The 143,462-nt window shown below is 38.1% G+C and overlaps 10 protein-coding genes across 22 annotated transcripts in view; 5 read left to right on the top strand and 5 right to left on the bottom strand.

The window, feature by feature from the left end:
- LOC122006482 overlaps positions 1 to 2,092 on the top strand; it is a 6,979-nt gene extending 4,887 nt beyond the window's left edge. The window contains exons 7-9 of the mRNA XM_042562010.1: positions 332 to 445; positions 539 to 578; positions 1,635 to 2,092. Coding sequence (XP_042417944.1) covers positions 332 to 445; positions 539 to 578; positions 1,635 to 1,787 — 307 coding nt within the window. The 3' untranslated portion in view covers positions 1,788 to 2,092. The remainder of the gene's footprint in view (positions 1 to 331; positions 446 to 538; positions 579 to 1,634) is intronic.
- Positions 2,093 to 5,562: 3,470 nt separating this feature from the next.
- LOC122006481 (probable prolyl 4-hydroxylase 3) lies at positions 5,563 to 16,009 on the top strand. 2 transcript variants are annotated; one of them, XR_006118710.1, is made up of 9 exons: positions 5,563 to 5,886; positions 5,965 to 6,046; positions 7,632 to 7,729; positions 7,810 to 7,907; positions 14,403 to 14,532; positions 14,630 to 14,817; positions 14,952 to 15,029; positions 15,647 to 15,712; positions 15,779 to 16,009. XR_006118710.1 is itself a non-coding variant. In XM_042562009.1 (8 exons), the coding sequence occupies exons 1-7, from the start codon at positions 5,675 to 5,677 to the stop codon at positions 15,020 to 15,022; spliced, it is 879 nt and encodes a 292-aa protein (XP_042417943.1). In that variant the 5' UTR covers positions 5,563 to 5,674; the 3' UTR covers positions 15,023 to 15,029; positions 15,647 to 16,009. The 2 variants fall into 2 exon arrangements, 1 of the variants encoding a protein (XP_042417943.1); XM_042562009.1 differs by having other exon boundaries at positions 15,647 to 16,009.
- A 13,981-nt stretch (positions 16,010 to 29,990) lies between these two features.
- Positions 29,991 to 38,091, top strand: LOC122006480 (katanin p80 WD40 repeat-containing subunit B1 homolog KTN80.3-like). 2 transcript variants are annotated; one of them, XM_042562007.1, is made up of 18 exons: positions 29,991 to 30,492; positions 30,736 to 30,866; positions 30,978 to 31,095; positions 31,180 to 31,406; positions 31,619 to 31,721; positions 31,931 to 32,001; positions 32,360 to 32,434; positions 32,500 to 32,643; positions 32,751 to 32,922; positions 33,025 to 33,555; positions 34,568 to 34,624; positions 34,692 to 34,816; positions 36,064 to 36,189; positions 36,632 to 36,706; positions 36,792 to 36,904; positions 37,100 to 37,219; positions 37,341 to 37,409; positions 37,555 to 38,091. In XM_042562007.1, exons 1-18 carry the CDS (start codon positions 30,462 to 30,464, stop codon positions 37,616 to 37,618), a joined length of 2,352 nt encoding a protein of 783 aa, XP_042417941.1. In that variant the 5' UTR covers positions 29,991 to 30,461; the 3' UTR covers positions 37,619 to 38,091. The 2 variants fall into 2 exon arrangements, with proteins under 2 accessions (XP_042417941.1, XP_042417942.1); XM_042562008.1 differs by having other exon boundaries at positions 37,538 to 38,091.
- A 17,092-nt stretch (positions 38,092 to 55,183) lies between these two features.
- Positions 55,184 to 71,301, bottom strand: LOC122006478 (ENHANCER OF AG-4 protein 2-like). 9 transcript variants are annotated; one of them, XM_042561999.1, is made up of 16 exons: positions 70,841 to 71,301; positions 69,986 to 70,062; positions 66,102 to 68,591; positions 65,508 to 66,024; positions 65,255 to 65,363; positions 64,883 to 64,995; positions 64,628 to 64,815; positions 63,459 to 64,026; positions 62,883 to 63,384; positions 62,688 to 62,771; positions 62,485 to 62,584; positions 62,168 to 62,376; positions 58,536 to 58,647; positions 58,325 to 58,466; positions 55,668 to 55,801; positions 55,184 to 55,596 (listed from the first exon to the last, which is right to left on the bottom strand). In XM_042561999.1, exons 1-11 carry the CDS (start codon positions 70,949 to 70,951, stop codon positions 62,514 to 62,516), a joined length of 4,830 nt encoding a protein of 1,609 aa, XP_042417933.1. In that variant the 5' UTR covers positions 70,952 to 71,301; the 3' UTR covers positions 55,184 to 55,596; positions 55,668 to 55,801; positions 58,325 to 58,466; positions 58,536 to 58,647; positions 62,168 to 62,376; positions 62,485 to 62,513. The 9 variants fall into 9 exon arrangements, with proteins under 9 accessions (XP_042417933.1, XP_042417931.1, XP_042417932.1 ...); XM_042561997.1 differs by having other exon boundaries at positions 58,325 to 58,451; XM_042561998.1 differs by having other exon boundaries at positions 58,325 to 58,447.
- Positions 71,302 to 73,178: 1,877 nt separating this feature from the next.
- Positions 73,179 to 79,576, bottom strand: LOC122006477 (eukaryotic initiation factor 4A-III homolog B). The gene is made up of 8 exons (XM_042561996.1): positions 79,164 to 79,576; positions 77,419 to 77,659; positions 77,255 to 77,335; positions 75,324 to 75,431; positions 75,108 to 75,227; positions 74,435 to 74,602; positions 74,155 to 74,241; positions 73,179 to 73,478 (listed from the first exon to the last, which is right to left on the bottom strand). The coding sequence occupies exons 1-8, from the start codon at positions 79,457 to 79,459 to the stop codon at positions 73,365 to 73,367; spliced, it is 1,215 nt and encodes a 404-aa protein (XP_042417930.1). The 5' UTR covers positions 79,460 to 79,576; the 3' UTR covers positions 73,179 to 73,364.
- A 269-nt stretch (positions 79,577 to 79,845) lies between these two features.
- LOC122006476 (phosphomannomutase-like) lies at positions 79,846 to 85,831 on the top strand. Of its 2 annotated transcripts, none has more exons than XM_042561994.1 (11): positions 79,846 to 81,247; positions 81,330 to 81,374; positions 81,520 to 81,586; positions 82,103 to 82,179; positions 82,894 to 82,929; positions 83,006 to 83,061; positions 83,142 to 83,241; positions 83,349 to 83,444; positions 83,550 to 83,639; positions 84,459 to 84,510; positions 85,579 to 85,831. In XM_042561994.1, exons 1-11 carry the CDS (start codon positions 81,179 to 81,181, stop codon positions 85,632 to 85,634), a joined length of 744 nt encoding a protein of 247 aa, XP_042417928.1. In that variant the 5' UTR covers positions 79,846 to 81,178; the 3' UTR covers positions 85,635 to 85,831. The 2 variants fall into 2 exon arrangements, with proteins under 2 accessions (XP_042417928.1, XP_042417929.1); XM_042561995.1 differs by lacking the exon at positions 85,579 to 85,831 and adding an exon at positions 84,820 to 85,569.
- On the bottom strand, positions 79,923 to 80,645 carry LOC122004609 (sulfated surface glycoprotein 185-like). Its single transcript, XM_042559469.1, has one exon. It carries the CDS (start codon positions 80,643 to 80,645, stop codon positions 79,923 to 79,925), a length of 723 nt encoding a protein of 240 aa, XP_042415403.1.
- Positions 85,832 to 86,364: 533 nt separating the features above from the next.
- Positions 86,365 to 88,774, top strand: LOC122006475 (probable 2-oxoglutarate-dependent dioxygenase SLC1). The gene is made up of 4 exons (XM_042561993.1): positions 86,365 to 86,680; positions 87,740 to 87,987; positions 88,058 to 88,388; positions 88,468 to 88,774. Exons 1-4 carry the CDS (start codon positions 86,417 to 86,419, stop codon positions 88,723 to 88,725), a joined length of 1,101 nt encoding a protein of 366 aa, XP_042417927.1. The 5' UTR covers positions 86,365 to 86,416; the 3' UTR covers positions 88,726 to 88,774.
- A 33-nt stretch (positions 88,775 to 88,807) lies between these two features.
- LOC122006474 lies at positions 88,808 to 95,571 on the bottom strand. Of its 2 annotated transcripts, none has more exons than XM_042561992.1 (6): positions 94,997 to 95,571; positions 91,895 to 94,720; positions 91,194 to 91,247; positions 90,350 to 90,871; positions 89,126 to 89,501; positions 88,808 to 89,030 (listed from the first exon to the last, which is right to left on the bottom strand). In XM_042561992.1, the coding sequence occupies exons 1-4, from the start codon at positions 95,507 to 95,509 to the stop codon at positions 90,617 to 90,619; spliced, it is 3,648 nt and encodes a 1,215-aa protein (XP_042417926.1). In that variant the 5' UTR covers positions 95,510 to 95,571; the 3' UTR covers positions 88,808 to 89,030; positions 89,126 to 89,501; positions 90,350 to 90,616. The 2 variants fall into 2 exon arrangements, with proteins under 2 accessions (XP_042417926.1, XP_042417925.1); XM_042561991.1 differs by having other exon boundaries at positions 90,355 to 90,871.
- A 31,380-nt stretch (positions 95,572 to 126,951) lies between these two features.
- LOC122003967 (transcription factor MYB34-like) lies at positions 126,952 to 128,238 on the bottom strand. The gene is made up of 2 exons (XM_042558924.1): positions 128,060 to 128,238; positions 126,952 to 127,981 (listed from the first exon to the last, which is right to left on the bottom strand). The coding sequence occupies exons 1-2, from the start codon at positions 128,193 to 128,195 to the stop codon at positions 127,176 to 127,178; spliced, it is 942 nt and encodes a 313-aa protein (XP_042414858.1). The 5' UTR covers positions 128,196 to 128,238; the 3' UTR covers positions 126,952 to 127,175.
- Positions 128,239 to 143,462: the final 15,224 nt, after the last annotated feature.

Genomic DNA, 143,462 nt, shown 5'->3' with positions numbered 1-143,462 from the left:
CACGGATTTGTTGACTGTTTCACAATCTCATTTGCAGCGATTCTGTTGAAACCTTTCCCAATGTTTGGTTAATTTTTTTTACCGAGAGTTCTATCTTTAATTTCTTATTTTGTAAAAGAATCACAGAAACAAAACATTTTTTGTGCCTTTCAAGATAATATTGTGAAGCTTTTAGTCATATGGACTATGGAGTAGTATTACTATTTTTTTCATCATTTTACTAATTTCTCTGTCATTCAAAAGCATGCCTATTTTCTTAATTGTTTTCTTAGAGCAAATTCCATTACATATTCCTTAAAATTGTCATAATATATTCTCATTTCATGCACAGGAAATACTTGGAGGAACCTTGTGTATGGGTAGAAGCAAATGGAACTACATTGACTATTCTAAGTTCAAATGCTGAGATTGGATTGGGCTTTCTTCTAATTTTATCTTTATTCTCGTTAGTCTATACACTATATTCATTTTTTTTTCTTCTTTCTGTTTTGTTCTTGTTAAATCCTACCCACATTGTTTCTAATTTTGCTTGATTCAGGTGGCAACGCAACATAATTCAGACATTCATATACTGGCAGGTTAGTTCTGCTGGGCACAAACATTCATACATAGACTTTATGTTTACAATAATTATTTTTACCATTTACTTGCTTAGAGTTGAATGGAATAAGATCCAGTATCCACCACAAATAGTTGGGATTAAAAGAACCTTACATCAAAACAATTAAGTCCACTACTGGAGTTTGTGGCCATTTTGTTCAAGGAATTTGCCTTAGGACAACTGACATTTTATCGACACTCCAGTTAGTATCTTCTATATTCCAATTTGGGTTGACAAGTAGACAGATAACCAATGGTTCAGCATAACCATAATCATTTATTTCTGGCCAGCTGTTAGGTTCTAGTGAGGCGACTCTGAAATAGGCATATTAGATTAGGTGCAAATCATTTATTTCTGACAGCTATTCCCTGCCATTTCACTCTTCTAATGTAATTAGCAAATGGCTAAGCAGTGAGACATTCTTTCCTTGAATGCAAGCTGTTCTGGCAAGCTAGGGATATAGTTAAAATTCAATTTGAACATGATAGCTCTTTATCCAATCGTGGAAGGCTGGTCAATCGATTCATGCCTATGGGTATTTTAAGGATGAGAATAAAAATCTTCAGCAGTAGAATAACTTCAAATGCTAAAAAACGAATAAGGATTAACACTAATGACGTTGCAGTAAGCATGGATATCAGATCTCAGTTAGGTTGATATCAAATAATAAAGGCAAGTCCACTTAATCAAACATATTATGACGAATTATTTAAAATAACTATGTATTTAAAACAAGTACACGAAAATAAGAGAGAATACCTTGTAATTAGTCAGTAATTTTGATTAAGTTGTTCAAATTTGGATCTGCTGGTGAATATCTTGATCCAAATTCTGAAGAGTTAAGATGCCCTCTGATGTGGTCCATGTGGAACTGACAAATTTCATCCATATCCATTTTTTTTTTCTGATTGAACTTCTCCAGACATTTAAGAATTTAGACTAATCCGTCTGAATTGCAACATTCCCGATTAGAGTTCTTGGATTATCTTTGGCATTCTATCTGTTACTAATCCTCTCTCTACTGTTGATACAGCTACTGAAGCTCATGTACCATGTTCCTGCTACTTCTGGTTATCACCAAAGTGTGTGGGCCAGGATTGGTCGTACTGTGAATCCGTATATCTATCGTTATGCACCCTTCTTAAACAGCCCCATATCTGCAGTTCAAAGATGGTGGTTCAGATAGAAGGGAAAAAAAAAAAGATAAAAGAACCAGGAAAGTGAAGTTGTCTCTGGAATTTTGGTAAGTCGATCTTTTGGTGAGATAGCCCAAACATTTCAGTGTTTTTGCGGTGGACAGTAGTCATTTAATGCTAGGGAAATCACTTTCGGGTAAGACGTAGCTACCTGTGGACAATTTATGTTAGGCAATCTTCTTTCCTTAATTTTAATTTTGCCCATGTGATCTATGGAAGAAAATGTTATTGTCATCAGCCGAATGTTCATTCTAGTTCTGAGCACATTCAACAAAAGGTCCATTTGATTTCGCTTTGTTTTTTTTCCTCTTTTCTTTTTCTTTGTCTTCTACAATAATGCCATTAGGATGTGTTCAAGCAGTGGAAATATGTTATTGGAAAAAAAACGAAAAATTAAAATAAAATATATATATATATGAATTATATATACTTTCTAAATATTTTTTTATTATATATTTAAAGTATGTATGGCGAGCTTTGCATGCAGGTCATGCTCGGCTTGAGCCTATGTTGGGCTCAGTCGCATTGGATTCACTAGACTTGTATAATAACATTTATACATATATACGATCATCCAGTACAAGCATTCACTTGATATATCAGTTAGCGATTGGTTATAAAGTGATTTACCATGTTCATATAATTTAAAGACGGATTACGAGAAATTGTCAAAGAGAGCACAATCACTTTTAACTACAAAAATGAAAAGAAATACACCTAGTTATAGATTACAAACAACATTCTCAAAGTGGATCTGGTACTAAGCGAAAGGAGTTTCCTTGGAGCCTGTAGCAGAGGCTTGTTTTGCTTCCAGATTAGAGCATTCATTTGGAGCTCCCATTGTGACGTGAATACATGAAAGAGCTCTCTCCTTTGTTGATTTTGAGGAAGCGCTTCTTCATTTTTTTTATTTATTTTATTAAATATTTTTGTATTTCTATTTAAAGAAGCAAAATAATAAAATATTAAAAACAAAAATGATGAGAAATATAAAGGAGAGAATATTATAAAACTTTTATGAATTTAAATTTTATAAAAATTTAATTATATATAATATAAAATATGAATGAGAGATGAGAAATATATAATGAGAATTGTGAGATCAGAATTATTGATAATGGACAAATGTGTAATGTTTTTTATTTTTGACATAGTACAAATATGATAACAAAAGAGTTAAGAAAGAGATTCTACGATTGTGTAGCTGGTCGGAGGGGAGAGGATATAATGTGAAGGTGGCGAGGACGAAGGTGGCGAGGACGAATCGAGCGAGGTCAGTGGGTTTGCCAGGCTTGGGTCTCTGAATGACTATGATGGAGGGTTGCTTCTCCTGCTCTATCTTCCCTTTCTTCCTCTCGATATTTGCTATCTCACGGGGGATCAGCTCCGAAATCGCTTATTGCTTGTCCGCGTTGGCGTGGACGCTCTCCTGGTTGGCTAAGAAAAGCTGACTACTCATCTCCTTTTCCTTCTTTTCTTTCTCCTCGAGAAGAATGGCATTTTGGCTGCATGGAATTCATTTAGACAATTTGATCAATTTTCTCCAGCAAATTAAACGTGGAGGTGCATGTAGTAGAGGAAAAGATGTGGCGGCAACAAATCAATAGGCTTTTGTTTATGCAAAAAACGGATATCAAGTCATAATGTATTAAACATCTTCCTGTCCAGTATTAGTAAAATCCAGGTTAACTTATGACATAGCATTGATCCACAACCCTAAAACTTATCTCATACTGTTATACTAACCATAAACAAATGCAAGTCCACAGGACCTAATATCTAACTCAATTGTCATCTTACCAGCATATAATCCTTACACAGTTATTTCACTAGTTATTTCATCAAAAAACTATTTATGAACAATGCTAGTTTACACAACAAGGGCAACATTTGTAACCAAAGTTCGAGCACTGTTCATAAAATATGCATGTGAAATGACGCCTGACTCTATCAATAATATTCACGAACAACACTTGTGAACAACTTATAAACAAAGCTCATTAACAATGTTTGTGAGAGAATCATTATTAGACATATTTGACAATATATATGGTTCTTTGTTCTTGAATGCTAGGTTTTTGAGTAATATTAGACATGATTAGTTGTATTCTGTTTTTGATCTTGCATCAGAATCGCAGATTGTATCATTGCAAATTCTTGCTCCGGTCTTTGCTTTCACCTAACAATCTTCTCATTGAAAATTGGAAGCTCCTTCATAACCCATCATTAGGTTCAGATCCTAAGGTTACTGCAGCTGCAGCATCCTTCTAATTTAACTGGCTATATTTTCACAGAACTTAACTCTTTCCACAAATCTCGCATTATTTTTACTTGGAGCTTGAGTATCAAAGAATATTTTTGGACTTTTGAATGCAAAGCCAATTATGGTTGTTTAAATCCTATTTCTATTGCACCAATGCAATAATAGGATAGAGTTTTCCTCAATGTTCATCGGTCTTCCTGTTTACTGCCAATCTGCACTGCAGAAATGCTCAAATGGACACTATATATAATGTTATTATTTCCTAAGTTTGTAGTAAGGATCCCAAATACTGGTATTTACTTTAGTTATCAAAATCTTTGTTCCTCCTAACACAAAGACTGTTATGAACATTGATATTAACGTTCAATTCAAATTTCAAACTATATATAGGTCCAGTCAATTTGTTAAAATTATCTGTAATGTGTTAATAAATTCGACAACACTATGTTCATTCTATTGACTCATATAATTCTTGTAAATTGCATCATTAAGCCCAATAAAAGCTCAAAATATGCTTGAGCTCACTATGTTTTCCTGGTTAATTATCTTGCCCTGTTTATGGCCGTCATTGCAACCAGATTACATAAAAACTAAACGAACGCCAGGAAATAATATACAAGCACCTGATGTAACTGTCAAAACTTGAGATGTTACTTGATTTTGAGCTACTGCCATCTATAAAACCTAAACCAATTGGCAAGCTTCTTTTAGTTTTCAACTTATCTGAAAAGTATGTATACACGAAATTGTTAATATGGGCGATACATAGGCACCTCTCACGAGGCACCTCCCCGTGTCATCAAAATTATATAAATTAAATTAAAATCATTTTAAAATAATTAAAATTATTATAACAACCTTAAATAATTAGGTGCTATAACAATTATAGCAGTCACTAATATTATGGTAGTTATTTTAAATGATTTTTGACCTTAAGGTAATTTTAATTTTTAAGATGATTTTAATTAAAATTAAATAATATGTATTAAATTAATAAAAAAATATAGATAAAAAATGTGTTGTGTGTGTATATATAGTAATCTTTTATTAAATTAATTTGCTACTATAATATAATATTGAAATAAGATTATTTCTAAAATAAAAATGCTATTTTGAGGTTTTAACAAATAGGGGCACTTACCTTTTTAAAAATTCTAATTAACACAGACACCCTTTTTACTTTTTATTCCCACAATTGTAAAATTATCCAAATGGCATTCTTGTTGGCTAAAATATAACTTTTTTTTAATAATAATAAAAAATATTCTCACAAATATTTAAATTTCCCACCTACCAAAACAGCTTAGTCAGGATTTACTGTCTTTATCAAACCACACAACAACACTAACACCAGTAAGAACTAAGCGCATAGAGACTAAGAACGAGGAGGGTGCTCCAGGTAAAGCAGCTGATCCTTGAGGCCCGAGCCACGCGGTGCTGCTACTGTGAGCAAACGAAACAGAGCCTTAAAATTTATACAGATTGGAAAAAGGAAATTCGCATCAGTTCGTCTCCCTTTTCCCAGCTTTCCTTCTCCGTTAGGATTCTTCGATTCACTGCCTTTGATATAGAAGCAAGGATCGGCGAGGAGAAGTGCAGGTTCGGGGTTCGTCTATGGCGTCGTCACTTCGGTCGCTGGCAATGAGGGAGGCCCGAGGGGGGCGGTTGTACGCGCGCATGTTCGTCGGTCGGAAGACCTCTAAATCGACCTACTTCCTTGTCCTTCTGGCGCTTCTCGCCCTCTCGCTTGTACTGCTACTGCTTCTCCCCCTCCATTTCGACGACGCTTCCATCCCCCGCCTCCACAAGCACTTCCTGCGTGAACAGTAGGTGGTTGATTTGTTGTTCTTGTTGATGATTTTTTGAGTCGGCGGAAGACCTGATTTTGCTAGTTGATGGTTCAGGGAGGGTTTTGGGCATCGAGGGCCACAGTGGACGGAGGTTGTCTCTTGGGAACCGCGAGCGTTTATGTACCACAATTTTCTGGTTAGTTTTTTGTTCTACAAGGAAATCTGGTCTTTGGAGCGTCGTTCACTATGTAATTTGCATGAGGCCCGAAAAGATCATTCTTTTTTACTGCATGTGTCTAAGGTACCTGAAAATTTGGGCGTGGGAATTAGAGATGATAGTAAGATGTTGTTTAGGCCTATTTTCAAGTGTGGATGGTTTTAAAGTTGTTTATGTTCGAGACAAGTCTTGGACAAAGCTGGAAGAGAAATATGAAACATTTAAACCTCTTGAACCTCGGTCTTACCTAAATTATATTTCATCTCATGTTTTAGATCAAATAGTTAAACGTTTGAATAACTGATCTAATGACAAGAGCAGTGCAGCACCACATTCAAAATGTTTTTGACATTACAGCTCAACCTTTTTATCTTCCTCGCAGTTCCTTTTAAATGACCACATGAAGAACAATTTTATGCAGAATGATGATCACCAATTGTCATCTTGACTGGTTCCAAGTTATTATGCATATTACATTTTGAATTTATGCTAGGCTTACCATTTTTCTTCCAATATAACTTTCTTTCCCAGCATTACATATTTGTTTTTTTGCGAGACCAGCCCTATTAACCTGACTTTAGCAAATACAAGAAAAAAGTGTGTAGAATATTTTTGGGGCATTTCTCATTAGTTTATTTTTTTTTACACTAGTTATGGATGAATTTACTAAACACATCTAAGACACATTGTCATAGTACATATTGCATGCCAATGATATTGCTAAACTCAAATCTTGGCAGGGGACATTGCAATTGAACATTTTAGACTTAGTAACATAAAGACATAATATATGAAATTTAAATTTAATAATTAAGAGATGTAGCAAGATAATTGTTAAAATAGGAGATGACGAGTTACTTGTAATTAAAGATTTAAGTATCTAGGATTTTTTTTTTTTTTTTGCAAAAGAATGGAGAGTTTAAATGAGATATTTTACATAGGATACAAGCATGATGGTTGAAATGGAGGAGAACATTAGATGTTCTTTGTGATTGTAAGATATCTCTAAAGTATAAAAGGAAATTTTATAAAATGATGATTAGACCTACTATGTTGAGCTGAATGTTGGACTATGAAGTGTATACATGAGCAAGAGAAGAGAAGGTGGATATAAGAACATACGAGGATAGATAGGAAAAAAATGAGAATATTAGAGAGAAAATCAAGGTTGCACCTATTGAGGGAAAACTTAGAGATGCATTTAACACGGTATGGACATGTACTTAGACAACCAATAAATGCCCTAGTTAAACGATGTGAAATCATGACAAATACGTATATTAATCATGGAAAAAGTAACCAAAGAAGACGGTTAGCAACAATATAATTCATTTAGACATAGATGTGGATACAGTAGTGGATTGTGCCATTTGGATTGAGCCCAATGGCACAGGCTGACCCAAGGGATAAAGATCTAGTTGTTGTCGTTATTATTGTTGTTCTCATTAGTTTATCTTTCTAGTTGTCCTATATGGCTTTGATGAGTGTACATATGTATATTTCAAGTTTGACAAGTGAATGCTTGTATTAAAATTTTAATTTTCTTGTGCAATATAAATGGCAGTCCAAGGAAGAATGTGAGCATTTTATTATGTTGGCAAAACCTCATATGAAGAAGTCAACAGTTATTGATAATTCTAATGGCAAGAGTAAGGACAGCAGGTTAGCATATTACCGCAGTTCAATGAGAAAAAAAAAAGTCAGAGTACTATTTTTTGACATTTTGTATCTTCATTATGTAGGGTCCGGACAAGCACAGGCACATTTCTCCATCGGGCGCAAGATAATGTAATCAAGGCTATTGAGACAAGGATAGCAAATTATACATTTATCCCAGTGGGTATGTTATTGTGATTTCTTTGAAAGGTTCTTGTAAATCCCTAGACTGCATAAATTCTATGAAATAAAATAAGAATCGTAACAAGAAATAAAAGAACATGAGCATGGATCTAGTTTCAATGAAAGCATGACAAAGAAAACAACAAATATAAACATGACAAGGAACTTGATTGCAAAGCCATGATCCTTGTCCTTTAGTATCGTCTGAGAATCCCGGAAGAAGAAGAAGAAGCAAAAGCAAAATGAAGAGATCTTCCAAGGGGCTTAGGGTTGACGGTGCCACAAACCTTCGTTAACGGGTAACGAAGGAAGATGTCAAGATGATACCCTAAACCCTTGGGGACCTCCCCTTATATAAGCAATCAATCCGTTATCAACCCATAGATGATAATGGATTGGGCTCAAGGGTCCTACACAATCAACCCACATCCAATAATCCGAAATCCAATAAAATTAAGTTAGATCGCTTTATAAGTGTTTGGTTTGTATTCATTTGTATAACTTACAATAACCGACTAAATAGAGATAATATCCAACAATCTCCTACTTGAGCTATATGTGAGTTGTATACAAAATACAAGTAAAACTTTAGTTGATATCAAACTTTATGGGTACAAGATACTTGGTATAGGACTAAAGAGGTCATAACAAACCCCAACAATAATTATAATACTAATATCATTAATGACATAGACCAAGATGTGGATATGTAGAGTAGAAATTACATAAAATATTATCAGTACATGTCAATTTTTAACTGGACCTGAATGACCCAAAGGTTCTGATCATATTTGCTAAAACTTTATGCTAAACTGCACTAGCAAATCCTGATCTAAGCCTTATGATTCTTAATGGAATCCATATCATATTTACAAATACCAAATGCTAAACAGTAGTATTAAATCATGATACTTTATTTTAGAGTGTCTAACAAACAAAATTCCCATTAATATTTTGAACTTCAAGTACATACAATAATCAAAATAAAATGTTTATCTTTATTGACATAGAGCAATAAATAAATGCAGGCTCTTACTAGATGAATTCTTCTTCTATAAGAAGAATTCTCATATCCACAATATGCGCATGAAACACCTTAGGCACCAAGCCTTCGGTTAGTGGATCTGCTAACATAGGATCTGTGTTGATGTGCTCTATCATCACCGGATGACTCTGAACTCTTTCTTTGATAGTCAGAAATTTGATATCGATGTGTTTGGATTTCGACGAACTGCGGTTGTTCATAGCATACAATTCTGCGCTTTTATTATCACAGTTGATGGGTTGTCAATGCCATAAGTGATCTGCAACGCTGTGATGAAGTTCCGCAGCTAAATCCTGTGATTAGATGCTTTATAGCATGCTACCAATTCCCCCTCCATAGTAGAAGTGACTATTGGTATCTGCTTAACGCGCTTTAAGATATAGCCCCTCTAGCAAACATGAAAATATAACCCGAAGTGGATCTCTTGCTATCTGAACATCCAACAAAATCAGAGTCTGAATATCCAATCACCTTCAGGTGTTCTGACCTCCGATACGTGAGCATGTCCCTTAATTCTTTACAAATGTTGTATCACTCTCTTTATTGTTTTCTAGTGCGACAATCCTGACTAACATATCTGCCTATCATCTTTAATATAAATACTATATCTGGTCATGTACAAACCTGTGCATACATGAGACTTCCCACAGATGACGTATCAGAGAATTGTTCTATCTCCTTTATTTCAAGTTCAAGACGTGAACACTGCTGTAAATTGAATTTGTCACCTTTGCACACAGATGTGTCACCAAGTGTACAATTTTGCATGTCATACCTTATAAGCGCCTTTTCAATATGAGTATGTTGTGAAAGTCCAAGAATGTCTCTTGAACGATCACGACAGATTTGTATGCCTAAAATAAAGAATACTTCACCAAGATCTTTTATTTCAAAATACCAAATAGAAATGACTTGGTTTCATGCAGTAGACCCTTATTATTACTCGCAAGCAATATGTCATCCACATACGAGACAAGTATAACAAACTTGCTCCTATTGAACTTGATATATATATGGACTGATCAATAGGGTTTTCTCTAAATCCAAAAGAGTTAACTACTTGATTAAATTTCCAGTACCACTAACGGGACAACTATTTCAAACCATAAATTGACTTCTTTAATCTACATACTAGATGCTTTGAGTATGAGGACTCAAAGTTCTTCGGTTGCACCATATATATAGATTCTTCAATGTCTCCATTGAGGAACACAGTGTTTATGTCCATTTGGTGTAACTCTAAATCAAAATGAGCTACAAGTGTTATGATTACCCTAAGGGAATCTTTCGTCGTCACAGGTGAGAAAGTCTCCTTGTAATCAATGTCTTCCTTCTAAGTAAATCCCTTGGCAATAAGATGAGTCTTATACTTTTCGACATTGCTCTTTGAATCTTGCTTGATTTTAAATATTCATTTACAACCAACATGTTTCGAACCTTCAGGCAATTCGACAAGTTCCCAAACGTCATTGTTTGCTATAGACTTTAACTCTTCTTGCATGACGTTAATCCACCTTTTAGAATTAGAGCATTGTTTGACCTTTTGGAAATATGCAGATCACTTTCCAACCCTATGTCAGAATTATGCTCTTGGAGATAAATATAATCACGAGAAGTCGTGGTTCTCCATTCCCTTTGATTCACCTTAAAGGCACTTGTACTTGAGATGGTTGAGGCATTTTCTCATCAATATGAGGCAATACCTCAATCTGAATGATAGACTCCTCCAATTGCATTAGAGATGACACGGGAATATCTTGATTCACTACTCCCTCTGGATGTGCAATATCCATAATGTGCGGTATGGAAACCATACTTCTACTAATTGCACTAGTAGTGATCACAAGAGGATCGCTAACGCTTTTATCAAATGATACTTCCCTGACCTTATCACTCCCACTGCCCTCAATAAATTTAGTGTTTCCCGTTTCGAAGAAAGATCTATTAGAGGGATCATAAAATTTATATCCCTTGATTTCTCAGAATAACTTACAAAATTATAGCTAATTGTTCTTAAGTCCATTTTTTTTGTTAGGCCTATAAGGCCTAGCCTCGGCTGGACAATCTCAAACGAGTGAATGTCTAGTGCTAGGTGTCTACCCGTCTATATCTCAAATGAGATTTTAGTTACTGTCTTACTAGGTACTCTATTAAATAGGTAAACTGCAGTCTTGAGTGCATCGTCCCACAAAGACTTCGGCAGAGAAGTGAAGGTAATCATATTTTTCACTATGTCTTTTATGGTTCGATTGCGACACTCAGCTACACCATTTTGACTAGGTGTATCAGGCATGGTATGCTGAGGCATAATTGTTGGATCGTGAGTTTCGCTAAAGGGGGGGGGGGGGGTGAATAGCGATTTAAAAAGGTCGAGAGTACGCAGCGGAAAAAGACAAAATCAAAACAATGCTAACACAAGAACCTTTTTACTTGGTTCGGAGCCTTTGGCGACTCCTACTCCAAGGCCCGCACACAAGGGTGATTTCGATGGGCAATTCACTAGCAATTCGGAAATTATTACAAACTAAGTACAGGAATGCCAATGAAAAAACAAAACAATACCGACAAAGGAAGAAACTAAAAAGGCAACGCGTTGTCGGAGCTTCGTAGCGTCGCATGATCACAGGAGAGCGGATTCTGAGTTGTTGTTCTGACTCTAACCTTGACCCTCCTTATATATGAGGTTTGAGGTGCCTGGAACCTTCAGGGCACCCTGGTTGTGACGTAGTCGAGCCAACCAGCGAATTCCACGTGTCGACGCTGCGAAGTGGATATATTTTTGCCTCTGGGCGCCCGGGTACCTCCCGGACGCCCGGACCTCTAGGCGCCCGGGTACCTCCCGGGCGCCCGGACCTTATTTTCCAATGGTTTCCTACCTGCAAGAAAACGTTAGTCCGAGACATTTATATCTCCTGCAAAATAGATTATTAGCACGGTTATAATAAACAGAAATAGTATTAATTAGATTCCGTCTCTCCGAGACCGGAATCTAGTCAAGATCTCGACTTAGAGTTCCGAAATAATTCTAAGTCGGATCGGCTCCTAAGTTCCCTTCTCGGGAATGCGTCCTCACAGTCACTCTCCTCCAGTGACTTACCTTTACTTACCTACCAGACGTCAGGTCAGCCTTTCGACCTGTCTGGACTTCATGCCAGCTATCCAGTCAGCCCGTCGACCTAGCTGGACTTCGTGCCAAACGTCCGGCCAGCCCGTCGACCTGTTTGGACTTCGTGCTAGCTATCCGGTCGGCCCGTCGACCTAGCTGGGCTTCGTGCCAGACATCAGGTCAGCCCGTCGACCTATTTGGACTTTTCCTGCACACTCGGTCAAAGTGTTAGATCAACAACAAAACTAACTTAATCTATTTTGTCATTCATCAAAACCTAGGTTAGACCGTTAGTGCTAACCGCACCAACAATAATCCTATACTTAGCAAAGTAAATCGCAAAAGGTTCTGGACATTGTTTATATGATTCATCGTATCGACAGTAATATTTACCTTCAGGTCGATCGACGATTTTAATTTTCTTACCTAGTTTATTTTCAACTTCAGCTTTGAAAATTTTGAACATGTCCAATGATTGCGACTTCTCATGAATAATGTATAGATAGTCAAATCAAAAGTAGTCGTCTATGAAAAATATGTGGAACCGCCACATCAACGGCCCCCTAGAGCCGGTCTCACGGATATAGAGGGAGGTAAATGCAGGTACACAGCTGAAAGCGCATAGCCGGGACGCTAACCCCAGGCAATGACACCCCGAGGATTGAACCCTGGACCTTTCGGCCACGAAACCATGCGCCTCCAGCTGTGCTACGCCCTGGGGACAAAAAAAAAAGTAGTCGTCTATGAAGGTAATAAAGTATGTGTGTTCATTCCATGATGTCTTAGGGAATGATCCATAAATATCCGTATGTATTAGCTCTAATACATCACTACATCGATTTGCTCCCTTATTCTTTTTATTAGCTGTCTTTTCCTTAACACACTCTATGCAAATATCAAAGTCTGACATGTTAAGGGAATCAAGAATTTCATGCGACATTAACCTTTCTAGGCGTTGTTTGAATATATGTCTTAAACATTTATGCCACAACATGGACGAATTCTCGTTAGTCAATTTGCTTTTCATACCTATATTATGCATTATCACGTTATCATTCGTAGGAGTTATGGTGTTTAATTGATTCTAAATCCAGAAACACATTAGTTTCTAAACAAAGCCTAAAAACATCAATTGACTCTACTTTAGCCTTCTTTCCATTCCCCATATAGATATATCTTTCACCATCAAGCGGAAGTTGGCTCCTGAGATAACTCTGCATAGTGACATTTATGTGAGTAGTAACATCAATATCTATCCGCCAAATGTCAGTGGTTACAATAGCCAAATTGACTTCTGAACTAACAAGAGTGAGAAATTTACTCTTCTTTATGCCAGTTGGCATACTTAGGTCAGTCCTTCTTCATATGACATTTCCTCTTACGGAAGAAACAAGTGGATTCCTTATCCTGCTTCTTTTGCTCCTTATGGCCAAAACCCCTAGAATTTATAGTTTGCTTTCCTTTTCCTTTATTGATCCTCTTTCTCTTCTTGCCCGAACCTTGGAATCAGATACTAAGTGAGCACTTTTAGGTGTCTCACGGCTCAGTCTCTCCTCCTCTTACATGCACCGAGTTATAAACTCATTCAATGCCCACTTTTCTTTTTGAGTGTTATATGAAATCTTAAAAGTAGTGAACCGTGCAAGTAGAGACATCAAGATGAAATGCACTAATATAAACTCAGACATATCGAGTTTAAGAACTTTTAGACTTATGGCGATATTGGACATCTCTATAATGTACTCCTTGATGTTTCCTTTGTTGTTGTTATACTGCATAGTTATCAACTTCGAAAGAAGTGTGGTAGTCTCAACCTTTTCGTTTGCCATGAAATGGTCTACTAATTAACTAACGAAACTCTTAGCATCCTTTCTCTCAATTATTGAGCCTTTAATTGGTGTCAGAATGGAAAGCCTCATGATACTTAGACACATACAGTTTGATTGCTTTCACTTTTCAAATTCAGTTCTCTGCTTTACAGTGCTAGCACCGGTCAGCGATGCAAGGCGATCATATCTCAATGCATAGTCTAAGTCCATGCAGGACTACAACAACACACTCTTTCCATTTACCAAAATTTGAACCAATTAGTATCGGGATGTTATTAATATTGGCCAAAACAGATTACAGTGAAATTTGAACCAATTACTGCTAGTTATTCTGTTCTGATTCGTGATTTTGATCGATTAATCTAGATTTCTACTGAGTTCAATGAGTTCTTACTGATTTAACACTAATCATTCTGTTTTATTTGTGATTTGACTGACTAGTATTGACTTCTACTTGTAGCTTGTTGTGTGCTTTATCTTTTTTTCACTATCTTGTGTCTTATCCATATTTTGTAGAACATGGGGAAGGGCTTCAAGTTCTGCATTATGAAGTTGGGCAGAAATATGAACCTCATTATGACTATTTCTATGACAAATTTAACATTAAGAATGGAGGTCAGCGAGTGGCTACTCTTCTAATGTATCTGTATGTCCCATCTTTACATCCTCAATATCTATATTTTTATGTTTCTTCAAGTTATTATGTGCAATTATTGTTGTTTTACATGTGTGTATATGTATAGTTCGGATGTTGAAGAAGGTGGTGAGACAGTTTTTCCCAATGCCAAAGTAAACAGCAGTTCTTTACCATGGTACAATGAGTTATCAGACTGCGGAAAAAGAGGTCTTGCTCTTAAGCCAAAGATGGGAAATGCATTGCTTTTCTGGAGTATGAAGCCTGATGGCACTGTAGATCCGTTGAGTTTACATGGTTGGTTGTTTCTCTCTACTATCCTAAGGAAATGTTTTTGGTTGAATTTCATTCTATGAAGAAGCATTTGTTTCTTATTCCTCAATTTTAGTTTTTTTTAGACATATGGCTATCCATTTTAACGATGCTTGCAGGTTCGTGTCCTGTGATCAAGGGAAATAAGTGGTCTTCCACAAAGTGGATGCATGTACATGGGTACCATTGATGGAAAGGTATTCTTTATCTTAAGTCAATTGATGACTTTTGTTGTTTCATAGTTCTATAACATTTCTCCAAGTTCAAAAGTTAATTTTGGAGCGAAACCGTTTTCTCTATGTTGCCTTGGTGACTACATCTTTGCCCAATGCTTGAATAAGTTCATTATTGTCAGTCCTCTTCCATCTTGTTTATATCAACTATTATTTGGAATAGAGGGAGAAGTTGATGCAGAACAGCAACCATTTGAAAAGTAGAAAAAAGAGGAAGAGCCTAAGAGATAAAAGAGGGGGGGAATGAATTATATTTGTCTATCACTCAAAAGGCCTATCGTGGTTCTCTTATGGACTATGTTCAGCTACTTCAGTTGCTTGGATCCTTGATGTTCTGCAAACTTAACTTAGGGTCAGTTTACTTTTATGGAAAATAGGAGAGGAGGGAAGTGTCAAAGAATATGTACACATTGATAGAGTTTCAAATGTAATCTTGTTAGCCTTTCTCTTCCTTCTGACTTCTCATCCAAGTATTCACTTGTATGTCAATATTTTACCTACACACTGCGTGAGTAGCAACCCATGTTTTATTTTTCATCCTTCTATATAATAATTTGTTTTTGGTTTATTTTTCTTTGCAGATCTCGCTATCCAATCATTGTTTGTCAATCCTTCTTGGCCCGACATAATAGCAACATTCTTCCAAGGTAAAACAATTTCGTTAGCACGCATAGCATATCAATAGTTCTTTGAACTGATATGTTTGGCTGCAGATATGATATGCAAACGAACACATTTTCCCAGTGGCAAACAAACATCCTGTTTATGAACAAATTTTCATCAGGACTTCAAAAGCATATTGTATCATGATATATGGAATAAAAATGTTTATCAACATGTATGCAATAGAATAAGAATGTGCCTTAGTTTTTTCTCTCTCAAAACTTCAGCTTGTTACTTGAGTACAACAATTGATGAGATCTGAACACCAGGCTTCATGCTTTGAGATCATACCAAACTTTAATAGTTAAAATGTTAGATGTTTACATGTTTAACATGATAAAGATTATAGTTAGTCATTTTTTTATGAAATGAGTGCCGTTGTTAAGTCAGCATTGTGGATATATATATGATAAACTGGTGCTCGTGTATGGAAAAAACAAATAAATTACCAACTGCTGGGATTTTTTAAGTTTCACATACAATTTCTCTCATTTATGCTTGCGTTTGTAAGACACCATGCGAATCAACTTAAATGCATTTTTTAAAACAATTTTATTCTGACACCAACTAACTCTTCTACTTTTATACTTTTGTAAAAAAAAAAAATTTGGTGCAAGTGGTTCACATGCCCTAAATATTAATTGCAATTATTAATAATTCATACTTTACCATTATTATTATTATTATTATTATTATTATTATTATTATATCATGATCTTTATGATTTAATTGTCAGCTATTTATTATTGAGCTTTTTGTTTTTTGGGATAATAAATTTAGATATTGAACTGTTCTCCGTTATAAGTATTATTGAATTTATTTTAATGGTTGATGAAAAATAATAAATTTATGTGAAATTGAATTCATCATTCTAAGTATTAATAAGGACTGGATATTGTTAATTAAAAATAAAAATAATATATGCAAACTTATTTACTAAAAGAATTATGATGCTCCAAGTAATATTCTTTTATCTTAATATAATTTCCAAACCCAAAGTCTCCTTGTTTTATGGAGCTCAAGCAATTATTTTGAGAACATCATTCATGACTTGGTCCGAACACCATCAAAGAAGCTCCAATACGAAAGATCCTTCTCACTTAAAATTCGAGAGTGAGAACAGGTAATATGTGATTAAAGCATTAGGTAATGTTTTGCAATTGATCATAATCATTTTTTTCCCTCTAGTGAATGATGTGTTATCATCATAAGATTTGAGATTCGAATCTCGATATATCTGAGGTAAATATTTTCTTTATATATTAGTTATTATTCTAATGACTAGTAGTCGGTCCGTGATTTATCTTTTCCGTGTTGGTCTTGAGATGAGTTGGCGAGAGATCTAGGGGCGAACATATTCACCTTTTACCATCTTGATTATAGCCTTGGGGTCACCATCAATCAATCAATATCCTCATTTATTTTTAATTCTAGTATCCAAAACAAATTAATCCTCAAGATAACAAATCCGGTTCCAGAAAATTTTTTATTTTTATGATTATCATCCCACTAGAAAAAATTTATAGCATGCACCATCGTTAAGATTCGATGATTAAATACCTAATTAACCACTTAAAAAATATATAATTGCTATATCTGATCCGGCGGTAAAAATCCGGAACCCCATAAAAAGGAGTCAACGCTGAGGGGAGGTCAAAGGGTCCAGTGGCTCGTCGGAAAAGGACGAGCCGACCGGACTCGGAAGAAAGGGAAATCTGATAGTAAAAGGCACCCTGGTAGGGACCAGGGTTCCGACGCTCAAATGAAGCAGTGCATAATGACCGAGCGGAAGGATGTGCCGCCCGGCCGTCGCAAAGAATTAAGGTCGTCCGGACGACGTTCTTCGCCCGCCCGGCAGGCCGGGCGTCCCGGTCAGACGGTGGGTAAAAGACGGGGACATCTTCTGACAGCCGTCAAGTCGTATGGCTATGCCGTACTTCTAGTCTGACAACGGGGGGTCCTGCTGTCCCATCGAAGAACATGCTCGGACTGTAGCAGTATGGTGTCAGGTAAGCTCTCTGATAAGTGCATACCGGGGTATGGGTTGCTGACACATATGCACCTCGGTGGGCGTGCATTAGTTCCTTCTCCGTCCTATATAAAGAGGCTATTGCTTCGCCAAAGGTACGGATGATACAAGCTTGGCAGCCCCTTTTTCCACCACTTACCTGACTTGAGCGTCGGAGGGTCGTCGCCGGGAACCCCTTCCCGGCTAGACTCTTGTGCAGGATCGCCGGAGCTTCGCTCGACCAGCCGGAGATTCACTTCATCGACTAGGAGCGTGCCACGTGCCCAGCGTCCTTTGGTTCAACGATTCGGACAGGATCAAATTGGCGCCGTCTGTGGGAACGCACCTGCATCCGAACAAGAACGATGGACGAGGCTGGACGACAACACACGGTGGCGCTTTCGACGGAAGAACTCGAAGCTCTAGTCGAGATAAGGGCCGCCAAACTTGTGGAACAAAAACAGAAAGCAGCGGCCGAACGGCCGGAGCAACAAGCAACATCTGCGTCGGGCGGCCGAGCGGAAGCACCTCCAGCCACCGTCGCATTCCACCGGGCCTTATTTCGCACCCCTGAAGCCGCACCAGCTCGGAGAGATAGAGGATCTTCTTCAGACGAAATGCCAAGGCGAGATGACAGAAAAGGGAAAGCTCCCCGGGCGGACTCATCTCCCGAGCGGATCAATCGCCAATTCTCGGAGGCTATTCTACGAGACCCTCTACCCAAGCACTACGTGCCTCCGACGAACGGCGAGTACAATGGAACAACGGACCCGGATGATCATCTGGGTAAGTTTGATAACACAGCTACACTCCATCAATATACAGATGGAGTAAAGTGCCGCGTTTTCCTTACAACTCTCTCGGGATCGGCTCAACGGTGGTTTCGGAGGCTGCCGGACGGATCCATCGCTAGCTTTAAGGACTTCCGAACGGCCTTCCTCCACCACTTCGCTAGCAGTCGGCGTTATCAGAAGACAAGTGTCAACTTATTTGCCATCAAGCAAGAGTCGAGAGAATCGCTTCGAGCTTACATCCAGCGATTCAACCAAGTGGCGATGGATATCCCAACGGCCACGTCAAAGACGATGATGAATGCCTTCACTCAGGGCCTTGTGGATGGGGACTTCTTCCGGTCGCTGATCCGAAAGCCGCCCCAAGATTATGATCATATGTTGCATCGGGCCAACGAATACATAAACGTAGAAGAAGCGCAAGCCGCCCGGAAAAAGGAAACTCCTACCGAGCGGGCACTTATTCATGCCGAGCGAAAACAGCACGCCGCTCAGCAGCCGCCCAAAGGACCGAGGGCCGAAGCAATTCGATCCCTCCACGCCAGATCGCACGTACAAGAAGTGGCTGCCGCTCGGCCCAAACCAAAGAAGAGGTGGACCCCTATGTTCTGCTCCTTCCACCAGACGGATACGCACAACACGAGGGATTGTCGAAGTCTTCCCTTCGTGGCTAATCCCGTTCCCAGGAAAGCCGAACGACAGTCTCCTCCCATCGACAGGAGACAAAGGACCCATGAAGCTGACCGGACCCGCACCGAGAGGCAACATCACCAGACGCCCGATCGGCACCGATCCCCAAGACAGGAGAATCGCCGAGCGTCCAGAGAGCGGTCCCGGCCGTCCGCGCGGGAAGAGGAAAATAGAAGCAATACTTCCCGAGGTGAGATCAACGTTATTGCTGGTGGGCCGACCGGAGGAGACTCCAACCGAGCCAGAAAGGCGGGCGTCCGGCAGTTGCAGATCCACGCAGTCGGCTGTAGCCAAGAACGGGCAAGTGGACCAGAAATCACTTTCGGACCCGGAGACTTAGAGGGAGTTGAAGTGCCCCACGACGACGCTCTGCTCATTAAAGCGGTAATAGCAAATTACACTATTCACCGCATATTTGTTGACACAGGGAGCTCGGTCAACATCATATTCAAGAAGGCGTTCGATCAGCTGCAAATTGATCGAGCCGAGCTGCTGCCCATGACCACCCCGCTCTATGGGTTTACGGGCAACGAGGTCCAGCCGGTTGGACAGATCCGGCTGGCTACTTCGCTGGGAGAGGAGCCGCTCAGGAGGACCAGGACCATAAATTTCGTGGTGGTCGACTCCCCCTCATCCTACAACGTCATTTTGGGACGACCGGCGCTCAGCGAATTCCGAGCAGTCGTCTCAACCTTCCATCAGAAGATCAAGTTCCCCGTGGAGGACAAAGTGGGAGAAGTACGAGGAGATCAGCTAGCAGCTCGGCGATGTTACATCGAAATGGTCAGAGCAGAAGCTAATTCCGCTCGGAAGGCGCCCCGAATCGAGGTACATGCCATAACTGAGAAACCTCCTGCTTTAATTTATGATGAAAAGGAGGAGGTTCAGATCCATCCGACCCGATCGGAGGCCACGACTTTTATCGCCTCTGATCTGGAGGAGGAGCAGAAGGAGGAACTGATCCAATGCCTCCAACGAAATCATGATGTCTTCGTCTGGTCGACACATGAGTTGCCCGGAATTTCGTCGAGCCTGGCGCAGCATGAATTGCATGTCCGACCGGACGCTCGGCCAGTGAAGCAGAGGAAAAGGGATTTCAGTGCCGAGCAGAACGCCATCATCCGGGCGGAAGTAGAAAAACTTCTGGAGGCCGGCCACATACGCGAAGTGCAGTTCCCGAGCTGGCTGGCTAACGTAGTATTAGTCTCCAAGTCGGGCGGCAAGTGGAGAGTCTGCATCGACTTTCGGGACTTAAACAAAGCATGCCCCAAAGATTTTTATCCCCTGCCCAGGATAGATCAGTTGGTGGACTCTACGGCCGGCTGCGAATTAATTTGCATGCTTGACGCCTATCAAGGATATCATCAAGTGCCGCTCGCCCGGGAAGATCAAGAAAAAGTAAGCTTCGTAACGGCCGACGGCACATATTGCTATAATGTGATGCCGTTCGGATTGAAGAATGCCGGGGCCACCTATCAACGCTTGATGAACAAAGTGTTCAAGGAGCAGATTGGGCGTAATCTGGAAGTCTATGTGGACGACATTCTTATCAAATCCGTCCGAGCGGCCGATCTTTTCAAGGACATGGAAGAAACCTTTCGAACGCTGCGCAAATATGGAGTCAAGCTAAATCCCCAGAAGTGCCTGTTCGGAGCAAAAGGAGGGCGTTTCTTGGGGTACATAGTGACCGAACGGGAAATCGAAGCAAATCCTAGCAAGGTGAAAGCTCTGCAAGATGCCGCCCCCAAGAAATACAAGAGAAGTGCAGAGGTTGACCGGTCGGATAACTGCTTTGTCCAGATTCATCTCCAAAACCGCCGACCGGAGCCTTCCATTCTTCAAGATCCTGCGCAAGGCTACTAAGTTCCAGTGGGACGAAGAATGTGACCGAGCGTTCGGAGAATTGAAGACATATCTTAATTCTCTGCCAGTGCTAGCCAAGCCGATCGGGGGTGAGTCACTTTATATTTATTTGTCGTCAAATGAGCATGCTGTAGGCTCAGCACTTGTGAGGGCAAGCGGTGAAGAGCAGCCGGTGTATTTTCTAAGCCACATTTTAAAAGATGCTGAATCTCGTTACACCGGGCTCGAGAAGTTGGCCTTTGCTTTGGTTCTAGCCGCTCGGCGCCTTCGACCGTATTTCTTGGCTCACACCATCATTGTCCGGACGAGCAGTCCACTCGAAAGAGTACTGTTGAATCCAGAAGCGTCCGGACGGCTTATCAAGTGGACGACAGAATTAAGTGAATTTGACATCCAATATCAGCCCCGCTCGGCGATCAAAGCCCAATCCTTGGCTGATTTTGTGACCGAAGTGCAAAGGTCAGAGCCGGAAGCTATGTGGAGAATATATGTGGATGGATCCTCCACTCGGCTCGGAAGTGGGATCGGAATCTTACTACTCTCACCTCAGGAAGAAAAGATGCACCTATCCGTCCGGCTAGATTACAAAGCTACTAACAATGGAGCAGAGTATGAGGCCCTTATAGCCGGATTGCAGGCAGCACGGCATGTGGGAGCCGGTCGGGTGACACTTTATTCGGATTCATAGTTGGCCGCTCAGCAACTTTCCGGCACCTTTGAAATCAACTGCGTTCGGCTTAAACTCTACGCTGAGGCCTTTGAAAAACTCAAAGCTACTTTCCGAGAGGTGCTTATCCAGAAGATTCCCCGAACGGAGAACCAGGCGGCCGATGAGTTAGCCAAACTCGCAAGCTCAATAACGCCGGTCGCCATTCAGGAACCAATTGAAAAAATACTGCTGGTGGAGCATGTCGACCGGATGCAAGGCCTCGCGTTTCCAAGTGACTGGAGGACGCCTATTATAGAATTCCTCCGTTCGGGCACCACACCATCCGATGAATATGCAGCCCGGCTCCTCAAAAGAAGAGCCGGTCGGTTTACACTCATCGGAGATCAGCTTTACAAGAAATCTTTTGCTGAAATGTGTAAGCTCGGAGGACTCAGCTTACATCCTCCAGGAAGTACATCAAGGATCATGCGGGGGTCATCCGGGCGGGCGCTCGTTGGCCAAGAAGATCCTCTTGGCCGGATACTTTTGGCCAACTTTACAAACAGATGCCGCTCGGACAGTAGCTACCTGCCTTTCGTGCCAGAAGTATCACAACTTCTCCCATCGACCGGCAGAGGAGATGAAGGCATCAATCGTCTCATGTCCGTTCGATCAATGGGGAATGGATATTGTGGGTCCATTTCCGATGGCGGCCGGGCAGAGGAAATTCTTACTAGTGGCGGTAGACTATTTCTCCAAGTGGGTGGAGGCCGAGCCGCTGGCAAAGATCACTGAACAAATGGTTAAAAAATTCATCTGGCAACACATCATTTGTCGGTTCGGCATCCCTCGCCGACTAGTGTCCGACAACGGGCGGCAGTTCACAGGGAAGATGTTAGAGGATTGGTGCAAAAGCTACGGTATTGAGCAACATTTCACGTCCGTGGCCTATCCTCAGAGCAACGGTCAAGCTGAAGTCGCCAACCGGGAAATTCTTCGTATTCTCGGCTCGACCATTTGGGAGGGAGTTGGCCGGATGAAGTGCCGAGCGTCTTGTGGGCCATCCGAACGACGCCAAAAGAAGGGACAGGAGTCACACCGTTCCATTTGGTATACGGAGGTGAGGCCGTCATTCCGGTTGAAGTCGGCGTCGAGTCCGCCCGGATCCAGAGCTACGATGATGACAACGCCGAAAGGAGGAACATGGAGCTGGATTTGGTAGAAGAGGAGAGGGCAAAGGCGTCCGTTCGGCTGATGGCATACCGTCAGCGGATGAAGCAAAACTACAACCGGCGCGTCATTCCCAGATCATTCCAGGTCGGCGATCTTGTCTGGAAGAAAGTCAAGCCGGTCGGCGACGTCGGCAAGCTTGAAGCTCCATGGGCAGGTCCCTTCAAAATCATCGAAAAGCTCCGCTCGGGCGCGTATTATTTGGAAGACGAGGACGGTCGGCAGCTAGATAGACCGTGGAGCGCGAACCATCTCCAGCCTTACCGGGCGGGGTGAAAGGTGTATCACTGTAAATCACCCTGTGTACTTTTTTTCGACTGAATACTGGAAATGCGGAAATGAAGAATCAAGAGAACAGATATAAGGCATTGTCAACAAGAATCGAAGGCCCCGTCCCGTTCGGACGGAGGTAAATTATCCGAGCCAAAATGCTCGACGAAGCAGACCCTGAGCCGTTCGGCCAGGAGTACGTTCTCCACGCTGGGTGAAAGGGGCATATGGATTATCCGAGCCGTGCGCCCGAATAGCGAAGGCCCCTTGAACCGATCGGCCGGGAGGGGCATGCATTTAGATGCGCAAGCAAAATGACCCGTGCCATTCAGCCGGGCATAAAACCTGTTCAAGCACGAGATAATTTGTGAAGGCCAAGGTCGCTCGACCTGGTAAGGAGTTAGGCTGGAAGCCCGTCTAGCCCAGACGTTAAACCGTAGAGCCGCGCCGACCGGCTATAAATATCTGCGCCGTCGAGCTCCGACGTTAAATATCGAGAGACGAGCCGGCGTCTATAAATAATCCGAGCGGACGAATCGACGAGCCCCGTCGTTAAAGATCGAGAGCCGCGCCGACCGGCTATAAATATCCGCGCCGTCGAGCTCCGACGTTAAATATCGAGAGACGAGCCGGCGTCTATAAATAATCCGAGCGGATGAATCGACGAGCCCCGTCGTTAAAGATCGAGAGCCGCGCCGACCGGCTATAAATATCCGCGCCGTCGAGCTCCGACGTTAAATATCGAGAGACGAGCCGGCGTCTATAAATAATCCGAGCGGACGAATCGACGAGCCCCGTCGTTAAAGATCGAGAGTCGCGCCGACCGGCTATAAATATCCGTGCCGTCGAGCTCCGACGTTAAATATCGAGAGACGAGCCGGCGTCTATAAATAATCCGAGCGGATGAATCGACGAGCCCCGTCGTTAAAGATCGAGAGCCGCGCCGACCGACTATAAATATCCGCGCCGTCGAGCTCCGACGTTAAATATCGAGAGACGAGCCGGCGTCTATAAATAATCTGAGTGGATGAATCGACGAGCCCCGTCGTTAAAGATCGAGAGCCGCGCCGACCGGCTATAAATATCCGCGCCGTCGAGCTCCGACGTTAAATATTGAGAGACGAGCCGACGTCTATAAATGCCTGAGCGGAAGGCCTTGTGAAAATCCAGCAAAAACCCCTGAGGTCAGGCGCGAAGCAAAAGATGGTTAATCGGAATTAAAAATGCGAGCAACGGAACGAGCGATGTCCGTGCGCCGAACGGCTACTCAGTTGCATTATGAAATACATTGAAGACAATTCGCTTGCCTGGTATAGCAAGGTACCGAGCGGGAGAGTTTTAAAGAACACTTAGTCGCGATGAAAAAAAAAAAAAATGCCTGACCAACATAAAAGATGAGAGGAACAGAAAATTATCTATTATGCAAGCCAAAAAAGGTCACTACAGCGATAAGTAGGGCCGAACGGCGGGAATACAAAGAAGTTTATAAAAGCTCTCCTCACACGTCAAAATCAAAAAGAGCGTCGGGGATGGTGTCCATCACACCCGCTAGATCCTCGGAGGGGATGGACAGATCGGCAGGCAGGTGACCTTTGGTCTTCAGATAGCCCACCGCCGCCTTGATTGCCTCCTCGAACGTGAGGGATATCTTGTCGGTAAACTTCTCCCCGAAGTCTTCCGAGCGGAGGAACGCCTTCCTCACTTCGTCCGAGCGGGCCGACTCCCCCTCTTGATATTCTTTGAGCGCGGCATGGGCAGCGTCGCTAGCAGCTTGGAGATCCTTCAAGTCTCCATCGAATCTTTGGAGATCAGCCGAGCGGCTCTCCTTCTCGGTGGCCAGCAGAGCATCCAGGTCCTTGATGCGTTGCTCCAGCCCCCGGATCTCCACCTTCATGTGGTCCATATCGTTGATGGCCTGTTGCTTCCGAGTGGTCGCCGTCTTGATCTCCTTGTCTCGTTGTTTAATCATCGTTTCAAGCCGAACGACCTTGCTCGCCAAATCAGTAGCTCGTTTCCGTTCGGCTTCCAACGATTTTTTTGGCTTTCTCTAGAGCGGTCGTTGACTGCCTGGTATCCCCCGCTACTTTTTGTTGCTTCAGTTCCTCCTCCAGTTCGGCCAACCGATCGCTGATGGCGATCTGCTCCACCCAGTTCTGCTAGCAAACGTAGACAGGTTAAAAAACTTCAAATAGGAGAGAGAAGAGGGGGGGAGGAGGTATACCCCGGTGGCTGATTGAAGGTTGCTGTCGCCGAGCTGCCCGGGAGTCAACTTGGCTATCCGACTCCGAGCATCTATCCAAGCTTGTGCGAGAGGGCCCGTCAGGGTGATCATCTGCTCAGGAAACACCGGCCGATCAGCAGCAGCCATGTACGCCTCCGAAGGGAGGCGCAAAACGGTTTTAAGTAAATTCTGGCCGCTCGGCCCGCTCTGAGACGGCCCACCAGCAGAAGAGGAGGGTAGCTCGCCTAAACGCCTGATACGTCGTCGAGTCCTTGAAGGGCTGGACGGCGGCACCTCCAAGCTGGCCCTCGGAGAATCCTGAGGGGTCGGGGTACTCTCGAGGGAAACTGTTCCGGACAGCACCGGCGCATCTGCACCCCGCTCAGGTTGTGGCTCATCAAGTGTAGAGGCAGGTGCGGATTCCGGTCGCCTCCGTTTCCGAGTGCGTAGCGGCACATCATCGGCCGAACGACCCTCCACTTCAGCTTCGGTCGTAGGTTCTATATTGCCCGCGGCCTCATCATGAGGGGCAGGGGCGTCCGAGGCTTCAGGGACCGTTGGCGTCCCCTCACCTTCTTCGCCGGCCGGATCAGCCGAAGCAAGGCCCCGTTCGGCTGCCTCCTTGCTCGTCACCGCCTCAATCCGAGCGACCTTCAATTTGACTTTCTCGGTAGCTTTGGCGCGCCACATGACCTTAGCTGCAGAAGCAGAAAATAAATCAGTTAGAACAAAATAAAGGGGAAGATAAGGGAGCTTACTCATGCTACAAGGCAGATCGGCTGGAGTAGAAGACAAGCCGAATATATGCATTACTCCCGGGAGGAGCATCTTGTCAATATGATAGCGCTGACCGACTAGCTGTTCGGCTGCATGGAGATAGTCCGCGTCGCCTCTAAACTTGCCGAGCTCCGGTTGCGCGGGCATAGCCGTCTGCCACTTGGTGCGGAAAGTGGGCCGCTCGGGAAAGCGTATATAGAAAAAATGCTCCTTCCAATGTTTGTTGGAGCTCGGCATATTATCGAAAAGGACGAAGCCTATCCTAGACTGGAAAACAAAGGTGCCCCACTCGGCTTGCTTGGGATAGTAGAAGTAGTGGAAGATTTTTGGGGTTAAGGGAATGCCGTTCAGTTTGAACAAAACTACCACTCCGCTCAGCAACCTAATAGAGTTGGGAACTACCTGGCCGAGCGGAATGCGGAAATAATTGCAAACTTCTAAGAAAAACTTGTGAGGTGGAAAACGTAGTCCGGCCAGGAATTGGTCCCGGAAGAAAACAACAGTGCCGGGCGGAGGATCGTGAGGCCGATCGGAAGGTGTGGCTAACACTATTTGGTGGTCGATCGGTAGGTCATATGCTCGAGTGAGGCGCAAGGCGTCTTCCTCGTCGAACCGACTTTCCATGTTCGAGTACCAAAGACCCGGAGTATCGCCGGTTGACTGCGAGGTACTGGTCATGATCGAAAGGCCAGAATGCGGGATAGAAGAGGAGGGTTCAAGCAATGGAGGAAACCCGACTGAAAAGGATGATTAATAGAAAGAAGAATGTGGTTGGAGCGAGAAGAAGGGTCTTACAAGCGAGGGAGATGATCGGAAGAAGCCGTGTGATCGCCGGAAAGCCTGAGCACAAGGTCGCCGGCGAAAGGAGGAACGACAGGAGTCTGGAAACGAAGAAGATGAAATGCGGCGGAAACGGAGTCAATGGCCTTATATCGCCGCCCGGGAGCGATCTCCACCGTCCGATCCAGGTCGTCGCTATTGAGGTTGTCATCTGATCGTTCGTTTCAAACGACGGCTGTCCCATCGGAAGTGACGCAACCGCCATACTCTGACAAATACACGATCGCCACGTGTCAGCCTGTCACTAGCCACATTTAATGAGCTCCCCTTACCGTGCGCAGAGCACGTGACGGGTAGTGTGGAAGAACAACGGACGTCGATTCCAAGAAAATACAAGGCATGAACAAAGTATCGCCGAACGGACAGATATCGCCGCACGGATAAGCATCCTTATGCCTGGCTGAGCGGCCTAATGCAATGACCATTGTTCGGGCAGATCGGCAGTCCAGTCAGTCGGACTTTGCCTCCTTCGACTAGACTCGAGAGGAAGGCAAGTGATCCGGCGGTAAAAATCCGGAACCCCATAAAAAGGAGTCAACGCTGAGGGGAGGTCAAAGGGTCCAGTGGCTCGCCGGAAAAGGACGAGCCGACCGGACTCGGAAGAAAGGGAAATCTGATAGTAAAAGGCACCCTGGTAGGGACCAGGGTTCCGACGCTCAAATGAAGCAGTGCATAATGACCGAGCGGAAGGATGTGCCGCCCGGCCGTCGCAAAGAATTAAGGCCGTCCGGACGACGTTCTTCGCCCGCCCGGCAGGCCGGGCGTCCCGGTCAGACGGTGGGTAAAAGACGGGGACATCTTCTGACAGCCGTCAAGTCGTATGGCTATGCCGTACTTCTAGTCTGACAACGGGGGGTCCTGCTGTCCCATCGAAGAACATGCTCGGACTGTAGCAGAATGGTGTCAGGTAAGCTCTCTGATAAGTGCATACCGGGGTATGGGTTGCTGACACATATGCACCTCGGTGGGCGTGCATTAGTTCCTTCTCCGTCCTATATAAAGAGGCTATTGCTTCGCCAAAGGTACGGATGATACAAGCTTGGCAGCCCCTTTTTCCACCACTTACCTGACTTGAGCGTTGGAGGGTCGTCGCCGGGAACCCCTTCCCGGCTAGACTCTTGTGCAGGATCGCCGGAGCTTCGCTTGACCAGCCGGAGATTCACTTCATCGACTAGGAGCGTGTCACGTGCCCAGCGTCCTTTGGTTCAACGATTCGGACAGGATCAATACCATTATCGCAAGGTCCTCTAAGTATTTGTTTGCGAGGAGGTGGTCCCCTCGGATGAGTCTAGTGACTAACGCATGAGATGTTATCACCATGAGGTCTAGAGTTTGAATCTCGATAAAGCTGAGGTAAATGTCTCCCTTATGTGCTAGTCACTATTCCAAAGGCTAATAGTCGCACATGATTTATCTCCTTCGTGTTGGCCCTGGGACGGATTGACGGAAGCGCTGGGGGCGAGCGTATTCGTCTTTTTGCCAGCTTGTTTATAAGGAGGTGAAGGGAAAGGGAGGGAAGAGTAAAAAAAAGGAAAGGAAAATTTAAAATCCTGTTTGAGAGGAAATGAGTTATGGAAAGGAAAGGTAAGGAAAAGTAAACTTTAATTTAACCTTCTTTTATCTATGAAACGAAAGAATTTCTTACATCCTGATTTAGGGTATAAGAAAGTATAAGGAGAACTAAAAAATTATATATTCTAAGTTTATCCGTGTTCTATTATATTAATTTTAAAAATCATTGTTTTAGATATTCTTTGCATCGTGACAAAAACACTCGCACCTCTCAACTCACACTATCCGACACTCGCACTCTGTCGATACCGATGCCGATTTTGACGTCAACACTGACTTCGATGCCGACGTTGATGCCAACGTCAGTGCCGACGTTGATGCCAACGTCAGTGCCGACTTTGACATCGAGATGTCAACTTTAACAAATGAGCTACAATTACTTGAATACATAAGTCTTAACCAATAAATATATACAAGATACACTAGGTTCTTAAACGCATAAATCTTTAATAAAAATAAAAATAATTTTACAACTTTATATATTTCATTTTCATTAACCTCACTTTCATATATTACAATCTTCCTTACTCCCCATATAAAAAATATAAATATTTCACTTCCCATCTCACCCCATCCATGATCTCTTTCATCCTAAGGAAAGTTGAGGAAGGTAACTTATTAGTTGTCCTTCAAAATTTAATAAATAAATAAATATTAAAATTATGTATATTTCCCTATAGTGGGCATGTGTTGACGTAGAATGACAATTAATGGAATAAACAAAAGTTGAATTAGGAGAAAGGTTGCAATTGGCCTGACTCTCCAACAGCAGCATGGGACCCACTTGGTGAGCCGCCTATTGCAAAACTCATTTAGGATTATGAATGTCAAGTTTCATGTGATTTAATAATTAAATTGGGAGAAAATTAAGTTTACTCTTCACACAATTATTAATCTAAATATGACATAAAATGAATCACGGATAGATTTTAACCGATAAAAAATGATAATTTCTGACATGAGTGATCAGTTCAATCTACAAATATATTATAATTGAGGATTAAATTATAGGTATTTAAATGATAATTTTAAGATACATAATTTTGGAGACCGATTTTAACTATAAAGATAGATTGGGTGATATATTTAGTAATTTATTTTTAAATTAGAATGGGCAAATTAAGATGATAATGGAAAAAAAACAAGCTTATCATGCAGCAGTCAAATCAAATTAACGACAAATTTAAAAAGGACTGGATGTCAAACTCAACTCCTTCTGATAAGTTTGTTAGAAATTATATAAAACAAAGAGGTTTAGATTAAGTAATTGAGATTACAATTACAACTGCTCGAAATATTTTATATAAATTTATTTATGAATGTAGGGGAAAAAAAATACATTTAAAAAAAACTCTGTGTGTGTGTGTGTGTGAGTGAGAGAGAGAGAGAGAGAGAGAATCGGGGAGGAAGAGAGCAGGTTTTTGAAGAAGGTCAAATCACAGCACACAGGCACAAAATTTGTCTCCCAGAGAGCTCCATTTTCTCCCTCCGTCTCTTCCTACGGTCTCTAGGGTCTTCTCTTCCCCTCTCTTGGTCAAAGATCGCTGCTTGGTTATTGCTTGGTGGCTTATTGCGCGACGGCGGTTGCGGGAGGTGCAGTGGGCATCGAAGACGGTGGGGGTGGACTTCAGTGGAGTGGGCTTTCACCTCCGTGCGGGTTGATTTGCCGCAGGAGGAAATGCCGATGAGTTGGAGTTGTCAGATTCGCCGCGGGCCTGAGCGGTCCGATCTATGATGAGCGAGCGCGGTTCGGGCTTGCAGTTCGTGAGTGGTCTATTCCGTGCAAGAAGCAGCTGCTCTTTGTTTCTTAGACGCTACCAGCATGGCCACTGCCAAGCGCGCTTACAAACTACGTATCCTTTTGTTGGCACAGTTCTGTCGGATTCAAACTTGCTCTAGGTTTTTTTTTGTCTGTTGATTGTAAAAGGCCCCCGCCTTTGTTATCGAAAACGACTTTTTTTTTTTTCTTTTTCTTTTTGGGGATTCCAGTGTGCAGAACATTCTTTACCTACTCTCTTGAGATCAATCTGAGTCATTTGATCTCAAGATCTCACTTTGCCTTATGAGATTTGGTAACCTTAACGAAATAAATCTAGAGGAATTTGTAGCACATTCTTCCAATGTGAATTGCCTAAAGATTGGAAGGAAGACTTCGAGGGTTCTTGTTACTGGAGGAGAGGATCACAAGGTCAATCTTTGGGCTATTGGAAAACCCAATGCCATATTGGTGGGCACCTTTCCACCTCCTAACACCTATTCAAGCTTGTGGTGGCTTCCTGTATGATGCAAGTGTTCTTAGTTTATTATAACTGCATTTTTATTCTTTTTGGCAATATAGAGCCTATCCGGACATATGAGTGCAGTTGAGTCAGTAGGTTTCGACTCGTCTGAGACACTAGTGGCTGCAGGTGCAGCTAGCGGATCGATAAAGTTGTGGGATTTGGAAGAAGCAAAAAGTAGGACATCATTTTTTCAGCAGTACTTAGTTATCATAGAAAGCAGTGAAGTTAGTTCATGTAACTTGGTTTTTCTTTGTGCAGTTGTTCGTACTCTCACAGGCCACAGGTCAAACTGTATAACAGTCGATTTTCACCCTTTTGGAGAATTCTTTGCTTCTGGATCACTAGATACAAACCTAAAGATATGGGATATCAGAAGAAAAGGATGTATCCATACTTACAAAGGTCATACACGAGGAGTTAATGCCATTAAATTCACTCCAGATGGGCGGTGGGTTGTTTCTGGTGGGGAAGATAACACTGTGAAGGTTTTTACTAAACCTTTGGAGTTCACATGTTTTCTGTAATTGGATTCTTAAATTATTATTTTCTCAATCATTTTTCATCAATATAATATCAAGTTTAATCTGCTGCAAGACAATTTTTATTGTGTTTTATTACCACAACAAGTCCTTTGTACTTTTTTGTAGACGGATGAATTCCGAATCTAATGTATCTTGATTTCCAATCTTGTTGACAGCTTTGGGATCTTACTGCTGGAAAACTTCTGCATGATTTCAAGTTCCATGAGGGTCAGATTCAGTGCATAGATTTCCACCCACATGAATTTCTACTAGCGACAGGTTAGCTTACATGCCACTTGTACTGGGATGAAACGGTGAATGTGTGTAAAATAAACCACCCACAACAATTTTTTTACTAGCAACATGTTAGCTTAAATGCCGCTTATATTGGGATGAAGCTGTAAACATGTGTCAAATAGATTCTATAGTTAGCAATAGGCTATATGTTTTCAATTTCCAAAAGCTGAATTTTTCCATTTAATTTGCAGGTTCTGCTGATAGGACTGTTAAGTTCTGGGATCTTGAAACTTTTGAGTTAATAGGATCTGCTGGACCTGAGGTAGTCCATCATGTTAATTTTATTGGTAGTCTTGTTTTTTTCTCTCAGCTTAATTGTTTATATCCATGAAGACTAAGATATTTGAGCAAAGGATAAAGTTCTAAAAACATTTGCTATATGGAAACAATTAAAGAATTAAATACTGATAATTTAATCTATCTAATAAAATAATATTCACAATGTAAACATGAAAATCTATTGCGGTTTGATTCTTAGTTACAATGTAAACCTGAAAAATGACTCCACATGCAGCCTTTATTTTTAATCATTCATTTAACAGGCTTCATTAAACAACTGGTATGCTCTTGCATTATCACTGAAATTTAATGTGTGGTTCACTTGCTGAAATTAACTCCAGAGTTCTGGTGTGCGTTCTATGACCTTTAATCCTGATGGGAGAACTTTACTTTGCGGACTGCATGAAAGTCTGAAGGTAAACTTAATTTCTTAATTACTGTATTTATAACTTCTGTATGTATTAACTATGAATACCCCCAGGTTTTTTCTTGGGAACCAATAAGATGCCATGATGCTGTTGATGTGGGGTGGTCTAGATTATCAGATATGAATATTCATGAAGGAAAACTTCTTGGATGTTCATATAACCAAAGCTGTGTTGGAGTATGGGTTGTGGACCTCTCTGTGCGTCTTAACTTATTTGTGATTTTAATATTCTATCATTTATGGTTTTGGCAGAAGCATTCAACATCCTGTTAGTTTGTACAATAACCCATTATTCTGAACTACAGCGCATTGAACCATATGCCAATGGTGCTGCTGCCAAACTAAACGGGGAAGCAAAATCTACACCAAGTGGTAATTTAACTATGCAAACTGAGAGCAATATAAAGTCTAACATGGTGAAGTTATCCTTATCACAAAGCTCAGAATCTAATCCTAAGGAGACAAAATCAGTACCATGTAAGTTATTCATTTATCTTTTGTTAATTATCTTCATTACTAAATTCAGTGGTGTCTAAATGAAATGTAGTCTTCTCTTCTTTTTTTCTTTTCAAAATAAAGCAAGTACAGGCACAGCCATCCTTAGCACTCCTCAAAAGACAGGGACAAGTGCTTCCCCCAAGCCAACTGCTATAGCACCTTCAGTACCTTCTGCTACTACTGTTAAAAGAAGTTCCTCAAAATCTAATGTTACCACAAGTCTTCAGTCCATAAGCAAAACAAATATTATACCTGTTATTGTCCCCCGAAATAGCCCCAGACCAGAGTTATCCTCTGATTCTTCTAAATCTACTGAAGTTGGAAGGACAATACAATCTGATATTCAGTCAAAATTTTCTAGTTCCCAAAATGTATCTAACGTCAGAGAAGGTTCAGACAAAGAAGATGTCTCTAAATCTGGATTTGTGGCAAGTAGGAATACTGAGCAGATTGAACTTCTAGGACAAAATGCTATATCTTCTGACATTCCTGTAACTCAAGCAATGACAGTAGCTGGATCAAACAACTCGGATGATGTTCGACGTGTTACAGCAGCAAGGGTCAGGACTAATTTGTTCAGAGAGTCACCTGCAAATTATGATCAGGAAAATCGTAAGTTGTGAAAATCCTTATACTGGTTGTTAAATGTTGCATGATACTTTTGTGATTATTCACTCTTTTCCAGGTTACAACTTGACATTTTATATTGCCTATTTTTGTACATCTATGCTCTTGAATTCTTATAAGCTGCAAGAGTAGTTGGTTGAATGAGAAGCTTGTGGAATCTTTTGAGAGGATAATGTCTCTTATGCAATGGAAAAAACTACTATTTGTAAATCCAATATGTACAAGCAAGTACTCAACATAAATTTGTTTGCCACATCCTTTTTTGTCTGATTGTGACTATGATTTGTTTATGTTTTTCTCATTCTTGACTTATTTTTGTTGAGACATACATGATAGATGGGGTGCATGAGAATTGATGCATGCTCATAAAGCAAACTCATTATGAGTTACTTTATTAACCATGCAACTTGTTTTATGATATTGACACACAATTAGAGGCATAATAAATACTTTTTGTATTACAACTTGTGAGATTTACTTCGTGTTTGATATCTATTTTCAGTGCACATATTAATATGAATTTAGTGAAAGGGAACAATTTTGATATATTTTTTTTCATGCTTCCCCAGAAATGTAAAATTGCAGGAAGTTATCGAATTATAAGTCGTCATTTTACTTCTACTAGTTGTTGATCTGTGACAAATACTACTTCACAACCAAGACACTTAAAGCCTTGTGTGCATTTCTTGCCATTAGTTAACGGTCAACTGGGAGAGGCATGATCCTTGCAAGAACAATAGATGATTATAGTGCTGTATTAAGCTTGTTGAAATTAGGATAATTACCACTTGGTTGGTGATGATTGTTCGATATGACCAGCTCTATTACAACATCTGGAGAAATTGGATATAAAGTCAGCATTTATATTCTTTGCATCTTTTGCATTAATGTTAGTTCAGAACCATTAACTTGCTTGTTGGATGCTGACATTTTCACCAACTTATCAATCATGGACATTTTTTCATTGTTATGAATGAATTTTTTGGCTTATGTACAGACAATATCAGAATCCAAAAACCAACGGAAGCATGCTCTTTTGTTGTTCCCAAAGGAGGTATTTACTCACTGTTGCTTCTTGATTATGTGATTATAGTTCATATTTTAATTTTCTAATGCTTTAGGAAGAACAAGGTCGCTTGTTGCAAATTTTGAGAGGGAACAACGTAGGGCACTCTCTCCAAGCTATGATGGACCAACCTTAAGTAGTTTTCCTGAGGCAGGAGCTGGTGCCATCTCATATTCTCTGGTAAATTTATCCAATCTGCCCTTTCTTTAGTTTCACTATATTGTTAATCATATGTTTGCATTTGACTTTGAATTAGATGGACTGACTAATGAGTTAAATATGTTTGCAACCTAAATCATGAAGGAGATTATCTTTATTGCTAATAGAACCAATGGATACCTATTCCTTGTTTTATGTTTTCCCTGAACAATTTCCCTTTGGATAATAACAACTATTGTTTTGTGAACTCAACTGTTAATGCCTAACAGACATGCCAGTTCCTTTTATTTATTTAATCATTATAAACTGCAGGTCAAACATTGTTTCTGATATATATATATATATATATATATATATTTTGCATTTTCATGGATGAATTTGAATGTTATTTCGGGGATTGTTTTCTCTTTTAACACATTCTTTTGTCTTAGAGCAATAAAAATGGTTTGTTTGTTGGGCATAGAATCTACAGGCTAGTTTTTGCGCTGTTTGTGTCTATAGGATTATAGAATAACGAGCACACTATTGACACAATTTTAATAGTGTGCTTCTTTAGAATCCTTGAGCTGGGGTGTATATGTTGTACATGCTCAACATTGATCTTCACTATTGATATACATTACCGGTGGACCTCTAAGAGAACAAATACACCTCTAATTGTCCAAACCAGTTATCTAATGTTTTAATGCTGACTCAAATTCTCACACGGGTCTCTTCCTTCCACGCAAATGCTCCTGAGTTTTCCTTTCATGAATCTATTGACACTGCCAAAACCTCCCATATTGCACCATTTTAGAGCTCGTCCTCTTTCAAAACAGTGCATCAAAACCTCTCTTCCAACATTCTGTGTGCTTCTCTGTTGTTCTGAGCAAATCGAAAGAACTTGTCCCAGCTTCCCTTTTGTTTAACACACCTTTTGCTGCTTCCATCCCGACGTCTACTCAGTGTCGCTCTTGTCTGTTAGAATCCTATCCTCAGGTCTCTCTTTCAGAAAACTTGTCTGTCTCTTTTCTGAAAGATACATTACCTGTCTCTCTTCCGGTGCCAACAGTGATTCTCATTCCCCCACAATTCAGAATGTTGGAGTCCTCGATTATCTCCTGAATGCCTCCTACCACTGGTCTTTCAGACCTGTTTTTATTTTTTATTTTTTATTTTTTATTTTTTATTTTTTATTTTTTATTTTTCCAAAATTTAGGATATTCTCTAGATCACTTCATTTCTTCTGAAGTTACTCTTGACAATTTTTTTTTAATCATACCAAACAGAGGAGCCGGAATCAGTATGCTGAAGAAGAGACAATATCTGCTTTGGATGAGGATTCTATTGCTTTTCTATTGAAAAAACATGACCAATTTTTAAATTTGGTGCAATCACGATTGACCAAATTACAGGTAAACTTTTATTTTCTAGCAGCTTTTGCAGTTTTGGCTGGTGAATATACTATTTGCACACAACAGCAACAGCCAATGTTGCCAATCAAAAGTTTCTTCATTAATTACTGCTTTGCTCTGTAGGAAAAAATGATTAAATTATGCAGTCAACATAAGTAAACTTTCTGGATATCTATATTACAGTTTCATATGGCACCCTTTGGAAGCTCATGTAATTTTTTTTCTTCTGGTGATTGTATATTATTTGCATTATCAGCCAAGAAAAAAGTTCCAAGTGGTTATTGTAAAATCAAATTGGAAGCATGATTATGCATGACTAATCCTTTCTGGAATATTTCATTAGAGATGTTTTACCTTGATGATGAACAAGATGCATTATAGCAAGTATTTGAAAATGAGTTAACAATGTGAATGTTTTTTATCCTTTACATGCAACGTCCAGATAGTTCACCGGCTTTGGCAAAGAAATGATGTTAAAGGTGTCATAAATGCAATTGAGCAGATGTCTGATCATGGTGTATGTACCCTTATCCAAATTCATCAGATATCTTGCTACTTTGATGACAAAGATCTGCATCTAACTTGTGTAAGAATATAAGCAGGTATCTTCTGACGTAGTAGATAATCTCAAAGATAAAAGTGACCTTATCACTTTAGAGATATGCACTTCTCTTCTTCCACTTCTCACCAGCCTTCTTGAAAGCAAGATGGATAGGTATGGTTTCAGTAGTTCCTGCGGACTGTGTTTAGATGGCTTGTTCGATTAAGTGCCTCTAGACATCAAAAGTTTAGTATGCATATTATCTACCAGTTGCATCTAGTTTGAAGCTGGAGTATCATTGCTCACATTGGTTTTCCTACAATATTCCCTCCCCCGAAATAGTTGTGATGCATGTCACTATCTTTACAGGCATTCGAGTGTTTCCTTAGAAATGTTGTTGAAGCTGGTTAGGATCTTTGGTCCTGTAATCCATTCAGCTTTGTCGGCGGACCCATCTTCTGTTGGTGTTGATCTTCAAGCAGAACAGAGGTCTGCTATTGTTAACATATATCGGTGTTTGTGTTTATTTTTTATCTACTAATTTTTAGCTTTCTCCTTCAAGTTGCGATAGCTACTTCTAACACTATCTCAAATTCTCAATCCATGGCAGGTTGGAGCGCTGCAACTTGTGCTTCATTGAGCTGGAGAAGATCAAACAAAAAATTCCTTCCCTGACAAGGTAATGAATTTGCTGGCACTATAAAACAGAGGAACTCAAACTAGTTATCAAAATGCCAAGTATCGTAGTGGCTCTTTAGTGATTCTCATCAGTATACATGATTTTTCACATCGAAGGAAATTTACTAGGGTTTAACGTTCAACAGAAAAGGAGGATCTATCGCAAAGACTGCACAGGAGCTGAATCTTGCTCTTCAGGAAGTGCTATGACTAACACATTCATACACATGTCGAGTTGATTTTCCATTCTTGAGATCCCTCCCCTCATTGTAAAGCAGATCATCATCGAGCTGCCTAAAACTGCATGCTCGTGTAAGGATCTGACTTTGTTCTGACATCTGACAGAGGAAGAATATGTTGTTCATCAGGCAGCTTATTGAAGAGTATACGAGTATGACCACAGTCGAGCTTGCAGTTAGATAGTGTTTGAATCCGGACACTGAATTTGAAATCAATGTTGCCTGTAAGATTGCTATTGTCGAAGGGCATATGGTTTGTGTTTTCCAACATGACATGTTTGGTTGTTGTATGAGTTTTAATTTGCTCCATTGAATCATGTTGCTTGGCCATAGATTGTTAAGATGAAAAGGCTACAGAGCAACTTTTTTTTTCTTTTTCTTTTACTTTCGTTGTAAAAAAATTTCTTGTATTGCAGTTTGCACAGTGAAAAAGTTAAAAACCAACCAATTTCTGTAGGCGATGATGGTCAAAGTGCTGCACAAATGAATTATCTCCATCCATACATCTGAATTTTGTAACTCATGAATGTGTTTTCCTTGACTTATGGCTAAGTTTAATTCTTAAACAGTATACCAGTAGCTCAATGCACAGTCATCCATTTCATTTAAACTGGATTTTGGATCCATTCTCTTGGCAACTTCAAGTTAGAATAACTAGGCTTCTTATACATTATAACATAGCTGCAGTACAGAAGTGCAGATGAAAAGCTGATCATTTGGAAACAGAAATTGCTAAATCCATGCTTCTAGTTGGAAGATGATTTTTGTTAGTCCAAGTTCCTTTAGTTCAAGTTCCTTCGATCCATGCCTCTTTCTCAGACGTGATTAACATTTTACAGTTTCATATAGCTTTAGGAATGCACAAGCTTTGAAGAGAAATGGTGTCTGTAGTTTTACATGGATGAAATAAATTGAGATACAATTTTCTGGATTGGGGTCTAGTGAATTGTTGGATTAGTGTCAGACGGTAGGATTAAGTCCCCATGGATGGATTAAATCCAATTAAATCCATACGGATGGGCTTAATCTCCATAAGATAGGTTTACACTTAATTAACACACACAACTAATTATTATTAAGGAAACTAAACTCCAATTAAGTGATATAATGCTTAATTGCATATAAAGAGATTTTGGATTAAATGAATGTGGATTCAATGTATAGATCCAATAATCCTGTCATTAATGTCTAATAATCCGATTCATTAACATTAATGACTTGTTAATGATGAATAAATTTTAAGATAAACAGACCCTATAGGATGGACTTGATATATAAGGGAAGATGCTCATGAATTAGAACATGTTCTTGAGATTTTCTTAGCGATGTTAGATTAGCTCTTCGCTAGCTATTGTTGGATTTTCTATATTGCATTAAACATTAATGATAGTTAGATCATGTTGTTAATGCATCCTTTAGTTCATTATTAATATATTGCAATTCTCACAATTAGTATCAGAGTTTAAGATTAGCTTATTGTCAATTTTTAAGGCATACATATTATTTTTCAACGATTTAGCACATATACATCAATTTTTGCGTTTGAATTCATATGGATAAGTGAAATTAATGTATATCCGTTGAATGTAGCATGGATAAGTTGGGATTTAACCTATGAATCTAGGTTTTCACATTATCCATGAATAACACGATTGGCAGCGCGGTTTTAGGATTCTTTGGGCTGAAAAATCGCAATAAGAAATCAAAATTTTCAGTTACTAATTGATTACCCTACGGGTTCAATTGATTAAGATGTCCAAAATCACGAACAGAGAGTTCCCAAATCGATTTGGCTAGTCAATTGATGTTTGCCAATCGATTAGAATGAGGGCAAATTGATTGGGTTGTCAATCGCGACGAAGGCTTCCAAATCGATTGGGCTAATCGATTGGTGTTTACCAATCGATTAGCATGAGGGCCAAATCAATTGGGTTTGCCAAATCATGACTAGGTTCCAAATCAATTGGGTTAATTGATTGATGTTCACCAATCGATTACATGAATCAAATTTGCAAACAGAGAGTTTCTGAATCAATCGGCTAATCAATTGGTATTACCAATTAATTGGGCAATCGATTACAATTCATTAAGTTGTCCACAGAAGGTTACTAAATCGATCAGTGAATTAATTGGTATTCGCCCATCGATTACGTCAATCGATTAGAGTGGATAAATTGCAAACAGTGACCTTCGGAATCGATCAGAGGATCGATTGCTGCGTACTAATCGATTAACAATGTTGGATAATCGATTGGTGTGCGTGTGAATTGATTCCCATCTATTCTTAATCGATTAAGAAGGGTATCAATCGATTAAGAAGGGTGTCAATTGATTAGTATCTGATACCAATAGATTGATAACTGAATTTAACTCAATTTTCAACTGTTTTCCTAGATTCTTCTTCGCTCTTGCTACTTAGTCAAACTTATACTATTGCTAAAGCGAGAACTATTGGGGAGACTAGGTGTATTAGTGTCGAGGGATGTATATCTATGCTCCGGGTGATTGGCCTAAAGGAAAGTCATTCTTATATCGGATGTATGTTTAAGTAAGCTCATGAATTAAGTTAAACTTCTAACTCATGCGCATAGTGTGACGACTCAAAGGAAGGAGCACTATGTGGCCAATTAAAAGTATTGTGTGTTAGTTGAAAATACAAGCTAACTAAGGAAGTTTGTAAATTAAGTTTCATGCACATAATGTGTTCGCCCGGAGGAAGGTGAGTTATATGACAGATGAAGGTAATTATGAGTTGTTTGGAGAGTATAAATAGCAAGTTATAATTTAGTCCAAAGACTTAATGTAATGTTGCACTAGATATCTCTATTAATGCTCATATAGTTGCATGTTTTGTTTATTGCATTTTGTTATTGCACAACTATAAAGACACATTACATGTTTGTTAAATTGAACTATGTTCTTTGCTTTTGTTTATGTAGTATTCTCAATGTCTGTTAATCTAAACAATATCCCCGTACTTACTAGCACAAACTTTGGATAATGGAAAGAGCATATTACAGTGTTATTGGATTGCATGGATCTAGATTTTGTATTTAGGCATGATCGCTCTGCACCTTTAATTGATAATTTCACTACGGATCAAAAGGTGAACTTTGACAAGTAGAAGCGATCAAATCGTATGAGTCTAATGATCATGAGGATGTCTATTCTGGAATCACTTAGGGGTTCAATAACTGAGAATGAGGATGCCAAAACCTTCCTTAAGGAATTAATGAACGGATTCAACTCAAACAAAAAGGTCGAGACTACTACACTTCTCACGAAGTTAGTATCCATGCGGTACAATGGAAAGAGTAACATTATGGAGTACATCATGGAGATGTCCAACTTGGTTACAAGGTTTAAAACACTAAAGCTAGACATGTCTAAAAGTGTCTTTGTGAACCTTATCCTAATCTCTTTGCCTACACAGTTCACTCCTTTTAAGATTAGCTATAATACTCAAAAGGAGAAATGAACACTAAATGTGCTCATAGCTCAGTGCGTACCAGAAGAAAAGATATTGAAGGGTGACACATCTCATAGTGCTCACTATGCATCCTCATCTCAGTATTCAAATAAGAAGAAAAAGGATAATAGTAAGAGTATGGGTAAACAAGTTGTAGTGACCGGGATTTTAGGACATAAAGTACAAAGGCAACAAGATCTGGACCTAACCTATTTCTTTTGTAAAAAGAAAGGTCAACGGAAGAAAGATTATCCTAGATACGTCAACTGACATGTCAAAAAGGGTATACTTCTGAACTTTTTAGTTCAAAAGTCAACCTACTTACTATACCTAATAACACTTGATGGATAGATACTGGTGCAATTTATCACATAAGTGTAACTATGCAGGGTTGTCTCAAGAGCCGAATATCAATTGATGTTAAAAGATTCATTTATACCGAAACTGACAAGAAGGTAAAAGTAAAGACAATTGGTGTCTTTAGAGTTTGTTTGGGGATCAATGTACTTTTGAATTTGGAAAATATATTTGTAATATCGTCTTTTAAGCGAAACTTAATTTTTATTTCATGTTTGGACAAATCCAGATACACTTGTTTATTTGGAAATGAAAAGTTTAGTATTTTTCGAAATTATATCTTGTGGTACGAATTCCTTGATTGACAAACTATACATATTAGACACTATAACCTATATGGATAATATTATGATGCATAGTATAGGTGTGAAGCGTGTTGTGACAAATAAAAATTCATCCATGTTGTGATATAGCTGTTTATGACACATCTCTAAACGATGCCTAGAAATGTTAATGTCACTAGGAATTCTCGATTCCCTCGATATGTTAGATTTTGGAATATGCATTGAGTGTATCAAAGAGAAAATAACTAACAAAAGTAATAAGAGTTCAAGGAGGAGTAGTAGTCTCTTAGAGTTTATACATACATATATATGTGAATTGTTCCCTAAGGCTTCTTGGAACAGTCAAACATACTTTATAAGGTTTATAGATGACTATTCCCGATACAAATACTTGTACCCTATTCATGAGAAGTCGCAATCCTTAGACATGTTCAAACCTTCAAAGTCAGAGTTGAAAATTAACTTGGTAAGAAGATTAGCGTCGTAAGATCAGATTGTGGTGGTGAATACTATGGTAGATCTGACAAATTAGGTGAACAACGTCCTGAGTCATTTACGGATTACCTTGTTGAGTGCAGTATCATGACACAATACATCATGCCCGGGACACTTCAGATGAATGGTGTAGCAGAGCGACGAAACCAGACCCTTAAGGACATGATAAGAAGTATGATTGCATTTTCTTCTCTACCAAAATCCTTGTGGGGTGAGACATTTAAGACTACAATTTACCTACTCAATAGAATTCCTAGCAATGTGGTAACAAAAACCTCATACGAGTTGTGGACAAGTAGAGTGTCTAGTCTTAAGCATCTACATGTCTGGGTTTGTCCAGCTAAAGCCTGACCCTGTGGACCTAACGAAAAGAAATTGGATTTAAGAACCGTTAAGTGTCATTTTGTAGGATACTTTGAAACTGAAGAGGTTTCATGTTTTTCAACCTCTTGAGTAAATCCTTTTTCGAGACGGGAAACGTCAAATTATTGAGGATGGTGGGAGTGATAAAGTCAGGGAAATATCATTTGAGGAGAACATCGATGATCCTAAAATAGTAACTACCGATTCGACTAATATTGAAATGATTATCATTTCACATACAGTTAAAGTTGTACAACTGTGAGTAGTTAACCACGATATTTTCATGTCACCTCCAATTCAATTGAAATGTACGTCATCTCAAATTGAGTATTTCCTCCTATGGTTGAGAATGACTCCCAACCACCTCAAGATCAAGTGTCACTAAGGAGATCCACTAGAGAAATGAGATCCATGATGTCTCGTAATTCTATATATCTCCAAGAGCATGAGTATGACATTGGGTTGGAAGATAATCCACATCTTCCCAAGTTAAACAATTCTCTCATCCAGAAAAATGAATCGAAACCATGAAGAAAGAGATAAAGTCTATGGCGGACAATGACGTTTGAAAATTTATCGAATTGTTTGAAGATGTGAAACCTATTGGTTGTAAATGGATATTTAAAACCAAATGAGATATTGGTGCGGGAAGCATCCGACGATCGAATCTGTGTTTTAATTATGTCAAAGGGTTCAAAGTTAAGTTATTTTATTATTTGATATGTTTATTGAGATTGCAGGAAAGTCCTAAGTTTACTTAGGTAAAAGTCTTAGCTGTGATTAGGCATGTGGAAAAATCCTAGGGGGTTGTAGTCCTAGTTGAGGAAAAGTCCTAACTACGGTTAGGAAAAAGGAAAACCCTAGGAGGAGGTAACCCTAAGTCCTAGGGGGTGGTAACCCTAGGCGGAAAGCCTTGGCGGGTCGAAACTTCGGGCAAAAGTTCTAAGGGCGGTAACCCTAGATGAAAAGTCCTGGTGTCACGAACCAGGTGAAAAGACTGGGCGGGTCGTGGAGCGGGCGTCCAGCGGAAAGATCTAAAGAGTCGGGCGCTGAGCAAAAGTCCAATCGATCTAGAGGACCGGACTGGCAAACAGGTATACTCTCCTGAGTAGAGTAGGTGAGGACGCGTTCCCCGCTGAGGGAACAGTAGGCGTCGATTCGACCTAGGGTTTCCGGTCGGGAATCCGAAGTCAGAACCGGACAGTCCGATGACTATCAAACATCCTTTTATATTTATTATTATGTGCTAACTTTGTATTGCAGGGTGTTTTTGGGACTAACATATCTTGCAGAGGCAAAGGAGCATGTTTTGCCCCGGATGAACAGTACCCGAGGCGCCCTCCATGGAGCTTGGAGGTGCCTCGGGTGCAAGGCAGAAGCTGCGCAGGAAGCCAGGCTGGAGGCACCCTCATGAAGGCTTGAGGTGCCTCAGACAGCCTTGAAGGCGCCCTCAAGGAATATGGAGGCGCCTTCAAGAGGATAAGCGGCGAAGAGGTCAGGCCTTATCCACGCGCGGTTGACCCGGAGGTTGGAGGCGCCCTCAAGGGGCTTGAAGGCGCCCTCAACAGCCTTTATAAGGCAGTCTCGACTAGCAGCTTGAATCAATCAACTCCTAAGCGATCTTTCAGCTGTGCGCTGCTCTAAAGACGATCCAGAAAGTTTATAGCAAGAATCCGACGACCCGAAGCTGCAAATTTCATTTCTTTGTTGTCGGTATAGCTTTCTCAATATTATTCTGTAATAACTTTTTGTAATCTTTTGTGCTATTATAGTTGTTGCCCAAAATAAACGCTCAACGAGCGTGGGCCTCGGAGTAGGAGTCGCCCAAGGCTCCGAACTAAGTAAAAATACTTGGGTCCTTCTGTGTTTGTTTTAATTTTTGCTGCAATTACTCGTTAAGTTTTCCGAATACGAAAAGTAAAAGCCACGAGCGTTATTCACCCCCCTGTTAGTTGATACTCGAAATATCGTACTGGTTCCCCTGTATAAAAATTTTGTTCAAGTCCTGAACCATTCCTAACAACCTATTGTGTTCTTTAGAAATTAAATTTGGAATTACAAACAGAACTTAACATTATTGATTCCAAATTCAACTTATCTATTCTTAGAGGTTTAGACTTGGATCGTAAACGATGCTTAACATTATTAATCCAAATCCACCTATGTTACAAATTTAATTAAATATTAATTTCAGAGATCGACTTCCAGGTTAAACATGACGAGGCACTAGGCCTTCTTGGGTATGGGAGCATCCACCACTTCCTAGACAAAGTCTTTCAATGAAATTCAATATTTAATTTTCTTATAGTAACCCTAGGTTTAACCAAAAAGAACAATCGAATCACAAGTTCGAAAAACAAAAGAAACATAAAATCGAAAACATAAATTCGATTACCTAGATTCATTAGTCTCTTGTGTTTGGTATTTCAAGATCTAAATAAAAGGATAAACTAGTTATGATGCGGAAACTAATAACTAGTTATACCTTTTATAGCTTATAGACCTCACGATCTTCTGCTGTATTCCTCTTCTTATCTCGGACGTCGTGTGGGCGACGATCTACCGAGACGAGAATCCACCCAAGCTTCCTTATTCTTCAAGCAAGTTTCGGCCAATCAACAAACTCCTTGAGATGAAGAACTTCGGCCACCAACCAAGCTCCAAGGGATGCAAAGAAACAAATCCACCTTTCTCTACTTCTTCTCCAAGCAAAATCTGGCCACCAAGAGTCTCCTAGAGAGTTGATGCCGCCGGCCAAAGAAGAAGAAAAGGAGGAGAGGATGAGGGTCGGCCACCACAAGGAAGAGAGGAGAGGAAATAATAGATGTATTGTTATGAGGTGAGACACCTCTACCCTCTCTTTTATATTCCTTGGTCTTGGCAAATAAGGAAAGTTTAATAAATAAAATTTCCTTATACTCCTTGCCAATGTTTAAAAAGGAAATTTTAATTAAAAATTTCCTTTTCAACCCTTAATGGTCGGCCACCTCATTGTCCTCCAAACAAGGAAAGTTTTAAACAAAAATTAAAACTTCCTAATTTGTTTCCGAAAATTTTTAAAATAAAAATTTTTCTTTAAAAAATTCCCTTTATTGTTGGTTATAAAAAGAAACTTTTATAAATTAAAATCTCTCTATTAAAACATGTGGATAATTACAAAAAGAAAAGTTTTCTCCAAAATTTATAAAAGGAAATATTTATAATTTTAAAACTCTCTTTTAAAATCATAAGGATGGTTATAAAAAGGAAAGTTTTATCAAAAATTAAAATCTTCCTTTTAAGTACAAATAAGGAAAGATATCAAACATTTCTCTTAATCTTTTGTAGAAAGTTATAAAATAAAAGATTTAAATTTTAAACTCTCTTTTAAAACCATGACTTCCACATAAGGAAATATTTTAAAAAATTAGAATCCCTTTTATTTTATTGTGGTCGGCCACCTAAGCTTGGGCTCCAAGCTAGGGCCCGGCCACCACTTGATCCATCCAAGCCTTGATGTGGCCGGCCCTTGCTTGGGCTCCAAGCTTGGCTTGGTCGGCCACCGAAGGATGGGTAAGAAGGTGGATATGGGTGGGTATAAGACTTTATAAATAAGAGGCTATGACAGGGACCTAGAGGAGGAATTGGTTTTGGTCTCTCGATGAACTTGAGCTTTCCATGTTCGCCCCGAACATTCAACTCGAGTTCATCAATAATATCTCATTCCACTAAAGAGTTATTATTGAACTACCGCACCAATCTCATATTACTATATGAGCTCTTTTTTATCATGAGTATGTTAATCTCCCTGTGTTTAAGATATAGAATGTCCACTAATTAAATGAGTTACTGACAACTCACTTAATTAATATCTAGCTCCAAGAGTAGTACCACTCAACTTCATCGTCATGTCATAATAAGTCCACCTGCAGGGTTTACATGACAATCCATATGAGCTCCTCTTGGGACATCATCAACTTAGATTACTAGGACACAGTTTCATTCTATAATCAACAACACACCATATAAATAATATCATTTCCCAACTTATCGGGCATATTGATTTATCGAACTAAATCGCACCCTTTGATAAATTAAAGAAATAAATATTAAGTATATGTGCTTGTTATTATATCATGATTAAGAGCACACACTTCCATAATAACAAAGGTCTTGTTCTTTTATGCAGTCAGTATAAAAAGAACTTATCTTAAATGGTTCTGCTCAATACACTCAGAGTGTACTAGTGTAATTTTATAGTTACAATAAACTAATACCAAATTACATTACGAATATTCCAATGATTTGTTCCTTTCCATCTTAATCGTGAGCTACTGTTTATAATTTATAAGAAATTGATAACATGATCTTCTGTATGTGATACCACACACTATGTTATCTACAATATAAATTAATTCAACAACTACACTTAGCATATAAATGTAGACATTTGACCAATGTGATTTTTTATTTCAAAATAAATATTTACAAAAAACTAGGCTTTTAGTATACTCTCTAACACCCCCTAGTGCGTTTTGATCCAACAATTGGTGTCAGAGCGGGGTCGCTTCGATTTGGTGCAACCACCAGTCAAGCATATTTTTTCTGTGGTGATTTTCAGTTTTTCGGAGTCGATCGAAATCGGTATTCTTGCCTTCTTCCGATCCAGTTTTTTTTTTTGTAATCGATTTTTTTTTCTCGAAGTTGGTGTAACACCACTCAAGATCGCGTATTAGCTTTCTTGTTTCCCACACTACTAATCCAGGATCAAGTCCTAGGACAAGTTCTATTTATTTTTGTGCGCAAGATTTTATGGCACTCCAAAAAGGCTATAGCACTGCCCGCCCACCGCTCATCACTGGAGAAGACTTCGGTTACTGGACGGGCCGAATAGAGTCGTACCTTCAGATTCATTTCGAGGTCTGGATGATCGTCAAAACCGGCCTTGAACTCCCAACTGACGACAACGACAAACTGATATCGTGCGAGAACTAGGATGCAAATCTTATAAAGAAGGCCAAGGTCAATGCCAAAGCGACGTATACTCTTCAATGCGGCCTAACCAAGGAGGAGTTGAACCGAGTCGGCCCATTTTCAAGCGCAAATGAGTTATGGGAGAAGTTAATTGAGCTACACGAAGGCCGAGAAGGGTACAGCTTTGATTGCAGGTACAAGCAGAGCGCGCAAACCAAAAGCAAGACGCAGAACCGAACTAGAGTCAAAAGAAGAACCGGACTTCGTCGAAGAAGAACAAGCAAGTTTCCTTGCTCTACCGATACAAATGAATATTGTTGAAATCGAGTCCGAGTTCAAGTTCGAAACTGAGAGCGAATTAGAAATCGAGTCCAAGCGAAACAATGGATCCGTATTCGTTTCCGAAGGACATAACCCCACTGTAAGCTCTCTTATTTCTGGTATTAATTTAGAAAATTTAGTTTCTTATTTGTTAAAGAAATTAGCTAAATCCAACATCCGGGTCAAGTCACTCCAAAAGGAGGTAACAACCCTTAAGGAAGCGACTAACTCGCGTTCTTTGATTGAGTCTGTTCAAATTGGAAGTTCAACTAAGTCCAACAACTTGAGGAAGAAAATTTCAATCTGAAAACTCAAGTTAACGAACTTAAGGACACGTTGGAACGATTTATGTTGGGTTCCAAGAATCTTAATCTGATTCTTGGAAAACAAAGAGTTGTTTACAATAGATCTGAACTTGGATTTAAGCGTAAACATAAATTTAAATCATATCTGTCAATTGTAAATAGATCAAATAGAAACATAGTCCAAGCATGGGTACCTAAGTTTAACTTGGTTAATCAAGTTGGACTAGGTCATTATTGGGTCCCCAAGAATCAGATACATTACCTTGATAGACCATATCGAGGTTATGATCCAGGGGGAGCCAATAGAAAAACTATCTTTATAAATAAATAGAATTGTTTGATGATTGTTTTTTTCATGTTTTTATATAAATGCTTAGATTAGGCTAGATTAAGGACTCAGATGTAATTTACACTTGACTGGTTAACTTAGGAATTTTCAAAAGGAAATTTAAATATATAATTTCTTTGAAAGACTCTGTCTAGAAATGGTGGATGATCCCATACCCAAGCTGTGAATGTCTCGCCACAGCTTGGGAGTCAATCTTTGAAATGTGTATTTAATTGACCAACTGAAAAATCTAAGTCTAACTCAAATGTAAATTAATCCTTAGACATAATTTAAATTAAAGTTAACCATCTCACAACAACATACAAGGTTCCCTGATTGATAACTTAAAAAAAGGGTGAGATGGACCTAAGGTTAAAATAGTTATTTAATTCTCTAATTAATTTAAAACCATAATTAATTTTGAAATCTTACTTAATTTTTAGAATTAATTTTAAAATAATTTTCATTTTCAAAATCTTAATCTTAAGTTTCACATAATAATTAATTTTCAAATCATATTCAATTTTCAAAATCTAAATCTTAATTAATTTCAAAATCGTAATTCAAAAATCCTAATCATTTAATTATTAGATTTTCAAAATTTTAATTATTTCTAAATGATAATTTATTCTCAAATCATAATCAAATTTCAAATTATTAATTCTTAGATATTCAAAATTTTAATTATATCAAATTAATTTAATATGGAAGATTATTAATTTTTAATATATTTTGAAGCTTCAAAATTTGAAATGTTTACTTATATTTTAAATTCTGAAATTAAAACCCATATCTCAATTTCAATATTAACAACTCCATCTCACACTCACTTATAAGCTGAACATGTTTGATAATCTAGAATAAGTGAGATGGAAAATTAGGAAAATATAAAATAATTTTTTAAAAAAAATATATGCTTGGACTCTAGGATCCTCATAATTTTTTAGGCATTAATCAAGGGAGAGTGAAGGGAGTCGAGCTAAGTTATTTTTCAAAAAATAATTTTTTCCAAAAATTTAATTTATTTTTTTTTTAAAATGGAAAATAAATTATCCACAAAAACTAAGTATTTGCTCAAGTATTTTTCAAATCACTTACTTAGCTAAGTATTTTTTTTAGTTGTGAAAAAGAGAGTTTCAAAACTTAGGTTTATCAAATTTTATTTACATATTTTAAAGCTAAGGACTAAATTTATCAAAATATTTTTAAGTTAAGTTTTGAAAGCTAAGTAATTGAAAAAATATTTATTTTCAAAATTTGGCTAAGTTTTCTTTGAAAAATCATGTTAAAATACTTTTGAAAATATTTTAAGTTTGTAAAATACTTAACTATGTTATTCAAGCTAAGTATTTTTCAAGCTAAGTACTTAACTATGCTTTTGTAAAAACCCCCTTTAAGCTAAATACTTAATCGAGTTTTTTTTAAAAAACTAAACTTAGTTAGATTATTTTCTAAAACTTAGCTATTTGGCAAGGTGTTTTTTCAACACAATCAATTTTAAAGCCGAAAATTTAGCTAAGTTTGTTTTTCGAAAAAGATATAAAAGTTTCTAAGTTTTTGTTGAAAAAGTTAGATATTTTTCAAAATATTTCTAAATTAGCTAAGTATTTTCAAAAGTAAATTTTGCTAAGTGCTACAATTCAGGGGAGTTTAAAATTACATAAAATATTTTTCTATATTTCTCTCTCTACTTGTTCTTTTTTATTTATGTCAAAGGGGAAGAGGAAAGTCAAAGTTAAGAATTAAGAACTTAAACATAATGAAAGGGGGAGCATAAGGTTTTTCAAATTATTTCATTTATGCTCATGTTTTTTGAAAATGTTACTGTCATATTTTTTCACTTAACTTTGAACGGTGTTGTCATAATCAAAAAGGGGGAGATTGTTGGTGCCGGAAGCATCCGACGATCGAACCTGTGTTTTGATTATGTCAAAGGGTTCAAAGTTAAGTTATTTTGTTATCTGATATGTTTATTGAGATTACAGGAAAGTTCTAAGTTTACTTAGGCAAAAGTCCTAGCTACAGTTAGGCAGGTAGAAAAAACCCTAAGTCCTAGGAGGTGGTAACCCTAAGTCCTAGGGGATGGTAATTGTTGGGACCTTGACGTTCGCTAGAGGGGGGTGAATAGCGTCTCACTCAAATCGTCATTTCCTACACTTGTTAGTACGCAGCGGAAAACAAAAATACAAACTAACAAGAATAAAGCTAAACCATATAAACAATAAGGAAAGACAATAAACCAAAACAAACCGTAACACAAGGCGTTTACGTGGTTCGGAGATTAGGGCTCCTACTCCACGGTTGTCTGTAAGGTGGATGATCCCGATCTGTCGGTGGATTAGTCCCCGGCAAACTCCGACTATCTCAAACCTCCTTGTGGGTGGAGAAACCTCACCACAACTTCAACCAAGTACACTTGGACACAAGAAAACCTTTGAGCACTTGTTCACTACTAATTAGGATTAACCACCACTAATTCGTCAACTTCAACCAAGCTTCTAATACTTGGTTATATAGACCACGAGTTGGAAAACCCCGCCTACCAATCGACTGCCAAAACCATCAGTTGACTGCCCTCTGTGGAGATTCGACCGTTACAACCCAACGGCTATATACCAGTCGACTGTTCCACACTAACCGAACGAACAGAAGTATTCTGTTCGTGCCCAGTCGACTGCCCGATCGATCGCACCAGTCGATTGATGAAAACACCAGTCGACTGCTACAGTACTGCTATAATAACGCTACAGTACTGCTACAGTAAACCCTAATTCTAGGATTGTACCCCGAGTACATTCACTCAGCATTCGTCCTCGCCCGACCAACCTAGACCTAGCCTTCTAGCCTCCTCCATCAACCTTGCGTCCCTCAGATGTCTCCCCATCATTCACGTCTTGCCTTTTGGAGCTTCCATCGGCCTTGTCATTGTTGTCGGGTCTTCTTTTGCCAAGAGGTCGCACCTCCGAGACTTCGTCCATTGCCAATATCACACTTGGACTTTCCTTGTTGTACCTGTATTCTGCACACTCACAATGCATATCAAATACAACAATAAACCTAACTTAAATTTTTACCTAAACATCAAAACATAGGGTACCCAGATTGCTCCAATAGTAACCCTAGGTGAGGAAAAGTCCTAACTGCGGTTAGACAAAGGGAAAACTCTAGTGGGAGGTAACCCTAGGTCCTAGGGAGTGGTAACCCTAGGCAGAAAGTCTTGGCGGGTCGAAGCTTCGGGCAAAAGTTCTAGGGGCGGTAACCCTAGATGAAAAGTCCTGGTGTCATGAACCAGGTGAAAAGTTTGGGCGGGTCATGGAGCGGGCGTCCAGCGGAAAGATCTGAAGAGTCGGGCACTGAGCAAAAGTCCAATCGATCTGGAGGACCGGATTGGCAAACAGGTAGACTCTCCTGAGTGGAGTAGATGAGGACGCGTTCCCCGCTGAGGGAACAGTAGACGTCGGTTCGACCTAAGGTTTCCGGTTGGGAATCCGAAGTTAGAACCGGAGAATTCGGTGACTGTCAAACATCCTTTTATATTCATTATTATGTGTTAACTTTGTGTTGCAGGGTATTTTTGGGACTAACATATCTTGCAGGACAAAGGAGCATGTTTTGCCCCGATGAACAGTACCCGAGACACCCTTCATGGAGCTTGGAGGTGCCTCGGGTGCAAGGTAGAAGCTGCGCAGGAAGCCAGGCTGGAGGCGCCCTCATGAAGGCTTGAGACGCCTCAGACACCCTTGAAGGCGCCCTCAAGGAGTATGGAGGCACCTTCAAGAGGATAAGCGGCGAAGAAGTCATGCCTTATCCACACGCGGTTGACCCGGAGGTTGGAGGCGCCCTCAAGGGGCTTGAAGGCACCCTCAACAGCCTTTATAAGGCAGTCTCGACCAGCAGCTTGAATCAATCAACTCCCAAGCGATCTTTCAGCTGTGCGCTGCTCTAAAGACGATCCAGAAAGTCTATAGCAAGAACCCGACGACCCGAAGCTGCAAATTTCATTTCTTTGTTGTCGGTATAGCTTTCTCAATATTATTCTGTAATAACTTTTTGTAATCATTTGCGCTATTATAGTTGTTACCCAAAGTAAACGCTCAACGAGCGTGGACCTTGGAGTAGGAGTCGCCCAAAGCTCCGAACCAAGTAAAAATACTTGGGTCCTTCTGTGTTTGTTTTAATTTCCGCTGCAATTACTCGTTAAGTTTTCCGAATACGAAAAGTGAAAGTCACGAGTGTTATTCACCCCCCCCCCCCCTCTAGCGCGTTTCGATCCAACATGGGATTCACATAGCAATGTTGAAAAGTATAAGGAACGCTTAGTCACCAAGAAATTCACTCAAAAGGAGGACATTAATTACAAAGAGACTTTTCGTCGATTTTGACAAAAAACTCCCTTAGAGTAATCATAACACTTGTAGCTCATTATGACCTAGAGTTACACCAAATGGACGTTAAGACTGCATTTCTTAATAGAAACATTGAGGAAACTATATACATGGTGTAACAAGAGAATTTTGAGTCAAGAGATTCAAAACACCTAGTATATAAACTGTCCATTTATGATTTAAAGCAAACATCTAATCAATAGTACCGGAAGCTTGATGAAGTAATTTTTTTCATATGATTTTAAGGAGAATCTAATTGATCAATGTTTATATATCAAATTCAATGGAAACAAGTTTATTATACTTGTTCTATTTGTTCTATGTGGATGATATATTGTTGGCAAGTAATAACATGAGTTTGCTAGTAGAAACCAAATCATTTATATCCGAAGAATTTACAATGAAGGATCTTGGTGATGCATCATTTGTCTTATGCATATAGATTCTACTGATCATTCAAGGTACACAATTGGACTATCACAAAAGGTCTATATGCTCATTCGGTATGGCATGCAGAACTGTGCTCCTGGCAACACTCTAGTGGCAAAGGGTGATAGACTTAACTTACAACAATGTCCACATCATGAACTTGAAATTAAGGAAATGCAACAATTCTCCTATGTATCTGCAGTAGGGAGTTTGATGTATGCTTAAGTATGTACATATCTGAATCTCGCATATATTGTGAGAATGTTGGTCAGATATTTGAGTAACCATGGATCAGAGCCTTGGAAAGTTATAAAGAGAGTTATATGGTATTTACAAAGAACAAAAAATTACATGCTCACATATCGAAGATCAGGTCATTTGGAGATCATTGGATATTCAGACTCCGATTTTAGTGGATGCTTATATAGCAGGAGGTCGACCTCAAGTTATGTCTTCATGATGGCAGGAGGGGTTGTATCATGGAACAATGTCAAACAGACACTTATAGTCACTCCCACTATGGAGATAAAATTTATAGTTTGCTATGAAGCTTCCAACCATGGGATATGGATGCAGAACCTTATCACAGATTTACAGATCATTAGGAATATTGACAGACCATTAAGGATCAACTGTGATAATAAAATGATAAAATTGTATTTCAAGAATAACCAAGTTCATCAAAATCTAAACACATCGATATAAAATTTTTTGCGATTAAAGAAAAGTTCAAAATTGTCAAATAATGATAGAGCATATAAGGACAGATTCCATGTTAATGGATGCACTCACCAAGGACTTGTCATCCAAGGTATTTCATCAGCATATTCTGAATATGAGAATTCTTCCTTTTGATGAAGTACCCATTATGTAAGAATATGTATTTTATGTGATGCTCTATATTTATGAACATATATTTTAGCTCATTGTATATACTATAGATTTTCTATATGTGTGCATAATTTTAACTTTTTCTGACATACAAATATTATATTTACCATTGCAATTTTACATTTAATTATTGTAAATATGATGTAGATTTTATTTAGAGTCATAAAGTTAAATCATAATTTACCATTACAATTTAGTATAATATTTTGATAAATATGATTTGGACCCGGTTTAAATCATAAAGATAACTTATTGAGAAGGGACACTTATAGATCACATGTCATGTCATTCTTATACTACACATTCACATTTGATCTATATCATTAATAATATTAATATTATAATTACTATTGGATCTTTTTACAGTTATAATAACTACGACTTCTTTAGTCATGTACTAATTGATTTAATAAACCAAGTTGTTTAAAGGGATATTTAACTCATAAAATTTGATATACTAAACTAAACTAAGGAGTTATATGGTGTATAAGAAATCAAGTATAACCCAATTGAAAAATTATATGATTAAATCGACATGGGTGAACTAAATCCAATTAAGTCTACATGGATGGACTTAATCTCCATAAGATGAGCAATTAAATAATCTAATGCTTAATTACATATAAAAATATATAAAAAGATTTAGGATTAAATAGACGTAGATTCAATGTGTAAATCTAATAACTTAATTTATTAACATTAATGAGCTGTCAATGATAAATGACCTTTAAAGTGAATAGTTCTTATAGGATGAGCTTAGTATACAAGAAAAGATGCTCATGTATTAGGGCATATTCTTCAGTTTCTTCATTGACCACTTCTTTTTCCCATTGAGAAGGAATACAAATGGTCGCCACCTACTCCAATAGAAGATTATTCAGCGCTTAAAGGACCTCCGACAACAAATAAGCAATAATCCTTAGCGATAGATTCAAGTCAACTCTTTGCTTTAAACATTGACGATAGCTAGATCCTAACATCCTTTAATTCATTATGTATGTATCACAATTCTTACACAACTTGACAAAAGATGACGGTGTCCGCCTCCATACAGAGGAAATAAATCACGAATGGCTGACCCTTAAAATAGCGACGGGTGCATGAGGACGCAATTCTTACACAAACTACTATGCAAGATGTTGTTCTTGTACAAGCTTTTGTATGCTGTCTAGTTGCTCGATCGAGCCAGTGTTCTTAAATCGAGATAATACCAGTTGGTTTGACCAGTGCAATGTTGTCTTTCGTAGGGGCCTTCGCGCTCTCCAGCTTTAAATGGCAAGGTCGAGATGGAGCATGAACAATTTGTCACACCAGCTTAACCACTTCTGTCTCCCTCACCCACCAAACTTTCTGCTGAAGTAAATCCAACCTGGAAAACAAGAGCTTATTAGTACCATGGAGTTTATTAGTGCCATGCAGTAAAAGAATGAATGGTCTTACCACTCAAAACATAAACATAATTTTGGAAGAAATAAGAAATGATGACAAACACGGCAACTAATCAGGTACAAAAGACCAGCTTAACCACTTCTGTCTCCCTCACCCACCAAACTTTCTGCTGAAGTAAATCCAACCTGGAAAACAAGAGCTTATTAGTACCATGGAGTTTATTAGTGCCATGCAGTAAAAGAATGAATGGTCTTACCACTCAAAACATAAACATAATTTTGGAAGAAATAAGAAATGATGACAAACACGGCAACTAATCAGGTACAAAAGACAAATAATACATGTTTTGAAGATAAAAATGAAAATTTGAATAGATATAAAGTTTTACAAAAATATATGGAGACCAACTTAGTTATAGACATCGTAAGAAAAATTAAAGAATATGAAGAAAGAAATCTATTTTATTGCTAAGTAAGAAATGTAACTAATGAGGGTGCGATAATGTAAGACAAGATGGAAAATCAAAAAATTGTTAGGAAAATTAAAGATCATGGTTTTGAAAGGTATATGCACACAGTATGTGGTTGAACCATAGCATAATACATAAATGCAACATCTTAAACATTGGCTATGAAATATTTTAAACAAGAAGAGAACCTCTAGTAATAAATAGATGATACAAATGTCATCAATGAAATTGATCTTTATTGATTTCATTAATGTAAGAAGTCCTTGTCCATCTTCCTGACAAGCATCTGTAATATGTCTTGTAAATAATTTTGGGCTGAATGATGAGTGAGTAAATACTTCAAACTCAAAACTTGAATCATGAATAAAACATAAACACAGCACGTTTCAAGTACAACTAAAAATGAGTATATAATCAACCTCTAATATAGAATACCAAGCTTAAATATTTGCTATCAATTATTTAACAAGAATGTTATTTTGATAAAGGTATTAATAGATAAAGGATGAGTAGCTGAAGTAAAGAAGACCAGTCCTATGGATAAAATGAAATTTTTACAAGACTGATGAAACCACAAAAGGCCACTACCAGAGAGCAGTCAAGTGCAGCTATAATAGCCGAGAAAAATGAAATAAATAAATTAAAATGATGGAATATTCAAAGATGAGTTGTCCCAATTGAAGTTGTACAAAAAGTACATGTTTCCATCCTTTGATAGACAAGTTGAATCTTTAAAATATAATAGAAAGGTGTAAGAGTAGACAGAGACCATAGAAACCTTAGTTAACAATGTAAAACTGATTTACGAGATATCACTAGCGAGATTAACATGTCTCAAGTATAGATTAATCTTACACTATACCATGTGAAAAACAAAATGATTTCAGCAGACATATTCCTTATTTCTCATGAAGATAAGACCTGCCATTAGGGCCCAGACTTGTACCCAGTTCAGTTGAATTTGTTTCTATATGCACCAATACCAATTGTATTAGGACCAAACTTGCACACTGGTAATGCTGTATTTGTTTTCATAAGCAACAATAACAATTGTTTCGAGGCAAGCTTGATCCATAGGCATAGGCAGCTTAATGAATCTAGCCAACAAAGGCAAAATGCAGCAAGGTTGTGGCACCACAATGTAGTTAACGCATCTAAACAATTCAGTGAAACTAGTGACAAGTCTTTACACGGAAATTAACCAGGGAAAAATATCTAAAAGTCTTACAAAGATTTCATATACATCTATCTTAACTATTTTATCAGCTGCAATTATTTTATCATCAATGAAATAACATTTTGATTTATTCAGTTCTTATTCTAATTAACTTAAATTCATCTTTATTTTCTAAAATGTTTCCTCACAATTCAAGTGTCAAATTTAATCTAATTATTCTCATCAATTATTATAATTAGTCAATTCTTTCATGCTAAACCATCCTTTATTTTTCCATCCCTTCTGCTCAAGGGACCTTTAATATTGAAGACCTATTCCACAGAAAAATACATCTGCATAGTGATAAGATTGAAATGTGAAAGTTACAAAATTCATCTATTTCAAGCAAACCTAATCAAATCCACATGAGAAGGAAGCAGGGTACCTTGTGCTTCCTATTAAATCCCAAGGGATAGAACAGGGAAAAAAAAACTATCATAGCCAAACAAGGATTTATATCATATGATATCAAAAAACAAAGAGCAATTCAATCACAAAGGGAAAAGTTGAGCTAAAAAGAACATGCTGGTCATATTTGTCGAGATTGAGAAGACAAAACAGGAACTATAAAAGCACCAATGTGGTCATTGATTTCTTTTTTAATGTGCAGAAAGGAAATACAAGAAAGCATTGCGACATGAATTACACCTTACATGTTGCCTCGCCTTGCTCATAAATATTGAATTGCTCGAATTTTGACAATCCAATCAGTGTAATTCAGTTTTTTAAACCCATACGAGATTAAAAAAAAAAATTGTTGAAATTACAAACTCACATATACCAGATACCTAGATTCCAATATGAAATTGAGTTTGCAAATACTTGTATTCCAGAAATTAATTTCTAATTTGACTTTCGAAGACACGTAACTTAAATGAACAACACATCAAAATTATAGGATCATTCAGAGAAAAAAATTGGTAATAGTGCCTATAAAACCAATATGAACAATACATTCAATTGCAACCAAACCAATTCCAATTCCAATTCCAATAGAATAATAAAATATATATGATAAACTACCTTCCAAATTCATCAAACTGCATGCCTTCCATTTCTCTTATTGGATCATCCACAAATCTCTTAGCTCAAAGAGGACGTTAATGGGAACGTCAATATCATCAATATAGAACCGGAGGAGAGAATCTGGCTAAATTTTCAGTATCTGAACTAAACATTTAATTTTCAAAAAAGATAAAAACAATCAGATAGTCTCCAAAGGTAGCACAATCACCTTAAGACAATGGCGACAGTTCTCACGAGCACTGGCCCCTGATGGAGGGGGGCAATCAGTAGCTGTGATAATACTACCTGCAGAGCAGGAAATTGTGATGACCCTGCAATCCCTATAAGTTAAACAACTATCAACAAAATTAATTTTGGATAAGTGAAATTCTAGAATACAGAAGGAAAACTGGTATGGAATACCAAAAAACATGATCAAATCATTGAAACAAAATGACCATTTATTTTAAACAAGTTGCTGTCACAGCAAGAACTGAAAGAGTGCTCTATCTAACCTAGAAGCTTAAATAATGGACCGAAAGGCACAAATGATCATTATTTGTGTCAAATCTCCCTATACAGCAAGAAAGTAGACATGTCTTTTTGTGTATGAGATACTGAGTGAGAGAGTTAGCTAAAAAGAAAAGATCACCTCTAAGGTATATTAGTGGCTGCTAAAGTCTGTGGGAAAAAACAGATGTATTACATGAACTATCTCATGCTAGTGAATTGTTCTCAACCAACACAAAATACAAGAGCCAAAGAAAAGTGAAAAAATTGCTAAAGCATGAAGACAGCATGAATTTGAAAGCATATGTCATAGTTATGCAGGTAATCTCATTTCATCAGCATTCTGTATTTAGCACAGTCAATTGCAAGATGTGGTGCACACCCAATACTATACTGTCCTTGAAAGGGTTTCAATTATACCTTCTAAAGCAACACGGGCAATAGCAGTTTCCATGGTACTGCTTGATCCATATGGTGGACACTATATAGTTGAGGCTAACACAGACAAACATAGCTTGCGGATGCTGAATTTACCACTTGTTCAGGTGAAACACCACAATGATTGCATGGCGCCAAAAGATAAACTGAAATAACCATGCCCTCAAGGCCCAAATTGGTTTATAGGTAGTGTTGTGTTTACTTTTATATGAAGCAATAGTTTAACACCTAAATTGATGCAGACGTAGGCATTTGTAGCAGAATAAATGTGACCAAAATGACCAAGACATCCCATGGTTGAGGCACCTCAATAAACTTCAGAAAAAAAAAAATCTAAACTATAGCCATACTACATTATTTAGTTAGGTCCATTTAAATTCAGTAAATAAAATAAAGAAATTGTGAACAGTAAAAAAATGATAGAAATAGTCCTACTCTAAATGTATGTTCTTTTCTTGAGAAAAGGAAAAGAGCATTCTGTGTAGTAAACTTGCACATGCAGACTATCTCAATAATCAAGCTATTATGATTCTGATGATTCCCCCTCTTAAAGTATTGATATGCATTGGTTTATTCAATAACACAGAACAGGAAAATCATAAATAGTTTATATGGATGGTTATAAGCTAATTTTTTCTATAACGATTACCTTTGTTAATATATGGGCATTTCTTCATCATTATCACCGAGTCATGTTTCTAACGAGTTCCCAACTACTTGGGGTCAACCACAAAAACTTTATCTCTCCATTGAATTATAAAGACTACTGTTTAAAATGTCGAGTTGCGCTTATCACACACACAGAATTTATTATTCCGTCTGCTAACTAGCACATGAGAAGGGATGAGACACCCCGACACATCCGCACGACAAAACTAGGTTTGTGATTACCTTAGACAATTTCTGCTTAGTATTTCTCTTCCTCAGCTGCCTGTTCCTTTGTCTGTCAATTCCTCCTCCTGCCCCTCTTCTTTCAATGCCTCTTCTCCTGTCCACCTCTTCCTTCACCACCTCTTCATGCTCTTCCTCTAATCGCCTCTTCCTCTATCTGGCCCCTCGTCCTCCAGCACACCTCTGAGGCTCCTACTCCCCTTCTTCCACTTCCTTGGGCACCAACATCCCCATCACCTCCTTAAGCACACTTCCAGCACTGATACTGACTTCGAAGACACCATCTCAAGCAGTCTAGGACTAAAATTCTTTGTCTCAAGAGTTCAATCCTGGAACAAGATTATATCACTAGTAATATTCAAATTAAAAATTTTATTACTATAACTAGAGTTTTCGTTGATTTCCTCTACATCTTGCTCCTTCCAACTTCCACTCTAGTAGATCTAACTCTTTTACCTATAGAAACTATTACTCATCTCCAAATAAGTTCGTCTATAATGTGCTGAAGCTATACATAATTGCTCATGAATCTAACTCTTTTCTTTTATTTTGTCCTTTCTAATAACTACACACATCCATCTTAGCACATTTGACTATGCAACATCATGTATCTAAAATTTTTACAAAAGATTTACATCCATGTTAACTATTTCTGTGATTATTTTATTATTACTGAAACAAAATTGTGATTTATTTAGTTTTTTTAATATCAGAGGAAGTTTACTGTGAATATAATTAGTCCAATTCATACTCTTAGTAGCTCTAACACTAGTAGCAGCATTATCATATGTATATTTTGTTTCTTCAATATAATTAGGAGATACTCCAAAACCTAACACATTAGTTCTATAGAAAATCTATCAAACTTTTTTCTATATCGATAGGAATAATATGCACACTTTTTCTTTTCTTATATTTTTCCATTAGTTTTTTTATTAATTACATAACATTATGATTGATCTTCCAAACAGAAACCAAATAAATTATGAGAAACATTTTTCTCTTCTCTTATTTTCCTCAATAACTCTCCTCATGCTTCATAATAGTATGGCTCATCAAGTTTATCCACCTCTATAATTTATAATCAGAACAATAATAGGTTTCAGATAATAGAAAAGTATTGGCATGAAGAGAAATGTTTCAAATATGCAAGGAGCAAACACATGCAGTGCTGCACTGTGGCAAATGCTTGCATATGTACATGCAGTCACACATTGTTCAATATTTAGAATTGACTCAAGGTGTTGAGAGCAAGCTATCTATTGGTTTGACATCATTTAGTAAAAAACTTAAACATGACAAAGATGAATAATTCGAGTTTAGTATTCAATACAAACATAAGTAATCCGAAAAAAAGTTATAGAGATACATGATGATTAGAATAGGAAGAGGTTACACTTGGATCAAGCTTGACGCCAAATTTACTTAAAATAACTCCTTTGGCTAAGAGTTATCTCAAATGAGAAGATCTTGATTCACTTTTATATAGTAAAAAAAACCTAATGAACCAAATCCTGATTCAAATGAAGAACAATAAGAGGATCACTATGAAGAACTAGAATTATCAATTTTTAGGGTTACATAAGGCAATTTGTGTTTTGCCAGCTGACAAGTGTTAAATTGAATTTAATTACGAATTATTTTGTTTTTTAATGGGTAAAATTATTTCATGCATTTTGTTTAATATACCGTGCTTCAACAAATTGTTTCCCGCTTATGCTTTTCAAAAGATTGAAGGAGAGAAAAAAATAATGACTTCCCACATCTATAACAAATTAAGTGAACAAGAAATACAAGTTTGATGACACCAGATTTTTTATGCCAGATCTTGCAGATGTCGAAAAGCATCTAAGATAATTGACTTTTGGTTTCAAGCTTCAACAGTTCAATATGGCTAATGAATTTTAAAAAGTGGATTTATCACAACCATGTGCACAAAAAATAAAGGTAACACCAGGTAAAATGAGTATAAAAAACAAAATTCACATTTTCATTGAGATTCCCTATACAAAGTAAGCTTACATTTACGGAGTCAGTATTTTGGATGCAGTTGCTAAGACAATTAGAATGTACATAGTCCGGCCAACAATAGCACCAGAGTATCACTGCCTCTGATTCTCTGATGGTATCTTTGATTCTAAGATCAATTGTAACAAGAAAGATGAAGACCAACACATTTTTATGATATTAGAAGCCATCAATCTCCAGCTCCCAGACGTCATAGAACAAATCTGGAACAAAGTGCAAAAAAATTCCAAGTTAGATAATTGTTCAGTAAGACAAAAACATAGTAGGAAATCACTCTGCAAAAGTAACAAACAATAGAATAAAAATATTACCATATCCAAACATGTGCATAGAACTGACTTTAACCTGGTCTCCAACAATTAACACCTGAAATATCCGGCCTGCCAGGCAAAACCTGGGGAAAACTATGTCCTAGAGGAATAAAAAGTGTAAAAAAACAATCAATCAAAGTGCAGTCAGTGGATATCCTGAGATGTAGGAAGCATTCTTTAACCGAGAGAATCATAAACTGAACCTGCAGAAGGCACAGAATTGTGTAGTGGGAGCTGATATCCCATAGAGTTAGAAGGTGCCATTTCTATGTTAGATCTAGGAAAGCCTGTTCAATGGGGAAAATAAAAAATTAATCATACCAAAGTCCTAAATCCTTTTTCTTACAGAGTACAATAAAAATAAGGACTTTCACAAAGAGAAACTTGCAGCCACATACCATCCTGTGTAATAGGTGCTCCTGAACATGATGGCCTTGTAGGTACCCAAGCAGAATGCTGATTATCTGGACTAAAACCACGAGTATGAACTCTCCTCTGTTCATCGGGTAAATATTGTCTGTGACTATTAGGAACAGATGGTAACGGGTAATGATTGTGCTGCTGCTGCACTTGTTGTTGGCTCATGGGAGTAGCATGTGAAAAGTGGCCAGCAGTTTGTGCAGCTGTAGGAGCATGAGGAAGTGAATGGTAAGGTCTTTGGTGGAAAGGTGCATTACCTTGTTGAAAATGGTGACTGTTGTGAGAAGTTTGAGGGGCTAAGTAAGATTCATTTTGCCCATATTCAAAGGGTCTAGAGGAACTGTAAGTATTCATTGATTGAGTATTGCTTATTCCATTTGCCATAAAGTTTGGACGCTGCTGCAAAACCATTTCATTGCTTAAAGCAGCCTCCTGCCCTTGCATCACAGTATTGTTAGGCAAATGAACCACCTGGTTGCACTGCACAGATATGCCAAAAGTCAAATGTGTAGTAAAAACAAGGCATTGTATGCAAAATCACAAGAGATCCTTACATTTGCTAATCTGAATTCTTCCTGCGTCGAGGGATAAAATAAGGATGGGGACGAAGATGAAGGGGCAGGTGGAAGTGACACAGAAGATGTACATAATTGACCAGACAATGGAAGAGGGGGTGGGGTTGGTGATGAAGGTAGAGGTGGAGGAGGTGGTGGGGGTGAAGGAGGCAAAGGTGGAGGGGATGGTGGCAGTGGAGGAGATTCCACAGGAGGGGGAGGGGCAGTAGGTAGAGGGGGCAGCTCATTTGAATCAGCCACTGCCAGATCGCTTGATTTACTAGAATCACAAGGTTGTGATTCACTGTTTTGAAAATTGTTGCTAGCTATCCCTTTCTCCTCTTTGGGCAAAATAACATCTTCCATTTCAAGTTCACCATCCACATCCTTTAGTATGTGAGGGTGTCGGTCACTCGGAGTAACTGCACCAGTATCTAAATGACCTAATTTACTAGCAGTTTCAGCGGACATTTTAATCCCAGAATCTCCATAAAGGTCGACATAAAGATCTTCCTCATCTTCAAAAACATTACATGATAATAACCCTGGCAATTGAAATGTAGCATTGCTGCAAGAAAAAAACAAACATACCGAAGATCAGTTACATGAATGCCAACCACAGACATACAAATAGGATACCTTAAATGCAATGCAGTAAGGAAAATGGTATCTCATTTTATTCGTTGAACTTATAGGGAATACAACTTGACACACCAATCAATTAACTTGCTGAAATTTAAAGAATATTAGTATAGCAAGTAACTTCATGCATATGATAAAGGACCAGTATAGGCCATTAAAGCTTGGGCACATCAGCATTCCAGCTTTGCAACCAGTGATATTGTCTTAATAAATAATGCCCTTACATGTTGCATCACCTTGCTGAAAAACATTGAAATGATAGAACTTTGACAAACCAATCAACATAATTCAGTTATTTTTAAAGCCAAAATGAGATAAAATCATTGAAATTACAAAATCACATGTATCAGATACCTATATTCTGACAAAAAAATGAGTTACTAGTACTTGCATTCCATAAATTCAGTTCTAATTTTGACATTCGAGAACACACAACTTAAATGAGCAAACACCAAAACCATACGATAATCCACAGAAGAAAAAAAAATGCAATTCTTATGGAATAATAAAAAAAACTGATAAAATACCTTCCATACTCATCAACCAGCATGTCTTCTATTTCTCTTATTGGATCATCCACAGACCTCTCAGCTCGAGATGGACGTCTCAGAAAAATCCCAGCACTTAAGTCATCACTGGGAACCTCAATTTCATTAATATAGCGACGAAGGAGAGAGTCTGGCATAATTTTCCTCTCAAGCCATAACTTCAGTACCTGAACAGAACATTTAATTTTTCAAACAAAGATAAGATCATCATAGTCATTAAGGTAGCATAATCACCTTAAGACATTGGCGACGATTTTCACGAGCACTAGCCCCTGATGGAGCTGCAGCACTCAGTAGTCGTGGTAATGCTGCCTGGACAGTAGGAATATATGAAGACCCCGCAATCCCTGTAAGTTATCAAACAGACACTGACAAAATCAATTTTGGATTAATGCAATTCTAGAATATGAAGGGAAAAGTGAATATGGCATAACAAAGAACATGGTCAAATTATTTGAGACAAGTTATGGTCACACAAAGAGCTAAAACAATGTGCTATCTATTTGACCTATAACCTCAAATAATGGAACAAATGGCACAAATGATCATTGTTGGTGTGTCAAATCACCGTATACTGCAAGAAAGCCAAGTCATATGTAAGCATACCTTTCTGCGTATGAGAACATTGAGTGATAGAGTCAACAAGGAAGAAAAGATCAACTCTACGGTGAAAGCTAGGTTCATTCTCCAACTTTTGGATAAGTAGTTCTACAATCTGAAGAGAAAAAATAGATATAAATCATGAACTATTGCATGCTAGCATATCAAACTACGAGCCAAAGAAACTCAAAAAGTTTGCTAAAGTTTGAAAACAACACAAACTTGAAAGTATATGTCATAGTTATGCGAGTCATCTCACCTCATCAGCGATACCATATTTGGCACAGTCAATTGCAAGACGAGTTGCACGCCCAATACTATCCTTTGTCCTTGAAAGGGTTTCAACCATACCTTCTAAAGCATCACGGGCAACAGCAGCTTCTGTGCCACCACTTAGTGAACCTCCTGGCGGCCTGTATTCAGGACTTATCCTGTGCTCATATTCTTCATGATCGACTTTATTAGATAAAGAAGACTCATGAGGAACGGACGATGGAGAATCAGAAGGTATAGCAGCATAGGCTTCTATATCCTTGTTAAATAAATTTGCCGATGTGAAGGGAATCAACACAGCAGGACTTGGACTCATTCCATGGATTAAATTTGGAGTCGATACTATAATGGGAATAGAATTTTCTGGGTGTACATATCGTGATTGTTCTTCTCTCCTTTTTTTAGCCTGAGCAGCTGCAATAAGGTTTCTCATTGACTTACTGGTATCAGAAAATGAAGACGCACTTATAGTTACCAGTTTTTCTTCTTTAGCCATTCCTGATCTGTGTTTCATGAAAGCAATCAGAAAATAATTAAATCATAATAAGACCTGAATTACTACCTGAAAACTAAGTAATACCTTTTCTCTCCTAAAGTGTCCTTTCCAGAGTTCCATTCAGAGGAAAATCTCTTTTCATGTTTGTTTTCAGTAAGAACAGTATTGTGTGCATTAGATTTGGAAGGTGCCTTCATATTGATGGATTTATTCAATGCTTTAATTTTCTCTGGCATGGATTGACTAGTGGATGAGTTTAAGCCCTCTGATTGGCTTTTTGAGAGTTTTGAGGGTGTGATTTGGGATTTTTTCCCAGGAGAATCAAAAGCTTTAACATGGGGCTTAACACATGTTTGATCTCTCAATTTTGGTGCATCATCAAGGGATGCAGAAGCCTTGGGTGAAAGCAAAGGAGTTCTAGAACCACCAAAACAAGATTTCTGATATTCTCGCTTCATGGGACTCTGGTAAGTCTGGGGGCTATGAGATTTTTCAGCTTTTCTCTCATTCTTTTCAGCCACCTTGGCAAGCAAGGTTATACCATATGAAGACTTCTGATCGCTGCTTAAACAAGCCTTCTCAGTTGCATCTCTATTGGTTGGAGAATCTTTGTTACTCTCTGTAACAGATTGAAGTTTCTGCTCGGAAACTGAAACGCTTGAATCTGATAAAACCAAGTTCACAGAGGATGCTTTATGAATTGGTGTCTTAGTCTCTTCCTCCTCATCATCATCATCAAATCTACATGATCTTCGTTTGTACCGAATATGCGTACTCAAGGGCCTATCCCGCTTCTTCACAAGCTTAGAGTCTGATTGAACTAAATTTGCAGTAATTTTAATAGCAGAATGTGCCATTGCATCCATGTCCTCAGCATGTTTAACTGTTGAAAGATGAGCATCCATATTTGTAGCTGAAGTTAACTGATTTTCACTCCTGATGGAGATTCCTGATTTCTTTCTCTTTTCAACTGTACCATATTTGAGTTCATCAGTTGGGGGTAAGTCGCCATGCATTGATTTCTTGGACTTGTTAACGTCCTCTTTGACCAATTTTGTTCCTTTAGTGGGGCATGAATCATTGCTTCCCTTGAACTTGTGCATTTTACTTCTACCCTTGAAGTTCTCCACTTCACCAGAGGGTACTGATTTGTCATTGGCATATTCATAGGAAGTATCAGTTGTTGCCTTGCGAGGATTATTATGCGGCTTTCCATTTTGAAGAGAATATTCCTTCGGCTTTTTCAAACTCTTTGGCATCTTTCCAGTTTTGGAATTGCTACCTGTTGTAGTATTACGAGCTGATACTCTGTTAGAGTCATTTGAGGTAACCTTTGTGCCTTTTTCTACAGGCAGGTTGTTTCCCTTTCCATTACCCTTCAACTGCTTTTGTACAGCCACATTTGATTTAATCCCAGAAGCATTGTCCACATTTTGCTTTGGCTCAGTGTCCCCTTTTGTTGTTTGATGACCAACTTCCTGAACCTTAGAATTACTTATATCTCCCTTATTGGAATCACAGTAATCCTGAAGTCCACCTTCTGAGCCTATTGGAGATGGCTCTTCAGTTTCCTTTTTAGGTGGTGACATTATCATGTTCTCATTCTTGATATCATCAGGATTGGTATTCATTAATTTCTCTTTGCTGGAAGAAGCAGAAAAAGTTGATTTGGAAACTGCAACCTTTTTCTTCATTACAACCAGACCTCGAATTTCTTTATTAGCATCTTTCATATCACTACAGTTATCAAGGTTGTCATGATCTGACCCTTTTGGCTCCATATTAGATAGCATTGGCATATCAGTGCCGTTAATTTCATCAGGACTACCACTCACTGATTTATTCTTCTTGCCAGAAGAAGGCAAAGATGATTTTGAAACTAAAACTTTCTTTTTCTTTGCAACAATATCAACATTTTTTTGAACTCTCAGAGAACAGCTTGCATCCTTCTCATTGGAATCACAGGAATTCTCAAGCCCTCTAAAAGATGAAACTTTTGGAAGTGGCTCTTCAATTTCAAATTGAGGTAAAATCTCCATATTAGTGCCCTCACTATCATCAGGACTAGTGATAATTGATTTCTCCTTGCATGAAGAAGAATATAAATCTGACTTGTAAACTACAACTTTCTTCTTTTTTGCAATCTGACCATCATTAGTTGAGCTTTTTTTCCTTTTTAAGAGAGATTCAGCACCATTTAAATTACTCGACGATGGATCCAAAGAGGCACTCACCTCTTGGCTCCTCGAAACAAAATTAATGCATGGAGGCTCCCCACTTACATTATTCTCAACCTTTTTCCCGGGATCCCTCAAATGAGTTGCCCCATTATGTTCCACTGGATGTTCGATATCTTCAAAATCACTATTTAATGGAGAAGCAACAGAATCATTAATCATGTCCGCTTCATGCACAGATTCTGCTGATCTCTTCTTGTTCAGTTCTTCAAAAGCCTCGCAAATCTCATCAACAGCACTAGCAAAGTGTTTGACTGTTTTGCTCTGGCAACGAGCAGTCAATTTAATCCTTGACTCATCAGTAAATACCTGAATGTCAGCTGGAACTACAAAGGCACTGCAAAAATATAATCTAATGATGAACGGCCATAGTAGTGGCAATATATCTGCCATATAAATTCTGTGACTGGACAAATATAATCAGTCATATGTAGCATGACTTCAAGTGAGGTTATGAGCATCAAGTTTCAATAACCAAAAGATATTAAGAAGAAAAAACACATGCTTGATGAAACAAAATTCAAATTTCCCAAAGTCTTTATGGAATATATCAAAGGTATCAGGCGCACGACTGCAACTCAAACAAAATAGAGAAAGGGGTGATAAGAGGCTTCATCAGTTGCACATCTTTCCCGCTATCAACCAGTCCTCCACCAGACATTTTTTATTCAAATATACAGGGCCCTACATTAAGCGAGTTGGATTCCTCCATTTTCTAATAAATCTGCCTCTTGTTATATCTCCATCCATTCTACTCTTCCTTCAAAATCCAAATGGGCAATTTACATTCCTAAATTTAGAATCATGACCTACCATACAACAACATGAAGAAAAATTAAGAGTACATTAGCTGCAGAATATTGCTTAGCACACACAAAATTAATAGGGAATATATTTACGTAGTACCAAAATCATGTGTCCCAAAGGAAGAACTAATATTTGATTCCAGTTCATTTCATACAATTTTTTTTTAAAAAAAATACATAATAGAAAAATATGTAACAACTACAAACAAACAAGGTATCTAATTTGTTTAAAATACAGCCCTCAGTCCTGATGCAGCCTCTTCTATTTCAGTTGTTAAGGAATATCCATACTTGAGAGAACTCCAATCATGTGCATGAAGCCTAGTCCAATTGGTTGGAGTTATAGCTACACTTTATTTTCTTTCACTTGCACGATACTCCAAGTCTCCAACTGATGTTGGATTTTTTTTGCAAATTTAAATAAAAATAAACAATGAAAAACAAGCTTACAAAGGGCTTACTGATTCTAAAACCACTTGTTGTCTTGTTTGTTTAGTTAGACTCACTGCAAACAAACAATGCAAGATGCAGGTGCAAGGCAACAGCCAAAAGTTTCTGATATATACCATGTAGATTTACTCCATATTTAAAATGGTCAGCAACATGTGTTATGGAGTAATGCTCCTCAGTTGCATGGTAATTTATGTTTCTTCAAAGATATCAATCAAATTATCAATAAATCTATCCAATCACAGATCAAACAAGCTGTCTGTGTTACAATTAGTCAAATCCTCACTCACAATCAATAACAACAAGACAACACTAGCTTCTCTAACAACCAAAAAAGATAGTCTTTGTTAAGTTCAAAAAAAACTGCTAATACCAAATTAATATCACAACCAAATGTACTATCAAGAAGAATATATAACAAAACAAACAGAGTATCAGACAGTTGTAAACCTAGCAAAAGAATTAGCAAACTTACATTTCTGAAGTCCCAAAGAATTGAACAAAGTATTTTCTAGGATCTGGTGACCGTTCAAAATCTTCTGGCCTGCTTATCTGAAAATAAGTAGTAGCATATGTTTCAGTTTGATGTTAAACAGTAAGAAAATAAATAGAGGAAAAAAAAGGAAATAGAGAACAAATGCAGAGGAAATATGAAGAAGAAATTCCCACCTTAAAAAAAGTAAATTATCTTGTGTTTCACTCATCAAGAATTTAAGGAAAGTTTATTTGTGTAAAAAAAAAACAATCGATTGAGAATAGCTTGTGGAAGCAAGGGCTTCATCTTAGATTCATGTCCTAAAAGCAAACAAAATCTCATATTTAACTAGAAAATCCTTAAAGGCAATGTGCATGTTTCTATAAGTATATGGATCAGAACCTCTTGCAAGATATACAAAAGTTACTCTGTCTCTTTAATTAGTAGATCTTTAAAACAAAGCAAAAGATCCAATAGATAGGAAAAGGAAACAAGGATTCTGATAAGCAAATGATAACTACAAATCTCTCGGTTAGCAGTGTTCAACTAGTTTGGTTGAGCACGTTTGAATTTTAGGCGGTACTGAAGGCAAAATTATGAAGATATTAAGCAACACACAAATAAAAGTAAGGAAAAAGAAACAAAAAAGTCATCATAAAAAATCTTAATAAAAACCATGACAATGACTGGGCAGAACGGGCAACCTCTCACACTTGCTCAAAAAAAAAAAAATCAGGCTACAAGCAAGACGGATTATGCAGGGAAACATGTGATAAGAGATTCCTGACATCAGAAGCATTATAAACCCAATTTTCAGGATGATGTAGAACCAAAACCATAATAAACCGGACTAACCTTGGCAGGCCAAGCAGGGTAGCCTTTCACCTTAGCGAGAACAAGATCCCCCAGCTTGAGCTGCCCCACCGCCTTAACCCGGTTCGAACCTTTCCTACGGCCGGGGGCCATGGCGGTGAGCGCCCAAACCCTAACGCGCTTCCGTCTTTCCCCCCAGCAGAACCTCGGCAGAAAAAGGTCGAACAGATAGTCGAGAAAAACCCTAGACCCTCTTCCCGATGGAAGAATCCGACCAGCCGAAGAGCGTCCTTTTGCACCCAATTCTGAGGCGACGGGTGGTCGAAGGGCGCGGGCGGCGGAGGGCTACGGCGGCAGGATCGTGCGGTAGAGAAGCAGCGGAGCTGACACGCACGACGAGAGCATTAAAGCGGCGCCGACGAGTGGGGAACGGGATTAGGGGAGGCGAGCAACGGAAGGAGAGGCGATCGGAACTGGGTTACCAGGAAATATAACAACTAAGATACAACAGGTAGAAGAACCTAAATATTTATATGATTGATGTGTATTTGTTATCGCTATGAAAAAAAAAACCCATGAAGAGGCCCAACAAGCCTTATTCTTTTTTGGTAAAATTTCCATGCAACCCTCATTGACATAATTTTGTATATAGTCCCCATTGGGATAAATTTTATTTCCACTCTCAAATATACTTACCTAATTGTCCTTGATATTTTAAGTATAAAATAATCTAAAAATAATTATAATTCCTCTTAAATTCAGTATATTAAATTAGAATCTAGTATATTTTCTATCAAATTGAGTATAATTCTTTTTCCACCTCAATTAGATGGAAAATATATTATATTTTCTTTAAATAGTACTCAATTGGATGGAAAATATACTAGATTTTTTTTAAATGGTGTTCAATTGGATGGAAAATATACTAGATTTTCTTTAAATGATGCTGAATTTAGGAGAATTATATTAAGTAGGGAAAAAGTCGTACTCATTTAATAGAAAATATATTCGATTCTAGTTTAAAGTACTGAATTTAATAGGAATTATACTCATTTTTAAACTATTTATACCTAAAAAATATGAAGGACAATTTTAATAGAAAATATACTCGAATATACTAGATTTTCTTTAAATGATACTCAATTAGATAGAAAATATACTAGATTTTTTTAAATGATATTTAATTGGATAGAAAATATACTAGATTTTCTTTAAATAGTATTGAATTTAGGAGGAATTATATTAAAACATGAATAAAAAAGTTGCTCAATTTAATAAAAAATATATTCGATTCTAGTATAAAGTGCTAAATTTAAAAGAAATTATATTCATTTTTGGATCTTTTGGACCTAAAAAAGTTGAGGGGTAATTAGGTCACAATATTTGCATGAGGGAGTTGAAGTAAATAAAACTTTGAATGCAAGGAGTGAAAACAAAGTTTTTTATGAGTGGGAAGTTGTGATTGGAGATTTTTCTCTATTTTACTATTCTTTTTTCAGATTAATTAATTAATTAATTAATTAATTTTGATTTTATATTAAATAATCAAATGACTCCTTTAGCAAAGGTCACCTCGGCCAACGATGGTTAATAATAATACGAGCAATGATATGCACAAGGAAAAAAATTCAATGAAAACCTCAAGGATAGACACATAAAGTTATGGCCCACCATTTCACTTTTTATGGGTCTCATCATTTTATGTGTCTATACTTGAGGTTTTCATTGAATTTTTTTCCTTGTGCATATCATTTTCCTAATAATACATATAAACTCTTCGTAGATCACTTCACGACACCATTGTTTTTTCTTATTGATCATTCAGATAAATGCATTGACAAATTCTGATGGATGATTTAGAGAGCATGACACCGTCATCGTTGCAAGAAGCAACCCGAGATATTGTGTGTAGAATTTACAATTATCTATGGTGTTAAGTCTTTATGATCAAGTGCGGATCCAATAACTTATGAAGACCAAGAAAAAATATCTATCTTTTTAATAAATCTTTCATCACTTTTATATTAATTAGGTGTCGTTATTAAGTTTTTATAACAAATATTAATTTTAAATTTCATCTTATTTATAATTTACAAACAAATAAAACATATTCAAAGTTTATAAATTGTCTCGCTATAATTAAAATAAGTTTATATCACTATATTAATATTATTTAATATTAACCTTATCAAACTAATCAGCTTAAAAAGACAACCATACTGAACTTAATCAGACCATTTAGGTGCACAATTCTAATTTTTTAGATACTTGAGAGAATAAACTACCACAGGATGTCTGAGATGAGATTCAAAGAAATAAAATAAAATAAGTTCAATTCCACTTAATAGACAACTCTAACAAATTAGTCTCACAGCACGCATTTGTAAAACTTCATACTGTATTCAACTCATGTAATCTTACATGTTGAGTTTACAAAAAAAAAACATTAATTCCAGCACACAACAGTGAAAAATTTCTTAGTTAAATGAACTTTTCCAACCTAATTGTTACAACAATTCCCTTGCAAGCATCCGAGGTAAGTAGGGGCGGTTGATATTTGAAGCATTTAGATGAGATCGGCAACATTCATTGGCATTTCATCAATCTGTGTGCTGTAATATTGTTCGATATCTCTTAAAATACGAATGTCATCCTTCCTCACGAAATTAATTGCAACACCCTGGATCCACATGAATGGGAAAAAGTCACTTTAAGATGAAAAGGAAGACAAAGCATGCAAAGAGTAAAATAAAAACATAATTTATTTATTTTCTTTTGAAGTGACTAAAGAAATGTGGGTCACATGTGACTCTCTAGAAGTGAATAGGTATTGTTGGTGGTCAGTTGGAAACCAAAAAAGAGTTCCATGTTACGGGAAAGATATATTCATGCTGCATTGAAGGCACTCAAGCACTTGGATCTGGCCCATATCAATTGATGATACAAATGCATCCCTTTTCTTGCATTCCCAAGACTCCTATCGCATGTATGACCTTTCAAATGAATAACTCACTGCTCACTCATGCAGGCTTCTCTTGCTAGCCGTCTACTTTTACTTATTTTTCTACGCAATGAGTGTTCCAATTTGTGCAACAAATTAATGTTAACGCTAGAAACCATATATTTTCACAATTGCATACAAATATATACTTTTCTCGTTGTCCCATTTTGTGCTATTGTAATGACCTTATATTTCAAACAGTGCATAGAGTGGCCATTTGATCCTGGTACATATAAATAACTAAAAAATACAATGGAAATGTTGGAATCAGGAACCAAAAGCTATCGTTCTAGCAATGTAGCATGCAGCCAAAATACATGACGCTGAATGCAAGTATGAGCAACAAAGAATTTACCTTGCGTCCAAAGCGTCCAGAACGGCCTATCCGATGTATGTAGAGTTCTCGATTGTTTGGTAGGTCATAGTTTATCACCAGTGACACCTGAGAGAATCAAAAAGATTATTGAACATCACAACATATTAATTGAAAAAGATCATGAAATTATTGAGTGAATTTTTTTTAGCATATGCAAAGTAGTGTTTGAAATGCAGAAGAGAGGGGAAAAAATTGATTGTGAACAACAACAATGAGTAACAAAAAAAAAGTAAATCCACGTTTTAGTGAAAAGTCTTGCCTGCTGGACATCAATCCCTCTAGCCCATACATCAGTAGTGATCAGTACACGGGTTGCCCCTGATCTAAATTCTGCCATGATTGCATCTCGCTCTTTTTGTGGCATGTCACCGTGCATAGAAGATACTGTGAAGTTATTGCTGCGCATTTTCTCAGTTAACCAGTCAACCTGCCAGAGAAATAAGCAAAATTAATCTGGTTTGCAACTAAATTATTTACATCATAAAAAGTTGTGACACAGAAATAGATAACACAGATCGTCCTCTAACAAGAAAAATAGCTAATATTGAGGGGACCATTTTATTGAGAGACATTAGAGTCTTGTTCCGTGTAAATTAATTTGCCAATAGATCTTACATCCACAGTGTCAGTTCCTACAGTCCCATCCATGACACAACTCATTCCAAAGATCAAGCCGATTCAAGACACTCAGATAGCATTAGTTCCTCACAACAACACCTGAAACCTAGTTCATTGTAAGGGACGTCCTAACATCGGTAATGCATGGGGTCCCTTCATTAAAGGTCTTGTAGGAAAAGATAGAACTTTGTGTGAGATGTTCCAGAATTAACTTGTACCAGTATGTTGCCTTAAAATTCAAATACATTCCACAGTTTGTTTTCATATCAGAATCATAGTTCCAAGCCTAATGGAGTTGTAACTTGCAGTCTAACCTTTCTTTTCGTGTTGCAGAAAATAACTGCCTGAGTGATAGTGAGAGTGTCGTAGAGATCGCATAATGTATCAAACTTCCACTCCTCTCTCTCCACAGCAACAAAAAATTGTTTTATACCCTGAAACAATAATAATAATAATAATAATAATAAAGAGATAAATAACATTGAAGAATCATAAGCTAATAACCGTGACAAAACTTGAAAATAAACTACCTCCAATGTCAATTCATCACGCTTGACAAGGATTCTAACAGGATCTGTCATGAACTTGTTGGTTATCTCTAGAATTTCATGGGGTAGTGTTGCAGATATCAGAGTAACCTACAAAATAATTCATAAAATTGCATGCTCAATAAACTTCTGACTTTTACAAGAACAGCAACACATATGAACCAAGGAGGTAATGCTCAAGATTTGGAAGAACAGGATCTTAGAAAATTCAACATTGAGAGAAAAGTATGAAGGTCTATATTCTTTGAATACCATCTTTCTAGATTATCGTAAAAACCTGTGAATACACTTATCAAACAGAAATCATTGGAGTTATTTCCTCTTACCTACAACAATCAACAACTCATACTTAATGCAGAAGTTGCATACAAAACATAACACGATATTAAAACCATTTCACACAAAAAACAATGCTCAAATTGAATTAAGCATACTAAACCTGAGTGAAATTTGATAAAGTACATCTGATGCGATAGAATTGTGACATCAGTTCATAAAATCAATGATCATTCACTTATTATGTACATATACTGATGGTTTCATCAGGATCAAAATATTAAATATAATTATACAAGCAGGCCAAATCAAATCTTTATATTAAAGAAATGTTGAAATTTTGGAAGCCCCAAAAACTAATCTCTGAAAAATGACATACAGCTAGATAAGAGGGCAAAAAAATAACTGGGCTCCTTTTTCTAAAAGGAGGTAAAGAACGATCAACAACAACAACAACAACCAAGCCTTTTCCCACTAAGTGGGGTCGGCTGTATGAATCCTTTTACGCCATTGAGCTCTATCTCCTATTATATCATCATCTATATTTAAATAAATTTTATCTTGTTTTATTGTTGCTAACCAAGTCTTTTTTGGTCTTCCTCTTCCTCGTTTTATATGCATGTTTATCATAGTTTCACATCGCCTAACTGGAGCATTTATTGGTCGTCTAAGTACATGTCCGTACCATCTTAAACGTGTCTCTCTGAGTTTTTCCTCAATAGATGCAACTCCTACTTTCTCTCTAATGCTCTCATTTCTTATTTTGTCCATCCTCGTATGTCCACACATCCACCTTAACATCCTCATCTCTGCAACTCTCATCTTCTGCTCATGTGCTCGAGTCATAGCACAACATTCAGCTCCATATAACATAGCAGGTCTAACTGCTGTTTTATAGAACTTACCTTTAAGTTTAAGAGGTACTTTACGGTCACATAAAACACTCGACGCTCCCCTATCTGTTAGTTTCAAGTAACAATCAGCACCTATCTTGTATTGTAACTAAATGTATCTCTAACATCAAGAGTCATAAAGCACATGCCTACCAACTTAGAGTATGAGTAAGACAATTTTTCCAAAGTGAAAACGTAGAAATAATGGAATCAAATAGATGAAGGCATGGAGTTCCCTGACTGAGCACCAAATACACACTAATAATGTTGCACTTATTAGTTTAATGAACTTGAAACATTGTTTATTTTACATGCAAATGTTTGTTGTCATTTGTGAATTCAATGACACTAGAAACAAAGTAAATTTTCCTGCACGAGAATGTCTATTTCTTTATTTGTTAAACTATAAAAAGGTTGAGAGAATTTTAAATGCAAGCAAACACATGAATAGCAAGTATCCAAAGTTTCTCTTTAAAATTGTATACATATATATCACAATTTGAGATTTGGTTGGTTTGCACTAAAATTTGGATTTTGACTTAATTTGCATTCAGGCAAATCTCATTGTTGAATTAATGAAATGACATTACTCCAGGATGGTTAAGATTCAACTCTGATTACTAACTGTAATATGAAAATATGCTATTGATCTCAAACACTGTTCTCAAACAATAACAAAACAATGCAGGTATAGTAAATTAAAAGTAGAAATTTTTCCTAAAGACCCTGATTGTTAATCCAAACCTGAAGTTCAGGAGGCAGGTATCTGTACACGTCATATATCTGGTCCTTAAAACCTCTACTCAGCATCTCATCAGCTTCATCCTATTCAAATAACACAAATTCGTTTAGAAGTAGAAATATATAAAATTCATACAAATATACTTATGGAAACAGAATCAACATACAAGGATTAGAATCTTGATGGCTCTTGTGCGCAAAGTCCTCCTTTTAATCATGTCGCAAACTCTGCCAGGTGTCCCAGAAACCACATGAACACCATACTCCAGCTTTCTAATATCTTCACCTATACTCTTTCCACCAATACATGCATGGGCTTGCACATTTATATATTCACCAATGGCTAATATCACCTTCTCAGTCTGTGCAGCAAGTTCTCTTGTAGGTGATAAAATAAGTGCCTGAACTCTGAAAAAATGTGCAAAAAGTTAACCAGAAGTACTAAATATATTAAATTAAATGTACGGCTTCGTACATGGAACTGCTTTCTTGTGTATTTCACAAGGTCCAAAAGGTACAATAATGTGCATTCAGCTATAATACACAACCCCTCACATTAATAATAAACTAATTATGATACATAACTAAATACAAGAAGGTCTTCAGTGAGAAACAAAAGTTTGAGCAATTCAGATAAAAGTGCTAGTATCCAGATCAGCCATCCAAACAAATTCCATATGCAAGCCAAAATCAATTATTATAAGTAAAGTTATATACATCAAGTTAATATGGGTTATTGAAGCTCTAAAGAAAAGGAATCAGTCTACATGTATCAAGTTCTATTCAGTTATAAAAGCCCTGAAAGTCGAACAAAATAGCAGAAAACAGAAGGGAGAAAAGACATAGCACTTCCATGTCAGTGCATCAATTCCACCCATTATCAAAGGCACATTTATCCCAATCATAACAAATAGAAGTAATCAGCAACCAACTTGAAATTCAAAATATGCCAAAACCCTCTACTCTTAAATATTTTCAAACGAAAAGAAAAACATGAAATATCAAAATAATCAGTACGTTGCAAAATTCAGATTCCAGAAATATAGGAATTGATAAGAATATAGTTGTCAGTTCATTGAAATAAGTTAATTTACATATAAATGTGATATCCAGCTAGTCTTATAAGTGGTGATATTTTTTCAGTTTTTAATGGCTATATCCACTAAATATATACTTGTACTAGTATGGATTGAAAACAAAGAGAGAAGAGACAAAGAGGCTCATGAAGAAGGCATGTGCTCTTTATGTGACCCAATAACAATAAGCCTAAAGGGAGTTGAATTTGTCACAAGAGAAAACAGACAAATTACAACTGTGTATTATAATAGATGGATAAATTTATTATGAATGCATTATTGAAGAATGATACTAATCTTGTAGAAACCCAAAAAGTTGCCTAGATGCTCAACAAAACTACCAATTCCCCTCAACATCATCTTGATTCTTCATCTATCCTCTCCATATCTATGTTGATTATAAGGACATGGAAACCTAACAATTGATGATCACAAAAGAAAAAAAAAATAGAAACAGTTTGTCAGGCACTTGGATCCATTTCCAAATCATATATTTGTACCTAAGTCCAATACTAAATCATCATTTAGCTGATACAATAGAAGGCATAACGGCTTTTAACTAGGTGATGTCTTAAAAGACATAACAAAAAACCTATTTCTAGCTGTCGTTGTTATTAATCTATAAAAGATGTCAATTTTTCTGCTCTTCGAGTTTGAAAATAAATTACAAAACTTCCTAAAATAAGTGCACAGAAATAAGAAAGAAAAAATAAATTTGAATATTCAATACACGGCGCAACCAAATCAAACCTGGATCTTTGAGTCTAATAAAAATAAGAACGAGAAAAAAAATCCGATGGATATGAATTCAATAAATGAAAAACAAAAAATCATACTCTCTAACGGCGGTATCAACCATCTGGCATACGGTTAGGGCGATCATGGATGACTTCCCGGTGCCGGACTGCGCCTGGGCAATGACGTCGCGACCATTGATAATGGGGATCACAGCCCTTTGCTGGATAGCAGAGGGTTTCTCGAATCCATAGGCGTATATGCCGCGGAGGAGGTCGTCGCGGATGCCCATCTGGTCGAAGCTGGTGATGGCCTCGACGCCTGGGCTGGTCTCGAATACCAGGTTCTCGTCGTCTATATTGCGCCCCCTACTAGGCGCCGTGCTGGTGGCGGCCATGGCAACGAGAGGGATCGAGGCAGAGAGGAAGCGACGACGCTAACCCTAGCAACAACGGCCAAGTTCTCCAGGGACAACAACAAACGAGACAAGCTGCGACTTTATATTTTAGCCCCGTTTATAAGTTGCGAAAATTACGCTATTATTTATTTTCTTTTTTTTTTAAATTTAACCCACAAACTTTCGGAAATTATCAATGAAGCTGATAAGTGGATTATGAATAATATTATAAGATATTTTATAAATTAAATTATTAAGGAAATCATTATCGCAAAAATTAAAAAATAAAAAATTAATTGGTCTAACTAATAATAAAAAATATTTCAAGATAAAGAATATTCGGGTATGTGTATTCTATTTCTATCCAATTAAAAGTAGCAGCCAATTCACGGAATCGCATTGAAAGCGCATCGCGCATTCAACAAATCGATCGATCGCTCGCATTGTCGTACTTCGTACTGAATCAAGAACCCCCTCGATCGCCTCCCTCCCTCAGGTCTCTGCTGAAATCGACGCCGCCTTGCTCCGCCGCTGCCGTCTTCTCCCTCACCATATTCCTCGTCGTCTCGAAAAGCTGCTGAATCGTCTCCATGTTCCGGAAAGCGTCGAGCCCTGCCTCCACTAGCTCCTCGTCGCCCCCAGTCTCTTCGACCAAATCCTGGATGCTCAAGATCGTCGACATCATCGTCGGCAGAGTATGGCCGAGCCTCTCCAGGCCCTGCTCCAGCGAAGCCGCCTCCGCCGTCGAGGAGCTCAACCTCTCGCGAGCTGCCGCGGCGGCCCCTCTGGCCGTGTGGCGGGCGACGGTGAGGGCGATTTCGCTTCGCGGTCGGGCGGCGGCGGCGGGGGGTGGTTCTAATTGAGGGATCGAAGGGTAATCGAAGGGGAGAGGGGGAATGGGAGTCGGTGAATCGGGGGGAGGAGGGTGGGAGGATCCAGCGAAGGGGGGACGGATTGGGGAGTCGGCGGGGGGAGGAGGGTGGCTGGCGCCGGAGAAGGAGAACGCGATGGGAGTCGGAGGAATGCGGAGGGAGGAAGGGAAGGGGAGATCGGAGGGCAGAGGAGGGGTAGGAGGAGGAGACCCTTCTGGGGGAAGAGGAAGGGAGGCGCCGGCGGCGGAAGCGGTGGGTTTGGAACTGCGCGCGCGAGTGGTCTTTCCCTTCTTCTTCTTCTTCTTGGGAGCCATCGGAGTTCGATCGGGGAAGTCTGAAACATTGTTTTCCTATAAATAGGGATCGAAAGCATTGCGTCATCATTCGCATTCATTTATTAATATTTTTTTAAAATCATTTTTTGCAGAATTTTTAAAAAAAACTTCAAAATTTTATTTTAACGAATCAAATAATTTTAAGAAATATAAATGAATTACGATTTAATTTATTTTATGATATTTATATGGATTTATTTTTTAAGTGGCCTGTAAAGCATACCGAGCGGCCCGCGTCGACTTGCTTTTGTTTTCTTCCTTTTTCGGCGGCGCAATCTGCCATGAGATCTCGATTCAAGCTTCGTCTTCACGCAGCAAGATCTTGCTACCTTTTCGTCTTTGGATCTGAGCGGACCTCGATCTACTCTTGTAGAAAGCCCTCTCCTTCTCAGTCATTGCTGCGCTCGCTAGATCTTATCGAGCCTTACTTTGCTGCCTGGGATCCCTCCTCGTACAGCAAAGCCATAAAAGCTTGATCTTTCAAGTATTTCTGTTGGGAGAATTGGAGGAGAATGGCTGCGAGAATGCCTGGCGTCATCGCTCTTTTTGACGTTGATGGGACGCTCACTGAACCTAGGAAGGTTGATTCTAGTTTCGTGGTACTGAATAATCCCTCCCGCTGTGCAACCGTCTCTTGCTTGAATGCTTGATTTCTCTTCTTAGGGGATAACGCCGCGAATGCTCGAGGTCATGCGGGAACTGAGGAAGGTAGGCACACTCCTTTGCCCCCTTTGTTGATTCGCCTCTAATGTGATGAGCTGATCTTGAGAGAATGTCCTTCTGAATTTGGTATTTAGTGGAAGTATAGGATTTTGCTTAGTTTACCGAATTTTATGTGGCACCATTTCGGCAGGTTGTCACCGTAGGTGTTGTTGGAGGATCTGACCTGGTTAAGATTACAGAACAACTTGGAAATTCAGGTCAGCTATACCTTTTCATTGTGCATCTTCATCAAAACAGTATTAGTATTGCAGGATCTACTTTTAGATATAAAAAAATGATCTCATTTGTTGGTTATCTGTTAAGAATGAGCAAATGTCTAATTCAATAAAGCATCCTGTTTCTGAAAGAGCAACTTTAGCTTTCACCTGTTGCTACTACTCCCAACCCCCCAAATTCTATCCAATGACATGCTGATTGAATGCCGATAGGATCATTTTAAGCTTTTAACTACAGAGTGATGCCCCTTGTACCATGAATGACTAAATCTTCTTCCTAACATGCTTTCACTCACTGGATTAGCATCAATTCAGTATAATACTTGAATTGGTTGCTTTCAAGATGAAGACAGTTTTATGTACTTCTTTCTACTTGAGTTGGTGAATGCAATATGCTGGTTTCCTGAGATTTCAATGTGGTATCAATCAACTACCGCATGCATCTTTTAATTCATAATTGATTGTGGCATACTCCTGATGTATACTGTTCTTGTGCAGTTCTAAATGACTATGACTATGTATTCTCAGAAAATGGTCTTCTTGCTCATAAAAATGGGGAACTAATTGGTCGACAGGTAAACTGTACTTTTTAAACTATAGCTTAGTTACAAGCTAATATTTGCTCTAGTAGAAATATCATGGCACATGACTCCTGGTCTGTACTTCCCTCTGGAACATGTTTCCTGAAAAAAGAACTTATTGGTAGGTACAAAGATAACTACAATTTATAGGTTTTGTCTTATGTAAGTTACAATGTAATACTTTGTCTGTTTAATAATTTGTTGTGTAAATCCTGTTTACTGCAAGTTAGTAGATTCATTATAGCCTTTTGCCTTATCTTTTGGACTTAACCTATGTATGTTTACAAGATGGTCTTTTTTAACTTGAGATTATTAACTATATGGAATACCTACAAGCATTCAACCTTCCATCCCTTCATGCAATGTTTCTTTGATAGAGTTTGATTCTAAGATTAGTCAAGGAGCCTTCTCAACCTTTTTCTTATTTCTACACTTCAAGTTATCAAATTCTCTTATTTTATTGCATAAATGAGATGGAGTTTAGAGTTCCAACGGATGTTAAAGTGTTATTCAAATTAGTTATAGCAATTGGAAGTGGGAGCCAAGGAGATGCTTACTTCAGTTTTGCTTATCTATCATTTGCCATCCTTTGAAAAGACACCCTAATGAAATTTACAAGATTACAGGCACCTATAACTAGTAGCAGGTTCTTCTCTTCTTTCCTCCTCTGTTCTTGGTATTCTAAAAGGTTTCTCTGATGTTTTACAGAGTTTGAAATCATTCCTTGGGGATGATAAACTGAAGGTGAGATATTATACTTTTCAGCTGCTATCTGCTGCATTATTTTTTGTTATGGCTAAAATATAAACTTCTTGTGCAGGAGTTCATTAATTTTACTCTCCATTATATTGCAGATTTAGAGATTCCAATAAAAAGGTGGTAAAATTTTTTTTATCGAACAGGTTATTGTTCAACCTTTATATCTTTAACTCATACCTTCTATTATCCGTGGTCAGGGGAACTTTTATAGAGTTCCGAAATGGAATGCTGAATGTCTCTCCAATTGGAAGGAACTGCAGCCAAGAGGAACGTGATGAATTTGTTCAATATGATAAGGCATGCACTTCTTTGCAAAAGTGAATGTGATAGTCAATATTTTGGCTTTAAGATTGGTTGAAACCTTTAACTGTGATTGAAAGTTTGTGTTTTTGTTATCTTTTTAGGTTCATAACATACGACCAAAGATGGTCTCTGTGCTACGTGAAAAGTTTGCACATTTGGATCTAACATTCGCGATTGGGGGGGAAATAAGTTTTGATGTTAGTTAATTTATAAGTAACATCATGTGTTTATTTTTCATGGATCTATTATATGGCCTAAAGAACAAGATTAATCATGATTTTTTTACTTGTTTCTGACTGTAGGTTTTCCCAAATGGTTGGGACAAGACTTTCTGTTTGAAATACCTTGATGAATTCCAAGATATCCATTTTTTCGGTGACAAAACCTATAAGGTAATTTTTCTTCTGTTTTCCTCGGGTGCCAGTTGTTTGTGTCTATTTTGCAACTATTAGACTTGCTAACATAAGTAGTTTCACGATGACTTTGTTCTACTCCATGACTTGCTTGTGAGTTGGATTTGATTTTACATTTATGTGATTCCTGTTAATTGCAAATTACATCAATCTAGGATTATTATGCAAGTTTTGATAGTTTGCTCTGAAGACACCAGCAAATAGGGATTATTCATTGTTTCTCATATGGGTATTATTTTTTTGCTCTCGCACAACCATATGCTACTTTGGGATTATTTTCGTGACCTACTTAGTTGATTCTTAATATTTGTATTTCTTTACGAGAGAATTAAAAACAAAAAGATTAGTAGTTCAACCTCCAGGATTTTGCATCAAGGACATCTATCTATTTTTCACCTAAGGTCTTGTTTAGTTCATGAACTTCATATGGATGATACCATGGGATTTGACGGGATACTTTTCTAGTCCAATTTTTGGCTTTCAGCAATATGGGATTTGAGGGTATGCCGGTATGGGTCTAAAATCCAATGTTGGAGATGGGATTGTTATTTTTTTTTTTAGCAATTTAACTATTAATTTATGAGGTCTCGAATTATTGAAATCTTGGAAAGTAATAATTATGTTTTCTCAAAATTCCTTTGTGATAGCAAACATAATGAAGAATGTCGAATTTGTCATCCTCAAGAAGAATTTCTTGCTAATATTTTTTTTTCAAGATTATCTTTTGCTCTTCAAAACATCAGATTCCTAAATAGAAGTTTTCTTTTCATATAAGGAATTTGTTTTATCTATGTTCAGGGAGGAAATGACTATGAAATATATGTGTATGAACGAACTATTGGTCATACAGGTATGCCTGGATATGCTATGTTTATGAACATCACTGGGCTGCTCTATGTTTTTTTTTATTTCTATAACTGTCAACTAATGTTATTTCAGGGATGTAGATTTCCTTTATTCTCTGAATGATACATTTGAGCTTGAATAAATTTTTATCTTGATAATTGATGTGAAACAACCTGATTCATTGAATAAAATCAACGTTGTTTTGTTTTGAATATGCTTTACCATCATGACATGTTGAAATAAGATTTTAGCACTAATTATATAACTCCTGTGCATAAATAGCTTCTTATATTTTGATGGCCTGGGTTTGTAGGTTATCCATTGAATGGAAGACACCCATGAATTTTGCTTATTGCAATGCAGATAGGATAGCTTGCTTAGTTAGACCTCAGATATAAAAATTGATTTATGGGTCTAATAATTGCCTCCTGTGAATTTACATATTCCAACCTCATTTCTGATAATGGGACTTTCTCATTAAGATTCTGTGATTCATGTAATTACTGTGAGATTTATATTCATCAATAAAGCGTAGGAAAAGCTTCTTGCAGTCCTACAATTGTATAGCTGCGCTGTTGATGATAAAAGAAAACTTGCAATAAGAGCTCGCAGATTAAGAGGTTGTGCAGTTTACAGATTCGAAAGGAGAGCCACTATAGTCTGTAGGGTGCCTCTAAGTGAAAATTAGTGTTTGATTTTTTGTTGTAAAAGTTCTCCAGTAGGCTATAATTCCTCTCTTTCAAATTCATCCCTCACATTTGTAGGGTGATGAAGTTAAACACTAATGTGACATGAGACCTTATCCCTTTAGCAGAACCCCACAACAAACAAGGGGCTCCGCAACTAGCACACCAGTATTTATCAATTATTATGAAACAAAACTTTTAAACCTTGCAATGATGGTAGATATTGGTCTTGTTTGTTTTGCATAACATTTTTTAACCAACCGCGCTCTCATTCAAGTTGCAGTAATCCCCATGTTATCCGGCTAGTTTCAACCTTGCTTAGTGATCATCCTTAATACAAAGATCTCACTATCGATGACTTCATTGATATCTTGCTCCTTTTTCAGTCACAAATCCGGATGATACAGCAATGCAGTGCAGATCTCTGTTCCTGGGAAATTAATTGCAGATGAATTTCTTGATCCCTAGAGGTCACCATTCCTTATACTTCCTGATAGTTGTATACAGATTAAGTTTCATCTTCTCAAACATTTTATGTTCTCCAAGCTTCATACAGATGAATTCAACCCTGGATTTTGGGGGCTTCGTAATAAATTAGTTAATAACTTGAATTTAAAGGAATACAAACTTCTTTGTTTATTCTACGGGTGAGCTAATCGATTCTGATCAGCTTACTTCTTTGTTTCGCCTAGTTGGAATTCAAGAACACTTAAGATGATCACGTTGTATTAAATTTTTTACGGCCACATTAGATTTTACATCTTCAAATCTATTGGCTAGTTCATTAATTATCTTTTACATCTTCAAATCTATTGACTCATTTAACTATATAATCTATTACTAATGTTTTACATCTTCAAATCTATTGACTCAAATCTGTCGATTAAATCTACTAGTCATCTTTTACATCTTCAAATCTATCGACTCAATCAACCTACTCTACGAAGTCACCCCATGTGCTTGATGTTAATTATTCACAAGTCAAGCCGAATCCAGCCAATGGCGAAGACTTTATCGACTTGCAAACGTAAAAGCAATTTGTCAATTTCAGGCGCTTGTGCTTTGACTTGTACCTAGTCAACGCATCCATTTTTTCTTCTCTACTTCTTCTCATCTCACCCTCTATATATATAAACTTCAAGACACATTTTTCTCCATCCCCTCAACACAGTTTTCCAACTTTATTATCATTATCATCATTTTTTTTTTTCATTTAAATTAGATATGGAAAAGATAATCGAAGGTGAAAGGGAAGTCGATGATAGTATTGTGATGAAAGGGGTTAGGCACCTTTGTGAGAATGTTGGCATCACACGAGTCCCTAGCAAGTACATTTTCCCCATCTCCGACCGCCCCCAAATCATGTCATCGGCGCAAAAGCCCAAGATCAAATTTCCGGTCATCGACATAGGTAAATTGCTTTCGGAGGATCGTACAAGGGTTCTTGAGACTTTGGACCAAGCTTGCAAGGAGTATGGCTTCTTTCAGGTATTAATGAAGTAACATATCTTATATAGAGAGCTAAAACCATCTCCAATCCATAAGACTATATTTGGTATTATTTTGACATTAAAATTATGCAATTTCAACACCAAATACTATTTGAGCTCCAACTCATCCACACCATATCACACCCAAAAGGAATATTCTTTAGAATATTTTATTTTTCTTAGTAATACTTTTATATGATAATTATTATATTTAAAATTAATACTTCATTAATATTTTATAGGTTACATTTTTTAAAATTCAATATTCAACTAATATATATATATATATATATATATATATATATATATATATATATATATATATATATATAATTTTTATTTTAAATTTTATTGCATAATTATTCAGGCATAAATATATTTTAAAAATATTATAAAATCACACACAATTAGGATAAAATATTTTACTATTTTTTATTTAAAACAAACAATGTTACTTAATTGAAAATACAATATTACAGCACTTTAACTTTAAAAATTACTATATTATTATCATAAATGTTTAATTAATGCATTTCGAGCTTATTTGTCTTTGATTTGTCTATATCGAATTAGAAACTCTTCAAATCTAGTACTATATCTACTGCGAGCTCAACACATGAAATTAGTGATATAATTTATAATGTAATTATAATTAAAATATATTAAATAAATTTAAAATAATAATTTTAATAAATTAAATATTTACAAATATACATAATAAAATTTAAATATGCTATTAAATACACTTAATTTAAATTTATAATAAATAATAATTATATTTAAATATTATAAGTAAAGACAAAGAAAATAATAATTATAAATTAATTATATTTGATTTTATTAATTATATAATAAAATTTAAAAAAAAAACATAAAAACTCTCTCACACACTAAATATAGTGGTGTGAATAGTGCATCATCATCAAATATGATGATATGAATAGTACATCACTAAAGATGATGTTTTGATTATGAATTGGAGATGGTCTAGTTGATTCTAATTATATATAATCGCAAAAAAGAATTAGTCTAGTCAAAAACATTGTTCGTATCATAGGTGGTAAATCATGGCATCGACGACGTAGTAATTCAAAGAATGATCGACTCGGGAAAGCAATTCTTTGAGCTTCCTTTCGAGGAGAGATCAAGGTACTTGACGACCGACACGAGTAGCCCAGTGCGATATGGGACCAGCTTCAGCGAGATCAACGACGAGGTGTTTTGTTGGAGGGATTTCCTCAAACTCACTTGCCACTCCCTCGACACAATCCTCCCCCTTTGGCCTTCAGCTCCTATCGGCTTCAGGTCATAAATTATTTCTCCTTCAACTCCTTTTTACCATTATCGTCGTCGTCATCATCATTACGATCTTCAGGGAGGATGCCATTTTGTATTCGAAGAAGACTAGGACATTGTTTTTGGTGTTGATCGCTGCGGTGCTTGAGGCACTCGGTGTCGGAGATGGAAACTGCGAGAGTAGTATGAAGGAATTTGAGGAGGGATCACATCTGCTGGTGCTAAACTGCTATCCGGCATGCCCGGAGCCAGAGCTAACGTTGGGTATGCCATCCCATTCCGACTATGGCTTCCTCACTCTGGTACTCCAGGACGAGGTGGAGGGCCTCCAGGTGCTCCATGCCGGCGACTGGATTACCGCCGACCCTGTCCCCGGCTCCTTCGTCGTCAACGTCGGCGACCACCTTGAGGTCGGCCATAACAATTAATTCCATGCAAAATGTGCGTTGACACTCAAATCAGGTACTGATATGAATCGTCGTAATTCAGATATACAGCAACGGGAGGTACCAGAGCGTGCTGCATCGGGTGGTGGCCAACGCGTCGCAGTCGCGGATGTCGGTGGCGTCGCTGCACAGCGTGGCATTCGACAGCATGGTCAGCCCGGCGGCAGGGCTTGTGGACGATGGCGACGCCGGCAAGAGGAGGCTGTACAAGGACACAGGCTTCGCAGATTTCATCGCCTACCTGTCAACCAGCGTGCCAAAGTCAAAGAGTTTCCTAGAGTCCAGGAGGTTGGCCACGTGACGTGGCAGATTTCCAAGTCCACGCACGCATGCTGTTCGAGTCAATTAGTTGACAAAAACTGGATTATGGTGGCATGATAAGGTTGAGATTCAAGTACGTAATGAACTTATATTAATATTCGATAAAAGTTGAAAAAACGAACGTGTAACAGACATTTTAACAACGAAGTCAACTAATTGAACGTTGCATGCTCTTGTAAAGTCAACCCCACAGAAAAACGATCTATTCGAGCTGAAGAATGAGTGCCTAGTCCTAGAAAGTAAGTCTCCATCTTCCAACGTCACACGTAAATGAAGACCAGAATCCTGCAAAAAATATCAAAGTGAAGCCCTTTTCCAAATGACAAATTACTGAAAATGCACCAGAAATTTTATGTTCACTAGGTAAGAAACTTGCTTACCACATCAACTTGAAGATGCTATAACATCCTTTGCACTTGCATGAACTCCAAGGCCAAAGCCAGCTTTACAGATTCGAATCTGATTTAGGCAGTGTATTCGTCGGGATCTTTATCTGTGTTGCAATGAAACTGAGTGTTGGAGTTGTTTCTATGTGATAGTAGTGTTGACTTGCCTTCACTGTCACAGGGCCAACATCATTTACAAGAGACAATAGGCAATCTGAAATTGATTCTGGAATTCGATATGGATTTAGGAAAAGTGACTTTCTAAGAGGTTGGAGTTCGTTGCAGTAGGCAAAAGGCAAGAGTATTCATCTGCAGGATCTATATGGATGAACCTCGTGGCAGTTGAGACTTGAGAGCCCAAGCCTTTGATCTGCAAGGACGATCAGTTGCAGAAGTTGACAGGCAAGCACATTCAATGAGCTTAAACAAACAATTTAAAAATGTTGAACAAGTACAATAAGAACTATACAATGTTTGGATCATTTAATTTAGTTGCTCAATACTACCTGACACTCGTAAGTACAAAAGGGATGTGAATTCTAACGAAGGTATTGTTGGCACTTGCTAAAAAATTCATAGAATTTCGGATGCACATAGTTTAAAGAACAATTGCACATGAGAATTTAAAGAACGGATGCATGAAGATTGCATATGGTATAAGAAAAGGTTGCAACATAGAGGCACTCTTCTTTGGAATCTCCGTACTATCTTCACGTGTAGGCACATAAGGGATGTGAATTCAAAAAAGGGTTTCAACAGAGACCTCGAGTTCTATGAAAATTCATCACAGGATTTCAAATGCATATAGTTTAAAGAACAATGCACGTACGAATTTAAAAAACTTATGCATGCACATAGCGTATGGTATAAGAAACAGTTGCAAAACACATGGACACCCTTCATAGGGATCATCTCCAAAAAGGCTTCCTACAATATGCAACAGGGCAAAAGTAGTTTGTGACTGGTATTGCAAAGACAACCTACAGTTCGTCATTGGTGCAGCAAATAGATAATCTTATTTGAAGATGATATATGCCCAGGACCAATACCAGTGATATAGATAATAACCATTGTTTTGAGGATGGTGAATGCAAGAACCAAAAATCATGTTTCTTTTAATCTCAATACAGAAATCATAAAAGAGACATACTATCATTAGCTCAATGGAAATGCTTAATTCCAAAGTAAAATAAATGAAACCATGAGAGTAGTTATTACCATACCATTTTGGACAGATGGATGGTGAGAATCCAAAAATTGTTAATATGCCCACAGTACATGAAGCATACTATGTAGAAGACAGTCTGCCACATCAGAAACCAGAAGTTGGAATGTAAGAGCTCCTCCCCATAAGAAATATAATCTTCATGGATAAGCTCCAGATCTTAACTTTGCCCCTGTTTAACTACATGCTGAAAAGTCAACATGTAGACTTCATAATTCCAGAGAAAAAGTTGCCAACGCATCATCCTTGAATTTTTTGCATCATCTCATCATCTCATCATCTTCATGTCCCAATGAGATAATTTGCAAAGCAGTTCCTTCCACAAGCCATGCAGTTAATTCTGGCTTTTGTACTAGGGGGTTGAGTGGTTGGAGACACCCATTATCCATTCGAACACCATATACAAAAGGGAGCTTTAATGTAAGGAAGCTCTCTGGTGGAAGAAAGACTTGACAACCAAAGCTGAATCGTGTTTGTTGCTCACGATTGGGTACAGATGGAGGCAGACAAGCATCCTACATTACATATGCATAAAGTTTCAGCTTAGTAGTACAAATTAAGATTAGTTAACCAAGAATCAACAAGCCTGAATCAAAAAATGTCGGAATACCAAATCAAATTCTACTACAATAGTAAAATCCTGTCAGTATCATTTAACTGTATCTCACTGGGAATCATCCAAAAGAATCCAAATGCACATTTTCAAGAAGGACGTTAGTTACCCACATATATAAAAAATGTTTCATAGTAAAGTGTACAAAAGGAAGCTGAAAAATGTAAAAGGAAAAAACTAGGTATTCTGCTGAAGATTAATATCTGAAAGACATTATTACTTACATCAAATTGTACTACAGGGCATGTCCCTAACACGGTGGGGAATTTGGGTGTCACCTGTATCACAGAAAGGAGAAAATACTTGATGTTAAAAAACAGCTTTTAGTATCATGCTATTCGATACTTGAAAAAGTAAGATGGATTGGCAGCAGAAAACCATCAGCAAACATTATGATGAGTTCCAAATGCTGCAGAAGCTATATATAATTCCATTTTACCACATTTGACTAATCACTAATCTCTATAACTACAGTTATCAATATTGTCAGCCCATGGCCATGGCTAGTCAATAGTAGATCCAAGCAAGAAATTCTTATGATCATTCGCAAGGACAACAAAAACAAATTATTGTCACCATATTTTAGAAACTTTCTTCACACCATGTCTATGAGGATTTAAAATTCAAATTGGAAGAGTTAGGAGAGAAATGTGATGTATTGTTGTTATTCTACAAGGAACCAATACATTGAATTTATTGAAAGTTCAATTTTACACTATAATACCATTGTTATTCTTAGGTTATAGACTATATAGTAGTTAGCTTCTTAGCAAATAGACCAGATTTAATGAAGATTGAATCACATTGTAATCCAAAATAATGCACATACTAACGAGGTAACTAGGAAAACATCTTCTCTACAGAATGGAGAAAAATAATAATATTATAAACAAAAAATAAGGCAACAATCTAAAATGTTACTTACTAAAAAAATGCGCTGAAGCTGTGATACAGTATCTGAGATTTTCATCTTATCCTTGCTTGACAAACTTTTGCAGTAAGGACAGTTCATATACACAGGCAGCTTCCTGTTCAAAAGAGAAAATGCAGAAGCCCCATCATCGAGCTTAACACATGAAATATTTCTGTCAAACTTTTGCTGGTAGCCAGCAGGTAATGGGTGTCCATTTGCAGGTTCCGACCTTGCATTTTCCGACCTTGATAATAGTGTGATACTACCATGTCGACCATTAGATTTATCTGATCTTTCTGCAGACCTATTAGTTCTCTTTATATTATTTACAAAAGTAACCGTTGCCATTGAGTTTTCTGGATCCTTCTTGCGCAAACCATTCCTCGTTTCTGTTTTTGTCTCAGAACCATCACCAGAAGAATGTAATTCATTCACTGAAAATTTAGACTCAAGATCTTGGAGGTGATCAAGAGACAATAGAAACCGATGGCCGTAGGCACATTCGTGCTCAAAGCCAACAAATATGTTGACTTGCTTTGAACAATCATCCCTAAAAATCTTCTCACCACCATAATTTACCGACACAATATTGCTCCCTATCTGCAAAACAGGATTTTCATCAATTTGCTCATTAGTTGCTGATCCAAGAACATTTCCCTGTGTGCCCCTATGCTCAGTTTTTTGAGGGCCTTCCCTGCTGCCCACTACAGAAACTTGATTAATAAATTGTTCAGATGCAGCTGCTTTTCCTAAACATGTGTCTGCACTTGCTTTTGGTGGTTTTTTATGTTGAAGACTTGGAAAAGGATTTCCACCACTAGTGCCTGCAACAACCTCAGAGAAAGGTTTTTTCACTGGAAATGATGGTAAACCTTTACCAAAGCTAATGCTTGAATTATTAAGGGGTCCCATCTCTAATTTCTTCACCATATTCTCTGATCTTCCAGATTTAGGTTCCTGCTGTAACCGATCAGCATCATTTTTCTTTGCTTCTTCATCTGAAATAAATGAAAACTTAGACTCTGGCATTACATCTGTGGAAGAAGACTTGTCTGCCATGGATAAAGGCAAACTATTCACTTCCTTCTGTTTATCAAGAGAAATTTCCCACTTCAACAAGTACTTCTCCGTGGAAGAGAACCCATTTTGAAGCAAGCCTTTTGATGGTTTATAGTATCTTGCTCCTGCTATACGCATCAAACGCCATGAATTTTGAGGAAGTGAACCTACAAGAATATCTCTAGGTAATATAAGGTAAGGGAGGAGATCTTCACAATTAGCAAAACAGCTGAAATTGATGTTTGCACTTTCAAAGTCAAAGGGGTCATCACGAAGACGTCTTGATCGACCACAAGCACAGGCATGAAGGAAAACATATCCACTGGAATGTTGTTTCTGGTCATCATGTCTTTGGTGCATGCACGGTTTTCCTGTCAGACTAACAGTATCACAGAGTTGTCTTCCGGATTCCCATATTTCTGTGCACTCCTGTTCCAATTTCCTTGAATATGTTAGTGTGGCTGGCCCTTTGACCATGGAACTGAATGCACGCAAAGCCCTCTCCAAATGGGTCTTATGCAAAGCAGTTGGATAAAATGGAGGCAATTCATCTAAATAAACATTCTTAGCAGCTGGAAGAGCTCTTTGGCACCAAGAAATAGAAAATTTGAAGTTTAATCCTTTGCTACTTTCCAAACAAGAGACAGCAGCTGAAATAGCTTTCCTATCTTCAACAGAAATCTCATTTTCTTTTGTCTCATTTGCACCTTTTTCAAGAGATAATTTCTTAAGTTTGCCTTCTTCATCAAGGAAGATGTCGTCGACAGAAATCAATGAATCGAGGATCAAATTACTCAGAGACAGCCAGTGTTGTAAATTTGGAAGATCAGGAGAAGTAAGAGTCTTTCCAGCTGCAGCTGATGCAGCGGCAGCAGCTGCTGCAGCAGCTACAATTCCAACACCAGCAACTGTTCCACTACTTGCATTACTATGCAATCCTCCTCTTCCTCTGATAGTGTCAACCTGCCTGTATAAAAAGTCCTTGATTGCTTGAATATCGTCATTATTTGCATTCTGGCAATGGTCTTCAAGGGAGATTAAATCAAGTGTACTTTTTGAGTTAAATGCATCTTCAATAAGATCTGTTATGATGTCCAGTGATTCACCTCTCCGGATCAAAGACCTATCTAACATAGCGACAACCTTTGATGAATCAAACAAAAACAAAGGTAGAGTACTCAGACTAGTGGCATTTCTTGAGCCATGATTACTATGTTCTGTGCCAACCAATGTACGGCATCGCTTTATTAAAAATCGAAGTTGCGTTTCCAGTGACGATTGCAACTTTTTTTTAAAACCGCCTTCTGTTTTACTGGCCGGGCGTGCCAAAACAACAACAGGACCAGAACCTTTGGAACTAGAAGTAAGCTTTGGCAATCCACCAGCATTACTACTAAGCTGAGCTACAGAAGGGACATCAACAGATTCCTCAGAAATGGTGGAATGATTGGACTCATCAAGCAAGTCACCAATAAACACAAAGAGAATGACTGGAGTACACTGTCCTGGCAGCACAGATGAATTGCTACCTGAACCTGACATCAAAGAGATAGAAGAACCATGACGGCTTGTGACTCCACGTCTACTGAGAGAAGGAATGGATGTGATTCGCGCAGCAGTAGGGTGTGAGTTCAAAGGGGTGTTTGTCAATGTTGGGGCGACTTTGCTTCTTATGAAAGGTGATAAGGCATGTTTTGAATTTTGGAGTATTCTGAACCTTTTCAAGATATGTGTGTCAAATCGGAGACCTTCATGAAGAAATATGATCACATGGCAGACCTGAATGGAGTTGATATATCACCAGTTCACATTAGAATTAAAAGTTCACAAATAACTGCAATTTTGTGTTAGTTTTAAATATGTGAAAAGTCCGAAGCTTCACTGACACCTAAATCTGAATCGCATGAACTGGTGTTTTTTATTAGTAATGCCAGCAATTTTTCACTTTCAGCAATCAAAGTAAGAATACTCACTAGGTAAATCGTGATCATGGGCTCGATAAATCTGTATAAACTAAATTCCATTTATCATGAATCAAAGAGAAAAGAAGCTCACAGAGAACATGAAGAGCATTCCACGCAGATCATCAGCTTCCAACTCCTCCAAAGCTGAAGCAGACGCATATTCCCCTTCGACTATTCGAGATGCAGAAGGCAGCGACAACTGCGATAAAGAAGAGGAGAACTGCAGAAAAACGACGCCTTTCTCCTTCTCGTGGTGGTAGCTGATCCTTCGATGGCGGAACCATTCCTCTCCTCGCCTGCTCGACTTGAGCCTAGAAGCGAACAGATCCTTGTCGAGGTTCCCGCTGCCGAAGACGTTCGCGTCGAGGATCCTGTTGATCAGATGGGTTGACTCGATGCTCGATCTGCTGCCGACGAAGCCCACTACAACGACGCCTTCAGGAGGAGGAGAGGATGAAGGGGGCGAAGGAAGTGAAGTGGAGGTGCTGCTGGTGGCGGCGGAAGTCACGGAGGAGATGGAAGAGGAGAGAGAAGGGGCGATGGAGGTGGTGGGATGGGGAGGACGAACGAGGACTCGGACGGATGAGGGATTGGGCTGCGCCATCGGCGACGGCGCGGTCGTGGACAGGACCGGGAGTAAGGTAATGGCCGATCGAGGTTGACCGGGCTGGGCTGCAGCGTAAACCTATTTCAATTTCGCCCTTTACTGTTTGAACTTGAGCCCGAGTTCGACTGGGAGTGCGTTCTATTAATCTATTGATTCGAACGAATTAATAGAACCGGCCACGTTCGACTGGGAGTGCGTTATATTGATTCGAACGAATTAATAGAACCGGCCACCGTCATGCCTCGGGCCATACCCGAAGCTTCTTCTATAACCAGAACAGTCGGAGCAAAACCTCTATCTAAAATCGAAGGGGATGACATAATGGACAGATAGCGATATTATTTACTAAGAGAAGACTTTGGTAAGTATTTGACGCTCCTTTCGACACTCTTCTCTGCAAAAAGTCCACAGAATGTTAGGCTAAAAATTAAGGAATGAATCATTAGCGTAGAGTCAGTATATATTCGAGCAAAAAGTAGAACAGACCCACAGTAAGAGTGAGTGTGTATTCTATAATTATCTTGTCAGTGGAGGGAATCTTTCTTTATATCATCTCTCGTAACCTCCGTAGTAATAAAACAACAAAGAATATTTGGTATTAGAAGTTGGCTGATAACAAAAGGTGTACAGTCTGGAATTTGTACAGCTATCCTCCATGGCATCTTTCTGTGATATGTATATGAACAATCATGTATAACCTTTGCAATAATGATAGAAGTCGTTTAATCACCTTCGTAAGAAAGTTTCCATTGAATGTATATGTTGTAACCAATTATATTTTCTAACAAATGGTCGTTACTCCATTATAGGTTGTTATGATTCTTTGATAATATTATCCCTTGAAATTATTTATGTTGGATCTTTGGTCAAACAGATGTATTTTATACTGGCAGATCAATATATATATGAGCAGTCGGGTACCAAGTCGTGCAAGGTCGTTTGGCCCCTGAGACATTCGGCTATATATTATATGGTGTTGGAGATATTACATTGAAATAATAAGGGGTCAAGTCCCTTAGGCCCGACCAATTCTATGACCGGCAAGGTATATGCTGGGACACTTGCCTCTAAACCAAGGGGACAAGTCTCGGGAGATCCGATCGACACTATTATCTGGCCGAATTTGTAATGAGAATTATTTGGCTTTTGTTCTTGTATTCATACAAGAAACAGGAATACTAAGTTGTATAAACCTGACCGGCATTATGACAACTGGCTATAAGGAGGGCTGGTATATGAAAAGACCCACAGGTTCGACCAGCTGTTGGATTGATCAACTATATACTGAGAGCCATAGTAAAAGCGGAGAGTTGTTTCGTATGCTCGATCGGATATATGTCTAACTGGTGTAGTAGTTCGACCATCCCTTAAACCCGATTAGCTTACGGTTGATCGGATATATAATAGGCGTCAGTATAGGAGTGAAGCACTAGGTCTCTTAAGTCCGATTGGCTTTTGGTCCGGTCGCTCTCCTATTGAAGGCCTTAGTATTGGATGGGGAGCGAAGTCCTATTGAGAGTGACACGCTGGCTGCCACTTCTATTGAGTGTGACATGGTAAGTCCAAGTGGGTCAAGGTTGACCAGACACTTGGCACGACGAGAAAAGTCCAATTGGGTGAAAGGGTTGACCGGACACTTGATGAAGAAGTCTCGACAGGTCAACGTTGACCAGATGCTAGGCATGAAGAGTCCCAATAGGCCACGGGTGACTGGATGTTGGGTTAGGGCACCCTAGACTTGACTTGGGAGAACTAGGGTTGGTCAATTTGATCAAGTGATCAAATTGGACCAAGGCCAATCGATCAGCTGATTGATTAGGCACAGTCCTGCGATAAACAGCAGCCTAATCGATCAGTCGATCGATTGGGTACCACCAATCGATCGGTTGATTGATTGGGGTGCTGGAAATCGCGCATGTCGTGATAAACACAGAATCGATTGGTCGACCGATTCAGGCGTTTCCAGAGAGAGCACATTGGCGCTCTGAATCAATCAGCCGATCGATTCAAGCCTCTCCAATCGATTGGGATACGACCATTATGCATGATGCAGGTTTTGGACGATCGAGATTGTTGGGATCTGACGTGGCAATTGATTAGGAGGAGCCCCAATCGATTGGAAGCCCTAGAAGCACATATATAAAGGCGACGAAACGTTCAAACGCTGTAATCATTCTTCCTGATCTTCACGCGTTCATCCACGACATTCACCGCTAGTTCTTGGAAGCTCTTGGAGACAAGTGCGTGTGCACTTCCAAGGTTCAAGAGGCATCAACAAGCAACAAGTGAGTAAGAAGAGAGTTTGTATTTGTATTCTTGTATTTTTCTTCTTGCGTGTGTTGTATGTGTGTGAGTGTTGTACGAGGTTTCTCCACCTCCGGTAGTTACCAAGAAGGAGTGTTTTTGATAGTGGAGAGCGTGTCGTGTGTGGATCCTTGGATTAGTCACCTTTTCTTGAGGTGGATACCAAATAAATCCTTGTGTTAGCGTTGTAAGTGTTGCTTCGAGTTCATTCCGTTGCAAATCATAATCACGAAGCAAAACAACGAAACACGACGAGATATTCACCCCCCCCCCCCCTCTCTTGCACAAATCAACCCTAGCACATATCAACCGCTTCCAGCCAAATATTGGTAAAACATGAGTCATCTGTATTTCACGTCATCGATTGTTCATGGATATGGTACCCCGCATACAACTGGTATGTCTTTCACTCATTCGATGTCGAATGAACCTGCAACTCCGACTTTTGTCTCGGAGATTCAACTTTCCAACCATGAATCCCCAATTGAGGTGGTCAATTTTGAAAAAGCGGTTTCAAATGCTAAGGGTACAAGAAAGCATTCAAGTTGGACAAAGGTTGAAGACGAGGTCTTAGGGAGAAGTTTTGTCACTATTAGCAATGATCCAATAATTGGCAATAATCAAAAGGTAGATGATTTTTGAGGACGTGTTGCAAGTTACTACAATAAGAATAGCCCCCCAGGTTCAAACACTAGAAGTGCTAATGTTATACGGTCACATTGTCACAATACAATCCAAAAGAAGGTACATTGATTCAACATAAATTATAATAGTGTTTACAGTTCATATCAAAGTGGTCATAGTGGCAAAGATATATTGAGGTTTGCATACGAAAAATATCGATCCAAAAATAATGGCGTTGCATTCAATCTCAAGTATGCGTGGAGAATTGTCAAAGACCGTCCAATGTTTACTCCACAGTCTGCTGATCACTTTGTGGCTACAAAGAAGACGAGGATCTCAAAATCAGGAGCAAGCAACACCTCATCCAACTAAGATGTGAATATAGACTTGGATAATGAAGATACTTGTCCAATGGGACAGAAGGCAGTTAAAAGAAAGGGAAAAGACAAAGTAAAATTGATCATAGAGGATATGATAATAAACTACAACAATATTTTCGTAAAGTTCACTGAGTACACAAGCGTGAAGAAGTCCGAAGTCAATTTGAAACAAAAACAACTCGAAGTAGAGGAGATTAACGCAAAAGCAGTCTTGTCCAAATCTAAAGCTAAGAATCGTCGCTTGAAGTTGAAGGAGTACGAAATATTGAACAAAGACACTTCGCAGATGAAAAGGAGCAGCTTATCATACATGAATGTCTATGCCGGGATATTAAGTCGAGATGGAATATCTAAATTGTTTACTCAACGTTCATTTTATAGTATTATTGTATTTTTGAGTGATTGTAATTTTTAATTATTGTATTTCTCATTTCGATTAATGTGATTTTCAATTATTATAATTTTACAAAATAGTCATTGTAAACTAATCGTCATAAACTAGCTATTGCAACTAGTCGTTGGAAACTAGCATTTGCAAACTAGGCATTACAAACTAGCTGTTGCAATCTAATCGTTGCAAATTAGTCGTTGCAACTAGCCATTGCAAACTAGCCGTTGCAAACTAGTCGCTGCATAAGAAAAACAATATATATAGACACATTGTGCTACGAGATTTTCTTTCGACTATCATACCATTTCTCAAACACATATACTAAAATGTGTTTCCTCCAAAAATGTCTCATTCTACAGGCAGCTCTAGCTTAAGTTCCAGTTCGACAAGTGAAGACGAAGTCCATGTTGAAATCGATGAGCGAGCTTATAATCCGAGTGAAGAACTGATGTTATTGGTTCTTCAACAACACCAACAACTTATGGAAGCATATTAGAGGAGGGGCACGCGCAGAAGAAGAAGGTTCGTCCAAAGAAATCGTGAAGCCGGGCATGAGAGACTCGTCAATGATTATTTCTCTATAAACCCGGTACATCATGATGAAATATTTCGAAGACGATTTCAAATACGAAGCGAGTTATTCCTCCGCATAGTGAATGCATTAGAGAATCATTTAGCGTTTTTTCAATATAAGAATGATGTTGTGCGAAAAAAAGGGTTATCACCACTACAAAAATGCACCGTTGTGATTCGTCAACTGACTTACAGAGTTCCCGCCGATCATCTTGACAAGTACCTACATATGGGTGAATCAACTATCATCAGGTGTCTTTTCAAGTTCTACGAATACGTGGTTGAAATATTTAGTGATAGGTACTTGAGAATGTCAAATGCTGATGATGTTCAACGTCTTCTTCAAATGCATAATGAGAGACACGGCTTCCCTGACATGTTGGGTAGCCTTAATTGTATACACTGAAAATGGAAAAATTATCCAGTTGCTTGGAAAGGTCAATTTACAAGGAGATATGGGTCACCAACAATCATACTTGAAGCGGCCATGTCTCATGACTTGTGGATATGACATCCATTCTTTGGGGTCGCCGGTTCACGTAATGATATTAACGTGTTATATGAATCTCTCATATTCAACAACGTCTTGCAAGGAAATATGTCGGAGATTAATTTCACGGTGAACGACACTGCATATACGAAGGGTTATTATTTAAAAAATGGAATATACTCCGAGTGGACTACTTTCGTTAAGGCTTTTCCTTGCCCAGAGGATCCCAAGAGGAAGTTGTTTAAGGAAAGATAGGAGTCTGCAAGAAAAGATGTTGAATGGACATTTAGGGTGCGCCAATCTCGATAGGTGATTGTCAGAGGTCCAACTCGTTATTAGTATAGGAAAAAGTTAAAACAAATCAGGTTAGCATGCATTATTTTACATAACATGATTGTTGAGGATGTGGGAAGTCATATGACAAATTGGTATAACGATGAAGATGATGAACCCGCATAACCTATCTGGCTATCCATGGCTCAAACCAAGGATTTCAGGATTATCTTCGGACAAATTTTGAGCTACGTGATACTCAAGTTCATCATCAACTTCGCGCCGACTTAGTTGAGTATATCTGTGGGCAATACAATAACAGTCCGTGAATTAGTAGTTCATATGTTATTTTTAATTTCATCGTAGTGTAGTTTATTTAAGTTATTGTTATATTTCAATTTCATAATTACATGATAATTAATTTTAAATAAATTTCGTTTTCCCAACTTTGTAATTTTAGTCATTCAACTGTAATGTCGTTTTCCTAACTTTGTAATTTTGTTTTTTCACACACATCTATTTTATTTAATAAATATATTTTTTAAAATTTAATATTATTTTTGAAAAATAGTAAAATTATTATTTTTTAAATGTGAGATTATTATTAAAAATAATAATAGTAATAATTTAAATATTTTAAAATATATTTATTTAATATGATATAATTTTAAAATAATTAAGTGGATTATGAAATCCATAAATAATCAATATTAATGTTAAAAAGAATATGAGTGAAAAAAATATATTATTATAATAAGTATCTGACAATAGATCTAATTTTTTATTTTTTTATGAAATAATGTGTATTATAATGATGATATATTGTGAATACTCTAACACCTATTGTGATGGGTCTTCATATTGCTTCCCTCGCCGCCGCAGCCAATTCTGCTCCCTAATCCTGATCCGTAACCCGAACCGAATCCCAGCCACAAGTAGAGTTGATACCGCCACCTCCACTGCTGCCACCGTATCTCGAACCGTACCCGTAACCATGATTCCCTGAGTTTCCATCATTGCGATATCCTCCTTCACTGTCGCCTCCGCCACGAATGGGTATTTCTGCGGCAGTGAGACGGAGGAAGAGAAGTAGAAGCAGTGCAAAGGCGAGGACTCGGTTCCTGTCCATGGCACGCGACGTGAGCTTGAGTAGAAGAGCACCGACGTAGGAAGCAGAGGCTCCGTACAAATTTAGTACACTTCGATTGTGGTGGTCGGGTGAGCCGACGTCAACGGTAATAGTTGAAGAAAGAGACGCCGGAGCTTTTTAGGATGCTATCTTTTAATTTTACGCCGGATCCAGCAATAGATCGACGACGATGCCGCTCAATTCCCAGTACAGGATTTGACGTCAATTACTGAATCTTATTACAAAACGACTTAATTTTACGTCGATTGTTTTTCTATTTTTTCATAGGCCGCCTTGTTGGATACATGAATGTCACTGGACGACCCATCTCCAGCTACAAAATATGTTTGTCGATTCAATGAATTTTCTATCGGTAATCCATAAAATTCCACTTCTGACAATAAAATTATTTTTATGTCAATTGTTTTTCTAGGCTGCCTTATCGGACACACGAATGTTACTGGATGACCGATCTCCAATCACAAAATATGTTGGTTAACTTTTGATAATTTTTTTAGTTGATAAAATATATATATCCTATTTATATCGATTAATTTTAATATAGTCAATTGATTCTATAAAAATTTACTTCTGAATAAATTAGAAATACTTATAGTGGTGAGTTCATCAGTCTAATATTCCAATATTCTTATCAATTGTCCATTAAAAAAATTTTATCCACGAATTCTGAATATATATATATATATATATATATAAACTCAAATTTTAGATGTCTATTAAACTGAAAATGCGCTCTGTCACCATAATATGGGTCAATTATCTCGGGAGATCTGCTACTATTTATTCGATGAAAAATCCAATGGATAAATAAGAAACATGTTTTTATCTGGTTTTTTCTTGACCTAGGTTCAGATAAGAATGTAGTTACTATGAATGAACAATTCAAATTTTGGACCCAATGTTCAACAAGAAAGATATTAATAAAAAAAAAGTTAATGGTTAAACTGCATAATTTAATTAGGTGTAGCTTCATAACACTATAAAAAAATGCCGCATTTTGGAATAATTCTAGGACGAATTTATAAAATATTTTCATCGCAAAAAATTTTTGGACGAATTTTACGATGAAATATTTTTCGTCCCAAAATTATCGTGGCCAAATTCTGGTACAAAAAATTCAAATTCATTCCCAAATTTGATGACGAATTTGATTTTCGTTGTCAAATTCGTCACTAATTCTATAACGAAAAATAAAATTAGTCGTAAAATTTCCTAAGTAACTTTGCGATAAAATTTAGATTTTGTCCAATTTTGACGATGAAAATGATATTCGTAATAGGTTCGGCAACGAAAATAGATTTGTCACCAAATATGGGATGACCAAATTTAGTGATGAATAATAATTTCATCGGTAAATCTATAATAAATATGGATTTATCTAATTTAACTGATCTATGATGAATCGATTTTGTTGCAGAATATAGGATGAATACGTGGAGATAGTTTATAATTAGCTGATAATATGAGACGAGATAGTTTATTCGGATATGGATGCATTCAAAGACAACCTGAATTCCATGATCTCACCATGTGAGTTAAAGGAATACCGAAGAAACTCCAATTAGTGAAATTAAAGGTGATTCACTCTGCATAATCAAGCAAAGGTTGCCATCGATCATGTAATTTTCAAGTGTTGTTGTCATAGTTCATATCACTTGCATTCTGTCTCTTTTCTTTCCTTGAAGATAGAGTACTGCATCAGTGTGGCAGTCGTTTTATCTAACAGAAACTTGAGACTGCCTCAGTTAAAGGGAAGAAGAAAATTTAATTTCTATGAGATACTTGGTAAAGCTCATCCTCTAATAATTAATGATACGGCGAATAGAATGAGGCCCTCAACGTAAATGTGGAAGTCAGACAAGTCGACGGGTGTGGCGGTCAAAGTCCCGAGGGACATGACGGTCAAAGTCCCGAGAGACACAGCGTTCAAAGTCTCGGGCTAGCCCGTAGAGGAGGACCATGAAGACTAACCTAATCCCTCAAGGAGAGAGTGAGAGTAAGGGCGCAACTTCTGGAGTCCCGATCGAACTTTTAAAAAACCACTCGGACAACCCTGGGACCTAGGTAGGTTCTGTTGGTGCGGTTAGCACTAACGATTTAACCCAGGTTTTGATGAATGACAAATCAGGTTAAGTTAGTCTGTTGTTGTCTAACACTCTGATCGAGTGTGCAGGAGAAGCCCATACAGGTCGACGGGCTGACCGGATGTCTGGCACGAAGCCCAGCTAGGTCGACGGGCTGACCGGATAGCTGGCGAGAAGTCCAAGCGGGTCGACGGGCTGACCGGACGCTTGGCGAGAAGTCCAGCTAGGTCGATGGGCTGACCGGATAGCTGGCGAGAAGTCCAGACGGGTCGAATGGCTGACCGGACGTCTGGCAGATGAGTAAAGGTAAGTCACTGGAAGGGAGTGACTGTGAGGACGCGTTCCCAGGAAGGGAACATTAGGCGTCGATCCGGCTTAGATCCATTTCGGATATCTAAGTCGAGATCGTGACTAGATTCCGGTCTCGGAAAGACGGAATCTAAGTCATACTTTTTCTGTTAATTCATTGTGCTAACAATCTGTGTTGCAGGGTATATTTTGCCTCGGACTAAACTTGTTTTGCAGGAGAATGAATCTCTGGAAAAAGGTGGTCCGGGCGCCCGGAGAGGATCCGGGCGCCCGGAGGGGATTCGGGCGCCCGGAGGCAAGTTTTATCCTCTGCGTCGCCTCGCCACGTGGAGCATCCTGACTGGACTTGCCACGTCACACCAGGGCGCCCGGAAGGGATCCAGGCGCCCGGAGCAGCATATAAAAGAAGTCCCAGGGGTGGAGCCTAAAAAACACATCTCTCAGAATTCCCAGATTGCTTTGTTGCTCTGTGCTCCAGCGACGCTAACAAAGCTCCGACAACGCGCCCTTGCTCCTTAAGTTTTCTTTTCTGTCGGTACAGCTTTGTGCTTTGTTTCATTAGCATTTCTTGTACTCTTTTTGTAATCACATTCGAATTGCTAGTGATTGCCCAACGAAAGTGGTCAAGGACCACGGGCCTTCGAGTAGGAGTCGTCACAGGCTCCGAACGAAGTAAAATCAATTGTGTTCATTTACTTTTCCGCTGTGTACTTTTACACTCGAGTTTTCGAATCGATATTCACCCCCCCCCCCCCTCTATCGAACGATCACGGTCCTACAAGTGGTATCAGAGCCGGTACCGCTCTGATTTGGTGCAACCACCAATCAGGCAAAGGGGAGACTTTTTGAAAAAAAAATTAGATATCGCTCTGATTTGGTGCAACCACCAATCAGGCAACCACCTATCGAACGATCACGCATTTCGTTTTTTTCCCTCCAAAACTATTTTTGAAAAATACATCGCCATCTCTTCACCATTGCTTAGTATTTACAAGATATTACATTTTCAAAATTTTGAAATAATATTTTTTTTATTAATATTTTATTAGTTTTTTCGAAAATAGTGAAATATTATTTTTTTCAGCACTGCTAATCCAAGACCAAGTCTTGGGATCTTTGGTTTGTTTCTCTGTGTGCAAGAAATTATGACTCTTCTAGAAGGACGGAACCCCTGCGAACCACCACCCTATGATCATGAAGACTTCAACTACTGGAAGCGATTAATGGAATGCTTCTTAGGAAGCGTAGACATCGATTATATGCTAATTTTGAGGAAACCTTCTCAAAACTCGGAACTGAACAAAAAGGTAAGTAACATTATTTGTAATATTTTACCTAACAATATTTTATGTAGATTAGAAAAGTACAAGAATGCATATGAGCTATGGACCCAGTTGATCAAGCTTCACGAGATGCCGATGGAGCTAGAAGATCAAGTTAAAGTCGAATCCGGACACGAGTCAGATCCAACGGAGAAGCCTGCTGAATTAGGGGTTGCGCTCAAGGTTAGTAATATTTACCAAAACACCCTTGCTAGTAGTAGTTTAAAATATGCGCCTGTTAATTTGGATATGTCTGAAAGTATATGTGAAAATAGTGTACATGACAATACTTGCAAAAATACCTCTAGGATATTTTCTGATAAAACAAATATAATTACTTTAGAGAATATAGAAAATCTGAAAATAATTAATAAATCTAAAAATTTGAATTTAAACCTAAACAAATTTGAAAATTCAAACAAAAAAGATGACAAGGTCAATATTGATCTAGATAAAATTAATAAATTATTTAATCTAGACAATATTAATCTAGAAAATGCTATCCAAAACCAAGATAATTTAATTAATAAGAAATTAAACTTTAAAGATAAAACTAATCTAATAAATTCAATTAACCATATCAATTTAAAAGGCAAAGAAAATATAAGGATAAAATCAAACACTTTAATAAAATCAAAACGGAATTTAACAAACTTAAAATTAAATGTTAAAGATAACATATTAAACAAAAATAATCTAGAAATTTTAAAATTAACAATTAATAAAAAGCTAAAAGATAAACCGTTAAGAAAATATAATTCAAACAGTTTAGTTAATTCAAATTTAAAAATAAATAAAAACTTAAACTTTAAAAATAAGCTATTAAAGAAAGATAATTCAATTAACCCAATAAAATTGAAATTGAAAGAAAATTCAAATATTAAATACACTCTCTTAAAGAAAGATAATTTGACCAATTTAATTAATTCAAAATTAAAAACTTGAATCTAAATTACAAATTAAACATTAAATTTTAACCAAAACTTAACTATAATAAACCCAGAACTAAAAACTAAATTAATGGCCAATAATTCAGGGGGAGGCTCCAGAATAACTGGCACCTCCAAAACTAACCTACCCGACAGGGTAACTCTAACCAACCTACCCGAAAAGGGTAACCCCAACCAACCTACCCGACAGGGTAATTAGGACTAGTTAAAGAGGGTTCAAGTTTAACTTGAATCATGGTACTGGTGAAGTTTTTTGATGATAGTACGTTGGGGAAGCTTGGGCATCGCATGTCTAGAAAGATATGACTTCAATCTGGTGCATTTGGCCAAGTGGAACCGACCGAATCTACCTTTAAATGGATCCTAACTAGTTAGACCAAGGTTTAGTACTAAGCTCCGTGAATAGGACTATTCGGAAAACCTCGAAAGGTTGGTTACTTCTAATGACGTCCAAGTGACTCACCAAGCTTAGAAGTTTATCCGAAGAATGCCTATTTGTTGAGACCAAAGCTAAACCAGAATCTAACACAAGTTAAACCAAACTCTGTAATTAAATCTAATTCATCTCACAAAATTATATGATTCCCTGATTGATAATCTAGATCGGGTGAGATGAATAAGGATCAAATTAATTTTCAAATTAAATTAAAATTAATTAAAATTAAATTTCAAATTTTAAATTGAATTTCAAATTAAAATTAAATTTCGAATTTCAAATTGAATTTCAAATTAAAATTAAATTTCGAATTTCAAATTAAATTAAAATTAATTAAAATTAAATTTCAAATTTCAAATTTCAAATTAAAATTAAATTTCGAATTAATTAAAAATTAAATTTCGAATTAAAACTAAATTAATTTTAAAAAAAATATATTAAATTAAATTTAAAAATTATTTTAAAAATTAAATTAACTTTAAAAAATTATTTTAAAACAAAAATTAACTTTCAAAAATATTTTTAAATTTAACTTTAAAAATTTTATATTTAACTTAAAAATTTTATTTTAAACTTAAAAATTATTTTCAAATTTTTTAAAAATTATTTTAAAAACTCTTTTAAAAATCATTTTAAAAACTTTAAAAAAATCTTTTAAAAATTATTTTAAAACATTTTAAAAATTATTTTAAAAACTCTTTTACAAATCATTATAAAAAACTTTAAAAAATTCTTTTAAAAATTATTTTAAAAACACCTTTAAAAATCATTTTAAAAACTTTAAAAAATCGTTTTAAAAAATTATTTTAAAACATTTTAAAAATTATTTTAAGAACTCTTTTAAAAAAAATCATTTTAAAAACTTTTAAAAATTCTTTTAAAAATTCTTTTAAAAACTCTTTTAAAAAAAATCATTTTAAAAACTTTAAAAAATTCTTTTAAAAATTATTTAAAAAACTCTTTTAAAAATCATTTTAAAAACTTTTAAAAATTATTTTAAAAACTTCTTTAAAAATCATTTTAAAAACTTTAAAAAATTCTTTTAAAAATTATTTTAAAAACACTTTTAAAAATCATTTTAAAAACTTTAAAAAATTCTTTTAAAAATTATTTTAAAACATTTTAAAAATTATTTTAAAAACTCTTTTAAAAATCATTTTAAAAAACTTTAAAAAATTCTTTTAAAAATTATTTTAAAAACTCTTTTAAAAATCATTTTAAAAACTTTAAAAAATACTTTTAAAAAATTATTTTAAAACATTTTAAAAATTATTTTAAAAACTCTTTTAAAAATCATTTTAAAAAACTTTAAAAAATTCTTTTAAAAATTATTGTAAAAACTCTTTTAAAAATCATTTTAAAAACTTTAAAAAATCCTTTTAAAAAATTATTTTAAAACATTTTAAAAATTATTTTAAAAACTCTTTTAAAAAAAATCATTTTAAAAACATTAAAAAATTCTTTTAAAAATTATTTAAAAACATTTTAAAAATTATTTTTAAAAAACTCTTTTAAAAATCATTTTAAAAACTTTAAAAATTATTTTAAAAATTCTTTTAAAACCTTTTAAAAATTATTGTTATTTTAAAAATTATTTTAACATAAAAATTATGTTAACTTAAAAATTATTTTAACTTAAAAATTATTTTAACTTAAAATTATTTTAATATAAAAATTATATTTTTAAAATTATTTTAACTTAAAAATTATTTCAAAAATTATTTCAAAAATTATTTTAAAAACTTTTAAAAATCATTTAAAAACTATTTTAAAAATCATTTTAAAACTATTTTAAAAATTATGTATCATTTTGAAAAATTCTTCTTATTTTTTTACTATAATAAAATTCTTTTAACTTAAAAAAAATAGTAATAATAATAAATTATTTCTATAGATTATTTTCACTTTAAAAATTATTATTTTGACTTTAAACTCATTTTTAATCTTAAACATCATTTTAACCTTAAAGTTATTTTTTAATTTAACTTAACTGAAAATTAAAACTTAATTACAATTAAAATTTAAAATTTTAACTTAAACTTAAAACTTAAACCTAAATTAATCACTGATATTAATTTAAATCTAAAATCAAAACTGAATTGAACGTATGTTAATTGCCATTAAATAATTATAAAAATCATTTTAAAATCCTGATACAAATCCCTTAAAAATAATAATAATTATTATTATTTTAAATTCATTTAAAACTTAGACACCTAACTTAAAAACTTAAATTCCATTAACTTTAACTTTAAACTTAATTATGTAATTAATAAGTAGAACTTAACCATTTAAGTTTAACTTTATTTGAGAACTAAGCTTGATTTGAATAGAACCTAGGTTTAACCTTAGTAAAAATATTAAAATTACTCTAAGTCTTTTTTTTAATCAACCTTTAAAATATTAATTATTTTTATTAAAACATAATTAAAGTTTGACTTAAATTGAACCTTACTTAACCTTGTTTAATAACGAGTTTAACTTCAAATTACTACCAACTTTAAACTAAGTTAATCCAACTTAAAAGGAAGTAAATGAAAAGTTAAATTATAACTAACACCTTCATCAATTAATACAAAATTTCGATTATATTAAATTTTTGAATCAAGCAAAATTCAATCAATAAATTGTTAATATTGATCAATTATTGAATTAATAACAACTTATCTTGCTTAACATTACACTTATTTCAACTGAATCTAACGTTAATTACGTTTAAGTCAAATTTAAATGAACAATTTTATAAAGATAATTATACAATCGTCTAAAACACTTAGGTACGAAAATATGTTACGGTAGTAAAATTTTATATTAAGGGGGAGTAGTAAATAAGGAGGATTAATACATTAAAGGAGTATAAAATTCAGGGGGAGGTTTATTTTTTTAATTATCTCCTTAAGCGCTATTTTTTTTAATCTTCTCTTTAAAATCTCTCTAGAAAATTCTATCTTATTTTTTTTTAAAAAAAAATTCTACTTTGAATATTTTTAGCAAATATTTTCAAAATTTTATGTTAGGTTTAGGGGGAGGAATTAATTAAACTTTTCCCTTTATTTAAAATATTTTCAAAATTTTATGTTAGGTTTAGGGGGAGGAATTAATTAATTTTTTTTTTATTTAAAATATTTTAAAATTTGTGTTTGAAAAATGTTTTCTTAAAAATAAAATTTTCTTAAACCTATTTTTGAAAACTAACTCTTATAAAACTAAGTTGTTTTTAAGAATTGGGTTTTACTTTTGATTGAAAATTGATTTTGAAAATTAGATTTAACTTAGTTTTGAAAATTGAATTTAAAAATCTAGTTCTTAAAATTTGATTTTACTTAATTTTGACAATTTGACTTGAACGTTAAATTTTACAAAACTTAGTTTTAAAAATTGCTTTGTTATTGAAAATTGTGGAAATTAGATTTTTCAAAACTTAAGTTTACAAACTAAGCTTCTCAAAATCATTTTCCTTAATTTTGAAAATAGAATCGTTTACAAACTTAGTGTTGAAAAATAAATTTCAATCAGTTTTTGAAAAATAAATTTTTCAAACTCAGTCTTGGAATTTTTGAAAACTTATTTGAAAAGCATTTCAAAATTGAACCTTGTTTTGAAAATTTAAAATTTGATCTTGAAATTTAGAACTTATGCACTTGTGTTTGAGATTTTGTTTATCTAAACTTAGCTATTTTTCTAAAATCTAAAAGCTAATGCTTTAAATAAGTTTTCAAAAGTTTAAACTCCCCCAGATTATCTTGACATTTTTTTTACTGAAGTCTATGTTTACTTAATCCATACTTATTTTTGATGAATGCCAAAGGGGAGGGTTAGGTGGTTAAGTTAGCTAAACCAGAATTGAAAATACAAACTAACTTAAAAACCCCTTTAAATGCTTATTTTTTTCTTGCATATGTTTTCACTAACTTAACCAGGTTGTCATTCCATCAAAAAGGGGGAGATTGTTGGTGCGGTTAGCACTAACGATTTAACCCAGGTTTTGATGAATGACAAATCAGGTTAAGTTAGTCTGTTGTTGTCTAACACTCTGATCGAGTGTGCAGGAGAAGCCCAGACAGGTCGACGGGCTGACCGGATGTCTGGCACGAAGCCCAGCTAGGTCGACGGGCTGACCGGATAGTTGGCGAGAAGTCCAAGCGGGTCGACGGGCTGACCGGACGCTTGGCGAGAAGTCCAGCTAGGTCGATGGGCTGACCGGACGTCTGGCAGGTGAGTAAAGGTAAGTCACTGAAGGGAGTGACTGTGAGGACGCGTTCCCAGGAAGGGAACATTAGACGTCGATCCGGCTTAGATCCATTTTGGATATCTAAGTCGAGATCGTGACTAGATTCCGGTCTCGGAAAGACGGAATCTAAGTCATACTTTTTCTGTTAATTCATTGTGCTAACAATCTGTGTTGCAGGATATATTTTGCCTCGGACTAACCTTGTATTGCAGGAGAAGGAATCTCTGGAAAAAGGTGGTCCGGGCGCCCGGAGGCAAGTTTTATCCTCTGCGTCGCCTCGCCACGTGGAGCATCCTGACTGGACTTGCCACGTCGCACCAGGGCGCCCGGAAGGGATCCAGGCGCCCGGAGCAGCATATAAAAGAAGCCCCAGGGGTGGAGCCTAAAAAACACATCTCTCAGAATTCCCAGATTGCTTTGCTGTTCTGTGCTCCAGCGACGCTAACAAAGCTCCGACAATGCGCCCTTGCTCCTTAAGTATTCTTTTCTGTCGGTACAGCTTTGTGCTTTGTTTCATTAGCATTTCTTGTACTCTTTTTGTAATCACATTCGAATTGCTAGTGATTGCCCAACGAAAGTGGTCAAGGCCCACGGGGCCTTCGAGTATGAGTCGTCACAGGCTCCGAACGAAGTAAAATCAATTGTGTTCATTTACTTTTCCACTGCGTACTTTTACACTCGAGTTTTCGAATCGATATTCACCCCCCCTCTATCGAACGATCACGGTCCTACAGGTTCCTCTACCAAGCTCCAAGCGGACATTTACTATGTCAGGTTATGAGTAGATGCTCTCTATCTGTTGACCTGTGGATGCAATAAACGTGACTTTTCTCCTCAAGGTTCGACTAGACTTATTGGACGAGCAGATGGGAACCACCCGAGGGATTGAATCGTTGAAAGTCAGCTCAATCGCATTGATACTTAGTCCCTCATAGTTGATCGGACCTTTTTGGGAACGAGGTACGATCGGATAATAGAAAAGGATAAGGTCATTGCAGAAATATCATTGGATCCCATCAAGATCTTAAAGCCCCAAAAGGTTCACCGTTAATGGATAATAGCCAACAACTCGTCGGTCCAATAGCTCTTTTAACGCCATGTGTAATTACTGTCAGGGAATCACTGGAATATCCTATGTGCAACCTGTACAATGAATGCTTCCACCGTCTATGCATAGAATTAGTCAGTACAATTTGGAAAAGACGGTAGTGTGTTAGTATGGTTGTCCTTATTTTAGTAATATGTCTCATTATTCATACTAAGAGAAACAACACTATATATAAGGGGTTCCTTCTTCCCATGTAAGTAAAATCTCCCATCACTCTTCACTATTCCTCATCACCATCCTTTAATTACCGCTACTCAATGTCTGACCGGACCTACTGGATAAGCAGATGAGAACCACCAAAGGGATTTGTTGGTCCCTCCCGGTAGATAAGAGGGGGGGGGGGGGGGGGGGAAAAGAAGTATGAGACAAAAGGATTTACTTAGTTGGCAATCAGAGGATTGCTACTCTAAGGAAAGTTGGCTCAGTAGAAAAATCTCCTTCTCAAACAAAATTTTGGAGGCAAAAAAGTCTCGTACACGGAAATTAAGCATGTAAACTAAAGACAGAACTAGAATTGAAGTACAGAGTGTGTTGTTCTGAAGGAGAAGGCCAGTGCTTTATTTATAGCCCACTGATCGAGTGGTTTGGGCACCTAGAAGGGCTTCGGGTGCTTAGGTGTGGATAAAGCTTTATCCACATCGCAGTGGCTACGCAAAATGGGTGAAGATATAGTTTATCTAGTCCAGGCCCCAGGCCCGCCTTCGACTAGGGGCGCCTTGCCAAGGCAGGGGGTTAGACAAAAGAGGTCCGAGCACCCGGACTCTAATCAACTCCATGTTGACTTTATGTCTGGGTCTTCTATTCCGGCTCTGCTCGCTTGAGTGATTTCGACCATCCAGAATAGGGTTCACCCGAACCCATTTTTCGACCTTCTCGAGCAACCTTCCGCTCCGGCTTCTCGTCTCTCAGAAATACAGCATGCTTCCTTCTCGTCCGCCAGCGTACTCTTCCACAGTGTCTCGTCCCTCGGACGTTCTGAATGTTAGAGTGTATACTAAAAGCCTAGCTTTTTGTAAATATTTATTTTAAAATAAAGAATCACATTGGTCAAATGTCTACATTTATGCTAAGTGTAGTTGTTCAATTAATTTATATTGTAGATAACATGATGTGTGGTGTCACACACAGAAGATAATGTTATCAGTTCTTTATAAATTTTAAACAGTTGCTCACGACTAAAATGGATAGAAACAAACCATTGAAATAGTCGTAGTGCAATTTGATATTAGTTTATCTTAACTATAAAATTACACTAGTATACTTAGAGTGTATTGAGCTGAACCATTTAAGGTAAGTTCTTTTTATACTGTCTGAATAAAAGAAGAAGACCTTTGTTATTGTGGAAGTGTGAGCTCTTAATCCTGATATAATAACAATCACATATATCTAGTATTTATTTCTTTGACTTATCAATGAGGAAGATTTAGTTCGATAAATCAAGAGGCCCGATAAGTTGGGAAATGATATTATTTATAATGTGTGTTGTTGATTATAGAAGGAAATTGTGTTCTAGTAATCTAGGTTGATAATGTCCCCAAGAGGAGCTCATAAGGATTGTCATGTAAACCCTGCAGGTGGACTTAGTCCGCATGACGATGAAGTTGAGTGGTACTACTCTTGCAGCTAGATATTAATTAAGTGAGTTGTCAGTAACTCATTTAATTAGTGAGCATTTTATATCTTAAACACAGGGAGACTAACACACTCATGATAAGAAAGAGCACATATAGTAATATGGGATTGGTGCGGTAGTTCAATAATAACTCTTTAGTGGAATGAGATATTATTGATGAACTCGAGTTGGGTGTTCGGGGCGAAGACGAGAAGCTCAAGTTCATCGGGAGACCAAAACCAATTCTTCCTCTCGGTCCTTGTCGTAGCCTCTTAGTTATAAAGTCTTATATCCACCTATACTCACCTTCTTACCCATCCTTAGGTGGTCGACCAAACCAAGCTTGGAGCCCAAGCAAGGACCGGCTAAGGTAAGCCTTAGATGGACTAAGTGGTGGCTGACCCTAGCTTGGAGCCCAAGCTTAGGTGGCCGACCACATAAAAAATAAAAGGAGTTTATTTTAAATCTTTTCTTATGTCGAAACCATGGTTTTAAAATAGAGTTTAAAATTTAAATATTTCCTTTTATAGTTTTCTACAAAAGATTAAGAGAAATGTTTGATATCTTTCCTTATTTGTAGTTAAAAGGAAAATTTTAATTTTTGATAAAACTTTCCTTTTTTTATAACCATCCTCATGATTTTAAAAGAGAGTTTTAAAATTATAAATCTTTCCTTTTATAGTTTTCTACAAAAGATTAAGAGAAAGATTTGATATCTTTCTTATTTGTAGTTAAAAGGAATATTTTAATTTTGGAGAAAACTTTCCTTTTTGTAATCATCCACATATTTTAATAGAGAGATTTTAATTTATAAAAGTTTCCTTTTATAACCAATCATGAAGGGGATTTTAAAAGAAAATTTTTTATTTTAAAAATTTCCAGAAACAAATTAGGAAGTGTTAATTTTGTGTTTAAAATTTTCCTTGTTTGAAGTGGATGCTGGTGGTCGGCCATTAAGAGTTTATAAGAAAATTTTTAATTAAATTTTCCTTCTTAAACATTGGCAAGGAATATAAGGAAATATTATTTATTAAACTTTCCTTATTTGCCAATACCAATGAATATAAAAGAGAGGGTAGTGGTGCCTCACCTCATAACAATACATCTATTATTTCGTCTCCTCTCTTCCTTGGTGTGGCCCGACCCTCATCCTTCTTCATCTCCTTTTCTTCTTCTTTGGTGGCCGGCGGCATCAACTCTTGGGGAGTCCTTGGTGGCCGGATTTTGCGTGGAGAAGAAGTAGAGAAAAGAGGCTTTGTTTCTAATATCCCTTGGAGCTTGGTGGTGGTGGTCGAACCTCATCTTCTCTTGGAGTTCTTGTGGTGGGCGAAACTTGCTTGGAGAAGAAGGAAGCTTGGGTGGATTCTTGTCTCGGTAGATCGTCACTCACACGACGTCCGAGATAAGAAGAGGAATACGACAGAAGATCGTGAGGTCTATAAGCTATAAAAGGCATAACTAGTTATTAGTTTCCGCATCATAACTAGTTCATCCTTTTATCTTGAAATATCAAACACAAGAGGCTAATGAATCCATGTTATCGAATTTATGTTTTTGATTTTGTGTTTCTTTTATTTTTCGAATTTGTGATTCGATTGTTCTTTTTGGTTAAACCTAGGGTTACTATAAAGAAATTAAATATTAAATTTCGTTGAAAGGCTTTGTCTAGGAAGTGGTGGATGCTCCCATACCCAAGAAGGTATAGTGTCTCGCCATGTTTAACCTGGAAGTCAATCTCTGAAATTAATATTTAATTGAATTTGTAACATGGGTGAATTTGGATCAATAATGTTAAGCATCGTTTGTGATCCAAGTCTAAACCACTAAGAACAAATAAGTTGAATTTGGAATCAATAATGTTAAGTTCCATTTACGATTCCAAATTTAATTTCTAAAGAACACAATAGGTTGTTAGGAATGATTCAGGACTTGTACAAAATTTTTGTACAAGGGAACTGGTACGATATTCCCAGTAGCAACCAACACCGAACTCGTCGACTCTCTTCTGTGCTCTCTTTCTAGCTAACTACGTCTTTCGCTCGACTTCTTGTACTCCTAAGTTCCTGCGCACTTAGACACAAGACATCAAAAGACAACAGAACATAACTTGACTTAGTTGATCATATCAAAACTACCATGGGGTACTTACAATCTCCTCCTTTTTGATGTGAGCAAACTAAGTTAAGTTAGGGTGAACTAAAACAAGATGTATCTCCCCCTAGATTTAACCTCTAATTCTTTCTCTTTGATCACATTAAAAATAAGGGTATAACTTGAATTAAATTCAAAATAGAGTCTAAGGGATAAAAATACCAGAAAAATCATGAACTTTAAATTTCAGAAATCTATATTTTACAATTTATAAACTATTTTTGAAAAAAAAATTTGAAAAAATATTTTTACTTGTAGGAAAATTATAAAAATGTTTATAACGGTTAAACAGACATCTCTAAAGTGGAGATAAAATTTTCATAAAAAAATTGAAATTAATTAAGTAGTAATAAATTATTTTTTATATAAAGACATATTTTCTTTAAAAATTATGTTAAAAATAATTTTTAAGTTCAGCAAATCTTGAAAAAAAATCTAAAAGTGTAATAGAGTAATTGCTTTGTCAAAAAATAAATAAATTTTCAAAAATTATACGTTCAAAAAATTTTAATATTAAAAATTACTATTTTGATAGAAAATTCAATAACGGTCAACAAATTTCAAAAATATTTTGTTTGGCGGAAGACAAGATGAGTTTTCACAAAAAAAATAAAATTTTCAAAAATAACTCTACAAAAAAAATTAAATTGAAAATATAATTTTTGTTAGAAAATTTATAAGAAATAATGTATTGAATAGAAAATTATGAAAAAATTTCTATAGATAAGTAATTTATAATCTTTCTCAAAAAAATTAATATCTAATTAATTTCAAATAGAAATTAAATAAAACAATTTATTTAGAATGTTAATTAATTTTTTTTAAAAAAATATGTATCAAAATTTAAAAGTAAGACATGCATAAACAATTAATCTAAGCATAATTTTGGAACCCAATATAGATTCTTTCTAACCGGATTAATCAAAATTTTTCTCAGAATATTTTTTTATGATATTCTCCTAATTTGACCCTTAATATCTAAAGTGTTAGTTTAGTCTTTTAAAATTTGAAATAGCTATATTCGAGCATTCAGAATTCTTTAAAATTTTTATTTCTACTTTCAATTTTTCATTTTCATTTTTTAGTTTGTCGAAATGTTCTAATCGACAAGATGTTGCTAATGTTCCTTTTAACTTATTATTTTGTTTTAATAATTTTTTATTATCATTTTCTAATTGACATGAATTTTTTGATAAAATTTTAATAAATTTAGATAGTCGGTCAGGAGGTAGAGATTATACCTGACTTTGTCGATCTCATTATCTGAATCTCCCCTGTAGTGTTGCTTTTTTCTGACGTTGTTCTTCCTTCATCGATACTCTCGATGCTCATCTCAGATATGCTTGCTTGATCACCTTCTTGGTGACTTGCCATCAGTGCAAGTCCAGCATAGGCTACGACTTCTAAATCTGATGACAACATTTTGTCCTATGTCATCTTTAGATTTTTGTGCTTCATATGGGTTAGTCTTTTGTCCTTGTCTTTATTCTTGTTCTTTAGTTTTGGGCAATTGTCTTTGACATGCCCTTCTTCATTTCAATGATAACATCTCACTCTTCTTTTTCTTCTTTTTGCTTGAACTTGATTGAATTTATTAGCTTTAAAGAATTTTTTAAACCTCCTTACCATAAATGTCATTTCGTTATCATCAAGAGAAGTTTCAGACTCTAATTCATCAAATTTTGCCTTTAAGGCAATATTTTGTTTGGTCTTCTTCTTCAGATCTACATATTTAGTTTCATGTACTTTAAATATAAAAAATAATTCCTCTAAAGTACTTATCTCTAGGTCCCTAGAGATGTAATATGCATCTACTATGACCATTCAGTTGTTCTAGTGAAAGCGTTGGGCGTATTCCTTAGTGAATCTTGGTTGGTTACCTTTTTCCGAGATTTGAGAGTCTGACGATGAGTTCTTTGATCCTCGAGTGGAGGTGTGTGACAGTTTCACCTTCTTCTAATCGGAGGTTGCTGATATGGTTCTGGAGCAGGTCTTGTCTCGCAAGTTTCGCCTCCGAGGTCCCTTCGTGTAGTTCTAGGAATTTCTCTCAGAGCCCATTGGTTGACTTATAGGTTCTGATTCGGTTGACTTCTTGTGACGATAAAACACTCAGCAGATGAAATTGTATCTTGTTGTTTGTCACGAAGCTGGCTTGCTCCTTTTTCGTCCATTGATATTCTTCTTTGTCGTTCCCTTGTTGATCCTTCGGTGCTACAAAATCATACTTTATAATTATTAATAATTCAAAATCTATTTTGAAGAATACCTCAATTTTCTCTCTCCAAGTAGCGAATCCCGTTCGAACTTAGGAGGGTAGATGCTCGGTCCGACCATCGTCTTCTGTGCTTCGATCGGTGGTGAGTCCTTTTGAAGTGATTGGGCTCTGATACCATTTGTTGGTCCCTTGCGACAAGCAAAGGAGAGGGTGAATTGCCTTGCACAAGATAAAACAAACAAGCACCTTTCTCGACTTTACAACTTTGAATAAGACAAACACTTTACTAAAATAATCTAAAATGAATAAAAGAAATATGAGACAAAAGGATTTATTTGGTTGGCAATCAGAGGATTGCTACTCCAAGGAAAGTTGCTCAGTAGGCAAATCTCCTTCTCGAACAAAAGGTCGGAGGCGAAGAAGCCTTGTACACGGAAATTAAGCTCGTAAACTAAAGACAGAACTAGAATTGAAGTATAAAATGTGTTGTTCTGAAGGAGAATACCAGAGCTCTATTTATAACCCGCTGGTCTAGCGGTCTGGGTGCCTGGAAGGGCTCCAGGCGTCTGACTGTGGATAAAACTTTATCCAAATCGTAACGACAACGCAAAATGGACGAAAATATATTTTATCTGATTCGGGTGCCTGGAACATCTCCAGGCGCCCAAACCTCCTTCGACCAGGGGCGTCTCACCAAGGTGTCCCGGCTGCAGAAAAGAGGTCCGAGTGCTCGGAGTAGCTTTGGGCGCTCGGAATGGCTCTGGGCGCCCAGACTCCAGTCAACTCTACATTGACTTTCTATCCGGATCTTCCACTTCGACTCCGCTCGCTTGGATGATTTCGACCATCCGGAATATGGCTCACTCGAACCCATTTTCCAACCTTCTCAAGCAACCTTTCGCTCTGGCTTCTCATCCCTCGGAAACGTTGCGCGCTTCCTTCTCGTCCGTCAAGGTACTCTTCCACAGCGTCTCATCCCTCGGACGTACCCAACCCGTCGACTCTCTTATGTGTCATCATTTTCCCTAGCTGCGTCTTTCATTTGACAATTGTGTTCCTAAGTTCCTGCACACCGAGACACAAGACATCAAAAGATAATATGCCCTAACTTGACTTGGTTGATCACATCAAAACTATCACGTGGTACTTATAGGATTGAATTGTCGAAAGTCAACTCAACTACACTGATACTTAGTCTCTCATAGCCGATCAAACCTTTTTGAGAGGAAGGTCCAATCGGATAACGGAAAAGGATAAGGCCACTACATAAACATCACTAGAGCCCATCAAGGCCTTAAAGCGTCAAAAGGCCCATCGTTAAGGGATAATAGCCAACAACCCATCGACACAATAACTCTTTTAACGCTATGCGTAACTACTATCAAGGAATCATTCGGATATCCTCTGTGCAACCTACACAATGGATGTTTCCACCATCTATGTGCAGAATTGTTTGATAGAATTTGGGAAAGATGGTAGTGTGTCAGTATAGTTGACCTTATTTTAGTAACATGCCTCGTTATTCATACTAAGAGAAACAACATTATATATAAGGGGTTCCTTCTTCCCATGCAGGTAAGATCTCCCATCACTCTTCACTATTTCTTATCATTGTCCTTTGATTACTGCTAGTCAGTTCCCTTACTAACTTGAGCGTCAGAGTGGCTATGTTGTGGACCTCGTCCTAGCCCGCTTACTAACATCTTCTTTCTCCTTTGTTTTTTGTGGTGTGGCAAGCCCACTCATAGCTTGGAACTCCCTCTCGAGGTCTTCTTGTGGTCAGCAACCAAGCGATCTCATCAGCGGTCTGTCTTCACCGACTGCAGATAGAAATAATTGACATCTTGGGAAACTATGTCTCTATTTCTCATTGGTCATATTTCTTCTCTTATTTCATTTTATTTCCTTTCCTTTTGGTTAATTTCTTATATTTGCTATTTCATTATTAACTGGTTAATTGTCCTACAATTTTATTAGCCATCTTCTTCCAAATGTAAGTAGAGTTTCCCTAATGCTGTGTATTTTTTTTTTTATAAAATTTATCATATTTTGTGTTTGAGTTTCACTAACAAGTAATATATATAGTTCATAAGTTTACTATGTGATAGTAATCTTTGGATGGCATAGGATTGATTGGCTTATCTATGTTAGGGATAGTGCGAGATAAAGGAGGGGTGAATGCTTCAATTGCTTCGTCTTGATCTCGTGCTGTTTGAATGCATAACGGAACATTTGAATCAAAATTAATGCCAACAAAACAAGAGCACGTTCTAACATGTTTTATTTTATTTGGTTCATCGCTTCCCAAGGTGACTACGTCTCATGCCTAGTCCTAACAATTACCGCTACTATCCTTCTCTTTCCTAGATAATTTATGGAGATAGAGAAACCTTTTACAACCTTTTCTTCTAAACAATACAAGTAATATAAAGATACAAATGAAAAATAAAACAACTTTATAATGAACACTTTGATTTTGTTTGCCTCTTTGATGTTTCAAATTACTTATTTATGATAGGAAATGTAGTAGTACTTCGTCTCTAACATCTCAAAAATCGATAACTTCAAATCATCTTGAAATCTTCTATCGTGTCCACAATGATATGATATTGTTCACTTTGAATCTAAGCTCTCATGACTTTACTTTTGGGCTCTCCTCAAAAGGTCTCATGCTAATGAAGATATTATGCATCCTTTTAAACCCATGATCATTCTCAAATCTTTCCAATATAGGACTTTGATTGAATCTCAACAATCCTCCCTTCAAATGAAGGACCATAATTACTCTCATGGTCCGGGCCTCCCCGCGAGCATCCAGTCACCATGACCTGCTCTAGGCCTCCCCGTAAGCATCCGTATCCAGTCACCTTGACCTGCTCCGAACCTCCCCGCGAGCATTCGGTCATCCTGACCTACTCCGAGCCTCCCCACGAGCATACAGTCACTCATAACCTACTTCAGGCTTCCCCACAAGCATCTGCATCCAGTCACCTTGACCTACTCCGAGCCTCCCCATGAACATTTGGTCATCCTGACTTACTCTGAGCCTTCCCGAGAGCATTTGGTCACCCTGACCTACTCCAAGCCTCATCCAGTCACTCATGACCTGCTTCGGGCCTCCTCATAAGTATCCAGTCACTCATGACCTGCTTCGGGCCTCCTCATGAGTATCCAGCCACCCTGACCTACTCGTTTCCCCACAAGCATCTAGTCACCCTGACCTACTCTAGGGTCTCTCTGCGAGCATCCAGTCATTCTGACCTGCTTCGGGCCCACCCTCAACTTCGTTTAAGGTCATCCCACATGGCATCTGATCTAGACCATGACTCTGATACCATTTGTTGTGTCCAAAGGATGTTCACATATCTCCATAATGACATGAAATTATCCACTTTGAGCCTGAGTCCTCATAGTTTTGCTCTTGGACTCTTCTCAAAATGTCTCATGTTAATGGAGATATCATGTATCCTTTTAAACTCATGATATTTTCTAAATCTTTTCAATGTGAGACTTTGATTGAATCTCAACATCTTCTTTTATAAGATTATTGTTCAAACTAATTTCCACTTAGTAGTCGAATTCGACTGTTTAAACCCGTCATCGACTATTTGTGATTATTTGAATCCTGTAGTCGAGTTTTGAACCTTCTGTATACTTCTACAGTATTATCAGTAGACTAATACACTCCAACAATCGATTGATTATTAACAGTCAAGTTGAATAATCAATTTTTCAACTCTCTGTTTGTTATGGTAATATCATTAGTCGACTAATCAAATTCATCAATCAATTGCTGTTGTAGTAAATTATTGTTCACAGATTACCTTAGCAAACCCTAATTTTATGGCTTAGCTCCATTAGTGATTGATACATCCTATCAATTGATTGATACTTCATTTTCAGCCTTACTACAATTGAATTTTCGCCTTACTTGATATCGATTGACCTCAACCTACCAAGACTTTTTTTACACATTATCCGATCAGTCTTGACCTACTGAGATTTTACGTTACCCAAAACTAGTCAACCTTAATCCATCGGGACTTCGTTATTGTCAAATATCTAGTCTTCCTTAACCTTTTTGGATTTGTTGTCATGTCTAACATTCGGTCAAACATAAACTATTAGGACTTCCCTCATTTCCAAGTGGCTGCTCTTCTATGACACACTTGGACTTCATCTTTGTTAATTCTTTGTTGGACTTTTAACCACCGAGTGTTTGATCAACCGTGACCCGACCACTTAGTTGGACTTTTCGTCTCATGTCAACTCCCTATTAGATTTTCTGTCACTAAGTGTCTGATAACTGTGACCCGCTTAGACTTTTCATATATTATCAAATATTTGATTAATCTTGACTTACTTAACTCTTCACTCAACCAACTTAAAATATTGATCAATATTAAAATCTAACTCGAGTCAACTTAAATTTAGTCAACATGATCAATTTTAACTCATGTTGATTGCACCATTAACCATCTAGTCTACTTAAATTGACTAAATCGACTGACTTTTTTTGTTTGATCAATTTATTTAGATAGATCAACTGAGATCTTTGCACTTAGGAAAAAAAACAAATAGTTGATCAATTTTTTATTTTATTAAATATTAAACAAATAAAAATTATTTTATACTAAATGAGAACCAACTGCTTCCACATGTTTTATGAAACTTACCGTAAAGAATATAGTAAAATAATGTAATAGGTTTTATTTGAGAAAATAATAGATGCAAAGTAATTATTCGTAAAACAAAATAAAAAAAAAAAACTACTTATGTCAATGATTCAGAGATTATAATTTTATGAGAATTGATTTTTTTTTAAAATTATTATTCTTATAATTACTATTTGAGTTCATCAATTTTTCTACTTATTAAAGTTTCTTCTAAAAATCACTTTCAAAGTAATTGTTTAGGTAGACCAACCATTTTGGATTCTAGCAAGATTTTGAGAGGCTGGACAATATCAAATTGTGACTTTATCTTGCAGTAAGTAACATGAATGGATTGTTGTCACAATAATTGGTTAGGCAGGCTTCCCATTTTGGAACTTGGCTAGATTCCAAGATACAGATGAATGTCAAGAAACTCAATTATGACATGCATGATTCCATTTTTTTTTTAAGTTTTTTTCAAATTAAGGTATTCAAAAATATCTTTTTTTACTGATCTCTTAAAAAAAAATTAATTTTTCAAATTAATCAGGGGCGACTTATTTGAAGGATTTGAAATGAGAATGGAATAAAACTTGTGCTTGATTTAGGAAAATGAAAGTGGGACCCATGAATTCATTCCTCTAAATAGAAGAATGAGTCATTCCTGAATAATATGAGAGGTATAGATATTATTTTCATTTTATTAATATTTATAATTATTTTTATATCCTTTTCCATTTCTTTACCGAATAAAACGCCCCCTCATTCTTTACCTGGGGTTAGATGATTTATTACAAGAACATCCAATACAAATAAAGATTAGTTTGGTCCTATGTAGCTAGTTTCCCCACCTTTCGCATTGGGGTGGCGGGGCCCACCGGAGTCAGTGGGCTCCACCATCTTAATGCGAGAGGTGGGGACACTGATTGAAATTTTCCACCAAAAAGTACTAACTGTAGGATTAAAGTAATCATAATTGATGGAACTTCAGATTGGGCAAGGACTAAGTTGGTAGAATTAGCTAAACATGTTGGCTCTGTGGGACGCCGACAGGCAGACAAGTAGGGCACTTTTATCGGTTGGATCTGCTAGCTGGTAAGCCGATTAGTTGTGTTGATGGATCATGTTGATCAAGTAAGTGGCCAAGCCAAATGGATTGGTGAGCTAATCTAGTTAGCATGCTAATTAAATAAGATAGATAGCTAATCTATCTATCGAGACTAAACGAGAGTAAGAGCATTGAATGAGTAGTGGAAGTCAAACACAAGAGGCATTCACCTCTCTAATTTTCCATTCCCTAGCTATGTTATTGTCCTCCGTTCATTTTTTAAAAGAATCTTTTAAACCTCAAATTAATCACAAAGACAATAACTGGCTTAGCTTTTTTTTTCAAAAAAAAAAAATATTCCTGACTCCTCGAAATGTACTACTCATGGTTCATCGCACAAACCCTACACGTGCCGTAGGCATCAGACATGTAAGCAAGTAGGTATCAGAGATGGCACCAAACAAAAAACAAACCCTACTCACCCTGTGACGCGTACGTCCTCTCAAGGTATCAAATTTAGAAGGGAGTGGGACCTCTAGCAATTAGGCATCCAAAGCCCCCCCCTCAATGGCTCAATCCATGCACCGTTGATTAATACACAGAGATTCTGCCGCATGCAAATATGCAACTTAAACCCCGGCCCGAATAAAATATTGATTAAATTGAAATAATCAATTGAATTCTCAATTAGTAAGTGTCCTCTCCAACTTTCCCCGTGTACCTCTTCTCTTCTCAAACGTAACTCCGTTTCTCAATTATTAAGGGCCCCTCCAAGCTAAGATTTTTCAAGACGTTTTTAAAATTAAAAAAAGTTTGAAAGTGAAAATTCAAATCTATTGTTTATTCTCTTGAAGATAGAGTCCGTAGTTAATGATGCCGTATTATTGTATATATTTGACCGTTTCATAGTAACTTAAAAATGAATTATTTTTAATAAAATTGTTAGTAATGAATAAAGTTGTAATATGAATTTTTAATAAAATTGTTAGTAAATTATTGTTTTAAAAATAAATGCTAAAAAATATGCAAATGACTATAATTAAATTAAGGTTTATAAGTTAATTAAATATTAAATGAAAATTATAAATTTAATTAAATTATAAATCATAAGATAATTAATATATTAATTGTAAATTATAAATAAATTAAATTAAAGATCATAATTGATTAAAATATTAAATGAAAATTATATAGAGATATTAAATAAAAAAATTAAAGATATGTGATTTACAATATAGGACTCATAAAAAATTATTGGAAGATTTTTTTTTAATGTAGAGAAAATAATAATTTTTTATACTTTGATGTAGCATTAAAGTTATATATATATATATATATATATATATAGAGAGAGAGAGAAATGTTAGCTTAAGGACTTTTATGTATGGAATGGTACGGACCACCCATCACGTCATTTTTTTTTCATAAAATATTTTTCTCTTCTATGTTTTTCCTTCGTTCTCGTCGAACCGAAGCAGCTCACCGCGCCTCCTCGCGAGCCCGCCACCCGCCCGACCGTCGGCCATCTGCCCATCGCCGGGCGGCCTTTGGCTGCTTGGACTCACCCACACTATAGCCCAGGGGGTGAACCCGTCAAGGATCGCGGCATGGATTCCAGCTGCTGCCGCCTGCCCGTCGCCGAGCTGCCCACCGTCGGCGGCCTTCGACCGCCTGGACCCACCCACACTATAGCCCAAGGGGTGAACCCGTCAGGGATCGCGACATGGATTCCGGCTGCTGCCGCCTGCCCATCGCCGAGCTGCCCACCGCTGGCGGCCTCCGACCGCCTGGACCCACCCACACTATAGCCCAGGGGGTGAACCCATTGGGGATCGCGGCATGGATTCCGGCTGCTGCCGCCTGCCCACCGCCGAGCTGAGAGGAAGTCTCGGCGGCGAGGGGATCTAGTCGCGTGGGAATCCGACCACGTTCGCGCCTAATTCCAGCCGCGATCGCGCCGGAATCCGGCTGCGATCGCGCCGAATTCCGATCGCCATCATGTCCGAAATCTGGCGTGATCGCGGTCGGATTCCGAACGCGTCACGACCGAACGTGATCGCGCCAGATTTCGACGAGATTGCGGCTTGATTCCGGCGCGACTAGATCCCCTCGCCACCGAGACTTCCTCTCAGCTCGGCGGTGGGCAGGTGGCAGCGGTCGGGCGGTGGCGCGTTGAGCTTTTCGGCAAGAAGGAAGGATAAAAAAGGTATTTAAAAAATAAAAAAAATGACGTCCGTATGAGTCCGTAGGAATTTGCAAAGACATCTGTATATATATATATATATATATATATATATATATATATATATATATATATATATATATATATATATATATATATATATATATATATATATATATATATATATATATATATATATATATATATATATATATATATATATATTATACTGTCTGGACTTGGTTTAGTGGCTAGCACATGATGTATTGCTATCATGAGGTCTGGGATTTGAATCTCATCATAACCGAGGTAAATGTCTCTTTTATGTGTTAGTCACTATTCCCAAGACTAATAATCATCCATGATTTATCTATTCCGTATTACTCCTAAGACGACAGATTGATAAGGATATATATTAGGGACAAACATATTCATTTTTTTAGTGATTTTTTTACCACTAAGATCAGGTACCACACTTTCATGCAAGCAAACCCTGTCTCATGAAACTTTTACACTTTCACTGACGAGGGTACAAGAATTATTAAATGCCTTGCAGTAAAAACAGTAATTATATTTATCTAAGGACATATCTAGTTCGTCCCCCAAATTATATGAATGGAGATAATAAAGGATCAGTTTATAATCAACTGTGAAAATAGTTAAAAGGTAAAAAGAATTTAAGGGCATATACCTCGTTAAAAATTAATCGCTATCCTATTATAGCAATTTTACCATTCTCTAACTAATTGAGGTTCACGACAGTGGAGACACCAGAATTATATGCATGCATGTGGCAAATACTTGCATGCGAGTATACAACTAGGGTTAGGGTTTCTAATATATATATTGGTCAAAATATTTAAATGCCATTAGTAAATTATTTCCCACTTTCTCCCCCCGCACACCAAACCAATCAATCATTCCATCAAACACAAGTGTAAATAGTTCAGATTTTATGAGGAAACTCACGCAGCTATTTAATGGAAATCTAATTAAAGAACAATGGTACGGCCGACAAATACAATCCCCGCATAATTAAATTGGCGGTACGGGCGCGCTCATCAGGAAACCCTCCCGCACAGTCGTCACTCACACACACACACACCGCGCACCAACCATTCATGTCGTCGTCGATATGAACAACGAGGACGAAGGAGACCACTACTTCCTAAATCCTACCAGTACCACATCGCTGTCGGACAGATCACATGCGCTATCGAATCGTAGCTACAATCTCTCCAGCTCCGTATGCCGGAGCTCATATTCGGTGCTCTCTGTTCCTCCGGATCGAGCAATATGGCCCGCGACGCTGCCTCTCTCAGTGCTGCGTCGCCGTCCTCCGAGCTCCACCCCGCGCTGCTGCCGTGCCACGCATCCGCGCCGGGGATCAGCTGGTCAGCGTACTCCTCCTCCAGGTTGACCTCCACCAACGCCACGTCGCCGTCGCCGCCGCCACCGCCGCCGTAGAAATAGGTCTCCAAACCCACGCTGCTGCTGGCGTCCTGCTCACCACCCCAGCTCTCCATGGGGTTAAAGGAACCGTACTGCACCGGGGCCGCCGGGAGATGCTGCGCCGGGTCCCCCGTGCCGGCCGCGTTCCCACTATTTAGCGAGCTTAGCAGGTACGCAGCGATCGGCGAGGACAAAAGTAAGGGGTCGGAAGAATCCGACGACGAGGGAAAGCCGCCGTAGCTATACTCCTGCTGCTGGCGGCGGTGGCTAACTCTCTTTATTCTCTTTGGTTGTGGGCGGATCAATATCCCTGAGAACTTCTTCTTCAGCTTCGTGTTCCAGTAGTTCTTGATGTCGTTGTCCGTCCTCCCGGGGAGGTGGCTGGCTATCACTGACCACCTGCTCCCTATGCTGGCGTAGAGGGTGGTGATGATCCTGTCCTCCTCGTCGGAGAAGCACCCGTGCTTGATGTTGGGCTTCAGGTAGTTGAGCCATCTCAGTCTGCAACTTTTCCCGCACCTGTTGAGCCCTGAGCAATTAATACACAAAACACGCATTGTTATTCACACGTCAAACTGCATGGCCATCGACGTATACACGCACGCACCAGCTTTGTTAGGGAGAGTGATCCAGTTTCCACCGGTTCCATGCCTCTCTATGTACTCCCTGAGCTGCTTGTCTTCCTCACGAGACCAATGCCCTTTCTTCACGCTAGCCTTGTCACAGCAAGGTGCCCTCCCCATTCTCGATCGCCTTGCCTACGATACCAGTCACCACAAAAGATGAGCATGCGTTTGCCACGTACACACACACATATATATGCGAGGGATCGAATTGTATACGTTTAGAGAATGACAAAATTAAGATATAGGTTAGTAAACCTGTCTGGATTTGTACTCTGACATCACGTGCATGGATCTTGTGTAATATAATTGCTGCGCCTGCATATGTGTGACGAGTTAGGTGGAGCTGGTCAGGCGACTCTTACTTAGCTTCCTCTCTCAAGTTACTTAAAATTTCTTACTTTGTATTTACTTGCTTGATTATCAACCTGTGCACGTGTTCCTGGACAGAACGGCTGTGTGTTGCCAGTATTTATTTACCACTGCAGGGTTAATATAATCTCACCTGTCTGTATATATAATTTTGAACAAGTTAAAACTTCAGATCTTTGGGGTGAGTAAAAACTTGCAGTAATTAACCAACTTAGTTTATGCTAAGAGCTGTGATGCTTAATAGTTTTGATTTTAAATTTTTTTATTATTTCCATCTCGTTTCCTTTCAATTAGTTAGATTCGTTTCTCTCCATTTGAATCACGTGTATATAGCAAAGAGAATGTAAATAAAGAATTCTTTATTTGATAGTTCATTCGTGATAGTTTATTTTCCACATTCTTTTATTTTTTTTTATTTTTTATTTTTATTGGGAAGCTAAATGGAATAACTGTAATTCTAAATAAAAAACTTACGCTGACAAATTACAGATTGTTTAATTAGATTGATAGAGGGAGCAGGCAAGGCCTTATTTGATTTGAATAACAAAAATAAAATGTAATATTTAAATATATCAAAGGTGATATATTGATGTGATAAATATATTTTATTTTTTAAAATTTATCCTCGAGTTCTTACCGTATCAAACTAATAACTGAGGGACCAAAATAACTTAAATAATGTGTTGCCATTACCGAGACGCGCCCATGTGAACCGTAGACATTTCATGCGTGCATTTGTTGAATGTTAGGTAGAAAGTCAGTGGAAATACGCATAAAAATAATTGTAGAGAATTTTGCAAATAAAAAAAAATGTAATATATGAAATGACATTTTTGGAACAAAATATATATATTGATCCCGTCCGAAAATTGAGTCGGATGAAGATGGGTCACGAGATCGTTGGTGTTGACGGAAAGTCGTTGTGAAGCCGCGTCGATCTGGCACCCCCCCGAGAGAGCTCACACGAGTGGATGATGGGGGGTGGTGACGGAGATGATGAAGCCGGGACTCTCTGCACACTCAGACGAGCCCACTAATCGTTAGAGACCATAAACTAGGGAAAAAGTCTTCGGGTTAGGCCCTCCGACACTCAAGTCAGGTACTTTTTCCCCAGAAACACAGAGAAAAGACGAAAAGTAGAAGATGAGTATAAAATGACGAGTGAGCGTACCTCCGTAAGGGACAAAACATCTCTTTTTATACTGCAACGGATGTTTCAGGAGTCTTACGGATGTCAGGGAATGTCGGATGTCAGGTTTTGTCTGACGGTGGATGACACGTGGCGTCCTTCTATAGGTCTAGGAAGGAATCCTAGGGCTGTACACACCAGACCATTGACATATTCTCTGATAGGCAGTGATTATTCCCTGACAGGTTGTTACAATTCCTTGGCTTGTTTGTTGTGTAGCGTCCGACCCCCTGATTCCATTGTTCCTGTATTGGCTCTTTATACTTGATGATCCCGGCCTGTGGGTGCAGACCTGTAGCTATCCTAAGTCCCGACCTGTATGCGTCGGTCTGCTTCCGCTTATCCTGAGTCCCGGCCTGTATCCTTGGTTGGCCCTATTTCGACTTGTACGTTTTGATCCCTATACTTGGTACCGCAAGGCTATAAGTCCCGACATGTATCCTTGGTTGGCCTAATTCCGACCTGTACGCTTGTCCATGTATCCTGTGCCACAAGGCTAGAAGCCCTGACATGTATCCTTGGTTGGCACAATCCCGACCTGTACGCTTGTCCCTGTATCCTGTGCCGCAAGGCTAGAAGTTCTGACCTGTATCCTTGGTTGGCACAATCCCGACCTGTACTCGAGTCCTCACTCGACACAGGTCCATTCTTGAGACGACATTCGTGCCTAACCCCGCCTATCTTGCAACTGGGCCCCTTGAACTACACGTAGGTCGGATCCTTGACCTCCACTTGAGTCAGACTTTTAACCACCACGTAGGCTTAACTTCTGACCGCCATGCAAGCTTGACTTCTGACCTTCACGAGAGCTTGACTTTTGACCATACTACGATCTTGACTCCCGACCACGTCATCTCTCCGACCGCACGATCACGCACTGTATCACAAGCCTCCCCCTCAAGTCTAGTCGAAGGAGGCTCTAGTCCGACTGACTAGACCCAGTCCTGTAGTTTCCTGACCTAGTCTTCATACCTGACCTGGCCTTTGCATCTCTCTACTTGCGGATCCTTCTCCTGAAGTCCCATTCGTCATTCATTGCCTTCCCTAAAAGATTGGCGGGATTTTATGGTGTGTATTGACTCTTCGATTTTCGATCATGTCCCGTTCTCATAAATGTCGTACAGCTTCCCAAGCGCCAGCCCATTTCCGAGGTAATCCCTTCATCTTCTCCTCCCTTATAAGAGGGTTGAGCATACTTCCCCTATCGTGCCTACCACCACCTTCCTTTCTTCTAGCTATTCCTCCCTAGCCCATGGAGCATGACGAGCTATCTTCTTTACGTCACCAGCTTGCTCTTAAAGAAAAAGCCTTGCGCGATATGACATTAAACATGGATCTTCAGACTTCTCTTCGTAGTGAGATGGAAGAGCTCTGGCAGGCAGCCAAGTACAAACTCAGGCTGAGGTAGCTCTCAAGATGAAGGCTCATGCGGACTTCCAGGCTCAGATCCATCATATCCTTTATCTGAAGATGAAATATAAGGATGAGGTGGCCTTCCTGAAAGAGGAGAGCCGGCTAAAGGACGAGACCATTGGTCCACTGCAAAACTTCCTCAAACTTGTTGAGGAGGAACTGGCTCAAGCAAGGGCTCATTTTGAGAGCAGGGGACAGGCCTCTGGATCTGGTAGCAATGTAAACCCCTGAAAAATGTTCCTCTTTTAATGAAATAAAACAGGTTTCTTGGATTCCGTTGATAATGGTGTAAATCTATGTCCCTTTGCTCTTGTATCATTGCATTATAAACACCTACGTTTCTCTCGCATTTCTAGCAAAAATAATAAGGATAGCTTGCTTACCCAACCTTCTTCTTACCTCTCACCAGAAGATCAAAAGGCTTGAGAAGTCAAGACGCTTGAGAATATGCCGGTTAGTTTTCATATTTGGCAGCAAAAATAATGGAAATATGGCTTACCGGCCAATTGATCATGAGAATATGTTTTGTTGTATTTTGCCCAGGCGAGTGTAGAGGGTATCAACCGGGAGAGTCGTTAGGCGTGAGGGCATAACTCACTTATAACTCGCACTGGGGCGAGATTCTAGGACACCGACCTGGACGGTCGTTGGGCGTGAGAGCATAACTCACTTATAACTCGCACTGGGGTGAGAATCTGGGACACCGACCTGGACGGTCGTTGGGCGTGAGAGCATAGCTTACTTATAACCCCCACTGGGGCGAGAGTCTGAGACACCGACCTCGACGGTCGTTGGGCATGAGAGCATAACTCACTTATAACTCGCACTGGGACGAGAGTCTGGGACACCGACCTCGACGGTCGTTGGGCGTGAGAGCATAGTTCACTTATAACTCGCACTGGGGCGAGAGTCTGGGACACCGACCTGGACTGTCGTTGGGCGTGAGAGTATAGCTCACTTATAACTCGCACTGGGATTAGAGTCTGGGACACCGACCTGGACGGTCGTTGGGCGTGAGAGCATAGCTCACTTATAACTTGCACTGGGGCGAGAGTCTGGGACACCGACCTCGACGGTCGTTGGGCGTGAGAGCATAGCTCACTTATAACTCGCACTGGGGCAAGAGTTTGGGACACCGACCTGGACGGTCGTTGGGCGTGAGAGCATAACTCACTTATAACTCGCACTGGGGCGAGAGTCTGGGACACCGACCTAGACGGTCGTTGGGCGTGAGAGCATAACTCACTTATAACTCGCACTGGGGCGAGAGTCTGGGACACTGACTTCGACGGTCGTTGGATGTTAGTGTTGGTCCCTTTGGAGGTCGGCAAGAGGGGAGGGGTGAATTGCCCTACAAAATAAAACTCGAACCTTTCTCGGATTTCAACTATATAATGAACACTTGTAATAAATAAATAAAAGAGACTAAGTAAAGAAAAGCAGACACCAGAGTTTTACTTGGTTTGCAATCAGGGGATTGCTAATCCAAGGAATGTAAGCGCACTATCTAATTCTCCTCTGGGCGGAATAGCCTCTTTACAACGTTGACAGCACAAATGAAAAGAACAGAATTGAAAGCACAGAATGAATTGATTACAAGTGAGTTCTAATGATCTGTGCAAACCAGTGCTATATTTATAGCACTGGTCGGGGCGCCCCGAAGAGTTCCGGGCGCCCTGGGGGGATAAAACTTTATCCCCCAACGTTCAGATCGAGTTTGACTCGATCTTGTCAAAAACCTCGTTCCGGGCGCCCCGGAGGGTTCCGGGCGCCCCTGAGGGGTCCGGGCGCCCCGGATGGTTCCGGGCACCCCGGACCCCAAAAGTCAACTTTGGTTGACTTTTTCCGTCCGGTCGCTCCGCTTCGGTTCAGCTCGTCTCGGTCCGGATCTTCTGTTCCAGCTCCACTAGCTTGGGTGATCTCGGCCATCCGGAATAGGGCTCACCCGAACCCATGTTCCGGCCTTCTCCTCGAGCAGCCTTCCTTCCCGGTTTCTCGTCCCTCGAATGTCGCACACGTTCTTCTCGTCCACCGGTGTACTCTTCCGCGGTCACCTCTCCCCTCGGACGCACCGAGCCCGTCAACTCTCTCCCGTGCCGTCCTTCTCGCTAGCCGCGTCTTCCGCTCGACTTCCTGTGTTCCTAAGCTCCTGCACACTTAGACACAAGGGTTAAACAAAAGCAGGACCTAACTTAGCTTGTTTGATCACATCAAAACACCTTGGGGTTCCAACAATCTCCCCCTTTTTGATGTGAGCAACCCAAGTTAAGTTAGGGTAACCATATGCAATAAAAACAATTTATATTCAAATAAGTCCAAATATTTTTCAATTGAAAAATTATAGTATTATAGTACCTCCCCCTAGACTTAACATATTTCTCCCCCTTTGATCACATAAAATTTGGGGTTATAAACAAGTCTAAGGTCAATTCAAACATGAACTTTCAAGTGTAAAATAATGTCTAAGTAAATACACTCTTCAGAATTTTTTGTTCGAAAAAATATTTTTCAGATAAGAACAGTCATAAGTGTTAAAAAATTGAAGTTTTAAAACTTATCTCAGCATTCCCCCAAAAAAATTTTTCTAAGTGAATATTCATAAGAAACAATTCTAAGTCATTTTTTAAAAAAAATGATAAGGCAATATTAAAAAAAAAAACTCTAAGTTTACTTTTATAAAAAAATCTAAGTCAATTTTCATAAAAATTTCTAAGATAAATTATTTTTTTAAGTTAAGTTAATTTTTTTTAAAAAATATTTTCTAACACAAATTGAATAACTCTTTTAAAGCATTAAGTAATTTAAATTAATACTTTTTCAGTTAATCAATTAAACTTTTCATTTCGATACTTGGCTTCCAGGTCGTGGCGAGGCACTATGCCTTCTTGGTTATTGGAGCAACAACCACTTCCTTAGAAAAAGCCTCATAAAGAAATTAGTTGTTTAATTTCCTTGCTGAAAATGCTAAGTCTAATTTTAATTTTAAATTAAATAGGTTTTTGGAACCCAATAGATGTTCCTACCTACAGGATTGACCAAGTATTTCCTAGGTATATAGATTTTTGATATATTTCTAATTTGACTTTGATGAAATCTATAATACCAATTTAAACATTTATAATTTCTAAAAGTAGAAATATTTGAACAATTAGATTTTTTCAATCTTTCTATTTCTTCTTTTAGTTTTTCATTTTTAATTTTCAATTTTTCAAAATCCTCTATAAGACATGATTTTGCCAAAATTCTCTTTGTTTCTAAAATTTCATTTTCTAATTTGGCATTTTTATTTTCTAATTTATACATGAATTTAGTCATAACTTTGATACCAAAGTAAAGTTCATCAGGGGGTAAGAGGCATACCTCACTTACCATATCAGACTTGAAGCCTGAATCTCCCTCTACTTCGCTACTTCCATCTGAGGTCGCTCCCCCTTCATCGATGCTGGGTTCTGATGTACTTTGTCCTTCGTGGCTTGCCATCAGTGCAATCCCCGCATATTCTTGAGCTTCCGATTCAGATGAAGAAGTGTCATCCAAAGTTGCTTTTAGGTTGTGTTTCTTAGGTGCCTTCATTTTGACCTTCTTGAGTTCTGGGCAGTCTTCCCTTAGGTGTCCCTCCTTCTGACACTGGTAGCACCGTACCTTTCTTCTACCTTTTTGATTCTTTTTATTCTGCATTTTAAATTTATTAGATCTAAAAAACTTTTTAAAGTTTCTTACCATGTACGCTTCTTGATCGTCTTCGGAGTCTGACTCGGGTTCATCCTTGTTTGTTGCGTTCAGCGCCATAGTCTGGGTTGTGTCCTTTGATATCTATGCATATCTAGTTTCGTGTAATTCAAGGGTAGAAAACAACTCTTCTAAAGTACTTACCTCCAGGTCTTTTGAGATGTAGTAAGCATCGACGATTGATGTCCACTCCGGAGTTATTGGAAACGCGTTGAGCGCGTAGCGTATAGTGTCTCGGTTTGTTACCGTTTCACCAAGGTTTTCGAGACCAGTAACTAGTTCTTTTACCTTTGCATGTAGACCGACTACTTTCTCACCTTTCTCCAGACGGATATTCATCGGTTTGTTGCGGAGGATGCCCCTTCTAGCGAGCTTTGCTTCGGACGTGCCTTCGTGGAGTTCCAAGAACTTCTCCCAAAGTTCTTTAGCAGATAAATAGTTTCCGATGCGGTTGACCTCTTGAGGCGGTAACACGCTCAGCAGGTGATGTTCCGCACGGCTGTTTGCTACCGACTCATTCTACTCCTTCTTTGTCCAATCGCTCTCTTCTTTTTCTTTTCCATCTTTATCTATTGGAGCTAAAAAACCATATTTCATAATAAACCGAATTTCAAAATCTGTTTTTAGGAATACCTCCATACGACGCTTCCAGTCTGCGAAGTTTCCCTCGAATTTTGGTGGGATGATGCTTGGTCCGGCCATCTTATTGCTTCGATCGGCGGTTAGTCCTCCTGAAGCGAACCTTGCTCTGATACCACTTGTTGGTCCCTTTGGAGGTCTGCAAGAGGGGAGGGGTGAATTGCCCTACAAAATAAAACTCGAACCTTTCTCGGATTTCAACTATATAATGAACACTTGTAATAAATAAATAAAAGAGACTAAGTAAAGAAAAGCAGACACCAGAGTTTTACTTGGTTTGCAATCAGGGAATTGCTAATCCAAGGAATGTAAGCGCACTATCTGATTCTCCTCTGGGAGGAATAGCCTCTTTACAACGTTGACAGCACAAATGAAAAGAACATAATTGAAAGCACAGAAGAAATTGATTACAAGTGAGTTCTAATGATCTGTGCAAACCAGTGCTATATTTATAGCACTGGTCGGGGGGCCCTGGGGGATAAAACTTTATCCCCCAACATTCAGATCGAGTTTGACTCGATCTGGTCAAAAACCTCGTTCCGGGCGCCCCGGACCCCAAAAGTCAACTCTGGTTGACTTTTTCCGTCCGGTCGCTCCGCTTCGGTTCAGCTCGTCTCGGTCCGGGTCTTCTGTTCCGGCTCCACTAGCTTGAGTGATCTCGGCCATCCGGAATAGGGCTCACCCGAACCCATGTTCCGGCCTTCTCCTCGAGCAGTCTTCCTTCCCGGTTTCTCGTCCCTCGAACGCCGCGCACGTTCTTCTCGTCCACCGGTGTACTCTTCCGCGGTCACCTCATCCCTCGGACGCACCGAGCCCGTCGGCTCTCTCCCGTGCCGTCCTTCTCGCTAGCCGCGTCTTCCGCTCGACTTCCTGTGTTCCTAAGCTTCTGCACACTTAGACACAAGGGTTAAACAAACGCAAGACCTAACTTAGCTTGTTTGATCACATCAAAACACCTTGGGGTTCCAACAGTTAGAGCATAGCTCACTTATAACTCGCACTGGGGCGAGAGTCTGGGACACCGACCTGGACGGTCGTTGGGCGTGAGAGCATAGCTCACTTATAACTCGCACTGGGCGAGAGTCTGGGACACCGACTTGAACGATAGTTAGGCGTGAGAGCATAGGTCACTTATAACTCGCACTGGGGCGAGAGTTTGGGACACCGACCTGTACGGTTGTTGGGCGTGAGAGCATAGCTCACTTATAACTCGCCCTGGGGCGAGAGTCTGGGACACCGACCTAGACGGTCGTTAGGCGTGAGAGCATAGCTCACTTATAACTCGCACTGGGGCGAGAGTCTGGGGCACCGACCTAGATGATCGTTGGGCATGAGAGCATAACTCACTTATAACTCGCCCTGGGGCGAGAGTCTGGGACACCGACCTGGACGGTCGTTGGGCGTTAGAGCATAGCTCACTTATAATTCGCACTCGGCCAAAGTCTGGGACACCGACCTGGACGGTCGTTGGGCTTGAGAGCATAGGTCACTTATAACTCGCATTGGGGCGAGTGTCTGGGACATCGACGTGGACGGTCGTTGGGCGTGAGAGCATAACTCACTTATAACTCGCACTGGGCGAGAGTCTGGGACACCGACCTGAACGATCGTTAGGCGTGATATCATAGGTCACTTATAACTCGTACTGGGGCGAGAGTCTGGGACACCGACCTGGACGGTCGTTGGGCGTTAGAGCATAGCTCACTTATAACTTGCACTGGGGCGAGAGTCTGGGACACCGACCTGGCAGCCATTAAGAAATTCTTATGAGCTGGTGCAGGAGTTGGATTGATAATTGCAGACTGGCCTGGGGATTGTCCTTGAAATTCCCACCCGGGTATTGTACTGTAGTTGTCTAGCCAGCTTCTCAGTACTTGCGATATTTCCTGCAAACATCTCAAGCAAATTTTAATTAGCCCAGTGTTTATTTATTTGTTAGCCTTAAGAAGCGCCAAATTCAAATTCTTACGTCTCTTCGTTTCCCTTCCTCTTTCCCGAGGTGGCTTTATACTAATGACGCATGGTCTCACTTTTCCCAAGGTAACCGCATGACTGCCTATCTTGCTGACGCATGGTCTGCCCGCGCCGGAATGATGTCGTACCGAAATCCCTTTTCATGATTTCCTTGTCACATGCATCATTAAACCTTTTTAATGTCTTTCCTAGAGGAGTGACACGTGTCCCACGGCCCTATACCGCCACTATAGCTGATCAGCGTCTTTTAGCACGTGACCCTAGATATGATGACTCAAGTTACTGTGCCGCTTCCTATCCTCTCGATGCTTCCGAGGGGCTTCTCTTTATAAACCCTAAAGGTCGTCCGCAGTCACCTTCTCACCTTACTGTTAGTTTTTGGCTCTGTCGCTTCTTGCTCTTTCTCTTACGTTTCTCCCCGATTGCTACTTGCAACCGCTTCTTCTCTTTGCCCCCGTCCTACTCCTTATTCTTCAATGGCGGAAGGTAACATTGCACCGTGGTATTCATATTACATCTTATATTTGAATGCTAGCGATATGGCTCAGATTCAAGTAAACTTGCACCTGCCTGCCGACTATGAACTGCGTGCCCCCCGATTGACTGAACACCCTTCCTCTCCTCCTCAAGGTTTTGTAACCTTCTTCAAGGACCAACTCTTGGGCGGTCTCCGCTTTCCTATTCATCCCATTTTCTCTTCACTGAGTCAGTACTTTAAGGTCCCTCTTTCACAGTTTGTGCCGAACGCTATTCACGCCATCTGTGGCATGGTCATCCTTTGTAGGGTATTCCAGATTACTCTAACTGCAGAACTTTTCCATCATTTTTATTCCTTGAAAAAATCCGAGCCGGGCGTGTTCATGGTGCAGTCCAAAGTTGGATGTAAATTTTTTTCCGATATGTCTTCTTCCAACAAAGGTTGAAAGTCTCGCTTTTTCTTCATTCGACTGCCCGGGTTGGTGACCTGGCCGACCTAGTGGCACCCCGCTCTTCCTTTTCCCTTCGAGTTGCGTGACCATACTCATACTCCCGCCTGTCATACCGCCTACGAGAAAATACAAGGAGTTCAACTTCTCCTCTCGGTGATATTAAGCGAAGGCTTTACACTTCTTCGGACTCAGCCCGGTTCCAGCAGCTATAGGAGCTCATTTTGGTAAGATGTAGCTCTTCCTTCCTCAGGTCTTCACTAACTGAAGTATTTTCTCCTTGCTTTGCAGAGGCTGCTATGTTCCGGGCCTACTCCAAGGGATCTGCTCGAAGGCCCAGTCACCTTCTATAGGTTGTGGGTGAGGAGGTTGAGAAGAGCCTGGTTGCCTCTTCACCTACTTCTCACGAAATTGAGGAGGAAACCTCTGCATCCTCTCCCCCGCTGCTTCTGCCAGCGGGCCCCTTTGAAATTATCCCTGCAACTCTGGAGCACATAGAGGAGGAGAGGGTTCCCTCCCCACCTCCCGACAAACGTCTGCGACTCTAGCGCAAACGCAAGAAAGTCACTGTTGGTGCGGGAAGCATCTGACGATCGACCGTTGTTTTGATAATGACAAATGAATTCAAAGTTAAGTTGTCTTGTGATCTAACATACTTAATTGAGTGTTTCAGGAAAGTCCTAGCTGCGGTTAGGCAGGTGAAAAACCCTAGGGGGTGGTAACGCTAGGTCATAGGGGGTGGTAACCTTATGCGGAAAGTATTGGCTGGTCGAGAGCTTCAGGCAAAAATCCTAGGGGGGTAACCCTAGGTGGAAAGTCCAGGTGTCACGAACCAGGTGAAAGACTGGACCAACCGGGAAGCGGAAGTCCAGCAGAAAGTCCGGAAGCTTCGAACACTGAGCAAAAGTCCAGTCGATCTGGTGAATCACACTGGCAACAGGTAAATCTCCTGAGTGGAGTAGGTGAGGACGTGTTCCCCATAGAAGGAACAGTAGGCGTCGGGTCGACCTCCGATTTCCGGTTGGAAATCCAAAGTCAGACCCGGACAGTCCGACGACTGTCAAGTTTATCTATCATATTATTTCTGTGCTAACTTTGTCTTGCAGGGTTTGTGTTTGGGACTAACACAACTTGCAGGAACAAAGGAGCAACTCAGACCTCGGATGAACAGTGTCCGAGGCGCCTCCATGGGGTTTGGAGGCGCCTCGGGTGCTAGCCGAAGCCAGCTATCCAGAAACGCTGGAGGCACCCTATATGGACTTGAAGGCGCCTTGGAGCTGGGGTTTAAGGCGCCTTGGACTGGCCTTTAAGGCGCCTTGAGGAAGATAAGCACAGAAGGAGTCTGCGCTGATCTACGCGGCTGAATAGACTCGTTGGAGGCGCCTCGGACAGCCTTGGAGGCCCTTCCATCACTGTTTATAAGGGGACCTCGAACAGCAGCTCAGAACAACTTCTTCCAAGCGACCTTTCTGCTACAAGTTGCTTACGAGACGATCCCGAAGTGCTGCAACGAGATCCCGACGACCCAGAGCTTCAGCTTTCAGTATTTCATTGTCGGTATAAAGTTTGTTTACTGCTTTTACATTGTACTTAGTTTGTAATAACAACTTTCGAGCTTATAGTTGTTGCCCACCGGAAGCGATCAACGATCGCGGGCCTTGGAGTAGGAGTCGCCACATGCTCCGAACTAAGTAACCAACTTGTGTTAGCGTGTGCTATTTTATTTTTTCGCTGTGTTTATTTACTCGATTGTTTTACGATTCCGAAACGAACGAAATAACCACGAGCGCTATTCATCCCCCTCTAGCGCTTTCAATCCAACAATTGGTATCAGAGCGGGGTCGCGTTGATCTGGTGCAACCACCAATCACACAAATTTTTTTATGTGGTATTTTCAGTTTACGGAGTCAATTAGAATTAGCTTAATAGCTATATTCTAATTAATTTTTCGAATCAATTTTTTGCCCGAGACTGGTGCAATATCACTCGAGTTCACAAATTCTTAACTTTATTTCCCGCACTACTAATCCAAGACCCAGTCTTGGGATATATTTTTTTTTTTGTTATTGCATATCGCTAATGGCCCAACAAGAAGGTTTCAACACCGTTCACCCCCCACTTTTCTCCGGAGAAACCTTCGGATATTGGAAGGGGTGAATGCAAAACTTTCTCAAGACACAGTTCGACACGTGGATGATTATCAAGACTGGACTACAACTGCTATTCGACGAAGACGACAAGCCAACACCCTGCGAAAAATGGGAACCGACCCTAATCAAGAAGGTGGAAGCTGATGCTAGAGCGACCTGCACCCTCCAGTGCGGACTGACCAAGGAGTAACTCAACAGAGTTGGACCATTCTCCAGCGCAAAAGAGCTTTGGGAGAAGCTGATCGAACTCCACGAGGGCACCTCCGACACTAAGGTAAGCAAGAGAGATCTCTTGTTCAATAAATTATATAATTTGAAAAGCAGGAAGACGAGACGGCCAGCCAACTCCACGCTCGCATACAAGACATCCTAAACTCCCTCCACGCGATCGGGCAAAAGGTCGAGAATAGGGACATCATAAGGTACGCACTTAATGCTTTTCCGAGGAGCACATTGTGGGCATCAATGGTAGATGCCTACAAAGACTCCAAGGATTTATCTTCCATTAGATTAGACGAATTATTTTCTGAATTTAAACTTCATGAGCAGACTAATACACAGCCACCTAAGAAAGGTGTAGCTTTACTTGCAGGTACCAGTAGAACACGCGGACCAAGATTATGACGAAGAACCGAGCCAGAGTCGGAACCAGAACCAGACTCAGACGATGAAGACGACGAACTAACAACCGAACTCGTGAACTTGGTAAAGAAGCTCTACAAGAAGAAGAAGGGCTTCAACAAGAAAGACCAAAAGATGGCAGTCCAATCCAAGGAGGGTCAACCGAGCTCAAAGGTCAAGTTTGAGGTGACCTTCTATGGATGCAACCAAAAGGGGCATATCAAGGCCAACTGCCCCAATCAGAAGGATGCAAAGAAGCAAAGAAAGAAAAAGGTACTAAAAGCAACCTTTGAAGAATCTTCAGAAGAGGATACCGACGATGAGCTCGAACAGATGAGCCTTCTTGCCCTAAAGGCCCGAGACCAGATCGATGTGTCCGAGAGCGAGAGCGAGAGCGAGTCGGAAGCAGAATCGGAAAGAAGTCACGGATCTGTATCTGTTTCCGAAGGGCCCGATCCCTCTGTAAGTATCCCTCGACTTAACAACCTAGTTAATTACTTGTTACGAAAATTAGCTAAGTCTAATCTTAGAATTAAGTCACTTCTAAAGGAAGTAGCTGTCCTTAAAGAAGTGACTAACTCCGAATCTTTGACTGAACCAGTTCAGACTGGAAACTCGACTCAAGTCCAAAAACTTGAGAAAGAGAATTCCAGCCTGAAAACTCAGGTCAAGGATCTGGAGAAAACATTAGAACGATTCTCTTTGAGTTCTAAGAACCTTGACCTAATTCTTGGAACACAAAGGGCAATCTACAATAGAACTGGACTAGGATTTAAATCTAAAAAGAAACATAAATCATATTTATCACTTATACAAAAAAACAAATAGAAAAATGGTCCAAGCATGAGTCCCCAAGTCCAACCTGATCAATCAAGTTGGACTTGGACAATATTAGGTCCCTAAGGATCAAATACATTACCTCGATAAACCATATCGAGGCTATGATCCAAGGGGAGCTAGAAGAAAAATAATAAAAATAAAACTAAATTCAAATTAAATTAAATTAAATTAAATGCAAATTAAATTAAAAATTAAATAAAGTGAACTTCAAATAAAATAAAATTAAATTCAAATTAAATCAAAATCCAAAGGAAGGCTCCAGAATAGCTGGCACCTCCGAAATTAATCCACCCGATAAGGGTAAACAAGAGTAGACTTCCCGGTCGGGAAATTAAGGTTAGATTAAAATGGACTAGGTTTAACTTGACCCATGGTACTGGTGAAGTATTGGATGATAGTACGTTGGGGAAACTTAGTCATCGCATGTATAGGAAGATATGCCTTCGACCTAGTGCATTTGGCTAAGTGGAACTAACCGAAGCTACCCTTTATAGATCCTAACTAGTTAGACCAAGATTTTGTATTAAGTTCAATGGATAGGATTATTTGGAAAATCTCGAAGGCATGGTTACTTTAATGATGTCCTTGTGACTCACCATAACCCAGAAGTTTATCCAAAGAACGCCTATTTGTTGAACCTAAAGCTAAACCTGAATCTAACACAAAGTTAAACCAAATCCTAAAATTGAACTTAATTCATCTCACATATATTGTAGGATTACCTGATTGAAAATTTAGATCGGGTGAGATGACTAAGAAATAAAAATTAATTTAAAATTAAATTCATAATTAAAATTAATTTAAAAATAAATTCATAATTAAAATTAAATTCATAATTAAAATTAATTTAAAATTAAATTCATAATTAAAATTAATTTAAAATTAAATTCATAATTAAAATTAATTCAAAATTTAATTAACTTAAAAATTACTTTTCAAAATTTAATTAACTTAAAATTATTTTTCAAAATTTAATTAACTTAAAATTACTTTTCAAAATTTAATTAACTTTCCAAAATTTAATTTACTTAAAATCACTTTTCAAAATTTAATTAACTTAAACTTATTTTTCAAAACTTAATTTAATTAACTTAAACTTATTTTTCAAAACTTAATTTAATTTTCAAAACTTAATTCAATTAACTTAAATTATTTTGTTTTTCAAAATTAATTAACTTAAATTATTTTTCAAAATTAATTAACTTAAATTACTTTTCAAAATTAATTAACTTAAATTACTTGCCAAATTAATTAACTTAAATTATTTTTTAAAATTAATTAACTTAAATTATTTTTTTTTCTTAAATTACTTTTCAAATTTATTAACTTAAATTATTTTTCAAAATTAACTTAACTTAAATTAATTAACTTAAAATTTAATTAAAAAAAAAAATTTACGTGGCACCCCAAGGCGCCTCCAACCGAACCTTCAAGGTGCCTTAAACACGACTTAAGGCGCATTCAACACAAAATATTACCACGAATAGAACGCTTCCTGTTCGTTTTCTACCGAAGACGAGGCACGCGTTTCTCG

This window comes from Zingiber officinale, chromosome 7B (genome assembly GCF_018446385.1).
Source record: "Zingiber officinale cultivar Zhangliang chromosome 7B, Zo_v1.1, whole genome shotgun sequence".
Lineage (NCBI taxonomy): Eukaryota > Viridiplantae > Streptophyta > Magnoliopsida > Zingiberales > Zingiberaceae > Zingiber > Zingiber officinale.
Note: the sequence above shows the minus strand (reverse complement) of the source record. Positions and strands in the feature narration are given on the sequence as shown.

Bases quoted from the DNA above. Each gene is read 5' to 3' on its own strand.
- LOC122006481 (XM_042562009.1), top strand. From the start codon at position 5,675: ATGGCGTCGTCACTTCGGTCGCTGGCAATGAGGGAGGCCCGAGGGGGG. The intron at 5,887-5,964 runs GTAGGTGGTTGA...TTGATGGTTCAG, and splicing joins AAGCACTTCCTGCGTGAACA to GGAGGGTTTTGGGCATCGAG. The intron at 14,818-14,951 runs GTTGGTTGTTTC...CGATGCTTGCAG, and splicing joins AGATCCGTTGAGTTTACATG to GTTCGTGTCCTGTGATCAAG.
- LOC122006480 (XM_042562007.1), top strand. From the start codon at position 30,462: ATGGCCACTGCCAAGCGCGCTTACAAACTAC. The intron at 31,096-31,179 runs GTAGGACATCAT...TTCTTTGTGCAG, and splicing joins GGATTTGGAAGAAGCAAAAA to TTGTTCGTACTCTCACAGGC. The intron at 34,817-36,063 runs GTAAATTTATCC...CATACCAAACAG, and splicing joins GTGCCATCTCATATTCTCTG to AGGAGCCGGAATCAGTATGC.
- LOC122006478 (XM_042561999.1), bottom strand. From the start codon at position 70,951: ATGGCCCCCGGCCGTAGGAAAGGTTCGAACCGGGTTAAGGCGGTGGGG. The intron at 64,996-65,254 runs GTATGCTTACAT...GATAACTTACAG, and splicing joins ATGTTCTCATACGCAGAAAG to GGATTGCGGGGTCTTCATAT. The intron at 62,585-62,687 runs GTTCAGTTTATG...TTATTCCTCTAG, and splicing joins CAATTCTGTGCCTTCTGCAG to GACATAGTTTTCCCCAGGTT.
- LOC122006477 (XM_042561996.1), bottom strand. From the start codon at position 79,459: ATGGCCGCCACCAGCACGGCGCCTAGTAGGGGGCGCAATATAGACGAC. The intron at 77,336-77,418 runs GTATGTTGATTC...TTATTTGAATAG, and splicing joins CCATCAAGATTCTAATCCTT to GATGAAGCTGATGAGATGCT. The intron at 74,242-74,434 runs GCAAGACTTTTC...TGATTCTCTCAG, and splicing joins GAGGGATTGATGTCCAGCAG to GTGTCACTGGTGATAAACTA.
- LOC122004609 (XM_042559469.1), bottom strand. From the start codon at position 80,645: ATGGCTCCCAAGAAGAAGAAGAAGAAGGGAAAGACCACTCGCGCGCGC.
- LOC122006476 (XM_042561994.1), top strand. From the start codon at position 81,179: ATGGCTGCGAGAATGCCTGGCGTCATCGCTCTTTTTGACGTTGATGGG. The intron at 81,375-81,519 runs GTAGGCACACTC...CCATTTCGGCAG, and splicing joins TCATGCGGGAACTGAGGAAG to GTTGTCACCGTAGGTGTTGT. The intron at 82,930-83,005 runs GTGAGATATTAT...CTTCTTGTGCAG, and splicing joins TTGGGGATGATAAACTGAAG to GAGTTCATTAATTTTACTCT.
- LOC122006475 (XM_042561993.1), top strand. From the start codon at position 86,417: ATGGAAAAGATAATCGAAGGTGAAAGGGAAGTCGATGATAGTATTGTG. The intron at 86,681-87,739 runs GTATTAATGAAG...TTCGTATCATAG, and splicing joins AGGAGTATGGCTTCTTTCAG to GTGGTAAATCATGGCATCGA. The intron at 88,389-88,467 runs GTCGGCCATAAC...GTCGTAATTCAG, and splicing joins ACGTCGGCGACCACCTTGAG to ATATACAGCAACGGGAGGTA.
- LOC122006474 (XM_042561992.1), bottom strand. From the start codon at position 95,509: ATGGCGCAGCCCAATCCCTCATCCGTCCGAGTCCTCGTTCGTCCTCCC. The intron at 91,248-91,894 runs GTAAGTAACATT...TCTGTGATACAG, and splicing joins AGCTTCAGCGCATTTTTTTA to GTGACACCCAAATTCCCCAC. The intron at 90,872-91,193 runs GTAAGTAATAAT...TATGTAATGTAG, and splicing joins GCCCTGTAGTACAATTTGAT to GATGCTTGTCTGCCTCCATC.
- LOC122003967 (XM_042558924.1), bottom strand. From the start codon at position 128,195: ATGGGGAGGGCACCTTGCTGTGACAAGGCTAGCGTGAAGAAAGGGCAT. The intron at 127,982-128,059 runs GTGCGTGCGTGT...TTAATTGCTCAG, and splicing joins CACTCTCCCTAACAAAGCTG to GGCTCAACAGGTGCGGGAAA.